General features: G+C 38.6%; 6 protein-coding genes across 23 annotated transcripts; 4 read left to right on the top strand and 2 right to left on the bottom strand.

Annotated features, from left to right (window-relative positions):
* Window positions 1-5,771: 5,771 nt before the first annotated feature.
* On the bottom strand, window positions 5,772-9,145 carry LOC128265913 (mitochondrial 2-oxodicarboxylate carrier). Its single transcript, XM_053002143.1, has 2 exons — window positions 8,766-9,145; window positions 5,772-6,708 (listed from the first exon to the last, which is right to left on the bottom strand). The coding sequence occupies exons 1-2, from the start codon at window positions 8,934-8,936 to the stop codon at window positions 5,959-5,961; spliced, it is 921 nt and encodes a 306-aa protein (XP_052858103.1). The 5' UTR covers window positions 8,937-9,145; the 3' UTR covers window positions 5,772-5,958.
* Window positions 9,146-13,291: 4,146 nt separating this feature from the next.
* LOC128265910 (uncharacterized) lies at window positions 13,292-15,107 on the top strand. Its single transcript, XM_053002139.1, has 2 exons — window positions 13,292-14,715; window positions 15,008-15,107. The coding sequence occupies exons 1-2, from the start codon at window positions 13,292-13,294 to the stop codon at window positions 15,105-15,107; spliced, it is 1,524 nt and encodes a 507-aa protein (XP_052858099.1).
* Window positions 15,108-16,104: 997 nt separating this feature from the next.
* LOC128265916 (uncharacterized protein DDB_G0290587) lies at window positions 16,105-17,961 on the top strand. The gene is made up of 3 exons (XM_053002163.1): window positions 16,105-16,226; window positions 16,782-16,843; window positions 16,902-17,961. Exons 1-3 carry the CDS (start codon window positions 16,209-16,211, stop codon window positions 17,770-17,772), a joined length of 951 nt encoding a protein of 316 aa, XP_052858123.1. The 5' UTR covers window positions 16,105-16,208; the 3' UTR covers window positions 17,773-17,961.
* Window positions 17,962-18,204: 243 nt separating this feature from the next.
* On the bottom strand, window positions 18,205-98,505 carry LOC128265914 (protein sidekick). Of its 18 annotated transcripts, none has more exons than XM_053002144.1 (18): window positions 98,384-98,505; window positions 97,393-97,655; window positions 52,660-52,803; window positions 42,700-42,876; window positions 40,038-40,791; window positions 39,808-39,935; window positions 39,154-39,300; window positions 32,464-32,583; window positions 32,061-32,216; window positions 28,474-28,905; window positions 27,198-27,395; window positions 26,641-26,658; window positions 23,230-26,466; window positions 22,857-23,138; window positions 22,641-22,664; window positions 21,873-22,193; window positions 21,475-21,809; window positions 18,205-20,709 (listed from the first exon to the last, which is right to left on the bottom strand). In XM_053002144.1, exons 2-18 carry the CDS (start codon window positions 97,529-97,531, stop codon window positions 20,467-20,469), a joined length of 6,855 nt encoding a protein of 2,284 aa, XP_052858104.1. In that variant the 5' UTR covers window positions 97,532-97,655; window positions 98,384-98,505; the 3' UTR covers window positions 18,205-20,466. The 18 variants fall into 18 exon arrangements, with proteins under 18 accessions (XP_052858104.1, XP_052858109.1, XP_052858105.1 ...); XM_053002149.1 differs by having other exon boundaries at window positions 21,499-21,809; XM_053002145.1 differs by having other exon boundaries at window positions 27,198-27,383.
* Window positions 98,506-107,695: 9,190 nt separating this feature from the next.
* On the top strand, window positions 107,696-108,420 carry LOC128265912 (uncharacterized). Its single transcript, XM_053002141.1, has 2 exons — window positions 107,696-107,825; window positions 107,887-108,420. Exon 2 carries the CDS (start codon window positions 107,888-107,890, stop codon window positions 108,341-108,343), a length of 456 nt encoding a protein of 151 aa, XP_052858101.1. The 5' UTR covers window positions 107,696-107,825; window position 107,887; the 3' UTR covers window positions 108,344-108,420.
* Window positions 108,421-116,598: 8,178 nt separating this feature from the next.
* LOC128265911 (putative odorant receptor 92a) lies at window positions 116,599-118,079 on the top strand. The gene is made up of 3 exons (XM_053002140.1): window positions 116,599-117,413; window positions 117,606-117,804; window positions 117,864-118,079. Exons 1-3 carry the CDS (start codon window positions 116,599-116,601, stop codon window positions 118,077-118,079), a joined length of 1,230 nt encoding a protein of 409 aa, XP_052858100.1.
* The last annotated feature ends 7,084 nt before the right edge of the window (window positions 118,080-125,163 follow it).

The following is a 125,163-nucleotide window of genomic DNA, read 5'->3' as shown; positions in this document are numbered from 1 at the left end:
AAACTGATTTTTAAAGGTTTTTTTGGGGTTTAGGAGACTTGTCAAAAAAACAAATTCCTAAACAGTCCTTTTGTTGTAACTTGGCCAAAATTAGACGTATAGCCATAAGAGTGACTGTTTTGTAAAGCTGGCGACCTATACTACCCATCCACATTAAATTTAGATAAGTTAATTTCGTGTTGATGAAAAAACTGATTTTTAAAAATCAATTTTTTGAAAAAATGTAATTTGGACCAATTTTTGGATTTTTTATAAGGGTGGGGGTCATCATTTTTTTGAAAATTTGAAAATATGAAAAAAATTTTAACTGAGAACGCAATTCGATTGGGAATTTAATGACGAATTCACCGAGGTATGACATTCCATCTTTTGGCCATTTCTTCTTAGCGTTTTGATAGAAAAACTGATTTTTAAAGGTTTTTTTGGGGTTTAGGAGACTTGTCAAAAAAACAAATTCCTAAACAGTCCTTTTGTTGTAACTTGGCCAAAATTAGACGTATAGCCATAAGAGTGACTGTTTTGTAAAGCTGGCGACCTATACAACCCATCCACATTAAATTTAGATAAATAAATTTCGTTTTGATGAAAAAACTGATTTTTAAAAATCAATTTTTTGAAAAAATGTAATTTGGACCAATTTTTGGATTTTTTATAAGGGTGGGGGTCATCATTTTTTTGAAAATTTGAAAATATAAAAAAAATTTTAACTGAGAACGCCATTCGATTGGGAATTTAATGACGAATTCACCGAGGTATGACATTCCATCTTTTGGCCATTTCTTCTCAGCGTTTTGATAGAAAAACTGATTTTTAAAGGTTTTTTTTGGGGTTTTTGGAGACTTGTCAAAAAATAAATTCATAAACAGTCCTTTTGTTGTAACTTGGCCAAAATTAGACGTATAGCCATAAGAGTGACTGTTTTGTAAAGCTGGCGACCTACACTACCCATCCACATTCGGTTTAGATAAACAAATTTCGTTTTGATGCAAAAACCGATTTTTAAAAATAAATTTTTTGAAAAAATGTAATTTAACCCAATTTTTGAATTTTTGATAAGGGTGGGGGTCATCATTTTTTTGAAAATTTGAAAATATGAAAAAAATTTTAACTGAGAACGCCATTCGATTGGGAATTTAATGACGAATTCACCGAGGTATGTCATTCCATCTTTTGGCCATTACTTCTCAGCGTTTTGATAAAAAAACTGATTTTAAAGTTTTTTTTGGGGTTTTGGAGACTTGTTAAAAGAACAAATTCCTAAACAGTCCTTTTGTTGTAATTTGGCCAAAATTAGACGTATAGCCATAAGAGTGACTGTTTTGTAAAGCTGGCGACCTATACTACCCATCCACATTAAATTTAGATAAGTAATTTCGTGTTGATGAAAAAACTGATTTTTAAAAATCAATTTTTTGAAAAAATGTAATTTGGACCAATTTTGGGATTTTTTATAAGGGTGGGGGTCATCATTTTTTTGAAAATTTGAAAATATGAAAAAAATTTTAACTGAGAACGCAATTCGATTGGGAATTTAATGACGAATTCACCGAGGTATGACATTCCATCTTTTGGCCATTACTTCTCAGCGTTTTGATAGAAAAACTGATTTTTAAAGGTTTTTTTTGGGGTTTGGAGACTTGTCAAAAAAATAAATTCATAAACAGTCCTTTTGTTGTAACTTGGCCAAAATTAGACGTATAGCCATAAGAGTGACTGTTTTGTAAAGCTGGCGACCTACACTACCCATCCACATTCGGTTTAGATAAACAAATTTCGTTTTGATGCAAAAACCGATTTTTAAAAATAAATTTTTTGAAAAAATGTAATTTAACCCAATTTTTGAATTTTTGATAAGGGTGGGGGTCATCATTTTTTTGAAAATTTGAAAATATGAAAAAAATTTTAACTGAGAACGCCATTCGATTGGGAATTTAATGACGAATTCACCGAGGTATGTCATTCCATCTTTTGGCCATTACTTCTCAGCGTTTTGATAAAAAAACTGATTTTTAAAGTTTTTTTTGGGGTTTTGGAGACTTGTTAAAAGAACAAATTCCTAAACAGTCCTTTTGTTGTAATTTGGCCAAAATTAGACGTATAGCCATAAGAGTGACTGTTTTGTAAAGCTGGCGACCTATACTACCCATCCACATTAAATTTAGATAAGTTAATTTCGTGTTGATGAAAAAACTGATTTTTAAAAATCAATTTTTTGAAAAAATGTAATTTGGACCAATTTTTGGATTTTTTATAAGGGTGGGGGTCATCATTTTTTTGAAAATTTGAAAATATGAAAAAAATTTAACTGAGAACGCAATTCGATTGGGAATTTAATGACGAATTCACCGAGGTATGACATTCCATCTTTTGGCCATTTCTTCTTAGCGTTTTGATAGAAAAACTGATTTTTAAAGGTTTTTTTTGGGGTTTAGGAGACTTGTCAAAAAAACAAATTCCTAAACAGTCCTTTTGTTGTAACTTGGCCAAAATTAGACGTATAGCCATAAGAGTGACTGTTTTGTAAAGCTGGCGACCTATACTACCCATCCACATTAAATTTAGATAAGTTAATTTCGTGTTGATGAAAAAACTGATTTTTAAAAATCAATTTTTTGAAAAAATGTAATTTGGACCAATTTTTGGATTTTTTATAAGGGTGGGGGTCATCATTTTTTTGAAAATTTGAAAATATGAAAAAAATTTTAACTGAGAACGCAATTCGATTGGGAATTTAATGACGAATTCACCGAGGTATGACATTCCATCTTTTGGCCATTTCTTCTTAGCGTTTTGATAGAAAAACTGATTTTTAAAGGTTTTTTTTGGGGTTTAGGAGACTTGTCAAAAAAACAAATTCCTAAACAGTCCTTTTGTTGTAACTTGGCCAAAATTAGACGTATAGCCATAAGAGTGACTGTTTTGTAAAGCTGGCGACCTATACAACCCATCCACATTAAATTTAGATAAATAAATTTCGTTTTGATGAAAAAACTGATTTTTAAAAATCAATTTTTTGAAAAAATGTAATTTGGACCAATTTTTGGATTTTTTATAAGGGTGGGGGTCATCATTTTTTTGAAAATTTGAAAATATAAAAAAATTTTAACTGAGAACGCCATTCGATTGGGAATTTAATGACGAATTCACCGAGGTATGACATTCCATCTTTTGGCCATTTCTTCTCAGCGTTTTGATAGAAAAACTGATTTTTAAAGGTTTTTTTTTGGGGTTTTGGAGACTTGTCAAAAAATAAATTCATAAACAGTCCTTTTGTTGTAACTTGGCCAAAATTAGACGTATAGCCATAAGAGTGACTGTTTTGTAAAGCTGGCGACCTACACTACCCATCCACATTCGGTTTAGATAAACAAATTTCGTTTTGATGCAAAAACCGATTTTTAAAAATAAATTTTTTGAAAAAATGTAATTTAACCCAATTTTTGAATTTTTGATAAGGGTGGGGGTCATCATTTTTTTGAAAATTTGAAAATATGAAAAAAATTTTAACTGAGAACGCCATTCGATTGGGAATTTAATGACGAATTCACCGAGGTATGTCATTCCATCTTTTGGCCATTACTTCTCAGCGTTTTGATAAAAAAACTGATTTTTAAAGTTTTTTTTGGGGTTTTGGAGACTTGTTAAAAGAACAAATTCCTAAACAGTCCTTTTGTTGTAATTTGGCCAAAATTAGACGTATAGCCATAAGAGTGACTGTTTTGTAAAGCTGGCGACCTATACTACCCATCCACATTAAATTTAGATAAGTTAATTTCGTGTTGATGAAAAAAATGATTTTTAAAAATCAATTTTTTGAAAAAATGTAATTTGGACCAATTTTTGGATTTTTTATAAGGGTGGGGGTCATCATTTTTTTGAAAATTTGAAAATATGAAAAAAATTTTAACTGAGAACGCCATTTGATTGGGAATTTAATGACGAATTCACCGAGGTATGACATTCCATCTTTTGGCCATTTCTTCTCAGCGTTTTGATAGAAAAACTGATTTTTAAAGGTTTTTTTTGGGGTTTTGGAGACTTGTCAAAAAACAAATTCCTAAACAGTCCTTTTGTTGTAACTTGGCCAAAATTAGACGTATAGCCATAAGAGTGACTGTTTTGTAAAGCTGGCGACCTACACTACCCATCCACATTCGGTTTAGATAAACAAATTTCGTTTTGATGCAAAAACCGATTTTTAAAAATAAATTTTTTGAAAAAATGTAATTTAACCCAATTTTTGAATTTTGTATAAGGGTGGGGGTCATCATTTTTTTGAAAATTTGAAAATATGAAAAAAATTTTAACTGAGAACGCCATTCGATTGGGAATTTAATGACGAATTCACCGAGGTATGACATTCCATCTTTTGGCCATTCTTCTTAGCGTTTTGATAGAAAAACTGATTTTTAAAGGTTTTTTTTTGGGGTTTAGGAGACTTGTCAAAAAAACAAATTCCTAAACAGTCCTTTTGTTGTAACTTGGCCAAAATTAGACGTATAGCCATAAGAGTGACTGTTTTGTAAAGCTGGCGACCTATACAACCCATCCACATTAAATTTAGATAAATAAATTTCGTTTTGATGAAAAAACTGATTTTTAAAAATCAATTTTTTGAAAAAATGTAATTTGGACCAATTTTTGGATTTTTTATAAGGGTGGGGGTCATCATTTTTTTGAAAATTTGAAAATATGAAAAAAATTTTAACTGAGAACGCAATTCGATTGGGAATTTAATGACGAATTCACCGAGGTATGACATTCCATCTTTTGGCCATTTCTTCTTAGCGTTTTGATAGAAAAACTGATTTTTAAAGGTTTTTTTTGGGGTTTAGGAGACTTGTCAAAAAAACAAATTCCTAAACAGTCCTTTTGTTGTAACTTGGCCAAAATTAGACGTATAGCCATAAGAGTGACTGTTTTGTAAAGCTGGCGACCTATACAACCCATCCACATTAAATTTAGATAAATAAATTTCGTTTTGATGAAAAAACTGATTTTTAAAAATCAATTTTTTGAAAAAATGTAATTTGGACCAATTTTTGGATTTTTTATAAGGGTGGGGGTCATCATTTTTTGAAATTTTGAAAATATAAAAAAAATTTTAACTGAGAACGCCATTTGATTGGGAATTTAATGACGAATTCACCGAGGTATGTCATTCCATCTTTTGGCCATTACTTCTCAGCGTTTTGATAAAAAAACTGATTATTAAAGTTTTTTTTGGGGTTTTGGAGACTTGTTAAAAGAACAAATTCCTAAACAGTCCTTTTGTTGTAATTTGGCCAAAATTAGACGTATAGCCATAAGAATGACTGTTTTGTAAAGCTGGCGACCTATACAACCCATCCACATTAAATTTAGATAAATAAATTTCGTTTTGATGCAAAAACCGATTTTTAAAAATAAATTTTTTGAAAAAATGTAATTTAACCCAATTTTTGAATTTTTTATAAGGGTGGGGGTCATCATTTTTTTGAAAATTTGAAAATATGAAAAAAATTTTAACTGAGAACGCCATTTGATTGGAATTTAATGACGAATTCACCGAGGTATGACATTCCATCTTTTGGCCATTTCTTCTCAGCGTTTTGATAAAAAAAACAGATTTTTAAAGTTTTTTCCGTTTTGAGCTCAACAAAGTGTCAATTTGTTGGGGTGCCATGGCGCCAAGTATGCTACAAAATGCATGTTTAATTCCAAACCAAAAACATTTAACAAATGTAATTGTATTCCATAAGTTATTATTAGAATTCAATCATCATAAATCATTAGGGAAAGATTTAAAAAAGGTATTTTATTTTCACCTTTATTAACGAATCACAATCGCAAGTGTAGCGTTAATATGCTACTCCATCTCGGCTACCTATGAATATACAAGTAAAAAAAAAAAGAACAGGCGGGTGCACCTTAATATCTAGATGGGGTGGGGGGGGGGTATATCGGGGATTTGGCCAACTAGGAGTAGTTGTGCAGCAGGTAGTCGTAGGAGTACTCGAAGACCAGCAGCAGGATGGCTCCGCCTGGGCCAAGGCGCATAATCTTGGGCACAAGTCCCTTGTACAGAGCCCGGAATCCCTCCTCGCGGTATACAATGCCCATGGAGCTGAGCGTGCCGCGGTATTTGATCTGCCCGGCAACAGGCTGCGGGCCCTGGATGCGCGACTTGGCGACATCGAAGGGGATGTTGACGAAGCAGGCCAGCGTGCCGGCCAGGAAACCGATGGTCACCTTGCGCAGGAACTCCAAATGACTCTCCTTGTACTCGGGCACCACGTTCTTCACGCTGTGGTAAAACCCAAAGTACACCATGTTGAACACACCATTCCGTCCCATGGTGGCCGTGATGCCCTTGTTGAGGCCCCGGAAGCCCAGTCCGTCCTGTTTGATGATGCCCTTGGCCACCGCAAAAGTGCTGAGCATCTTCTTCTGCCTGTCCGCCTGCTGGGCCACCTTGACCACCTCGAAGGGATTCACGGCAATGGCCTCCAGGGTGCCGGCCGTCAGTCCCGCCAGCGAAAAGGTCAGCGGCGTGGGAGTTGGCGAGCCAAACTGGAACAGCGGCTTCGTCTGCTCGAACACCAGGAACTTGATCGCCCGTTTGGGCGTCTCCGCCAGGATCGGCGGCATAATGCCCTTCCAATAGGACGTAATGCCCTCATGGCGGTACATCTTGGCAAAGCAGTCGAACACGCCATTGTAGTGCAACTGCAAAATAACGATCATTTCATAAGTATATTGTTTTGGATGGCAAAAGGTAAAAGTCACTCCAAAATTATTCAATATTGTTTAGTTTAAATCAGTGATCCTCCATAGATTACAAAGTTAATACCAAGACCTAGAGATAAAATACTTAAAAAAAATTATATAGCAAGCCTTAGAGCAACCACAATTTAAATATTTTATTTAAAACCAATTCTTTGTCATATAAAAATATACATACAACTGCTCGTTGCGTTGAAAAATATCTGCGTACAAAAATCAAAATAGTGCAGCTGAAAAATAGCCATAAATTCATAAATATATAATTTTGGAAGGTGAAAATGAAAAAGATACTTAAAATCGATGAAGAATTTTCTAGTTCTAATCAGTGATCTAAAATTAAAATACAAAAACAATATATAGAACAAGTCTTAAGCGAACCAGGCTTTAAATATTTTTTAAAAAATAGTGCAGCTGAAAAAAAGCCATAAATTCATAACTATATTGTTGTATAGATGGTAAAAAAAATTTAAGAGAAACCACGATTTAAATATTTCAATTTATATTTCATTATATAAAAATCCGAATTCAACATTTTGTTGCGTTGGAAAATATCTGTTTTTGTTTTATGCACTCTTTCTTCTCGCGACAAAATGCAAAACTGGAACTATATCAACGGGCAACTGCGTGAATTGTTCCACATATATTAATCTATTGAATTTGTGCTAATTTGTGCTATTTGTCCGTCAGCCAGGCCCCTGCTTCTCTTGCTTTTTTTTGACTGCTTTCATTTGCAGTCGTAAATTTGTTTAATCATCGCGCCTCGTCGACTGAGAGATGCAGAATTGTGTGGCAAAATTCCGACATTTTTATGCTTGGGTCTCTACACACAAAATATTGTTTCTCATAAACCTATATCTTCTTAGAATTAATTTATAAATTATTTTTCTTTTTGGACAACACAATAACCATTTTGTTGTTGTCTCTCTTTAGTTTTTTGTCCCCTATTATTTTCTGTGAAATCTTTCTTAAACCATAATTAAAGAATAATTATGCCAGAAAATCTTTTCTGATTGTATGTAGCTCTATTTTAGCCTTATCTAAAGGCCCTCTAAGCATAAAGATAGTACCCAGATTAGATAGGCTGTGTGGGTGGACCTCTCAATGCACTTGTTCTAGTTTCTCCATTTTAAATTCGTAGGATTGGAGTTTAAACTAGGTTCTGCAACTGTCAGTTTTCAGGTGCTTTGCCTAAAAGCTAACCCAACAAATAAATGGCCCACACGAGTGTCCAGTGTCGGAAGGAAATCGAAAGTGCCGGCTGCTATCAGCGCGTAATTCCGATTTCAATTTGGATTGGGGAATGGGAATGTTTGGCCCGTCTGGCATGGGTCCATTTTACATATATATGTTTTTATATACTTGGTTGATAAGCTGGTTCTGGGGGAGGGAAACGCGGCACTTAACTTCGACTGCTGATAAATACGGATTGTCTGCCCCTTCGCCAGAGAAATGTAAACACAGAGAGCCAGAGCCAGTTCAACATAGAGAAAAAAGTGGAGAGCGTGTGTCCGTGACCTTGCTTTGCCCTTATCCAAAAACGTAAAGCCCCCGCCCCAAAGCAAAACCAAAACCAAAACAACCCACAGCTGATGAGAGAAGATATATGTATGTTTATATATATAATATATCTTCGGAGTGACCTCTTTAGATCTTGATGTGACAGGAGAATCCTCGAAATACAAAATTCTAGTAATCAGAAACAAGTAAGCTCTTTCACTACCTATTCTAAATGTAAATGTCTCATGAATTTAAAGTGATTCATTTGTGCCCATAGCATTGGTAATCAACTTTTAAATTTAATAATTTTAATATTCAAATGGTTTATATATTAAGTAAAATGTTCTGTTTTTGGGATATCTAATGTTGTCTATAGAATTGTTAAGATATCTTTGAAAAATATACATGACATAGATAAGGTGTTTTAATATTGGCTTTTTTTTGTGATCTTTGTGTATCTTAGCTGTGTGTATCTCCGCTCCAGAAGCTATTAATGTACTCACCTCACCCAGAGCCGTGGAACTGGCCACCGGCGTGGCCTGGATCTGGATGCGGGTTTTGACCACGTCGAGGGGCTGCATGATGCAGACCTCCAGGAAGCCGGCTGAACCGCCGGCCAAAACCTGGAAGGCGGCGCGCTTGGCATGCGAAATTTCCTGCGGTTGGGCGGCCATCCTTGCGACTTCTCTTTGTCCGGTTGACAAGAAGAAATTAGCAGAGCTCCACCAGGAAGCTGCGACTATCGAGTGCTGTAACTTCACGGAGCAGCAGCACCACAACGAGCAATTGGGGGTAAATAAATTTGGGCAGAGCCGGAGAACTACTGGTGAACGAACCGCCACCGCACGCCTCGAGAACGCAATTGGCACTGAGCTCGAGGTTGGGACAGCTGCCTGTGCCGAAGACAAAAAAGACCACACCGGAAAAAAATACAACTCAATATGACTATGTCTACCACAGCTATGATGATAAAATTAGTGTATAACACACTTCACACACAATAGATACCTTAATCAGTACACGTTTTTTTCTCTCTTTTGACAGTTTTGGTCTGTTTTCTTCTTGTGCTCAGTAAAAGTGTTGGTTAAGCCTGATTATTTTCGTATACTTTTTATTTAGCATTACATTATGTCTAATAATATAATTGACAAATTATTATAATATCATATTTCTATTTTTGAAAATTAAAATTCGACGTTCGCGCCTTACATTGAACATTAATTGAGCATTATATATATATATATATATATATATATATATATATATTTTTTTTTTTTGCTCAGTAATTGTGTTGATTTAGCCTGATTATATTTGAGCAATTTTTCTATAGCATCAAATTATTTATAAAAATCAATTATATTTAACATAAACATTCATATTAGTTTTCTTGATTAAACATTAAATAGAGCGGAATATCGAGCACTTTTTTCTTTTCGTGCAGAGAGGGAGGCGAACCTCGATGATTCTTTGGGCGGGACAGGGCGGGGCCGGGCAGCACTGGAACGGGGTCGGGGCTAAGCTTTCGCCGGATTCGGATTCGTGTTCGTATTCGGATTGGGAATCGGAATCGGAATCAAAATACGCGACCCAGAACACAGAGAAGAGAGCCACATGTGCTGGAACGACTTGCTAATTGAATTTGCGCACTCAGATCGTGGGATCGTTGGAGAGCTTTTTCTACTACGGGCCTTCGTCATCAGCAGATCGGCGATCCCAGCCAGCAGAAAGCTTCAGATATCGGACAAAAGAAAGCTACTATATTTTGCAGCCCATGGAAAAATTCTACAAGGCACATAAAAGGTTAAACGAGGGACACAACAACCCTTAAGATACACTAGTTTTGGTCGAAGACAACATTTTCTTTGAAAGAAAAACAACTAGAACACTCAAGATGGAAGCAGAATTATCTGTGAGATAACAAAGCCATTTGACATGGCAATTGAAATCATTCAGGGCTGTAGATAAAATAAAGAGGGCTTATAGGCAGATGGACAAATTGTTTAGATAACTGAATGCGAATAAAAACATATATTATATACGGTTTGATAGCTGTGTTTAAGTTACTAATCGGACAAGAACACATTTAACAATCATATCAATATCTTGGAAGAGTAAAGTGTTGTTTAACACATTTTTATTCAATTAATCAAATATGTAAAGTATAGAGTATTTGAATTATGTAAATTTTAATTTTTATAGGGCAATGCTGTTTGCTTATATACTTGGTATAACAAGAATGCAATGACGAACGCGTTTACAAGAATGTAATGACGAATGCACTTAAGGTAAAAAAACGAGTTTTCATTGTTGTATTTATATTTACTTAAATCAAAAAGGTTGAGCAAAGAAAATTTAATTTATTTTGAACTTCGTTTATGAACTTGGCCATTTAAATTATTAAACAACTTTGTATGATAAGATTGAAATGAAGAATGCACCTCAAGTAGAGGAACAAATACTAGTTTAATGAATTTACAAAATGTTATTGCTTAAGAGGTTCCTTTTCTAAGTCTATTATTGGCATTCTCGGGATACACAAATATGTATGAGCAAATACTCTGGCTAGCCCATATGGCTTCACACCTGAAACGAGAATTCACATTTAGATTGCCCATCTGTGCATCGCATTAATGATGTACCTCGCCCATGTAAACACACTTCGAAGAGTCGGCGAAGGAGCCACAGCCACAGCTACATCCACACAATGGACAAACAAATCGTTTGACATTTTATGCCTCTTGATTGGTTTATTGTTCAAAGCTCACGGCACACCGGACATCAATCAGAGACACAGAACAAGATACCACCTCCAGTCCAGATTGAGGACAACTTTCATTTACATAAAATGCATTCTATACCGAAATTGATAGAACAAATTGTCGGTGTCAAAAATGAATCTCCCCACAGTTCGAATCTCTAGAATCTCGGTGATTTAGATGCCTTCCTTTGTCCGTCTGCGTGTGTTTTATGATTGTCCAAATATTTCTGGCTGTTAATTATGGGCACGAGTTGGCGTGACGTACAGCTGGGTCAGCTGGAAAATCTGGGATGGATGGTTGGACGGATGGATGAATGCACCGTGGATGTGTGGAATTTATGACATTCGATGGCGGAAAGAGGGGGAATTTAAAACGCATTAAAGGCCATTAAAAGCGAATTAATCCAGGCCATCCTTACCTAATAATGCTGTCAAGTCACGCAATCGGAATTGAAATTGGAATTGAAATTGGAAACGTAGGGGAGGATGATCACATCGGATCATCCATGGATCCATGGATCTATGAGAAAATATAAACGATTTTCGATTCATTTCGCCTGGGCGATTTCTCGTCTTTCCACCCGGCTGGAGATCACACAAAGATACCGATTCCGATCCCACATGGAGTCCTCCCTCATCCCCATCACCATCTACGTTTTCTACGTCCGTAATTAGTACAAGTTTTACGAGTAAACGCAACACGTAGAATGCCACATGCAAGCGCCGATTGATCGATCAAAGCCGCGATCCACAGGGCTAATCAATCATTTTTCCATTTTCCATTTCCCATTTCCCCATTTTCATTCTGGGTCCGCTGCTGCAAAGTGAGAACTCACGACCGCCTGCAGCTGTCCGTCCGTCAGAGGCTATTAACCCCGTTTTTTTTTTTTCAGTCAGAATGTTCCACTTGTTGCACACTTGTGGCCCTTGAGAAACAAGAACAAGTTGGCCCAGAACAGGCGGTGGTCAAAACAGAAAGCAAGGCTATGCACAGAAAGAAAATTTATATGATAATTAGTTTAATTTTCCATATAGTTCGATAGGTCGCAGATGTTAGAACTACATTTTCCAAAATATCACTTTATTATTAAATTGTGAGATAAAAACTATTAAAATTTGCAGTCAATTAGTTTCCAATTCGTCTAACTTATATACTTCTTGTGTAAAATAATAAAATGATTCAAATAATACTATACATTTTGTGTTCAATAAGTAAGTATAAGATTAAATAAATTAAATGCTTATAATAAAATAAATAATAATAATAAATAAATTAAATTAAATAATAAATTAAAATATAGAGGTGTTTTTTTTTTACGTGTAAAGTCCCGGCGGGAAGGTCTTCTCTGTCTGCCCATCAAAGAATCCCCGAAAATTCACTTCCACTGGAGGCTGGAGGAGCAGGCCACCACAACAAAGGGAATCGGTTAAGAGTGTTTTGATTAATGCCAGTTTTGACAGCTGATGGACCATGGAGATGGATATGAAAATGGAAAATAGCTGGCTCCATTGATGCTGAAGCGGAGCTGGCAGCTGTCCAACTCCTGACAACAAAACACCAGACACTCGAACACTCTGGAGCGGCATTTAGCCGCGATATGCAGATAGTTTATATTATTATATCAGGTCGAAAGCCTATAAAAATGTAGCACTATTGCATCTATTTCCATTTCTGAGTATGAGAATAAATATCATAAGTTGGTTATCAATTAATTAAGTTTCAAAATGAGTAACACTCCAAATCAAGTTTTAATTAGTTAAGTTATAATGGTACATTTTAGCCTTAGGCGACCCAAAAGCCTCTGAAAATGTAGCAAAGTTTATATAATCTTTATTTCTTAGGATTACATTAAGAACATTGTAATTAAAGTATACAGGGACTAGATCTAAATACTTTTTTTACAATGTTTTTTAAATTAAGAAATAAAGAGCCAATGGTTTATCAAATTGAGGAACTCTTCCTGATAAAGTTTTAATTAGTCAAGTTTTAATGGTAGATTTTAGCTGTAGGCCACATTTAATCGGTGCTAAAGGCATCGCCCAACCCAAGTTATTTATTCTTTCTGGTTTTGGACCTACATTACACCGAGTGGTGACCCACTGAACCTTTGGGGCGACGGCGACCCACTCAGAACGGGTTGTGCGATTTTCGCCCAAAACGAAAGTTAGTTACGCCATCAGCCAAAAAAAGCGAAGTGTCCAACTTTGGGCATATAAAATGATGGACTTAGAGTGGCTAGTTGACCACTTCACAGACATTCGTCGCACCAAATGGAGGTGCCTTGGATTGTTTTTCTAGTTTCGGTAAGGGTAACCTTGGGCCATCGGCCACTGTGGATACTGGAAGACGGGCTGACCAAAAGGCAAAGACTGGATCGCCCAGAGGCGGATTATGAAACGACAACCAGGATGTCACCGCTGATGATCCGGCGGCAGGGAAGGGGAGGGCGAGGTCCTGAGCCCGGGCCCATTACCTTTCTGGTTCGACATGAAGATCGGGATGAACCGGCCACACCACCTCCTCCTCCGCCTCCTCTTCCGCGGAGACCCACCTCCTCCTTGCCCCAGCGACGCTTCATGAGGCCCCATCATCGGCTGCAGTTGCCCCATCAGTATGTGCAACCAGCGATACCGAAAAGCAGGAGTCACCGACGAGCAGGAAGTCGTCATCTGCCCGTTTTCGATAATGGTCCCGGGGAGAATTCGCTGCAATTGGGCCGGGATAACTACCCCATATTCGTGTACAATGGAACCAGGGGCGAGCTTATACTTAACACCATGCTGAGCCGGCGCCGATATCCCATGCAGGAACCAGTTCCCGGTCAAGTCCTCTATCCACCATCGACGCCCATGTTTCGGCCCAAGCCGATTGTCCAGCGATTCCGTGTGCCAGGACAACGGGAGATGATGAACCTGACCCTAATACCCTTTTATGCCCATGAGGCGGTCAGCGATCCGGGTTTGACTAGCACCAGCACCAGCACCAGCAGCAGCAGCAGCAGCAGCACTCAGCCCACGATTAGCTCTACCACGCCAACTCCACCTCCTCCGTCGTATGAGACGCAGCTGCCCAGGATCGAGGAAATGGTGAGCCGCCTGGGCAAGCGGAAACGGAAGAAGGCCAAGCAGTATGAGGCATTCCATTCGCCCCAAGAAGTGATGCAATGGCAGACTGTGCTGCGTCGATCCACTGGTCACAGCCACAGCAATCACCGGCATTTCGCTGGTGAAAGTGGCGAAACTGGGGAACTGGTGGAGCATCAGCAGTTGGCAGACCTAAGCAACCAGCTCGACGAGGAGGCGGAGGTAGAGATGGATGAACCAGACTGGCTGGCACAACAGGAAGCCGAAACGGAAGTGGAACTACCACTCGAGCAAACGGAAACCTCCACCACCAGCAGCAGCAGCACTGAGCCCTTCCAGATCGTCTACATCGATGAGAGTCTGGAGCGACCGATGGTGGAGGAGCATCGGACCACCAGCAGCAGTCCACCACCACCACCACCACCACCAGTGCCACCACTTGTGCGACAGAGCTCTCGTTATGCACTGAAAAGGGAATACTATGCCTTTCCAGTTTATACGCTGGGTAAACTGCTCCAAAATCCATCCAAGAATCTGCTCGAGAAGAGCGATCGCTCAGCGAGAAGCTCATCGGAACGGGAGCCCAGCACCTGGTTTATCCTGAATTCACGGTGAGTAGGGTTTCTATATCTTTCACTATGTACACTGGTAAAAAAATGATTTGATTAGGAATTTCTTTCATTGTGGTTTTTTATTATTTTATATACCTATATATATGAGTAATATCTTATTTGACTTTTTTGGAATATATTTTAATACCTGAACATTTAATTTAAAATATAAACAATATTAAACTTAAATATAAATTTATTTTGATCAAACTTTTGAACTCCACAGACAGATGTTTTTTTTATATATTTTCGATTTTTTTTTATCAGTATACGAATCCTTCTTATATTTCAGCTACAAGGGACCCCACCACCGCTCACTGGGATCGTCGGATAATCCGACCAAGTACTATACCTCCAAGTACATGGAAAACAGCTTAAGACCCCGCAGATAGAACCCCTTATAAGTCATACATTTAAAAGTGAAGAATAACCGAAGATTAAAGATAATGCACAAGTTGGGGTTTCATTTGGGGTATTGGATGGATCGGGGGAAAAAGAACCTAGAACTCGAAATTAACCAGTGAAAGATTGTGATTATGACAGTGATCCCGAGATGACCATTAACGCCTCTCCATATATATAGCCATTTAGATGGAACCATGAGACAGTTTAGATTGTAATGGGTCGCCTGGTGGAACCGTTTTACAAGCCATAAAGGGCAGTCATAAATTCCTGGTCAACAAAAAAGTCGGGCTCTTGTTCCCTGAAAAGGCGATCGTAAATTGGAAAGTGAAGAATGGGAACCACACCACACACTCTCGATTGAGATACTGATACTGATGGCCCAAAGTTGCATAACGCATCGTGCAAATCGAAGGCGTCGACTGACCCAAATTCCAGAACTCAAAACATAGAAAATCAGAAAGAAAAACAAAATTTCAATGTGTTAAAAAGCAGTAAGGGGGAGGGTGCCGTCCACAGAAAAGTCATCAACACAAATTTTTATGGCCAATCGAATGGATGCGGCCCTTTCAAGGGCCGTGTAGTACCCCGCCTCCTTTTGCGTCAGTGGGTCCATCATTCATTCAATCACTTTGTCAATGATCCGCCTTTCCATGTTGTTGCTGTTCAACCCTGTTCATTATTATTATTGATTTCCCAGCTTAGTTTTCGCTCTGCAGCCTGCAATTAATTTTCTCGTAGTTCTACAAGGGGTCTTCACTCCAAGCTCCAAACTCCAAAACTCCAAACTCTATACTCCCCCCTTCCTAAATTTCCCATTTTCCCCTCTTCTACTGAAGGAAAAACCCGCTTGGTGGCGGCTTTTCTGTTCTGCCCAGCAGCGCCATGGGCCACACAATCGATCCCAAGCGATCCCCATTCCAAGTTTTTATTTTTCGGCTATAAAAGCTCGGGCCGTTTCTCTTATTGGGCTTAGAACAAAGGCAACCGCGAACGCGAGTGGATCGCTTACCTTTTTTTTTTTCAAATTTTTAAACTGTTCCCCAAGGATAGAGGGACATTATCGCAGTGAAGTGTGCTGTACAAATAAAATGTGTCTATATTTTGTGGTATGTGAAATAGAATGGACAAAGGATTGGCTTTAAAATATCCTTTAATATTAAAAAAAAAACAGGACATTTTTTTTAACCAAAAACAAGTGATAATAATCGTAAACACTCACAAAAGTGCGACTTAAAAAAAAATTACTAACTGAAATTAGCTTTTTAATTAAAATTTCTTTTTGAATGTAAATAGTATTAAAAGGACCAATTACAAATTAACCCCAAGTAAGGAAAATAAGTTTTTAAGGGAATATCACTAAAAATGTAGTTTTTGAATACATTAATTCTTAATTTATCAAAAAGTCGCAATTATTCAGTTATCGAACTGCGGCTATTAAAAATACTGAAAGTTAGCTAGTAACTTAAAATGTAACCCTAATATAAAAAAATATTTTTGCATAAATATCACTTTTAACTTAATTAAGAATGATTTATAAATATCACAGCCCAAGGAATTATTAAACTATATCGTGGTTTTATTAAATAAAAAAATTAAGGACATACCCAAATTTATATTTATCCCTGATTTGCCTATTAATGTTTCCTATTTCCTTCTCTTAGATCGCTGTAATCCTGGCTGGTTCCCAACTGTCCAACGCCTTTTGGTGGCCAAAGACAACAACGTGAGTAGATATGGAAATGTAACGCAAGACTGGTTTGCAACTCACCTGTGTCCTGTAGGGAAACCAGGGAGCCAAGTGTTCCGGTGCTGCAGCACATCCCGCTCACCTACTTCCGCACGTACACCTATCAGCCGCTGGGTCCCGGATTCTTTGGCTTCGGAGCTGCCCAGACACCCCTGCTTCCCGGTGGCCAGTACGATCCGTATGCGGTGACCAGCTATGCGGCTGCCCGGCGACATGACTCCTTGTCCCGGCCGGAAGTTACTCCTCCGGCGGGATTGCCCAGTAGCAGTAGCAGTAGCACCACTAGCACCACCACCACTCCAGCTCCAACAACCACGCCGACGACAACGACGACTACTACGACGACGACCACCACTCCGGCACCGACGACAACGAGCAGCACTACAACTACGACGACAACACCACCACCACCACCGCCTAGATCAACCAGTAGCAGTTACTCCGAGGGATCATCCACTTCCAGTTTGATGCGATTTGGTGAATATCCCACGTACAATCGCCGGTTGAGCAACCTCTACAACGGCAGGCCCCAGTATCCGTATCCCGACTACTTTAACTACCAGTCGTCGCATCATAATCTGTTGTCGGATCAAGGCGCCAGCGGCAGTCGCATCCAATTTGTGCCCTGCATGTGTCCAGTGAGTGTGCCCAGTTTGGTCTCATCCTCGCCGGTGGCCACAGTGTCTCCCCATCTGGCCACCACATCCACCAGTGTCTACCAGTCCCAGCCGGTGGCGCGTCACATCGATAGCAAGGAAGTGGAAGTGGAAGCGGATGCTGATGGCGAGACAGAAAGCGAGGGAGAGGAGGAGGAGGACGACGGGGAGGAGGAGCAGGGACAGGAGGAGGGTGCCACCAAGGACCAGCCGGAAACGCAGGAGACGACTTCATATAGTCCCGCCTAATTTAGTTCAGCCCGCATCCGTAGTATTAAGCACCACTCCTCGACTGATTTGTCACTATCTCGGGGGTGTCCCAGAAATCTCTTTCAAACAATTTTCAATCGTGTGTCACAGGAACTTTCAATTTTGACTAAACAAACGCGCAAAAAACGAAAAAAAAAATGCCTAAAAGTGGGCTACAAATTTGCAAGCCAATATCAAGTTTTAGTGACCCAAAAACCTTAAAAAAAATCATCCTAAGAATGAACTTTTCGTGTGTAAAATTGTGCGAAATTTCTGGGATATCCCTGTACATACAAACAAATGCCTGCCGAAAGATCATCATTTTTTTTCACTAGTATTTATAGATGTTAAAATAAAGAGCAAAGGCCTGGAATAATAAGAAAATTAGTTTAATTTAATGGATAACCATGTTATAAAATTTAAAGACATTGGTTTTCACATTGATTTCATGTTCTTTTATTGATTCATATTCGTATGCTCCATCAATTACATTTACACATTTAAATTGTATTTATCAATATTCTAATACTTTGCGCTTGCTGTACGGATTTCAACTAGCCCCGAGCCAAGATCCTTGAACTCCGCCTTATCCTTATCCTTCTTCTTATCGATCCCTAAAAGCCGCTTTCCTCCACATCGAACGACTTGACCCTCAATTAGTGGAGGACGCCTATCCGTCAATCATCAATTCAACAATTACAATTACATTTACTTAACTAGATGAACTTGTGCTTCGAGTCTTTGAAGTTGAAATTAGCTTGCGATTCGCTGAAAACTCCGCCGGTTTTCCACTCCGATTTTCATTTCGGAGAGGGGGGTTGGGGATAGGGGGGGGGGGGGGGGGGCGTCAAAGTGGTCTAAACGTAGTTAATGCATAGGTAGTACAATACAAAAAGGAGTTAAGTGTACAACTAATCGGGGGAAAATATATAATCAGTCGTTTAAGTTTTTAGATATACATGTATACATACATCGATATATAAATATAGTCATAAATATAAACTGCATTCAAATACAATTACGAGTACAATTACACCTAAGCTTGGGGGTCTGAACAATCGAAGAGTTACGAGCTAGAGTACCTGGGCGTAGTCCCCCCGGAGGGACTGGGCCCCAACTAACAAAAAAAATGCATCTTACCTACTACTAAGATCGTACGGATCGTACTTAGTGCTAAGTCTGCTGCGCATGCGCTCGTATAGAATCTTTTCCTCGTTTGTTTGTGTTTTTTTGCAGGTCTGCTTAATGTTTGCATGTTTGCTCGTTTGTTTGTTTGTTTGCTTGTTTTGCTTTGTGTGTTACAGTTGCTTTCGTTTGTGGACTTATGTGGTAAAGAAATTGCATTAATATGGCCTATCAATATATCTGATGAATATACGTATCCTAAGCCTTCTTCTTTAGATATTCTGCTCATTCCAAATAGCTATAGCCTTCCTCTGTTTGCCTGTCCAAAAAAAAAAAAAATTACATTTATCTTTGCTTATAAGATATGGTTATTTGTTTTTCTTTTGCATTTCTTCTCATGTCGTTTTTTTCTTGTTTGTTTTGTGTTTCTCTTGAACTTTTTCTCTTCGTTTTATCTACTTAGACCACCACCGATTGCATCGGTGTTTCGTCCTCGCCTTCAAACTTCAAACTTCTAGATTAACTAGTTTTTATCGCACACACAATTAAAAAAAAAAAAAATAAACATAAAACATAACCTTTTGTCGTTTTAAATATAATGAGATTGCGCCAGACTAAACGCGTATGTAGATCACTCGCACACTCACAGTCACTCAAAAAAGTTCAAGCTGCCTGCCACACGCCCTGAACACACTTGGAAATCATTTGTATAACTCTACCGGACGCCACGAATCGATTTATCACAGGATCCGGATCCGGATCCGGATTCGATTCGATAGCGCCCCTTTTCGATTAAATGCCATTGCTTGGAGGCGTGGCGGACAGCACTGCAATCACAATGCACACTCGTAAATAAATACTAAAAAATAGGAGCAAAGTCATGCTGGGAAACACAGTGGTAAAACACAGGCTAAAACTAATGCCCTTCTCACACTCTACTGAGTATTGGTGTTTTAGTTTTCTTGTCTCAATTTAAAATATCCAATCAATGCAAATGTCTTGTGAGCCTAGTACTAAAAATGATACAGATTAAAGAGGCCCAAGAGACACTTCCATATACATATATATAAAAACATTTTCAACTAAAACAAGAACATTAAAACACAAACACCCACAATACAGTGTGAGTAGTACATAAATGCTCGCAAATCTCAGATCTCTCGTAACTATAAACTATAACTAAATGCATACAGGATAACCTAAGCGAATGTCTGTTATTTAGTAATATGTATATATTTATATATATCCCTGTAGCAGCGCATCGTCGGAGAGCTGGAGGGGCTGAGGGCCGGAGGTCCTGCTGGATCAGTCTGATATGTGGGTGTGGATGTGGGTGTCCTCCTCCATATGTTGATCGTAGATTCGATTCAATTCGATTCGTTTCACCCCCAGCCAAGCCCCCAGCTCTGTCTCCCATTTCCGGATCACCTTGTCGCCTTCTCAGTTTCATCCACATCCTCATGCCAATCCTCATCTTCGTTTTCCTCGTCGTGGACAAACCTAGACAAAGGTCTCGCGGATGACGGTGCCGTTGCTACTGGTGCTTAGATCTTAGAACTCGGTTGATTGTCAGACAAACGACGAGAAGCCGGGCAGTGGTGCCCTCGATCTGGCCATATTATTGACGATAATCTGGCCACCATTGAGGCTCATCACTGCACTGCCCTCCGGCTCTGAGTCGGTGTAGCTGGAGTAGTTTCGCACCGGCTTGGTCTTCTTCCACGACTGCCGCAGCGAGTCGTTCACATTGGCATAGTGATTCACAAAGGAGTGCGGATCGCTGCGTACGCTCTCGTTTTCGCTCTCCGAGTGCTGCAAAATAAATGCAAAATATTCAAATTAATTGTCGTTCCAATCATACATTTCATTGTTGAAAACTCAAGCCATTATACAAACTGAAAAACATGAGGGAAACACAATCTAGTCCACATGTCTTGAGCATAATAATCATCAAGCAGGCAAACGGTCCTTAGTAAAATATGTTTGTTTATGATATATTGATTGCTGGTTGCTTTCAAAAACCATAATAAATTTTAAATTTAGTTGGGTTAGTAGGTTTAGTTACAATCTTAACATAAAGTTTGGTTCTGCTTTAGCTGGCAGTCTTTACAAGACATTTTCTCTACATAGATTTTGTAAGCATGAATTTAAAATTTATGTGGTTTATTATTCAAGTTAACTGAAAAAAAAAAAACCAATTGGGAATTTGGTTTTGTTTTAATTGACAGTTTTTGAAATAAAAGTTCTTTAAAAAGATTTTGTTTGCAAGAATTTGAAAATTAATTAAATTATTAATATAAATACTCAAGTTATCTTAAATTAACCAATTTTGCAATTTGGTTTTGTTTCTTTTGGGTTAGATTCTCTTAAAGCAGTCCTTTAAAGACATTATCTGCACATAGATTTTGTTAGCATGAATTTGAAATTCAGTTGGGTTAGTAGGGTTTGTTATTACTATCTTAAAAGCAGTCTATTCAAGTTAACTACGGTTCTGTTTTAGTTGGCAGTCTTTTGAAGACATTCGCTCTACATTTCGTTGGCATATTTTACTTGGTCTCTGTTTTTCCCTCAACTCACCTGCGATGCCTCCGAACTGCTCACCTCCGAGGGCTTCTCGGTCACGCTGCTGTCGTCCGGATTCTCGTCGTAGCACTTTAGGCTCTCCTCGTCGCTGTGGTATGCCACGGAGGCGGGCGAGGGGCGTGGCGGACTCTTGCCGAGATGGACACCCGGCGGTGGTCGATTGGTGGACTTCCTGCCCAAGGTTCCCAATGTGCCGCTGCGCAGAGTGCCCACACTGTTCAGGGTGCCTGTGCCGACGCCGTGACGAGAGCGATACAACTCCAGAGCCAACTCCTGTCGCTCGTCAATGGACATGGCCATGGATTCCTCCAGAGTCTTTTGTGCCTCCTCTGTAAGTTGGTTAATTAGTTAGCGCAATTCTTTTGTTATTGCAATCCCAAGCCCCTTCTTACGTTTGTATTTGTAGCTCTTGCTCTTGACACACAACACTGCAATGACCATCACAATGATCACAATCGAAGTGGCCGCCAGAGAGACCATGAACCATGTTTGCCGATAGAAGGGCTTGTGCTGCAGGTAACCGTATTCCAGGTGCAGTTTCGAGGGCGTCAGGATCGAGTCCTTGGAGTACACGGGAAACGAAATGCCGTACCGATTGTAGGCAATCACCCGGAATGTGTACGCCGTCGAGGGCATCAAAATGTGATAGCTGACCGTAAAGTCCTGCATCATGCCCTTTCGTGTCTGCTCGATTTTCGTCCAGCGGGAGTCGTCTGTGATTGACAGGAGATAAGTGTAAAGTTTCCGATTGCAAATTATTTAAATATTGTGGCAAACTAAAGACGGTCAACTAAATTTCAGGAAATTATATTGATTTAGGTAAATAGGAACGCAAAAGTTAAGTGATGAAACTTAGAAAATAATCAATAAATGTATTAATTTTAGTAAGGCTTTATTTATTATTAGGTTTTCAAATAGATAAAGTTTGAATTTGAATTTATTGGACTGATACCAATGAGGAAATTTGGAGAATAATCAGTTAATGTATTAATTTTATTAGGCTATTATATATTGGTTAATGTCAAGTCAGTCATAATTAATGATATAGTTCCGGTCAGGATGGGATTATTCATGTGAAATAATTAATTTTGAGTAGCTCTGTTATTACTGTGTTACTATGATTACTTAAATTCTAATTTCTACGGCACTGCAATACTTACAAACAAATGACGGCTCTCCTTTTTCTACGCAAGCAAAGGAGTATTTATGTTATTATAGTTTTTGGAAAGAATTTGTCATTTTAGAAACCAAGTCACCAAAGAGTAATCGAATGCAAATTAGGGGGAGATCCAAAGAGAATACGAAGAGATCATGTGGTAAATGCAAGTCCAAAACCAGTTCTACAATTTTCAGTAGGGAAAACGCGACAAACTTACCTCGCTTCTTGGCCTCAATTAGATAGCCCAGAATGGGACCCCTGCCCGACGGCCCATTGATCCAGTGCATCTCGACGCTGGACAGCGTCTTGGTCAGGATGAGATCACGCGGCGCTACCGGTGATCCATCTTGGGGTCCAGTCGTCACATTCTCACTCACACCCGGTCCGTAATCCACGGACGTTTGAGCACGGACCGTAAACGTGTAGGTGACCTCCTCCTCCAGATTTTGCACACGAAGTGTGGTATTCGATACCTTTTGTTTCACCTGCTTGCTAAACTCTGTGGGTAAAAACAATCATTGTTTGTATGATTCAAATCAAATAAGTCGCTGATCCCTAGATAAACTAGATGATAGATGGTTAGAACTTACTCTCGTTCTCCTCGGTGGTCTCGTAGGTGACCAAGTATCCCAGGATCTCGCCGTTGAGGAACTTTGGTGCATCCCAGGTGACCTCCAGGCTCTGCATGGTGATGTCCGAAAATCGAAGATGAAGCGGAGCACTCGGTACTCCTGGCAGTGTTTTCACGGTGATCGGCGCTGATCTCGGTCCATCTCCGGCCGGATTGAAGGCCAGCAACTGGATGCGATACTCGGTGAACTTGTCGAGGAACACCAGACTGTGCGAGGTGGCTGTGGCCGAGACCACCTCGATTTCCTCCTCCCACTTGCGACCGGGCTCCAAGGCTTGCGGTGAGTAGGTGACCAGATAGTAGATCTTGTAGCCCAGGATGTCACCATTCTGCATGCTCTGCTTGGGTGGCTTCCACAGTAAACGCACTTCGGTGCTGGAAATGGGGGCTGCATCAACGGCTCTCGGTTCTCCGGTGGGCACCGCTTCGCCCACATAAACCGCTGCCGGGGGCGTTGCCGGTCCAGGACCTTGTGAGTTAAAAGGCAACACCACAATCTCATAGTTGCGATCCTGTTGCAGATCCGACAACACCACACTGTTCTCATTGATGCCGTGCACATCGGTTTTGGGTGTGGACTGCAGGGCAGTCGGGAAGTCAGAAAGCTGTTGATACAGAATCCTGTAGCCACCAGTTCCGGCATCACCATTCCACATTCCCGTCTCCAGGGCACTCCACTGCACCCTCACCGATGTTGTGGTGATGGGCACCACCTTTAGGCCCCCAACTCCGGCTGCCGGGGCAGCGGGCAGAGTTCGCACCACCACACTTTCCCGACTAAAGGCCGATGGGCCCAGATCATTGGTGGCCTGTATACGAAACTGGTAGGTCATGTAGGGTCTCAGACCCAAGGCTGTGTAGGAACTGAGTAGTGGATCCACTCTCTCTGGCAGTGGCTGCCATCGGCCCTCATTTTCGCGCATCTCCACGGTGTAGTAACGAAGTGGGGCAAAGCCGTCCCTTCCCGGTGTCCAACTGAAGGTGATCTGATGGGCCTGAATCTGGCTGCGTGATATCTGCGGCACAGACGGCGCCTGCGGTCGCTCCCTATTATTTGTGGTGTACACCAGGGCAGTGGCTATCTTACCCCATCCCAGACGCGTTTGGGCCGTACAACTGAAGCTGTAATACTTTTCGGGAAGTAAACCGGTGGCTCGGAATGTCCGATCGGAGGGTGGAAACTCTCGACTGTAGTTCAGCATGGCACTACCGTTCAGGGTATAGGTTACCTGATAGGCCAAGATCTCTCCGTTGGGATCCATGGGCACATCCCAAATGATGCGGGCCATTGTTAAGGTGACGTCGGGAAAACTCACATTCGACGGAACGCCAGGCGTATCCTCAAAGGTCTGTACCCTAATGGGTGGAGTGCTTAGAGCACCATTACCCAATCTCGTGTAGGCCAAGACCTGAACGTGATACACCACGAACTTCTTGAGTTCGGTGAGGGTAGTGGTGAAGGTGGCATTGTTCGGTATCGTCTTGTGCAGCACCTGTTGGCCCCCACGATCTGCGGCGGCATAGAACACCTTGTAGCCATCAATCTGACCGTTCCTATGTTGTCGCGGCACTTCGCCCCATCGCACAACCACCGTGGTGGACGATGTGGCATTCGCCTGGACATCCAGGGGTCCATAGCTGGGAACAGCTTCACGGGTTCGCTCTATCGCAGTGCCACTCTCCTTCGAGCAACCCACATCGTTGCAGGCATTCATTATCACCTCGTACAGGGTCCACTCCTCCAGACCATCCAGCACATGCGAGTTGGCTGTGTGATCTTCGATTACCACCGAACGGGGCAAGTACTTGACGGTTCCCGGGGTCTTGACCAACTGCTTGTAGGATATATTGTAACCCCGGGGATTGCCATACCACTCCGTTTGTTGCAATGGAATCCAGCGAACTCTCAGCTGCTGAGCACTCATTGCCCTCACGGTTACATTGAATGGTGGATGCTTGGGCCTGGCCTGGATGGTTTGGAAGTCTTTGGTGGCCTCCGAGGGTTTCGAACTGCCAACCACATTGCTGGCACTCAGCCTCAGCCGGTATTGGGTGAATGGCACCAAGCCAGTGACCGTCAAGGTTTCAGCATCGGGATCATTGATCTCACAAATGGTGAACCACGTCATATTCCTCGCTGTCTGACCCTCGACCTTCCACTTGGTAATGCTGGAGTTGCCATCGAAGCCCGGCGTGAATTGTAGCACAACGGAGAAGGCTTCGATATTGGATAGCGCTAGACTGGTGGGTGCATGTGGCAGAACTGGCTCTACACCAGACTGAATGGTGGCTGTTTTTGGAGCTCCACTGCCAACCCGTGTCCACGCGAAGATCTCAAACCAATAGTGCGTGGTGGCCTGCAATTGGTTGACCGTCAGCTCGGTATCGTCCGCTGTTAGATTAAAAGATTTCAAAGTATCCGGACGATCCTTGACTTGGTAGCGAACCGTATAGCCCGTGAGTATACCGTTGGAGAAGCGTGGTGGTGCCCAGAGAACTTTCACCGACCGATCGGACACGTCGTCGAAATGCAGAGCGGTTATCTCATCGGGCACATCATCCTGGGTCATCACTGGCACTTGAACGCTGGCCACACCATCGCCGGGATCCGTAAAGCAGAGCACACTGATGTTGTATTCGGAAAATTTCTCCAGACCTCCCAGTATGGCCGTCTGTTCCGCCAGTGGATCGATCAAACTCGGGGGCACAGTCATCATGCGCCTTTCGATATCCTTCCACTCCCCATCGATCAGCCGACGTTGCCAGGCCTGAATCTTGTAGCCCTGATTGATGCCATTTATCTGCTGCGGATTGGGTGGTGTCCATCGACATCTGGCCGCTGTTGAATTTATGGCCTCCACTTTCACATTCGTGGGCGGTGCTTCGGGTACGCCCTCTTTGGTCTTGATCTTGGAACCCTCGGTGTAGACACCCACGCCCATGTTGTTATATGCCGCTATCTGTACAATGTAATCCTTCCAGGTGATCAGCTCTTGGATCAGAAAGTTGCGTTGCGCTTCGTTTGTGATATTTTGGTAGGACCACGGCACATTGTTGTAGCCAAAAAGGCGGTAACGTAGGATATAGCCCAGGATCTGGCCATTGCGATGCTCCTCCAAAGGCGGTTGCCACTGCGAGATAATCTCCGACATGGAGCGCGCGGATCCAACAAAACCCACCGGTGGACCGGAAGGAGCTAAATTTAAAAAAACATTATTAGTGGACATTTATTAAAGACGCAAAGTCCATTTAATGGAGAGTCTGTACTTCTCTCTGGGGATTTTTTGTTTTTATCTGTGTGTGTGTGTGTGTGTGTGATTCGTGTGAGTGGCGTTTTAAGGGGGCGTGAATCTGGGCTATATGTATATACCTCGGTGAAGCGGAAACTCTACGCGCGGGCGAGCGACCAACGGCGATTTTCAAATTTCATTTTCGTGATTTCAACGATAGCAGTTAAGAGTACAATACATATACAGGGTATTCAGCATTAGTTCTTTACACTATACAGAGCTATATCTGGGCTATATATCAGTATGTATATAATTTAATGCTTAATTATAATCAGTAGGAACAAAGTAAGATATAAATTAAAAAATCAGTCTTTAAACTAGTAAAAAAAAATAAAATGTTGAGAAGTCTAAATAAAACTATTTAAAGACATTAATTCGATCTTTAAGCCATCTAATAAGAAAAAAAAATGTAGCACTAAATACAAAAGCTTTCAATTGGTTTATGAACAAATAAGATTTCAATAAATAACAAAAATTTGTTTCTGATTAATATACACAAATTATTGTAAATTAACTTAGGAAAAGCAATACAACACACACACAATATACGTTACGATACAAGTACGAGATGCACAAAATGAGGATGCAAAAATCCTAGAAGCGGGGATCATTTGCGGGATCTGGCGGGATAACTTACCTTCTTGGGGCAGTTCGACGACATTACTGGGCTCCGATGGAGAACCCTCGCCTACGCGATTCACGGCACTAACCCTAAACTGATAGACGGTGGCGGCCTTGAGGTTCTCGAGCAGGATCCATCGTTGATCCGCTGAGACATTGCTCAGTTCGGTGATCCAGTTGAGCAGAGGGTCTGGAACTGGACCTACGAATTTTTCTGTGATGTTAATGTGTTTGGAAAAAAACAGCAGGCGGGAATTTTATGGTGTAGTGAGTGGGGGTGAATGGGAGATAGAGATTGGTGTTATGGTGTACGATAGTTGGTGAACCACATGTGTGGTATATTATAAATTGGTGAAAAGTGTGTAGAATACAGCGTGTTCCGTGTGGTGATGTTGTTGTTGTTGTTGTTGTTGATGTTGTAGTGATCGCGATGAAAACAAAGTGCAAAACAACAAATTACAATCGAAAATAAGACAACAAATGTACAAATAAGTTATCATTAATAAATACAATATATAAAACAATTAATTTACAATTCGAAATGTTTCGGTTCGTTCCAGTTTTTGGTGGTGTTCAAAGTAAATTAAATGGAAGAAAAGAGAGAACAAAAGAAACGCATCAAAATCTTGGTTTCCTTTGTGTTGTCTGTAATGAGTTCCTAACTAAATGAGGTGGTTGATGGTTCCTCTTGAACTGTAATTTAACCAACAGTTGCCACTTTATATTGTAGATAAGATATAAATATCTAAAGTGTGCTGATCCTGTCGGTAAACAATTCAAATCATTTTAAAGTCCTCGTGTTCAAGTTTTCTATTGAACACCAACGAAACATGCATTCTGTTCTGTGTGATTAAACTAACATTCGTTGTGTTCATAATATTATTAATATCTAACCAATGAATACAGGACACTTAAACCTTTTAAGAAAAATCTATAAAATTGTATTTAGGTAGTATTAATGTATTTTCAGTTGAATTAAGTATCTAAAATGAGATTGTAGAAAACCAAATCAACTCAAATCAAATCAATTTATAACTATATATATACTTAACATTAATGAGTTTTCTGTTTTGTATACAATAAAAGTATATGTGACTCAGTATATATTGCGATGTGGCCACATTTTTCTGTCCCATCATTTTTGCTTATAAATGGCAACCGTGTACGCTTTCACCCTTTCCCTCCGTTTTCATAAGTCATAAATCCAATGCTAACCAAAACCACCGCAACCCACAAACTCTACGCTACCGAAAAATATGTATGTAGATAAAAGTGGCCAAAACGAGACTTACCCAATTCGGAGACCTCACGTCGCTGGATAATAAATTTGGATATTGGACTGTTGCCATCGAATCCCGGTGTCCAGGAAACGTTGATGCTGCGCTGTTGCGGCTCCGGCAGCCGTTCCACCTTCACGTTGCTGGGCGGAAATGGTAGCTCGATGACGCTGAGGCGGGCGGCCCGCGTCTCATTTCCCCCGGGAGAGGTGACCACACAGGCATAGCTGCCCACATCGCTGGCCCGCACCGCCTGGATCTCCAGTTGACCGTCCGCCTGGACGCCAATGCGCTGCGAATTACTGATGGGCGTCGACGACTGACCCTCGCGATACCAGTCAATGTTGTACGGAACACTGGGATCACTGGACACCTTGCACTGCAGGGTGGCCGTAAGGCCAAGCAGCACCGTTGTGTCCACCGGCGGCTGGATGATTTGTGTCCGCACTGCGGGAAAAAAGAGGAAAAAACGGCACAAAAATAAGAGGACTTTCTCTGGACAGGAGACAGGCTATGGAATACGGTAGACCGGAGGGATGGAACACATTAACAACACGGCAATGCAGATTAAACGACCCGCAAGTCGTGTGGCAAATGACAAGTCGCGACAGTTCCGCCCACTTTTATTGCCCCTCTACCGGACGACACATCCTCCTCCTCCTAGTCTTTCAACTGCCTCCCTTGGCTTATCCCTTAGCCCGGAGAGAATTCAAGGCGCCAAGGAGCAGGTGAGGGAAATGAAGTTTAAAGGCCCCAAAACTGACACACAAAGCCTGTATGGCAAACACCCTGGATTCGGTGGGTTTTGGGGAGTCCTTTTTTGGTAGATCGGTAAATATGCAACAATTTATTGAATCTGGCTGTCTGGTGGCTACACTATGAAAGACGACCTTTTTTTTTTACTGCACACATTAAAACTCCTCTTTAGGTAATTTAAAATCTTTGTTACTACTTAATCTTTGCTACCAACTATAAATTTATATTTCATATGTTTATTTAATTAAGCAAGACATTAATTTATTATATTATATTTACATTGATTGCTACCACAAGTAAACGTTTTTTAGTTTCCTCATCTGTTTCATATCAAACGGTATTTCATAGTCTTTGAGCACACACAGCACACTTGCAGGCATGTGCCCCCTTCGTTTGTTCCCTTTATGTATGGCTTTCTCTTTTGATTTTATTTATTTTATGCTTTGCTTTTTCTTCCTTTTTTCTTTGCTCTCGCTTGGCATTTCTTTTTTAGCCCATTTCAGTCACTTGGTGGCCCGCATGCATCAAAAGTTCAACGCGCCCCGTGGCCCAGACATTGTTGGTGCTGTATGGTGGTTCTGCCGGTGGTGTTGGGTTCCGCTGGTGTTATAGTTGTTCTTGTTGTTGTCGGTCTGTTTGCCATAAGCCAAGTTGTTCCCCATATGGGATGAGATGAACTGCACTGCACTGCACTGAATAGCGGTAGCGAAAAGTTCACAAATGAACCTGGTCTACCCCTTTAACCGGCCGTCAGTAGTGGATACTCTGGATAACGGGGTAATTCAAAACTGGGCTTAAAACATTATTTCGTAATAGGCAATTGATAATTTTTCGAACTATTTAAACTATATACGTCATTTTAGATGGCTAACTGATTAGATACTATAAGTCGGTCCACCAGGGGGCGCCAAATGTTTTTGCAATATTGTTCGAAAGAAAAATGCCTCTAATGACAAACATTTTTCGAAAAAAAAGAGTATTTAAAACTTCGTTATGCGCCTACAATGAACTTCTTTGCGTCTTTCTTTTTTATTTCTTTGTCGGACTTGGGCACTGTGTTTTATGCAACACACAAATAAAGCCAGGAGGCGGTTCGTTGGGTTAAAGGGATGATGGAAAACTGCCATCAGCGCCGCCGGTGGCCAAAGTCCGGAGTCCACGGCCAGCATTCCGGCGTTTTGCCAATTAGCCGCACATTGATGCGGCCTTTTAGGACCACACCACAACACCACAACACACTCGTGTGCTCAGGGCCAAAAATATTGCATGTGCAAATCAACTTTAATTACACAAACAACACAATGGACAGCAGCAGAGCGGCAGGCAGGCAGGCAACAACAACAAAAGCCCTTAAAAAAATCATTTGAAGCTTTTGGATTTTCTAGTTTTCTGGCGCTCACGCAAAAAGTCAAAGCCATATGCACATTTAACATAGACACATGTGCGCAAATGTATGGCTGAATATTTTTCGAATTATCCCAAAAGCAATTGACGCTGCCCAGGAGGGAGCACTTCAAACGGAACCCATCGTTTTGGTTGTTGGCATTATTATTCTGTCCTGTTGTTGCTGTGGCTGTGCTGCGGCTTTGATGACATACATTATTATCATTGGACCATGCATTTTAGTTGATTTGATGCGATGTTAGGGACAACACTAACGCACAGTTAACCTACATACAAATACACGGGAAAAAAAAACTGAACAAATCGGTGAGCAAATCCATTTAGCAAGAAATGGAACGAAGTTACCTAATTATTTCGATAATTTTCTTTTCCATACACAATATCCATAGATTTTTAGCAGCAGTAAAAAGTAATATTTTTCTGCTTGTGCACCAAAATGTCATTGCCAATCTTATGGCAATGGAGAGATAGCTATGCATAAAAAATAGTGAGTGGAGCCAAAACAGGTGCACAAACAATTGTCTAATGGAGAAAGTTTTTGTTAAGTAAAGTCAATTTGAATCTCTTTGTGGTTACACAAGAGTTTCGTTGGGCGGATGACAGCATTTCAGTAACAGTCGCAGAATGTGCCAACATCAAGGCTCTGCAATTGAACAATTGATGGAGAGTCGATTGTTAAGGCGAGATGTGGCGAGAACAAAATATTCTGCTCAAGTAAGACGCTTAAAAAAAGGAGTGGCTAAAATTTAATCCTATAAACGAATTGAATATATTTGTGCTAAAAGGCTTAGTTTGCTCACATTTGTTTCAGTAAAACCGTAACTCGGATTTAGTTTGACTTATATATATATCAATCAATGAGTGGCAGCATTTTAAGCTATTTTAAGGTTAACTTTAGCTTAATTCTAATCTTATCAAATTACGTAAAATGTACAAAATAAATTCCAGATGCTATTAAAACTTTTTTTTTTTCAAATTTATATTGCTGTTGCAATTAGCAATAAGCACACTATTCAGTTAATAAAGCGCTTAAGTAAATCTGCAAAATACACAAGGGTTAACCTAAAACACAATTGTGAGCCAAACTAAAAATGCAGAGAATAAAAGTACATTTTGTAGCGATTATTTTGTAAGGGGTGAAACTAATGGCAAGCAAAGTTTAAACGTTGCATGCTTTTGGACCAGCTTAAATACTTTAAATAAATGGGGCTTAAAGCTCGGGGCTAGAGTTGCTCCTCTGTTAAGGGGTTTAAAAGGGACTGCGTGCTACATAAAACATAAAATCCTCGAAAGACCCGGTAACTAAAACGCTGACACTCAAAGGCGACCGACTAGACAGACGCACTTGAAACTAACAGACGGTTGGAGCGGCAGGCAATTAAATTGTTCATCATGGGAGGTGATGCTATCCTCGCACCGGAAACAAGGACTGGAAAACTCACCCAAAACACTCAAATAGGCCTCGCCCTTGACGCTGCCCGCCTCGTTGGCCCGCACGCAGATATATAGACCCGCGTCCACGGATCGGATGTTCGAGATGAGCAGGTCGCCCGATTCGAGTATCTGCACCCGGCTGGATATGTCCACCAGTTGGGTCTCTGGATTTCAGGCATTGTTTCGGCAGGTGGATTGATTGGACGGGTTATTTGACAGGTTGGTGGCACGATGCGAGTACGGTAGCATTTTTGTTAGCATTACAAGTTGTTTGGTTGGTTGGTTGGTTGGTTGGTTGGTTAGCGAGCAAAACAAAAGAGAACGACATGGTATTAGCATCATCATCATCATCATCATCATCATCATCATTAGTGGGACATGCTCTAAGGAATGTAGCCTTGCAACACTCACCATTGTAAATCCAGGTTATGTTGGGATTGGGTGATCCAACAGCACGGCAGGAAATAGTCGCATCCTTGCCATCCAAGGCGGTCACATTCTGGGGCGGCAGTTCCATAATCGGAGCCGATGCTGCAGAATATCAAATTCAATTCAATTACAATTAAACCACAATTAACTTTGAAGGTAAAATCACTGTAGGTTTTAGGCTAGATTCAACGCAATTAGTGGTAAAGTAAGGTTAGGTGTTAGTGTTGTGGGGTGATGTGGATGTTTTTTTTATTTATTTATTCAGATTCTAAGGAAAATCTGTGAGGCTGAAACAATAATTAATTTAATTAAATCTACTGCAAACTTGTTGATGAATAAACAATACGGGATATTTACATATGGTAAGCCTATGAAATATACTATTAAATAATTCAAGGCACAAAAACATGATAAATACGTGATAAAAATCATTTGAATGTTAATATTAAATGTGTAACGAAAGTTTTTTAGTGGGTAGTTTGTGATAGCTTTTCTTTCAAAAATCAAATATTTACTGCATTTTTTGCAGCTGTTCAGCGAACGACATTTTTTCATAGAATTGATTTTTATTATCGTTTTAAAATGTTTATATTGTCTTATTATTACCTATTTTTATGCCCTGTACGCAAAGAACAATTTTACAGCGAGTTTTCGTGACAAATTAGTTTTGTTTGCCCATCGACAGCAAAAAATTGAACAGCTTTATTGGACCGTAGTGGTGTACTTTCAGCATATATTGAGTTAATACGGTACAAAAATTCCCATATTCTTTATTTATATTTACCATTTAATCATAAACAAAGATTTCCCATATATTTTACCCCTAATTAAGTGCATTACAAAAGTCCATCAGCTGAGCCATAAATTGATTGTAATTGATTCTTTTTCTTTGATTGACTGCTTCATTGACTCACTTTCTGCCCTTCATTGGGTGCTGACTTTTGCAATTATGATTACACCAAATTAAAGTCTGGCCAATTAATCATGCTGCCTCCTTCGTCGTCGCATCAGGTGGGTATATATTGTAATATAGTACACAGGTATCGACGTCGATTCCTCCCATTCCCCAGAACATTTGGCTTTATTTCTCGTCCTTTCACTTGCCGCTGGTTAATGTAAATTATTTATTGGATTTTGAGTGGCACGACGGCAGCTGACTGTTTCTGCTGTTTCTGCTGTTTTTGCCTGTTTTCATTGTTATGGCCAAATGGCACGCGTTCCAAGGCCGAAACTGAGGCTGCTTTTAACTGTGCTACTCGCACCGGGCAAGAGCGGGCAAATGTAATAATATTCGCAATAATTTCGCATGATGGCGCATTCCCGTTAACTACGCTTATGTAAATAAGTGCATAAAATTACAATAAAAGCACCGAGGCTCCTTGCCACATTAAGATATTAATTGCTCACTGCAGCAGTTGCAATTGCTGCGTAAAATCATAAAGACATCAACTCTGCTTAACAAATGAAATAAAAGAAAGGGAAAATGTAGGGGTAGGCCAACTTTAAGTCGGTTTAATTATGATTAAGCGGATTCTCAAGGGTCACAACAAGTAACTTTTGTATGAAATGCACTTAAAGGACAATTAAGCTGCACAGAATGTAACATCATATCGTGTTTAATTTTTGTATGGAAAACTTAAGGGCTATATAAATAGTATATATATACTCGTAAGCTCGGATAACTCCTTTGCCCGGGCAACGTGTTAAATGTGCTTAAGCTGCCCCGGTGGTCAGTTACCAACCTTCTTCAACTTTCCATGTCCCTTGGCCCGGTTTTTATGGCTCACGCAAGGCGAATATTAAAAACACGGAAAGGACCTCCCAAGAAAAGGAGAAACAATTTGTGGCAGGATTCGCCAAGGGAGACCAAAAAAAAAAATAAATAAATAAATAAAACAAAAAACCTGCATCTAGGCTGAGTGCTTAGCATAAATTTTAACTAAATCGAAGTCAAGTTGGCAAGTAATGATTTATGCCCAATAATCAAACGGAGCGTATACGTAATGTTTATTGAGTATACGCCATATGTACACAAAGAGAAATAAAATAAATTAAATAACAAAACAAAACAAAACAAAAAAAAACATTTTGAAGTGAAGTGATCATAGTTACATATAATTTAAAAAACCTACAATTAATTATGGGATTTTCTTGCATTAGAAGTGCATCAAATAAATGGTAAATTTTGAAATATCTTCTTTAATGTATAGGCACTCACTTGGGCCATTTTCATTTGCCTTCGTCAACGGGTTTGGCTGTAATTAATTTCGAGTTGACCCACTAAAGAGGCCGCGCCATCAACTTAAAGTCATAATAAAACGCTCACTCAGCTGGGCAAGTGGCAAAAATGGGTGGCGGTGTGGTGGACTGGGTGGAAAACTGGGGGGCAATGGCGTGCGATGGCAATAATTGCCATTACTTGGCCATTGAAGTGGCCACCCGTTCCAGAGTCCAACATTAGCATGCGAATTGTTTTTAGCCCTCGTGCCGTTGCCTTTGTGCCCGGCTCTAAAATTTCCGCCCACCCCATTTGGCACCGCTTAAACGGTTTTTCGTTTCAGTTTTCCCTTTGAGCAAAGCGCCCTTTCCTTATTTTAATAAGCATAAAAAGAATCGCTTTTCAAGGGCCGCCTCGCTTTGAGCTGCACAGTTTTTGATATAAAGTTTCTGGCTAATCGAAATAAGCTCTTAAGCGTTGGTTTACAATGGATCTTATCGAATTGAAGGTAATTAAGTGTATAGATTCAAAACAAGTCCACAACTATTCTAAAATGTTGAACTATTAATAAGACGTTTAGCCTTTCGATGTTTAAAATTTAATTATAAAAATTAAAAATCTGTTTCGTAACTATCATTCAAGTACAATATTTTCGTATATTTTTTAATATATTATATCAAGAGACTTTTATTTTTTGTAATGGCTTAAGGCCATTTAAATAGCCAAAGTAACTATATGAACATTACTAATTTACTCAAGGAATTTGAAACTCATTTTTATGGGCATGGCATGTCGTAGACCAATCAACTTGAAACTCTAATGGTTGCTGCAATCAATCACTGGGGCGGTGTGGGGTTAAGCAATGCTGACCTTTGACCTCTGACGAAATCGCCACCTGTTGGCGAGGCCGGCCGTGTAGAATGAAAACGAAAACGAAAACTTTCGACTTTCGGGCAAATAAAAGAAATTTCTACAAATTCGCACAGTGGAAATCGCATTGAGCCATCAGGCGAATGAAAGGAAGTGAAACAGCCACGCCCATTCCGCCCAAAAGTCACCTAATTACTCATACACACACAAGCACAAACACAGACACAGACAAACAAACAAATAGAAGGGGATGATGGGCGGTGGGTGCTAAGTGCAGGCACCTTGGAAACGGCAGGAAGCGGCGATTAAAATCACTTTTGCGTTTCGGGAAATTACGAAATTATGTTACTCGAGAGTTGCGGCAGCCGGGAAATGCTCAGGCAGCCGGAAAATGCGATGTGGAAAACTCTGACTGTGGCAGGTGCAAGGAAGGGGGTTGGGGGGCGCAGATTTATGCCAACTTAACAAAAATGAAGTGAAGAAGGCAAGCGAGCGCGCGCTCCAGAGAAAAGGCCAACACAAGGATGCAAAACTTTGACAAACAGTGGGCGGCGCGTCAGGAGGAGCAATTAAAATGCAGCCAGGTCGGTCTTAGGAGCCAAGAACGAACTCTCACCCAAGACCAAGCAATCCCCATGAACGCGAAAGGCTGGAAAATAATTTCCCAACTCAACTTCTTCGCCTATCTAAGTGAAAAGTGCTCCGGCACAAGGATTATCCCTCAAGTGGCCTTCCAAGCGGAAAATAGAGAAGGGACTACGGGTAGGGTGTTAGGGGGGAGGGGCGGAATCAGCAATACAAATTCCACACACTTGTTGCCATAGCAAGGAGCTGCTGAGGAATACGTTTGGAAGAGCAGCTCTACCAGCAGATAAATGTGTGCAGAGCGCACAAACAATGAACGAAAGAAATTGCAAAATGAAATCAAGCCAGTCCCAAGTGCGCGTCTTGAGAAGCGCGGAGAAGGGCTCGTCGGATGGCAACAGGATTAATCCTGAGCACTAGGAAAAATTACAAACTGATTTAAATAGCCAACTCAAGGGTTTCTTGTCAAGTTAGCCGACTATTAATACTATGTTGAACACTTGCTGATACCTCTTGGCATAAATCCAGTTTCTCTTAACAAAGCACTGCCTATTTGACTTTTCTGCCAGTGTAAGACCCTGGTAAACAGCCCAGGGACTGGAGGACCGGACCCGCTAGGTAATCGAATCAGAAAGCCGGAGAGTCAAACTGCAAGCGGCCAAAGGTGTTCACAATCCGATTTTGATCCTGATCTGGATTAAATCGGGATAGACCAATTACGAGGCCAGCTCACTGCTGTGGAAAAAGGACTAGGACTAGGATAGATTCATGGGCAAAAGCGGGCAGGGCACACACGCTCGCCCAGAAACAAAGCCGATTAGGCCAGCAGCTCCAGTTCCTTCTTTCTGTTTTGTTAGCCAGAACCAAATGCAGTCAGACAACAGAAACTTCTGCCGGCAATAAAACTTATCCCTGAGATGGGGATATTCTGGGCAGTGAATAAGAGACTTGGAGAGACTAAATGAACGGCCCGCCGCATAAGATCGTAAAATGCGCTGGGGCAGACAAACAAATTGACTCGAATTAGCCTAGGCAAATAAAATTAAATGAGCCGCAACGATTGGTTACCATTCAGTCATGCCAAGAAGAAATCCGGCGTGGGCTAAGGAGCTAAAAATATCAGAAACTTGCCCAAGCTAACTATAAAAGCTGGAAAGTTTTTCAATAAACCGCTGACGACAAAATCTCTTAACTAGTTTAACTCGAATACAATGCACCAGGACTACAAAAAAAAAAAAAAAAAAAAAAAAAAAAAAAAAAAACCTAGAGAGGAGATAGATAGGAGGATAGATGGAAATGAAGGAGGGCCATGCTGCAACATAAGAATAACTCGGAAAAATATGCATGGAAATTTCAAATTTACATGAAAATCCCAGCTCTGACCATAAAAATTTAAGCGATGAGGGGGGCAGGCATCGCACAAACTTTGCTTGAAGTCCCATCAAGAAGAACACGGAGATGAAACTTATTTTAGACCCGCAAAACAATATGTCCCCCCGTCCTGTCAAAGGAAGTCGAGTCCTCAACTCTGTCTGTCAAATATTTAAAACGTCAGCGGCGAAGTCACTCGTTTTTTGGGTTAGGCTCATGAATGAGGAATTATTCTCCGGCCGGCCATCCAGTCAGCCAGCGAGGAACTTCGAACTCGTAACCCAAATGAAAGGAGCAACCCAAGCTGAAAGGAAACCCTACGATGTCATGTCAGCATGACAGGACCCGCGACCCTCTTGTCCACAGAAGTGTGACTTGTGTGTCAGTCTTAATTTTCGCAATATGAAATTCATTAAAATGCAAAATTGTCCCACAGCAAGTCATATTCAAGTGGGTGTTTTTTTTTTTTTTTTTTTTTTTGGGTGGCAACCCTAAGGCAGCCATTTGACCTAGCACTTAACGGTACTTGGGGGCCTTTGAAGGTGAAGTACCAACTTATATACTTATATTAGCCGTCACTCAATGACTAATTCATAACAATTCATTTTAATAAAAGGGGTGTAAAATTTCCACCCTGTTTTATAGGGTTGTATTAAAATTGGGTACTTACATCGTATTTTATTAAGAGAAAATTATAGTAAATAATAAACTAGGTGCCACTGCTAACTAAAAGTTAATTGATAGCTAAATAAGAATAATAATGCCTGAACCATAGTTAATGCCAATGCTTGGGATTCTTGTCGAAGATTTAATGGCACAGAAATACAATTTAATATGAAATACTACCCAACTTTTGGGAAAGATGGTATTTAATATGATTGTAAAATCAGAAGGTTATAATTATTTTTTACTCATCACTAATATATGCATGGAGCACACATTATTGTTGTTAATCTTTCTTTTCTGTGCTACCAAATGCCTTACAGCTGGACAAAAGTTATAGATAAATTGGGTTAAATGAGAAAAGATTCAGCTTTTTGTGCAAATAAATTCAGTGGGTTAACCGTGGCAGGGTGGTCGGGCACTAATCAACTTCAATGAAAAATTCTTCTGCTTTTGACAAATTTGAAAAAGCAACTGAATAGAGAATAGACAGATGAAATTCCTGCTGCTACCGTTGGCCGCCAAAAGCGCTTGGTCAAGACGAAGCAAAATGAAGCTCCGCAGTAGCCGTAGGGTGAAAAACAAATTAAGAATGGTCCACACGGCACAAAAAGGAAGATGAAACGGATGCAAGGGAGCAGCCAAGCCAAGAGGATACTGACAGATAATATTTAAGCTTAGACGTAGGACGCCAAAGGCACTAAAATAACAGCAAGCCAAGCCAATAAAACAACAAATTCAATCGCAAGACAATCAAAAGAGCTACATTCTAGGGGGTATGGTATGATAGTATAATACCTTGAGCAACTTAAGGGGGCATTTACGGGGTTTTTAAGGGGGTTTTCATTTAGGCGGTGGTGAAAGTGCATTGCTAGTGGTGCAAAAGTAAGTGTGGGTGCGCAAGTGAGAATGTGTGTGTGTTTTTTTTTTTTTTTTTTTTGTGGCATTTAGCTGTATGCCCATACCAAAGCGAAACTCCTTGCGTCTACCGGAGGAACCTGTTCCCGATCCCGATCCCGATCCCTTTTCCGATCCCAAGCCAGCATGCGAAGCTCTTACCCTCAGGATTCGCGGCTGGGCCAAACGCTTCACGCGGATCTTGGCCGTTTTTGCTATGAATTCGTTTGTTAATAATGGGTTAAAAGGTCAAAATGCAAAAATGGTTAGGGGTATGTTTCACAGGGCAGAGAGATGTAAAGAGAAATATATATGGCGTATGGGGGCATACCAAAAAGAGCACTTAATTAGTATACCAATGTGACAGGCATTCAGGCATTCACTTGTATCGGCATTATTTTATTTTACTCTGTGTGACATGGGCTTATGTGGGGCATTTAAGTATCAGTGTTATTGGGCATTCGAGTTTTTTCTTGGAAATATTTGAATATTTGAATATTTAAATTTTTGATTAAGAATTGCCAAGATTTGTTAGTGCACTTTTTAAGCAATTTCTATACATTTTTATTAAGCCTTTTGTTCTAAATTCTTTATTAAGCTCAACAAAGCACCCAATTAAATGCATAAAACATGAACTCGGGGTTTCCATTTAACCAAAACACACTTCAGCTCCCACTTTCCATTGTCACACAGGCATAGTAGAAAATCGGCTCTTGACTTACTTTTAACGCGCAGCCAAGTGCTTGCCGAGTTCTCGCCCGCTTCGTTGATGGCCAGACACTGAAACATGGCGGCATCATCCAGGATTAGTTTCTTAATTACCAGCGTATTATCCGTGTTCAACGTGTATCTACAGGCGGATTTAATAAAGTGGGAAAGAGAAAGAGTGCGTTAACCATCGATAGAATCGCTAGAATCGATAGAAGCGATAGAATCTCAATTCACCACTCACCTTCCGCTTTCAATGTGTGCATCCACGGACTCGGCATTCCTGAACCACTTGACCTGGGGCGTGGGCTCGCCCACAACATCGCAGGTTAGCTGCACCTGTCCGCCGAATTCGCCAAAGGTTTCCGCTCGCATGGGTGTGAAAAAGACCGGCGGTTCGAGGATTTGAAGGCGAGCCGAAGCACTTACGGCCGGATAGCCGCCACTGCGCAATCGCACCTGGCAGGTATATTCACCGGAGTGTGAGCTATTGACCTGCAACAAGGCCAAGGTACGATTCCATGGATCATTCAGAGTGTGCCTCACGCCGGCCGTTTCCACCGCAAGACCATCTTTTAGCCAAAGAGTTTCCAATTCGTGCAGCGGTCTGGCATTCGCAATGCACTGCAGCTCAACCACACCAGTTCCCATTTTGACTTTCACATCCTGCGGACGCACTATGATTTCGGGCGCCACTTCTATATAGGGATCTCCACTGACATTCAGATGAACGAAAGCACTGCTCTCCTCTTTGCCCAGCTGCGTGTTGATCGCCTTGGCCCGATATCCCTTGCGATCGTTCTCATCCGCACTCAGGATGACCAGCTGATTGGCCTGGGTGAAGGCGTACTTGATGTCATAGTTCAAAGGACCGTCCTCCGATTGCCACATTACCGAGGGCACCGGCACCGAATCAATGGCTGGCATATCGAATATCGCAGGGTGCCCACTGATCACCGTCAAACGACCCTCGGTGGTGTTCTCAAAACTGCCCATGTCTGTGGAGAAATTGGTTTTCGATATTATTAATTAATTTAATTAAATTTAATTTCATTTAATTTATTTCTTTCTTATTTCCTGGTGCTATGCACTAGTCACAAATACAAAATTCAATAAAATAAAATGTGTAGATACCTATTTAACTAAACTTGTCAGCCTTATGGTAATTTATAGTTGGCAATTGAGTTAGGTGCTTATTTTGACATTTTACGTAATTGCTGTTACTTTAAATTTAATTCATTTGATTATTTTAATTGGTACTTTGAGTTTTTAAAAATGAAAGTAAATTGCTAATTGCAAACTAATCAATTTCAAATTTGAATGTCTTGCATTTGTTACAGTTACAAATATTCTATTCCTTGCTATCATTTAATGTAAATGATATTTCTGGTTCTAGCCAACACCCAAAATCGAAGTAACCCCGAAGTAAACGCTCGCTGTGCCTTCCTGTGGTGTCGTTCGCTAATTGAATTGGTACGGCCTGCGGGCAAGTCAATTTAACCTCTGAACCCGCTCTGAAGCAGAGCCCCGCCCGCTAGGAACCACCCAACGGAGCTTTAAAGGTTATTAGTTCAGCTTAAGCTCGTTCTCCTCCCTCCTGTCGCTTCTTCTGTCCTACAATTAATTAAGTGCTCAAGACGCTGCTGCCGCTCCAAGTCAACCAGTCAACCGGTCGACGAGCCACTGAGTCAGTCTGTCAGTGAGCCACGCCTACCAGCCGCCCCCGAAAAGAAGGTCACCGCTTAGGTGGGGTAATTGCTAAGGGGGTGGCGCAAATGGTGTTGTACCCATTTACTTTACTTTACCTTACCAACAAAAATGACAACATTTAACTTTATCTACTTAGAGTATTGAAGAATATCACAGAATATGCAAATAAATTTTAAATTTAAAATACAAACATTTTAAAAATAATAATTAGTTAGCAAGGCAGTTGCTCTAACAAAATTAGATTTAGTATAGATTTAACTTTTAACTGTTAGTTTTGTAATTCTGCACCTTAAAAATACCTCCTTTCTTGTGTAGGTACAAAAATTTAGTACCTTTACCAACACTGGGCATAAGCGATGGCATAAGGGGTTCTTCTCTTCATGGAGGTCGTTCTCATGTCGAGAGCTCGATTTATTAGGTTCAAGTAGTGGGGTAATAAGCACTCACACGCACGCTCACACTCAGAGCGCAGAGCTCAAGTGTCACTCACACTTACTTGTCTAATTGTTCGTTACATCCACACCTACCCGGGGACCCTTAACCCTTAACCCTTAACTCTCGGCCGAGATCGCCCCCTTATCCACATTCCGTTCTTGTTTTAATTAAGTTCGCATTGAAGAAAAATTAGAAGCTAACCATTTATCCGGGCTAGCGGGAAAAAGACATTGACTGCTGTGACAGAAATCCCCTTTAACACCCGCCCATGTCAACCACTTGGAACAATTTTTTGCTGGTAAATGATTGACCCATTTATCCAAAAACCATATAACTTATACTCTCTTATGGTTTAAAAATGTTTAAGTGAATAGGTAATTTATTATGTGCTGAGGTCCGTCATAAATTCTACTAATATGGCGAAACAAAACTGAAGTCAGTTAATGAGAAACAAATAGCCACAATAAGCCATTATTAAATTTCTATTATATCTCGTTAAAATGGTAACTCAAGCTGTCCAAATGCTGCTTAACGAAACCCAAAAAAAAAAAAAAATGGCTTTATCCCCGGGAGTAACTCAAATTTCTGTGCCTTTAACTGTTGCTTTTTCCAATTTTTCACTTCTGTTGATGATGATGTGGCGTAATCGATATATAAGGACATATAATAAGTAAGGATGTGCCACTCCGCACTCTGACCTCCCACGAATCCCCCTTCCTCCTTCCCCCTTCCCCCTTTCGAATGTGGAAATATTAACTTACAGGCAACGACAACGTCGCTCTTCTCACTGAATATGGATCCGGCATCATTTCTGGCAATGCACTGATAGCTGCCCGCATCCTCGCGCCGAGTGCTGTGGAACCGGTAGAACTGGCTGGATGAGAAGTCGCCCACGGGGACTCCGTCCTTCAGCCATCGATATGTGGGCTGCGGGTATCCTGGAGGTGCGAGAAATATAGAAGGAGAAATGGGAAATTGCTTTAATGAATATCATGTTGGGCGTGTAGGAGTAGTGTGCTGAATGGTTTTTAGGGTATCTCTCGTAAATATCATTAAACCATGGTCTTATTTGAATTGCACTGACAAAGGCATCAAGTTAGCGGGCAGGGACGTGGTGAATGTATTAAATGTCTAAAGTCTTTGCATTAAACCTCCTTCAAAAAATGATAATTGGAGTTGAACAATAACTTAAAGTCTCAAGCTTATTTTATTAGCTGAAATTAAACATATAACTCCAAGCCTCTTTACGTTAAACTGTATTCAACTGTTCTTTTAAATAAAACTTGGTCACAACGGAAAAATGTTAGCACTATCAGCAATATGCATTTAATTGTTGATATAAAATCACATCTTAAAATGACTTTTTTAGACTTAATTTTTTTTAATGTTCTATCTTAATATATATTTGATTTTTTATAAAACAAAAAACTGCACTTCAAATTATAAAGTAAAAAAATAAAGTACTAAATCCCCGGTGAGTCCTCGTCACTGTTGCAATTAAATTGCATGCTGACCAAGACTTTCTGGCATTATGAAAGCGTTAGACGAAGTATGAACACACAAAGGACGCTCTCGTAACCACAGATGGCTTCAGTTGTTTGAACTGCCGCCCAGAAAAGAACCCAAAGACTCCAAAGGTCCATGGCAATGGAGACATGCATATATATAGGGGAACAGGCACAGAGTGCTCATTCTGATTTCATTGCTGCAGCCGGGCTGAGCATTTAAATTAAAGTTGATTTATATGGCCACCGCCACTACACCACCATCCACACTTCATCCACCTGACCTCTCAGAGCGCACAGCCCAAACTCCCTTTGCGAAATGGAATTGCAATTGGAATGGCTAAACAAAAATTACATGTGACCCAAAGGGGGGGGGATGGGGCTGGGTGCTGAACTAAATGAAAGTCTGAATAAAATATGCGATTCGCCTAACTGGCCAGGATGCAACAGGATTGAGTGCACATCGCATCACAGGATGGAGGCCACCGAACGGGAGCAGACGTATGGGATTGCCGGAGGCCGAAATCCGGTCATCAAGCCGACGGGGGGGGGAAGCTCCGAGCTCAAACCCAACCCCAACCCACAACCCACAACTCTGGCGGTGCCATCAACGCTTTGCAAAGAGCTTAAGTCGGGCACTTCGGCTCATGAAGGAATTGGGGTTGATGGCTAGCGAAAACTGAGTGTAATCCCAGATACCCCGTTCTCCTAACGTATTTATCTTTGATTTATCTTTGATTTCTCATTAAATATTTAATATTTTTATCTAGCGGTTAGTAAATGTTTTTCAAACATTTGCAGGAGGTGTCAATGGTACATTTTTATCGGCGTTACAAATAAATTTAACATTATATAAATTTTTATTTTAAATGCGTAAACGTTGATTTTTTTTTAAACCTAAAATACCCAATCTATGTTTCGATATTTGAGGGTTTAAGCCTATTATAAACCCATTTTTAAAAATTGAGTACTTTGCGTTAATTATTTAACCGTTTAAAACTGGAAGCATGATAAGGTTTCATAAATAGGCATACCCTTTTAAAGTTTACCAAATCGTAAATTAAAATAGTTTTTTTTCCTTGTTTTTTTTTTTACAAGGACTTAATGGGCCCTATCTACATTCAACATACCCCGCCTCATTTTGAACACTTACAGGGTAACAACATCAGGGTAGCCAAACGTGGCCAATGGCAATGCAATTCACTTCATTCAGTTTGCAGACAAAATCGAATTGAGCCGAGTTAGAAGCGAAACTGGAAACTACCATCCGAGAATAGGAATCAACTTGAGAATAGAAAGAAATAGCGAAGAAAGTGGGAAACAGGCTGGAGAAAAAGGAGAAGACAGAAGAGACCCGGCAGCAGCCAGAAGTTTCTCAAGTGTTGGCACAAAGAAAAAGTAGAAAATACCCAGGGATAAGCATTAGAAGAACGAACAAAAAAAGCGAAAAAAAAAACTTACATGAAACGGACCAAAAGGCAAAAGTCTATTTGAGCATTTTGGGCAATGACGCTGCTATAAAATTACAATTTGGGGAATTGTAAGGCAAATACACACAGATACACACACATGGTCGCAAGGACGAACACTCACATGGACCCACACACATCAGAAAGTGCCGTTAGTCAACAGCACATAAGAAAAAAAAAAAAAAAAAAAAAGCAGAGAAGAAACAAACATTCACCAGCGAAATGTGTCAGCGCTAAATCGAAGCGAAGGCCCAATATGCGGAGGAAAACGGGGAGAATTGGGGGGAAAAAGAAAGAGGAAGTACCAGGAAAAGAGAGAGGGATAGCGGGCAGGCCCCCGAAGGACCCTTGCCAGCGAATACACTCGACGAAACTCCATACAGCACCTTTCAAAATCAGAAAAAAATAGATAGATGTAAATGTTTTAAGTATTCTTTCCAATTTTTTTTTTCAATTTATTTTTTGAAAATTTGTGTTACAATTTTAATGTTTTGGTATTTATATTTTAATATTTAGTTTGAATAAGCTAAATTACTTCATACATTTTCTGTCTAGAAAAAAAGTCTGCTTAAAATTCTCAAGTTAAGTCTTCATAAATTTTTGTCATGTCTTTGTAACATGTTGTGTTAAACAAAAACTATTTTTTTTTCAAACAAGTTAAAATACTCTTTTTAAAAATGTCTTAAAAAAACTATATACAACTACTACTTTCCTAAACCGTCAGTGGTAGACTAAATTTTCCACAGTGCCTGCACATGGCTGTGTCATTGAGTGTGTGTTCACATCTGTGTGTAATGAGTTTTTAATAACTAAACTGACAAAAATCCTTTAAGCCCAAGCCATACAAAGTCACTGTCACTCCAACAAAAACCGGGCCCACAGCAAAGGGAAACTCAGGGCAGCAAAGAAATGAATGAAAGGAAGGACGAGATGGCTGAAGACCAAAGAAAACAGCCCAAGAAATGAAGGGGAGCCAAAAAGAAGCTGAAATTTACATTCACTTGGGAGGAGGCCAGAGTCAATCGAGATAATAAAAAACGGGAAGAAGGCCCTGGTAAACCGAAGGCCAACCGAAATTGACAGAGCGCAAAAGTCATTAAAAAAGATACAAATTTCATTTTCTAGCTGCACACAGACACATGACTTTAACCCAAGTTTATCAAAGGAATCGCAAAAGATTATTGAAAAAAAAAAAAAATTAACTTCAATGAAATGCCAAAACTCAATCACTTATACCGCAATACAAGGCTGTCTTCTCCGCGCGTTTCATAAAATAGCGATTTCCTTTGCCGCCCATAAAAGCGTGCTACACTCTTTTATATTTGTTAGAAAATAAATGGCAACAAGTCATCGCCATATTTCCGCGCCTTTTATTTTGCGGCTTGCCGCACAGCAGCCAAGTGCCACTCACTCAATCAGCCAGCCAGGCAGCCAGTCAATCAGTTAGTCAATCAATCAATCAATCAGTCAGTCAGTGTCTAAGCAAGCCCAACTGCATATAAATAAATTCAGTAAACAGGCGACGCAATGCAACAAATTGCATTTGTATGTAAAAGGGGATTCCCCGTTCTGCAAAGCGGAAGTTGTTTGATTTGCGGCCAGAGCAAACCCATCGAAAGTTCCTTGAAATCAATTGCATTTAAGAACAGTGCTCTTCTGGGATATGGTTGTCGGGCGGACATAGGATGTGGAATGTAGGATGCATGGCAAAACGGATGAGGATGGGGAAACAGCATTCATAACTTCAACTCCGGACCATCAATGTTTGTCCAGCGCACTCGGCAGTCCAGGGCGTCCGAAAGTCCATTTGCTAATCCGTCAACTTGGACTCTTCGATCCCAGAGTTATCGGATCGGCCCGTTCTGGCATAAACACCGAAAACAATGAAGCCCAACCTTTGAATGTATCCTTTTGTGATGCCAGTCAGCTTCTCGTTGGAATTCATTCAAAGGACAAACAATTGGGATATTATAGCCTTTTTAAAGGTTCCAAAAAATGTTGTGCAACAGGAATGTAAAGCATTCTCAGTAATTTAAAAATGAAAACCTCATAAGTTATATTTTAAATATGTTTTAAAATAAACCACTCTCCCTTAACCTTCTTAACATTTTTTTGCGCCTAGTAAACGCAATTAAGTGGACACACTGTCGAACACACTTTTTATTTTTAAAATCCTGGGAATTAATGTGATTTATATTAGAGCTTCAGGATGAAGGCGTTATATATTTATTCAATTAATTTCTCTGTGTTCTGTTATTAATTAAGGAAATATTTTCACGTTTTTTATCTGCACTACTTTGGCGAAATTGCAACCAATTTAAAAGTTTATTTAAATGTATATAAATGGTTTTACATACTACATGATTTGCTGTAACTTGTCTGTGCAACTTTTGGCACATTTTGTGCATGTTTTCCTCTTCATTATTTTACACGTGTTTCCCCAGTTTGTCTTACACAATTTTAATTTGCCTTTAGTTTTCGGTGGTCGCTTTGCAGTCTGTCTGCATCTCTTTTCCTCCTCTCAGCAGCTGTCCCTTTCTTCACTCTTTATTTTTGTTATTCTGTGGCAACACTGGCACATGTTTGCTAAATTATGCACAGTGCAATGCGCTGACGCCTTTGGACCTGCACAACAAACTACTACACATAAAGAAAAAATGTAAAAAAAAAAAAATATTTCGTCCTATAAATGTTGGTTAATATTTTACCTATTTATTAGATATTTTCATAATGTTTTCTTAAGATAACTTACATATGCATTAATAAACAAAACATATAATCGATTTTTTTTCTGTGTACTGGTCCTCTATTTGGCCAGGTGAGTTTATATGCATGTGGAGTAGTAGTTTCTGGTGTTTTTGTTGTGGCACTTGAAGCGAAGTAAACTTTAAAAGTGCCTAAAAGGCTTTTTTACCTTTTGTCTTGCCTCTTGTTGCTGCACTTTTCAACTGCACATTTCACTTTTATGCATTTGCTAGCTTTGTTTACACATTTTGTTAGCCTCTCGTTCATATTCTTGCATTTTTGTTTGCAACTCACACCGCAAAAGAACAACAATATCCTAGGGCCAAATTGGTCGGTTAAAGAAAATTACTTGAGGCTCATGGTGCACTGGTAAAAACAAGTTTTCCAAGATCATTTGTGTGAGTCTTAGAAAAGATACTTAAAAGAATGCTAACCGCAAAAACATAAAATGCATCTGGGCTCTTCCCAATTTTACTTTCTTAAATTGAATAAATAAGAAACAAGTTAAATTTATAATTTGTATTACTTTGTAAGTCATCTTTTTCTACTTTTCATTTACTCTTTTGTTTCACAGAGTACGAGATTAATTACTATTTAAGTGTCTTTGGGAAAGAAAAATTTCATTTAGCTCTTACCTCTTGGAATCTGTAATCCATTTCATTTGCTAAATACTTTTCCAGACATTTTTTCCCTACTCAGGTATTCACGCTATTTTTTCATTAGCTTATGCAGTGTTTGTTTTTTTTTATATGGCTGGCACTGAAGAAGTTCATCTTTAAGTAAACACAATATCCTTGTTGCTTTCTGTCATTTTGCATCCCTAATTTTTTTTCTTCAATTTCTCTTGCTTCTCCATTTCAGGAATATTTTCTGTGCTGATGTTTGTGCATACATATAACGCATTCTTCCTTCACAACACATTAAGCAAAGCCATCCACTTCAGCCTAAATGACGACACGAGGTGCATACATAGGCATATCGCTTATTCTTTCTCTAGGCCCCCCGTCCATCTCTTTCTTCGGCTCCTTCTCCGTCTCTCTTTTTGCGAGTAAACAAGAGAATTTACGACAGTAGGAGAACAAACAAAGGGGGGAGGTAGAGAGTAAAAAACATTGCGACAAAAAGCTGGCAACAACAAAAACAATAGTTTGCAATTTCTCAGCTTACCTTCTTTTACTTCCTATAGTGTCTTCAACTCACACTATTTTTCCTGCACAGCAGAGGAAAATGCGAAGAAGTAGGAGAAAAGTACACAGAAAGCAAAATTCATATGAAATACATATGTAATTACCAATTTGATACATTTTAAAATTTTTGTGAACTAATATCTGAGCAGATATTGAGAGATATGAACCTATTTGACAGAATGCATCAGCCTATCACTGCTGGTTGCTACGACCACAGAAGGAATAAGTGTTAAACACATATTTATTTAATATTATTAGCTTGTTAAATCATCTATTTCAAGTGTCAATCATTTAATTAATATAGAGCTGTTTTTTCAACTCTGTAGTGGGAAAGTAGAAGAAAGGCTTCAACCACGCACGTTTCGGGCGGGCGTGTCTCCAAACTGTAAGACCACCCTCCTCGCATTTCCTTCGTTTTCTTCTAGAAATACAGTTTAGCTGTCTGTTTCATTTTTTGTTGCCCCCTCCTTGTTCGACACATGTTGGGCTTGCAGCGTTGCCACTGAAAACAGCTTTGGCGGCTTTTGTTGTTGCCATAAAAAAAAAGTCTTTGTTGCAAGTGAATGCGCTACACTTGCGAGGCATCCAGAGAAGAAGAAGTAGAAGCTAAAAAAGAATCCCCATTCTCCCTTCTCACCCTATACGTATTTTTTTCCAGCACCTATCTCGCTCTCGCACCCAATATGGGGCCTCATCGCATTTCATTTTGTTGGCCAGAAACAATTCCACACACATTTTGCTTAGCCTTTATGCTACTGTTATGATACTAAATTTCAACCAATGGGGTATATTAGTTAGTTATAAAATATGCGTATGAGCAGCTTTACTTTAATCAAATTGTTCGGAAACTATACTGATGATGAAAAACTAATCATTTAAGTTTCTAGTGAGTCTAGTAAATTATAAGTTTTTTAAAAACCCATCAGATTTAAAAAATCCTCGGGATTGCTGTAAAACCTTTCTTATCTTGATGTTAAATTGTGAAATTTAACCCGAGTTTTTTTTTTCTATTTAGTTTTACAGGTCATCCCCAAACTTTTAACTCGAAGTTCCTCCATCAAAAAGTTTATTCTAGTGTTGTTTTCACGATTGTCGCGGCAGAAAACGCGAACAAACGTTAAGCAGAGCCAAAATGAGATGGCAATAGAAGGGAAAAGGGCGAGAGGACGCGGGGGAAAATAAGATGGAGAGAGTGATGGGAAACTTGTTTTACTTGAGATTCCCTTCATGGTCACAAAAAAGGAAAAATTGCAGGCGAAACACTAAAAAGGCAGGAGAAAAGCCTACCCCCCCCCCCCCTTTTTTTTTTTTTTTTTTTTTTCTTGTAAGGGAAAGGGAGATGACAGCTAAAACCGCCAAAGTGACTGAAAGCGCGAATGTTGCGGCATGTGTGAGAACGCCAAAGAGCAGCTAAAGAGATTTGCATTTGTTTTTATATTCCTGCTCTACTCACTCGCTGTTTTTTCCTAGTTTTTTTTTTTTTTTTTTTTTTTTTTTTGGGTGCCCACTTGCAGCTTATGCAAAGTGCACGGCTCTCGGGTGTCGTTGCATAGATCCCCATAAAAGCGCACATAAACACATATACTCACACGTGTCTGTGTGTGTGTGTTTGCTGCTCAAATGTGCATCAAAATGCTGACGACAACCAAAGGCATTGGGGGAACCCCTCTGAAAAAGCCAAAAAACCAACTGCGATTATGCCAGAAAACCTCCACAAATTGTTATTTTTGAAGGGCTACTATGGGGTGTTTGAGGTTTTCTAGTCATTTAGGTGAATTAACTTCTTTTATTTAAGATAAGTATATTATTTATTGTTCATTGACCACAAGACTTTTACCTTATGTACCTTATATACCTTTCATTAGATTATTGTTGCGTATTTGACATAAACGTCTCCAGAACCATCTTTTATCGCGACTCAAAATTAAAAGGTTTACATTACTAGTCTATAATCGGGGTCACCGGTGTGCCCAAGAAGTTAGTATCAACCAATCCCATATTTGAAATGTTTCCCGTCAGACTTAATTCGCCAGTTAAGACATAACAAACAACGCATATATTCCTCCCCAAGAGTCCGGACATTTCACGACTAATTTGGCGAATCCGTTGACCATAAAACACGGACTTCGAGGAAAACGAACGGAAACGAGCGCACGTGGACGTGGTGGGTAGACCCAAAACAAATAAAAAGAATCACAAAAGCAAATGTATATATACCCTTACAATAACCGCTTAAATTTTTAATTTTATGAAAATATCAAGTCAGTTTACTTTAACAGCTATATAATATAGTTCTCCGATTTTTATGAGCCATTTTAGTTAAACATTTCTATATTAAAAAACAACAACACGATTCTCCTATCTCCTCATATAGGGAAGCTATGTGATTAAGACGTTCCTTCCGACTTATATGATACCAATAAATACAGGAGTATTGTAGCAGTTTCTTCCAGGTTTCTTAAAAACAGAAAGCCGGCCATTTAATATATGTACTTTATACGGTCGGATACTGACCAAACTTGTGTGGCCTTCGCAAGGGTATACGAAAACAAGGCCGAAGGACTCAGGCGGCCGGCCTTAAATAAGTTCATAACAACATTCCATTCTTTTTCGGCTCATTTTCGGGAGGCGAACAATATGAAACCGATACTCGAAACTGTCAAATGCAGGCGGCGGCACGGGAGGCACGGGAGGCAGGGGAGGCACGTGAAGCATTACGTGTACCTTGGAGCTGGGAACCTGGGACTCTGGACTTTGGGCACGCCCTTAAGCGCTCAAAGGATTACACGACGACGACGACGGCCTGGCCGCCTGGGAATGAAAGTGGGTGTGGAATCGGGAATGGGACTGTGTGGGATTCGCGGCAAAGGAAAACAGACCCAGCTGGGGGAAACCTCATAAAAGTTATTGTTTTTCTACTTCATTATCTTTCAAAAGCGCTCACAAGAGCAGGAGACAAAAAAAAAAAAAATAACAAAAAAAAAAAAAAAACAAAAGTGTTTTCGTTTATGGTTTCGTTTTACACTAAGCCCCCCCTTTTGCTTTCAGCTTAGCTGTCAGGCGTTTTGAGGGACAAGTGCTGTGTGTTTGGGAGCCAAAAGGACAACGAAAGGGGGTGACGAGCTCGCACCGGCGGTTGGCTATTTCCACAATAATTCCGCTCACGGCGGACATTATATTTGCCACGCCTAAGCAGGTGACCCCTCAGATTCCACGGACATAATAAAATGTGTTTATAGAGGATTATTACCCACATTTCATTCAGTTTAGCGTGGCGTTGTCAACAAACTTTTAACTGATTTTGTTAGATTAATTGCACAGATCCTTTTACTAAGGGAGAAAAAAAAAACACTAACAGGATTTTATAAAAATAATCGTTAAATTTGTATGACAAACAACACGTTTTATTCATTTTAGCGTTGTTGTTGTGTTGTGAACAAACTTTTAATTGGTTAAGTTAGAATATTTGTACAGATCCTTAAAAAAAATGCAATTGTGGTGAACAATTTATGAATATAAAGCACTTAACAAGATTTTGCAAAAATAATAAAGAAAAATTGCTTGTAATCAAGTTGAGGTCGGTTATCAATATTTCAATATTTTTTAAATGATTGAACAAGAACTTAAAGATTTTCAAGTTTCAGCGTAAAGTTTCTTAGAATTTCTTAGAAATTTTGCAAAGCCTACACTTTGGTTGGTTAAGGTTGAAGAAAGGTTTTAGGAACATTGTCATTGAACATATGTTTGAAAGGGTTATTTCAAGCTACGTTTCTAGAACTCGACTTTCTTTTCTCACTCATATCTTATTCACTTACCCAGCGCATGACACTGTAGTATCTTGGTACTGCCCTCGCTGACAATCGACCCCGATGACGATGGATGGGTGGTGAATCTTGGAGCCTGGAGCTGCTGCTGCTGGACAAGTTGATTCTGCTGCTGCTGCGACTGCGGATTGGCATCTGCAATAAAGGATAAAGAGCCAAAGATGGGGGACACTTTTAGTTTGTGTTCAAGGCATTCAAGTAATTTAATTACGGATTCAGTAGGTAAGTAGGAGTTCAACTTGGATAAGAGTTAGCTGGCATACCAGCTTCATACCTTTATAAATAGCATTTGGAGCTTTAATAAGTACACATTGCAGCTGGTAGTGTTTAAAAAACCCAGTATTTTCCATACTTTTAACACAAGCTAAATACAAATCCTGCTTCCATGCACGATAAAACCTTACCCGAATCGAACATTAACTGGATTTACATAAAAGCTTCGCACTCCAAAACATTTCAGAGGTCCGATTTGTACAGCTTTAGCATAAAACCAAAAGGCTTAAAGATGAAAACGTTTGATTTATGGCAGTTCAGAGAGCGAAGGCCAAAAAGCGGAGTGAAAAAAAAAACGGACCGACCTGAGCCCGAACTCATATATAACCAATCCATATCCCTATACCCAACCAAAAAGAAAAGATCGATTGCACTTGCATTTTATTTCCCATTTCAGGGATTTTTTTTCGATTTTATGTTCAGCTCTCTCAGTTTTGCTTTCGAACAAAAGTCAGGTTACAGAAACTACAACAATATGGCAGAGGACCCAACAATAAATTGCAGCTTTAAGAAATAAAAACATTCGCATATTATTTCATTTCGCTTAACAAAAAAAAAAAAATAATTAAAACATATTTTCATCACTGCTTTTCCATTTTTATTTGCATTTTTATTTAATTTGTCCACGCAAATCGAACCCAAAACTGAAATCGAGAAGCTCAAGGGGTAGTGAGTTCAGGGAAATGAAGCAAAAGCAAAAGGAAGTGGAATATGCGGGGGACACAAATCGAATATCTGATGCCCATTGGTCAGAAATTTGAATTTAGACAAAATAAAAGAACAGTATTTGATTGATTATACTTTAAGGGGATCTCAGGGAGACATTTGTAGTTACACAAATTTAGCACCTTCGAACTATTCCACTTGCACAGATTATCAAGGATATCAGATACCTATCCATTACAATGACAGAGTTGTTTTTCCAACCTTACAACTATCCACTCTCCCCCCGTATTACGTATATTTTGTTGTTGTTGTTGTTCTGACTGGTTTGTGGGATTATAAATTCGTTTTCAATGCAAACAGGGACTGCAATATTTCACATTTTTTCTGGAATAACAAAGAGATGGGTAAATGAAATATATGTAGCTGAGTAAATTATTTTTCATAAATATTGGCAATTTGTATGCATAGATACTATGCTGCATGGTGTAACAATGATATCAAGGGCAATTATCAAAGGAGGTGAAATTTGCATCCATTCATTCCACTCGAAACCGAAAGAAAACTTTTGTGTGCGTGCACTGTACCTTTCCAATTGGTGGTGAGTAAATTATTCAGGATAGAGAATAACATATGCATGTGATACTTGCTGCACACGTTTTCGGCTATCAATAAACACAATTTAATTGGCATACGTTCACATTCCAGTGGCAAACATCAAAGTGGAAGGTCGATTTTATGGACCGTGAGCAGTTCGAGTATTTAAGCACAAAACAATACCAATAAGCGGGGATAAAGTATGTAGTTAAAATATAATATGCAATATGCCATAGATTTGCTAGTGTTTTACGTTTTCACACACACAAAATATGATAATTTTCTTGTTCCTGAACTTAAAACTGGCAAACATGGCTCTACTGTTAGTTGCATCTACTTGAAACGACTATGTGTTTATGTAGGCAAGAATATTTTGAGACCTGCACAATCCCAATCTCTTCATATTGCTTAGCAGCCCAGCACAACTGTACTTCTAATGCCACTGAAAGCGTGTTGAAAGCACTTGAAAAACAATCTTGAAACCGCCAAGGATGCCAATCAATTGGTCAAATGCTGCATTTGCACCCCACAATGCTTGTTGATCACTGCCTTGTTGTGCCCATCGTGTCCATCGTGCGAATAATATCGATTTATATAGCGCTAATGGCGATAATGATGTGCTGATGATGATGATGCCTGAGTAATGATGTTTCCGTTTGTGTCGGTGCTTGTAAGTGGGTGTGTGTTGCCACTTGGCTGTTGACTGTTGGCCGCCGTTGCCTAGTTGTTCTAGTTGTTGAGCCCTTGTTTGGTTTCAGCCCGAGTCAATGACGCCTTTGCCACAGGCCACCGCCCACCGCCACCGACGCCCAGAGGCGTTGACATGATGACCAGCCCGTCTAAAAGGCACTGAGCCAATTTAAAGGGCAGTTGTATACGAAATACTAGCATATATTATATTTTAGATTTAATTAAATTCCATAATCTCTATGTGAAGGGAAATCAAAGCACAGCTCAGGCCAGTAAAAATACAGCATTAAACTTTTTACATAAATTCTTACTCTATGTATTCATTTCGAAGTATTTCACATTTCACTTCAAGTATTCACCTATCCAAAACAAAGTGAGCATTGTAAACATTTAATTGACCTTCTAATATCAAGTTATCTTCGTCTGCAGTCCCCCAAACATTATCACTGTGCTTCTCTGGCAGGTGGCCCACTGCCAGTTGTCCTTCCATCAAACAAAACGGGCGTTAAATTGCCATCATCGAGGGGGGGGGGCCATAGTAACGCCAAAGAGCAAAGGGTTTTCGGGGAAGAGGTGGGCCTGGTTGTTGATGCACAGGGGGTCAGGTAGTGGGGAACTGAAGCGAGGTGCATTGGCAGCAATGCAATCTCCACGTGGCTGTCTCTGGCACGCTTTTTGCAGAATCGGTTTGCTTCGGTCAGGGTTTGGCTATGGACCTATTGCCCTGCCCCTGGGCCCCAAACTTCTCCACCCATTGGCTTTTGCGGTTTTCTGCGCATGCGCAGCCCACCGCGAATTCCATTTTGCATGGCTTCTCCACATATCGGATATTTGATATGTTGCAGTGGCAGTCGAACAACCTTATTCTTGCTGCTGCTGCTTCTTATGCTCAGTATAACTTTGCTTTATTCCTCCCCAGAAGCTAAATCTTATTGTGCAGTGAGAAAAATCGAATAACCCTATATATTATATGTAATATAGTTTATATATATAGTTTAACCAATTATCTTGATCAATAACAAAGTTGATATGTATCGTTTTTAATTAAATGTGTACTTTAAAAAGCTATTACCCTATGGATAACACATCAGCCAATAAAAAAAAACATTAAAAGCATCTTTATTTTAAATCACTTTTTCTCATATTTATATTCAAAGTGAATTAAGCGAATCATTTAAATTGCTTCAATATAAAAAATCAAATATCTGATTTTCTTTTTTCTGTGGCAGCTGGCTGTTTTTAGTGATGCGCTCAATTAGCAACACGCACTCAAGTGCTGCATGCCGACAGGAAACTGTGTCAGCCCCCAACTCCCAACTCGCAGCAACATGCAACATGCAACACATGCTGCATGCAGCCACTAGAGCAAACCCGCAGCATCAGCCCTCTGCTTTTGTTGCTGCATTTGTTTGCCCAATGATGCTAAACCCACACACACACACACAAACACACACTGATCATACATGTATACGAAGGACACCGGCAGGAATCCCTCACAGGACACCCAAGTAACTTCCTCGTGCGGCAATTCAAGTTAATGATAAAACAGACACATGCTGTCAAGTGGGCGTGTTTCTGGGCGGTCACCGGGGTCAGGAAAAAGGCCCTAAAACACACACACATACGACACTTGAATCCGATATCCTTTTCGCATGGGGTATAAACTAAAGATGAACTGCAGGATGCTGAAAGATATCAAGAGGTTTTTGGGGTTGGAAATTTGAACTGCCTTAAGATCCTTTTGATACAGCCACATTCACTGGGTTTCGCATTGGGCTTTTGTTATCTTGGAAAATAACATTCATTTATATTTGAGTATGGAAATGGGTGGACAATTAAATATTGAAATGTCTTCAATATTTTGTCTTTCATTCACTTATTGAAAACACAACGCTTTTTAACAATTTTTAGTTTGTAAATCTATAGATTTTTTAGTATTTTCTTGTTGTTCTGCTCCTATTTCCACTTGAAAATGTTTCCTTTTAAACATTTTCCCTTTCTTTGAAATTATACTATCCAAATTTAAAGCACTGCTGAGTCACACAGCCCATAGATCAAGTTACATGGCAGTTTGTTTCTGTTTCTTATTTTTCGTTGGCTGTTTTTTAAAGCGTTTCCATCCCGTTTGCCTAACCGTCAATCATTTCATTCCAACTATATGGGGAATATATCCAAGCAGCCATTCCATTCCATTCTGCATTCAACTTTCGAGAGTCTCTCAACTAATTTTCATGTTGTCTGCACGCGGGACACGGCACATCAATCAAACTTTAACCCGCACAAACAATTCAACTTGATTTCTTTGGGTTAGCTCTTTCCTCCCACTATTTTCTGACACTTTTTAACCCACTTATTTCGCCTACATTTCCCGACTACGAAAAATAGTTTCCAGAATGGTAAACATACATGTGTAAATAAATTATGCAAGGTGGTAACTTTTAGCCACATTCTCTTAAAAGTTTGGGTAGTTTTTCGAGATTTTCAACTTTGTGTACGAAAATGTTTGCATTTCAGTTAAATGTGTGAGTTAATCTACGATTAGTTCAAGTTCTTTAATTAACAGACGGATTTGTATAAGAAATTATTTATAAAATTTAAAATTATAGTTTAATAATAATCCGAAATCTATAATTATTTTTGGTTTCCCATTTCCGTATTTTTCAAAATTTTGGGTTAGCATCACCGTAACGCCCCTATAAATGGGCGGCAGATGCATGTTAATGATCTCATTCAAGTTGCCTTCAAATAGGAAAAAGAACAAAGGGACAGGGGATTAAGGGAACCAAAGATAAATGGGCAGCAAATTTTCAATAATAACATAGTTCAGTGGTAGGGGAGAATTTTCCGTAATTATAGACATCAACTGAAGTGCGGGGTGCGGCGGCATTTTTCCCCTGGGGTTGTGGGAGATTTCCCAAGTTAAGAAGCGAATAATTTATACAATAAAGTGCCCGGTAGGGAAAACTCCTCCCTCAAAACTCTCCTTTCACCCGGCTAAAACCACATGTGACGCTTTAAATTACTTTAAAGCGTGCTGCTTGCGGGCAAGAATGAATAGGATATATTAGGAGTGAGTAAAACAGAGAGAGTAGCAATTGTTTCGTTCTTCATATATTCCCAGAATGGAAACTATGAAAGCAGGGACTTACTCTTGACTGATGGTTTACAAGTTACACTTAAAAAACAATATTATTTGTTCAAAAAAAAAAACTATAAAAACCATTATTTTATAATTTCTGTTTGGTTAATCTCAAGGGTCATCTTAATTTTTATTTCAGTAATTTTGTAATTTTTGTAAGCGAAAGTAAAACGAAAACTACAGCGAATCAAGTCACTGGAGCTCTAACAAAGCATAGATTTAATAAAAATAATCTCTATAGGTTTGATATATCTGGCTTTATTAAGTATCTAGCTTTATTTTAAACAGCTTAAAGTTAGGCATTGTAAGGTAAATCAAGTGTATTTAAAAATGCAGAAACAACTGTCATCCCGTTTTCATTTCATTTTCTTGTGTTTCATTTTTTCTGCTTTGTCCAGCTGACATTTATGTCGTTTATCAAAAGAAGTTACCCCAAACACCCAACAAATAGTTCCCTATTTCTCGCGATAGTTTTATCCTTCCCGTTGTATGTTTTTTTTTTTCCCCCAGTTTTCCCCTCAGTTTTCCTGGCCAGCAGCCGTCGTTGACACGTCTCATAAATTTCATTGCTGTCGCTGGTCCGTCGCCTAATCCGCGATCTCCCTCTATCCCGACCTCTACCCCTTCTCTTTCTCTCTCTCTCTCTCTCCCTCTCTCCATCTCTCCCTTCCGCCCACAATTCACCCCTGTCTGTCGTCCTTGTCTGTCTGTCTGTCGTGTCACGTGAGAAATTGCACTTATCACTTATCACTTGTCCTTTTCTATTTTGTTATGTCTTCGCCCCACTCACAACCACGCCCACTCCCTGCGCCTTAAATTCATTCCGTGATTTTAGCTTTAATCTTTTGCGGCTGCGTTTACGCACGTAACACCACAGAAGAGGGGTTAAGCTGTGACCAGTGGGTTAAGGGGTTAAGGGGCAGCAGTCGCAGGGAATTAAGACATTATTCAAACACTAATTCCCCGGCTCAACTGACTTTGAACTGTTGTCGGTCGAATACAAGAGAAACCCATTCCGGAATCAATGAAGCCTGTAGCCAAAAGACGATCAACTTGAAATTCCCCAGGGACGTGGGTGGGTGAATATTGGGTTTGGAGGGGGGCAAAGGGGACAAAGGGGAAAAAGGGGGCAAAGGGGGCTTATTGAATCTCGGCAAAAGTTTACAATGCGACAAATGGCCAAACTGGGAGACTTAACAAAAACTGAGGCCAAGGGAGTGCGGTATCAAAACTATTAAAATGACATTTCGGCAAATTCTTGGCAGTCTGCGGGAAAAGTGGAGGCGGAAATTGGGGGGAAAATAGGGAAGCTGGGCCGAGTTGTCTGCCAAAAACTGTTCCACTCGACTCGAAGCAGAATTAACTGAACGGAATTCACACAAAGAAAAGCTAGACGATTATGGTTAAACAAAAAGCCAAAATAAAATGCACTTACTAAATAATTTTACTTTTCTTTGGATTTGAAAAACTTGAAAATAATTGAAAATAATTTACTTCCCTGAAAAACTTAATTGAAAATAATTTATTTCCCTAACGGAATACAGAATCATTAAATAAACATTAATCTTATATTGAGTTTGATTGATTATAAAATTAAATCTTTAAATTTACTCAGGTTTTTTTTTCTGTTTATGGTCGAAAATCCGTAGAAGTGATGGCAAAAAATGGAAAATTGAATTAAAAACCCTAATATATTCAGCACAACTCGACTGATCCATCGGCTATGCCCCAAGCAGAAGGGCATAACCATATATCTCCATTGCTGAGCATATATGTATGTATGACAATGAATTGCCCGACAACTCGAACAAGAAAGTTCAAAAACTTAAGTTCAGAGTTTATTGATTTTCACGTTGTTTTCGTTCTTTTTTTTTTTGTTTTTGTAACTTTTTGTGTGCCCTCTCTTTTTGGATTTTTTTGTTTTTTTTTTTTTTTCTTTTTAGACTCTGATGCTGGAAAGCATTTAGTTTGCCATTGGACTGGGAATTTGAGGGAAACTGGATTTCGGGGGTCACAGGCGCTGTTGTAAAAATATTTTTTTCGCTGACATTGTTGCTGACCAAGAGGCAAATGGCCATTGGCCATCGTTCTTGTCGTCGCTTTTTTTTATTGTCAAGAGGAAAAAAAACACTGTAGCTGTAACTGAAACCTGTGATAAAAATAACCCACGAAAGATGTTTGTTTGCTGTCTCGATTCATAATGGATTTGGACAGGCCCTTTACGCTAGGATTTCTATGCGTCGAATTTTTTTAGATTAAAATGTTGAAGTTACGAGTTGATTACATTGTTCATTTGTACGATTGGACATAAAGTGTTGGCCCTGAGTCATAATAGAGTGGGATTACAAAATACTGTACACCGTACTTTTATTTGGCATCATATCTTAAACAACGTATTAAAACATGTATTCAAAGGCAAATTAAGAGATAATTAACCCACACATCTTCAGATAAAAAACTTTAATAATAATAAGGCTAATAAATTTCTAATTATCTTCATAACATAAGCATATTTTTGGAAGCCTTTTTTTCACCTCTGGCTAAATTAATACAATTAGAACTATTAATATTTATCTAGGTTCGTAATTTAAGAATATTAAATACATTTTAGAATACCAAATTTTTGGACAATCTATTTAACAAACTAGGCGGCTGTACAAATTGCACATTAGCGATATCAAGTAAAACTAATTGAAAGCTTTTGGACTTCTAATCTGCATAAATTTTCATTAATACCCCATAACTGCATTTAAGTGCTAACGAACTGAAAATAATTATCCACATATTTGGAGGATGGACTTCGAAGTTGGGAAAAAAAATTTGATTTTCTTTTTTTTTATTGCACTCGAACAGGTAATTATTATTTTCCCATGTGCTGGTTTGTTCTTTTTTTTCACCTAACGCGACCAAGGTTTCCATAAACTTCTTTTGGCCACTCTATATACGTATACTCCACTTTGGGATGGTTTTGAGTGATCCAACGGCGACGCCGCCTTCCTCCCACAGATTTGCATACAAGCGATCATCACTTGTTAAATGCAATTAAAACAAAAGTGAACTTTCCCAAGCTGCCAGTAGATTTAGACACACTATATTTTGTGCAACGAACCGGTTGCTACGACACCGCCCCCACCACAATTTCCCATCACTGGATGAGAATTCACACAGGAAAACACGTTTTCGACCGCCAATTTTCCAATCCATGCACAGAAAGACAAGTTTATTTAATATTATATATATTCGAAATGTCCAAAACTTAATATTTGAAACCTTACAACACATCGACAAAATAGTATTTGTTAACCTGATGAAGCAAAATATAAAAATAATAAAATAATAATAACAATAAGATATAGTTAAATAAAAATGTATTAAAATGTAAGGAGAATTTGAAGCGGGTTTTGACCAGAGAAAAATACTCTATACCCATTACTTTGTCACTTTTCTTTTCGATGAAAACAAATATCGATCTTAGGAATAAGTGCGATTGGAGAGTTCACGCAGAACGCATTTGTTTTTGACTTTATTCACTCATTAAACAGATACCAAATGGGTAACGAGCTGTTTTTTGTTTTATTTATCTGTTTTTTTTTTATATGTATAGCGTATGTGCACCACGAAAAATTGTATGGCATGCAATTTTCTCTTAGTAGACTTTAGTACACGGCCATTCTCCTCCAGCTTAGCTGCCTCGACTGTCAAGCTGCTTTATCAGCTGCTGCTGCTGCTGCTGCTGCTGCTGCTGCTGCAGCTTCTGTAGCTCCGGTGGCTCCTCCTCCCATTCCATTTTTCTTCTTTTTTACCTTTTCTGGCCAAGACTCTCACTCTCGGGCTCATTATGAGAGGCAACAATGCACCTGACTGCTGGCGAGAAATATATAGGAAAATATGTGGAACAGCACTGAAAATCCGCTAAAGAAAAGCGGCAAAATTTGTGCCAAGCAGCAACGGTGGCAACAACGGAAATCATTTGAGCATGAAGGACACACTCTGTATATGGATCGTATCTTCAAATTGCGCTAGGAAGCTCATTCAGTTTTTTTTTTTTTTTTTTTTATGTTTTTGTCAGTAAATTTCACTAATTTGAAATTTGCCGGGCTTAATATCAGAATAAATTCAATTATATTGAGGCTCTACCAAATATTGTGGCAAGAAATACCAATTATCAATACCAGATGGCAACAATTTGCGTCTTTTAAATACCTTGGCTTACCTTTCAGATAACCCCTCTTAGCTTTGTATTCCCAAATGAATTCTTATTCACTGCGGTCACAATAATGCCTGTCGTTATGCAGACTCATCCAGGGGAAGAATCTCGAGTAATTTATGAGTGTTATGATGCGACTAAATAACCCAACGGTTGGTCGTCCAGGATTTGGCACGAAAAGGTGGAGGAGTGGGTGGGAAACATCGAAGCGACTTCCCCAGAAAAGGAAGCACCTCCTGTCTTCCTCCTCGACATCTTGAGCTGTGCTCGTGTGTTGTTTATTGCGCTTTTATTTTAATATGATTTTCCAGCAATTGTCATTGTCTGTTCGCTGTTGTTTGCCAGTGTTTTCCTTCCTTGTTCTCCGCACTAGTCCCTTTATTTATGTAGTTCAGTTCAGTTCCCTTTCTTTCCATTCCCAGACAACCTCTCAAAAAGCTGTCAGTGTTTCTTGGCTGGCAACACATGGAGCAACCAACCTTCGCCATCTTATTGGGAGTTACGGACTTGGACACGACAACCTGGCAACGTGGAAAAAGGTGCCGGAGGTTGGGGGGGTGGGGTGGATGGATCTTGCCATATTTGTACTTTAAGTAGTTCAGTTTGGGTTGGTTGTGCTTCTTGGAATTATATGTAACATATAAATAATTTTTTACTTTATTGCCGCTTGTTGTCATGCTGCTCCTCGCTATTTTGTTTAGCTCTGTCTGTATCTTCATCACTAGGGTGTGGGTTTTTTTGGCTCTTTTATTTTGCTGGCTTCCATGGTTTTTCCTGCTTTTAACCAGCACACAACAAAAGTCAAATTAGTTTAGTTTTTAGGCGAGGGACAAATTGAAAACAAACAAAAACCCAATAAAAAGTACACATTTTCAGGAGACATTCCGTTTGCTCGGCTCGGAATTTTATGCTTTTATGTTTGGTTAAGATTTTTCGAACTTTTTCAGATTAATTGTCGATTAATCAAGTTGAATTATCGTATATGTGTACATCAAAGACAGACCTTTATTTTTTGATTATATTTAGGTAAACATTTTTTGTTGTTACCGTATAAAGTTTCAAGATTTCATTTTTTAATATCCCAATGTTCTTTTTAATTTCTATAAATTGTAACTCTTTTTTATTTTTTTTTACTTTTGCTTATTTTGAACTGTGACACCTTTGTTTTAAGTCTGTGGCAATAATAATCAAGGTATTCTTCGTTTCTCATTTTGTTGCACTTGTTTGCTTCCTGTTGACATTTTCATAACCTCAAAACTTTGTTCATTGTTCTACCTTCTTGTTTTTTTTCCGTTGTTGCAATCAAGGTCGCCAAAAGGGGATACAAAGGGGGTTTAAAGGGTGGAGAGTGGGGGAGTGGGGGAAGTTTGCCCGAGCAACAAAAGTGGCAAGAACAACATAATTAGCGCATTTCCTTGCACTGACAGCGACAGCTGCAACAGGAGAAGATGAACAGGGGGAGCGGGCGGAGCACCTCATCCGTGACTGAGCAGCGTGCAGCCCCCTCTCCTACGCCCCTGGCTCTGGTCCATACCCTTTCGGCACTTGAGAGTGTCTGGCACTTCAAACACGCACTCGCCCAAAGTGGGGAAACTTCCGCGGCAAGGAGGGAGATAACCCGACATTGAAACAATGCCAGAGCATCCGAAGCCCCAAGGTTTTGGAGATGATAGCGTGAAAGATAGTTCCAATATCGTATACTTCCAAATATCGCATGGTAAAAATGGGATTTACAAGATATTTAAAAAAATAGGCCTATTCAATGGGGAATAGTTGTTGTAACAATAGTTTGAAGTATTGCCCTTGTTGCCACTTTGCAAAACTGTTTTAAGAGGAAAAGAATTCAAACCGAAGTGATATAACCATCCACCCAATAAGAATAGTATACCGTGTGGGCTGTAATGAATATTCACATGAAATATAAGCCCATCTCCCGCCTTTTTATTTTATCGTGCCCGCCCTTTCATATGTAAGTTGTTCTCCCGTTGCCTGATTATTATAATTAGGTTTTGTTGCCACCGCTGAAGCGTAACACTCACTGGGGCATTCAAGAAACATGGGTGGGATGTGAGAAGGCCAGGGGTGGGGCAAAGCCGACAGCTGCTGGCTGGCTGGCTGACTGACTGACAATTTAGAGCTCGATTAACTCTTACAATTTGAGACGGTCTCGTTCGACTCAGATTTCGCAGGCAAGACGGAAGCCAAAATTAAGGGGGGATGGTCGGGGTCACCTGGCTAATCAAACATATTGAAGTGAGCGAGAGGGAACATATATACTGTATATATATACATATATATTGTATATGTAGTCCGTTTCCATCAATCTGAAGCAGGGTTGCCCCCTTTCCAACCACGGCAAATGGTTGGCCCCAAATTGAAAAGAATTTAGCTTGGAGAGTCTCTCCTCGAGGCAATTGAGAAATGCAATAATGGCCAAGAGGGCAGATAGATGGAAGGGGGAAAACCGCTAATTGAGCAAAGCAATTTATTTTTACAAAAACCCCCAAAGCAGATTCCTTGTGCCCCCCTCTATTAACATCATCCTCCAATCTTTTTTTTTCCATCAAAACTAAGGACGTAGAAGAAGTGCGGGAAAATGTCTAGTTGGGTTATGGGGGTCTGCACAATGTTTGGCAAATATTGATTCAAGCTATTTGCTTTAAACAATTAACTTTGATTTTAAATTTGGCACATTTCTAAGGCACACAGCTTTAATTATATTTTTTTATTTGAGAAAGAACCATATTTGTGCTTAAATCTAATAACCTGATAATTATTTTCATAAGTAAAAGGCTTAATTATTAGTTGAGCTATGTAATTTAAACCGTTTCATAACCGGTTCGTTAAAAACCTCATTTATTTTCGCATGTTACTCAGCCATTACCGATTCACAGCCACTGTTCGACCGTTTCACCATTATCTTTCCCATTTTATTTATTTGTTTTTTTTTTTTTTTTTTCAATCACTTAGCTGTGCAAAATTTTCAAAGTTTTCCCAAGCACACCCAATGGATTTGAAATCGTTATGCTTCGCGCATTAACCCAATTTACAGAACGCATCGTTTGCTATACCCCTTTTTTTTCTCCGTTTTCCCCCTTAATCGCCATCAAACCAAATTGCAATTGCTCTGGATTTATAAACAATTTTGCTATTTTCATTATTGAAAGCGCAAGACAAGCTAAGCTGTCGAGGGTGTTATGTGGGGTTTACGGGGTTTTCGGGGTTTGGGTTAACTGTTGCATCCGTCAGTTTTGTTCAAGCTGTGGCGGCATCTTCCTATTTCTTATTCTTCTTTTCGTTCAAATTTTGCCTCTTCTTATTCTTGCAGCCTGCTGCTGATGCCGATGATGAAATCGTCTAAAAATGTTTTTGTTTATTCCTCTATTTTGGTTCGAAACGGGATATTTACTATCGAAAGGGGAGTTTTGGGGGGAGAGATGATGCCACAATTGCAGCAACAGACTCCACAAATATAAACTTATCCAAGAAAAACACACACAAAGAAAAAATGTCAATCTATGATCGTCCAATTAACATTGGAAAGTTATATGCTTTAATACAATAACTCAACTCCACAATTTTGCATTATAATAATAATATATAGTAATATAATAATGGTATTTTACTTTTCGCTAGACATCGAAAATAGGCTGCGCCTTTGTAATTATTATATATATTTATTATTTCAATGTAGACACCCATTTAAAATGCATATATATATATATGTATATGAATATTGTTATTATTTATTTTTTTTTTTTTTTTTGCTGTGCACGCGTAGATACAAATAAAATGCAGTTGGGCGTCACTTGATTCCGGAGCCATGTGTTCAACACGTTCTTTTGGGAGAAAAAATACAAAAAGGGGGGAAGGGAAAATAGAGTTGGTTAATGTGCAACCTTAAATAACCGCTGGAAAATTCAGGCTGCAGGTCAGTCAACAGCAGTAGAAAAACGCCTCTAAAGAATAAGAAACCAAAGGAAAAGAGAGCCAAACATGGAGAACAAGTAAATCAGGTTTTTCAGCCGTCAAAGTATTAACCTTTTGTTGGAGCTGCCATTGCTGTGCTGCTGGTGAAATATTTCAGGCATTTTACGAGTATACCTATATGTTTATATGTATATATGTTCCATAAAGCAGAATGAATCGAATGAAACCCAAAAGGAAAGAGACCAGGACCAGCTGGAGTCTTTCAGCAGCAGAAACAGAAACTCCAGCAGCTAAGCTCACAGGTGAGCCAAAAAGGAGGCTGCAAATATGCAGGTGAGTGGCGAAAAATGCAGGGGGAACAAGGCAAACCCCCATACATTTACGTCGAGTTAATGTCAGTGCTGGGTAGTACCTATATATAATTGTACGTATTAATGCGCATTGCGCACCTAGATTTTAAGAGTTTTTTTTTTTTTTTTTTGTAAATTAAAATTATGTAATTTTAATTAAATTTTAACATTTCATATTTAAATCTCTCTTAACCTTTTTTTTTTTCAAAGTACTGGACAAATGGTGTACCTTTTACACTACCTAGGTACTTTGTTTTTGCAAATACTTGGCCCAACACTGCGTAAAAGCTGAAGCGGTTGGAGACTTTTGTTGGCTAGTGTGGCGGCAGTCGCAAGTGGCGCGCACGATTACTCACATGTTCGAAGCCCCTTTTTTGCAGACCCCCCTTGTAGCCGACTCTGCTTTTGAGGTCACTTCAAGTGGCTTATTTCCGCCTTTTTGCATGCCGCCTTTGGCTGGCTGGAAACTTCCCCCCCATTGCCCTCTCAGAAACCCCCTGGCCTTTGGGTCAGTTTCGACATATGCTGCAGTTAACAACAGAGACAGAACTGGCTAAGAAAAAGAAAACAGCCAAGTAGCAGCACCAAACTAAAAAAATACAAATAAAATAAAGTAAAAAGAAACGAGATGGACTACAAGAGGACCTGGAAACTCATGCAATACATCAATCAATCAGTCAACGAGACTTCCTGGGGAACCACCCAAACTTTGTAAGTTTTAAAGCCCACTTGAGGTGTCTGCATAGATGAGGGGCCACAAATCACTCAAGATCTTTCTGGGAGGGCGATAATCTTATCTTCAATGCACAAAATATATTGCCAAACATGTTTTTACAACAAAAAGGTATTGTTTTAACTAATTATTTTGCCATTTCTTTATTTCTGTTAATAGCTATTTCAATTTAATCACCTTTTCTTTATATTTAGATTTTAATCTATTTAGAAGTAAGTCAGCCCTTTGTGTTTTCTGATATTTGAAGCCCCAAAAAGGGTTAATCATACCCCAAACACGCGCTGTACAGGGTATTACTTGCTCTCTGTGTGGAAAAGTAGAACACACTCGCACACAAAGGCAATCAAAAAGCCAAGAGTGGACGCTGCAACAAATCGCCAAGTGTCGATGGCACGAAAAAATGAAATGTGGCTGCAACACACACTATATGCCCACATATGTACGAGAAGAGTATGTGGTGAAATGGCGGAGAAAGGTGAAGGGAGTGCATTTTGTTCAATTCGCCTTTTTGTTTTGCTCTTTTATTTCGCTTCTTTTGTTGCTGCGCCATTGACTCTTTCCTTTTCAGGCCTCTTTTGCTTTGGCTTTTGCTTTGTTAACCCGCTCGCCAATCATTTTAACCCAAATTGCAGCTCTTATTGTTGGCAGTGCAGCTCTAGAATTGCAACAGCTACAGCTACAGCTACAGCTACAGCTACAACAACATCAACATGCAACGCCAGAAGAAAAATAAAAAACAGCCACACCCTAAAGAAAGCGAAAAGCTGCAACGGAAGTTAACTCAATTTCGTTTATTTGTTAATTTAAATTTTCATATTTCAGTTGAATGGCTTGTGCAGAGGATGCAAACAAAAAAAAAAAAAAAAAAAGAAGATTGGACGGGGGTACCTGGTACTACTTAAAAAAAAAACAGTTGGGGTGGATCAGGGGTTGGTTGTTTGTGGTTCCACTTCAGTGGCATTAAAAGGGAGTGTGTTTAAAACAGAAGGTAAGCGACAGATGTTCCAAGAGCTTCGAGAACTATCGATAAGCAACCAAAAAGTACGATTAAAATTCTTTCAATCGAATCTGTCTATATGTTTTTATGTTATATTAAAAACAAACTGAAAAATGTCTTCCGCAATTCGTTCACAAATGATAAGATTACGCACTAATGCATTACTCAAACAATTCCAAAGAACACTTAATTCCCAATACAGTATTCATGAATGACTCCCCGCCAACAGAAACTGAAATTAAAACCAATTGATATATCATTGAAATGTCTAGTCGCAACGTTATCGATCCATTTAAGTCATCTTTTGCTATCAAAATCTCCGACCCACAAACTAAAAAAACAAAACGACCCACAAACAGATAACAAAAGTAAACCGAAAGTAAAATAGCACTGAAAGTGGGGCACAAGCCTTGTTCGGAAATGTTCGGAGATTAAGTTGTAAGGGGAGATTTTAGGCCCCTTCGATAGAGATGGTATATCCATGATTCATTGGGGCTGTAAATGAAGATAAGATATACCGAGTACAGATAAGATGAATTGGCCGTTAGCTGTATGTTTAAATTTAAAATCGTTTTTATTTTTAATACATTTTAGGATCAAACGATCAACAACGAAAGTATTTCATTGCCTTAGTCACATACATATCTTAGTATCATTTTATGGTTTGTATAAAACAATCAGTTTACTGCCCCCACGGTATCAACTCTTGTTGAATTTGTTTCAACTACTCAACCACTTAGTTCATTCGCAACTTCTGTTGCTGTTTCACCGCCTCCACTACAACTCCCTTTCTCCACCCCTCTCTTCACCCCTTTCTCCTTCTTCACCACTTTCTCTGTCTGCTGAATTGATGATGTTGATGACGTCTGGCGGCGGCAATCAGGGCAATCAGGCAATTCAATCAGTCGCAAGGCAGCCAAGGCTCGCATTCTGTATTAGCCCCCCTTTGGAATACCCCCCCGCTTCAACACTACCTGCATTCGTAGGCCCCGCATCCATTTTCCTGACAGAGTTTATTGTGTTGGCCCGCAGCAGAAACCAAAGTGAAGCCAGAACTGAAATCTTCCCGACTACTTGTAGAAGGATTTGCGTGTCTATTTCTGATGATGCTACTTTATGTAGAAGAATAGAGGAAATAGGTGGTTAAACACCAAAATAAACTATACATTAAACATTTAAAATTTAAACAGGGAAATTATATTTATATACCATATTTATTACACTCCCCTTAAATGGAAATACATATAGATCACTTAAATGTATTCAATACAATTTCAAATAAATTAAAATCATTAGAGCTTATTTTTAAAAGAAAAAAAATTTATTAGATCAATAAATATAGAAAAACCTAGGAAAAGAAATCTTTGGAAAATATATAATCGATTGGCATAAAAACAAAATATTGTCTGTGCTAAAGGCGATTGTTTGGTTTGAGACATGGTTCCAAAACTTTTGCCAGGGAACTTTTGCCGGTTGTTGACAACAAGGAACAGAGCAGCCGAAGGAATCTAAGGAGCTGCTCCACTTGAAAAAGACAGTAAAGAAAAAGAATGCGAGCAGGACACACAAACACACAAGGCTAAGTTGCGCATAATTTCTAAATAAGTGAAGTCGAACCCCCTTTTCCCCGCCCCAGTAAAAACACAGACACTCCAAAATATACAAAAAAAAAAAATAATAATAAAAAATAAATAAAAAAAAGAATGCAGTCAACTTGTGTTGTTATCGCCTGTCAGACAGCAGCCAAGAATAAGAAGTTTTATTTCCACTTATCCCCCCTTTTGGCCCCTCTCCAGAATATATTTATATGGCTGAGGGGTCTTCTACCATTTCCCTTTGCGTAGCCCCAACGATAAGGAGCTCCCAGCTGCATTTTCCATTTTATTCTATTTTTTATTATTTCTTGCTTAATTTTAATTAACGCACAAAATGAAACGTCTGGGGTCACAGTGATTGGGGAGGCTTAAAGCGGAAAGAGGGGATGATTGGGATTTAAGAAGGGAAAGTACATGTTCCGAGACATGTTATCTAATTAAAATGGGAAAGGAGCCACAAGAAAGGAAATTATTTATTCCGCTTGGATGGATTATTGTCTGCAGACGAGATCAGTTGCATTATTTTATATACATACATATATAAATAGATTGAAGAGGGGAACTCAAATTGTAGAAACATATAGTGCTAATCATTTCAAACAAAGTACAAACAGTACTGAATTTACTAAGAATTGTTTTTGACTTCTTTCAGATTTTTTAATTTCTTTAAATGTTTTTACTTTCTACCATTAAGTTAAATCCAATTATCGTTACCCCCATTTCGGCGACGTGACTAACAAAAGCTACTGGGTTGTATGAATAATGCGCAAGATGATAAAAAAAAAAGAATCACCAGCGAAGAAAAATAACAAGAACTGTCAATTGAATGATTAAAGCCGAGAGACAAAAGTCGAGAAGAGGGACCATAAAAATGACAAGAGAAATATAAAATAAAGATTGCACAACCAGATATGTATACGGTTGCAGTGCTCATTTCTACGCTTTCCATTCATTCAGCTACTTACTCGATTATTCATGAATCATCGTGTTCCATAGAATTGCCCTGTTGATTAGAGAGCCAACAGCAGAAAATAATGTAAGCAAGGAGCGGAGGAAATGATTCACACAGGAACATTATGTTCTTCAACAAATTAAATGGGCCAATAACGGAAAAGAATTAAATTGGTTATTCAGACAATTTCTTAATTTGTAAAAGGTACACATTTTACGATTGAGAAAAGTGCACAATTTATTCTGTGAATTTTGGTCCATCAAAGGCGGTCCAAGGAAAGACTGTGATTCGCTTTAATTGCATATTTGGCCCAGAGCCGTTGCAAAATGGCCTACTGCATAAGCTGCCAAATTGGTCAGGAGGCGTGGCCGGTGGGTTACATGAATTCCTGTTGCTCGACAATTTGACAAAGCTAATCAAATCTATGCCCTTCTTTGTTTCTTTGTTCCTTTTGCAAAAAGCCCCCAATTATTTTCGATGCGATGCAAAATTCCAAAATCCCCACTCCTCATATGAATAGGGCGCTCGCAGCAACACAGTTGACTATTTTCCATTTTTCATTTTTGATTTTTACCTTCGACAGTAGCTGAAAATGTTGTGCAACACGGAAAACCATTACTACTGTCTCTCGAAAAAGCAAGCGTATAGTTTTGCGACAAATTCCCTAGAAGTAGGCAACAATTTATGAGCCACTCCGAAGGGGATTTTAACTTGACTTGCCAGCGAGAAGTCCACTCTAGATTCCCCACTTTTCCGCCACTTGGGGAAGCACTTCATTCGGAAATGATGGGACAATTATTTATGTTGAAATTATGTTTTACTTGCTGCCTAATTATTCATTACCCAAAGTGGAAAGGGCAAACAGAAGAAGGAAGTTTGTTATTCAGCGAATAAATTTGAAAAATAAGACAACACATAAACGAATGGTGGGACCACGCAATTTTGTAAAGTACAAGCTAAAACAAATTGCTATACAAATAGTTAGAGGCTTTAACGTGGGGTATAAAAAATCTCAACCAAGTTGCCAACAAAATGAATTCATGGCAGCAAAAATTGGCACATTGGCAGCTCGTAGAGATGTGAAAGAAGCCGGAGTATGCAAATAAATAAGCAAACAAAAAATACAAGTCAAAAAGAACAATGAAGCTGAAACAATTGACTTTCAGCATTGAGCAACTTTTCCTTCAGCATTGAAAATGAAAATCAAAATGAAAATGATTTCAACAAATCAACACGTTTTTGTTATTGCTCCATTCTCCTTATGTTCCTGTGTATGTGCGAGTGTGTGTGTGTGCTTTGAACAAATCTCAGTTCACATGAGTTGTACTTACAACACTGAGAAAAATCAATCGTTTCTTAATTCCTTACAGGGGATTAAATTTGTAATTCCAAAAAATACATTTAGCTTGAAATGAAATCATAAGAAACTATTGAGTAGGTTATCATCATATGATCACTGATGAGAATTGTAAACATTCAGGGTACAATGGTTTGTATTTTTAACAACAATACTTCTCAGTCCATTAATTAATTCCAATCTGGAAACTTTTGATATCATATTATATCATATATCATGTGAGCAAAGTTTTAGCATATGTATGTATATAATTTTCCCCTCTGTAGTTTTTATCCCCCTCGGCCTACACTCCTTTACGACCACTTTCCCCTTCCTTTCTCTTTTTCCGAGAAATGGCCATTGCTGTTGTTGTTGATTGAATTGTGCGAACCCAAAAGCCGAAAACTTTTCAACGAGCGTCTAATAGCAAATTGTGCATGAATGTGTGTGTAAGCGAGGGCGAAGAGGGAAGGGGGATTCCCTGCCTGAATATATAATGAAAACTTCTCACGCACCCACCACACACCAACACAATGGAGCCAGAAGTTTTCCCCAGGACTCCTGAGTAAATGGACCAATAGAGGAAATGCCGGCCAACAAGGAAAGTCTTGCGTTACGTGGAAAAGAGTTAACCAGAGGTGCGGAAAAGTGGGAAAAGCGGAAAAGTTGGAAGTGGTGCATGGGGCCACGTCGCGACATTGACTTTGAAAATTAGTTTACGCCAGAAACAACAACACGCCTTCGTCAAAGCAAAACCTAATTAGTGGCGGATAATTAGTGTTGGCAAATAAACTGTGACTGTGCGGTTGGGGGTCGTCAAAAAGTGACTTGCCCACTTATCTCTAATTTTTGGAAGGCAATTATTTGGCAAGTTGGGTGCACAAATGTGTAACGAATGGAATAGAAATGTTGGGTATTTTAAACAATAATATTCTAAAAAAAAAATTTCAGGTTTTTTGGTATTTTATAAAATTATTTTACGGTCAGACTACACCAAACGATGCTTGGCCACACTGAATGTGATCAAAGTCAGCTTGGCCACACTCAATGTGCTTAAAGCCAATATTAGTTGAAAATTGAGTATTGTGCTAATAATGCCCCAAATTAAATCAAATGAAAATCAGTGTTTTACTAATGACAAAGCCCAAGTACTCACACGCTTATTTAACGGTGGCCAGATTTTAATTATCATCCGAGTTAATCAAATAAAATCGCTTTCATGGCAAACGCACGCTCTCGAAAGCGCACAAAAAACGGGAATAAACAGGCCATATAATCTGTTAATAATTATTCCATGTAGGCCGATTCACTTTTGTAGATTACACGAATTACGAACGTGACTGCCCCGCATTATGTGATTTGTCCTGTAACTTGTTAACTTCGTTTTGCCCCATCCTTTCCAGGGCAAAACGCTAGTGAGCAGACAAGACAAAAGGCTGACAAACTAGCTATTCCTCCCCTTTTTTTCTCTCCGTGTGCGTGTAGTTAGTTGTGTTTGATTATTAAGCGGCAAACAAAGGAGGCGGCCAGGTGCGAGAGGCCAAACAGAGAAAGGACCTACGATTATTTTGTGCTCGCGGCTGACACTTTGACGTTTCGAATTCTGGGGACTACGATACCACCGAAAATAAAGGGAAAGTAAGGAAAGGAAGCAAAGCAAAGAAGCTCCTTTCGTGACCTCCACTCCATTCAACTCACAAGCAACCCTTTTTCGACTGCATAAAAGTTTATGGACAAGAAAATGGAAAATATTTAATTAAATTCCATCGATTTTGGAACCCCCTCCCACTCCAAGAGTTCCTGTTTCGAATCTATCAATTACTTAATTAAAAATACCCAAAAAAAATAAATAAATTATGGTTTATTAAAATGGAATAATTGCCTGGGCGGCAGTGCAAGAAAAACGAAATATTTTCGAGTGAATTATGACCGGCGGCGAGAAAGAGTGAAAGAGAGCAAAATGAGACAAAAACCAGGGCACAAAGTGTCAACCATAAAATTTAAATGCGATTTATATGCATTTTTAACTCCATAAAGAACATTCTCATGTGCATGTGCATGTGCATCTGCAAGTGCATCAGCAGCATTCAGAGTGGAGTTAAAATCCAAACATGCAGCCCAGTGCAGTAAAATATAATCAGTGAAGGGGTAAGCCAGCAGCAACTTCAAATGCTTCTCTTCAAGCCCGAAGCCTTCAACAACAAATGAACTCTCAACTGCGGCCGGAAAAGCAAAAAATAATAAAAATGTATGGAGTTCAGAAACCGATGATAAAATACCTTAACCTTAGTTAGTCCACGGAAAAGTCAACTTCTGTTCCTTAAAAAACATAAACAAATGTGAAACTAAATAATATAAAAAAAATAAATATAGGGCTACTTACTATAACATTGTTGTTTAATTTGTATATTATTTTATTTGGGCCCTATATACCTTTTAGAAGGGCATTAAAACGACAAGCGCCATGCACAAGAACCAAGCAGAAGAGCAATAAACAACTGGAAAACATAAGCTTAATGGAGGAATTTGACTTTGTGGCTGCTCATCTGGACGAGGGCATAAAACTGAATATACCGCCCCTTGAAAGTTAAAGGTATGAAAGGGAATACGGAAGCGTGAACACCAATAAAGGGATGTGAAAGGTTAATAATATGGGGATTTCGTTTAATCTCACCAGACACAAAAATAGAGAACGGTAAGCAAAAAAATTTTAAATTGTTTACCCATTCATAAACGGAGTTGGCAAAAGGGAAAAGTTTACAAAATATTTATGCAACATGATGAAGTTAAATAATAATATAAAATATGATTTTATATAGCTGTGGATATGAAAAACGAAAAAAAGGAAAAATAACCATAAATTCTATTCACTTTTCCAATACACTTTCAATGTGATTAAGAATTTATTGGATTTCAATTATAAAGGCAAGGCAATAAGTGAAATTGAAATGCAGTAGACATTAATTATTCCTTCTAATTATTGTTGACCGATCAAGAACTACCTTTAATTTTCATTGCTGCTTAAACTAATTGCAAGTAACTTACGAACCACACGTTTACATATCTACCACATTTATAAGCATAGTTGAAATTAATTATCTTCTAGGAAACGCAATAGACTCACCTGAAACGAGAGAAAACAAAAGAAAATCAATTATAATTCGAGAAACTGAAATTGCGGAGATAGGTTTTAGCATTTGGATTAGGGGTGATATGGTTTTGGGGAAATCCGATCTGGGACTTTGGAGTGGGGTTACTTAAATTCGCCCCCTTGTAGATGAAAACACACAGAAGGGGCAGAATAGGCACAGCTGCCATGAGGCGATCAAGACAGATGATTTAGGCAAATGCTGGGGCATTTATTTTGTGTGTGTCCCAGTTATGTGTGACATAAACAATAACAATGTTTTCTCGACGATGAACTCGTCGCGCGTTATCTGCCCAATTAAACGCCGACTACAAGCGGCAAAGCAAACATGGCAGCGGGGAGGTGGGAAAAGAAAAATAAAGGGGCATGTACATATGTACACTTTTTGGGGTAAGCTGTCCAAACATTTGTAGCTCCTAAAAGAAATTGACCATCTGCATACGATATTTAAGACAAGATTCATTCGGGGAATGCTGGATATGTCGGACGAATGCGCGGTGAAAAGGGGCAGACTCCATTTCAATGCTGACGAGGGTATTTCGCCCCAGACATGACATCAAAATGTGAAACCCCCGTCTGGATTGCATAGGAGAACCATTAATGGAGCAGGGAAACCGTAGTTTTGTATCAAATTTTAATTTATTTATAAATCTAAGAACAATTAATAAGTTTTTTTTTGGTTTATTTTTATTTATTTATTTTTTAATTTTTTTTTTTAAGTATCCAGCTAATAAAGCTCTTAATTTTATAGTATTATTTGATAATATTAAAATAAGTTTCAGGTTATAAGACAGTAAGCAACGTTATATAAGGCAGTGATTATCATACTTATTGACGTTTATAACACCCAAATCTAGAATTATAAATCGTTTACCACTAAATTTGCCTGGATACCTCCCACTTGTTGTTCCTTGGCTGTTCTACCGCTCAATTTAAGTGTGCCAAAAAGTCAAAGACGACAAACAAACAAACAAATAAACAAATGCCACCGAAACCAAACAAAAACAAAATACGGAATTTCGTTTAGGAGCGGTGGCAAGTCATGAACAACATTCGGTGGCAAGCGTAAATAAATAAATAAAATCAAATAAAAATCGAGGGAAACGACACAAAGCAACGAAAAGCATCTCACTCTCAAACGACAGCAAGAAATGCATTTTGGCAACATTTGCGCAATGGGGGTTTCCCCAACCCCAGTTTTCCTTTGCATTTGAGGGAATGTTAAAAGGCAAGCAAAGAAAAACAGTAGAAAACTAGGAGAAACAGAACCCCTTAAATAAGTCAAAGGGATTGTTTAATTTCTGAAAATTATTTTCCTCAGCATAGCTTATAGCTTGTATTTTGAACTGTAAGTGAAGCCAAAATTAATTAAATTTAATTTAAGAAATCTCAACAAATGTCGAATTTACGAAACATTTACTTCAGTAATTCAACACCGAAATTCTGAATGCAAATAATTAATTAAACCAAATGTTATGATTTTTCTAGTTTATTGGCGATAAACTTAAACTACAAAACCAATGTAATTTGATAATCACTTGAATATCTCTGTTAAATTCCGAACGAATTGTTACACATTTTAGGAAATATATTTGCAAATCAATTTGAGGTAAATTTGCTTGAAGCTAAACGACTCTCTACCTTTTGTTTTTCCCTCTCTAATAACTCGCCCCATTTCTGCCAGTGGCTTGTATAAATAGGCCCACACTTGAAGTTATGCAAAAATCAAGGGAAATTATTTTTAAACTTTTGAAGCCATAACAAGGAGGCATGAAAAGAGCCACATAAATCTTGCACAACTCGTTACAGGAATGAATATGGCAACACCGAAAGAAAAGCAATGAAAGTTGTATAGTTTGTATGTAGTACGTTCCAAATTATCAATTTATATTTTTAAAATTAACAATTATCCGTTCTTATATTATTGGTAGTTTTGATTTAAATGTACATGAGGGTTTATCTAACATATCATTATCATTATCAATAATATCAATTTTTTTCTCTCTGTATAACCTTTCATATCAATGTGTCAGACATATGTGTGTTTGTGGCTGCGTGAGTTGCACAAATTTGTTTGAAGTTCCGAGGCGTCCGAAGGGAGAAAACCAGAAACGTGCCAAGACAATTGAGCCAAATGGCCTGGACTCCGGAACGGGCTCAGAATCTGAAACTGCCTTCTGGCTTCTTCTGGCCTGCAACTGCGGCACGGCACGCTAATGGACATAATTACGCCGACAGGGAGTGGGTGCGATGAGTTGCGGGAAGGGGTGGGAAGGGAGGGCCATAAACCAAGGACTAAACTAAACGACAATTAATGACAGTGCATGATAGATAAAGAGCCCCGGGGAAGAGAACTTGGCCAACTGATCAAACCAAAAGAATCACCAAGGGAATATATATCTATGTATATGTATGTATAGGGGCAAAAGCAGCGGAGACTGAGAGAAAAAGGGAAGAGGAAAATGCGGAGGGGAAACCCCTTCTCAGATATGGCAGAGAAATGCTGATGTAGGCCTGCGACTAATGACTTTTAAATGCGTTAAAACGACAACACCAGCACACTCAACGCAAGACGACAAACAACAAAACAAGAACAAACATAAAGAGTAAAAATAAAAATAATAAAGGAGGAAGAAAAAGGAGAGAATAATTAAAAAAGTATTCTAATAATGTTTATGCAATGAGGAACCAAAACGTTCACAAAGCCTAATTAATCATGATGATCTATTAAATTTGAATTCAATTTAACAAATGTTTCTTAATTTCTAATTTCCAAATATGTTATGGTTTATATACATACATATCTTATGCTTTGATTAATATCGCATTTTTGTAACCCATTTTTCTGATTTTCCAACTGATATCTCCCACCAACAATCTCCAAACCCTGAAGTTTGTTGACCTGCACAGTTTGTTAAATGCCTGAGCAAACTACCAGAAAACATTCGTTATTGCTTCGTTAACAAGTGAGACTTTAAATCACCGAATTTCAGATTGATATCGCCAATGTAAACGAAATGGAAAAGCAGGAAAATGGGCGTAGGCCTCGAAACTACGGAGAAGTCAAAGGTCTTTATGCTAATTGACTGTCCCTCCATCCACATGTATATGTTTTTTTTTTTAATTTTTTGTGGTGTATGTTGTGCGTGACTGTGTCTAGTTTTTCATTTTAAATACGAACTTCCTGCTGGAACAGACAAAATGTTTATGTGCGTTCTTTTTTCGGTTTTGGTTTTTGAGGGATCTGCGGCGAGTCCGAGTGCAGAGTTCCAATGAATTATGATCTCAATTAAAGATCTGAGTCGCAGCTTCTGTTTCTCTGCTCTTCAGCTACAGCATCAGCTTCCCCATTCCCATTTGTTGTGTTTCTGTTTGGTTTCTCTGTCTTATATTCTCGTTCTCATTCCCATTTCTAGTTGTTCTATTTATGGACATTTGGCATTTTAATTACTACAGCAAACAGCATAAAAAACAGAGACTAACTCCGGAATGGAGAAAACTGAGAGATGATGCGGGTTGTGTGAGTTGGGAAAACAAATAGTTCTGTTCTCTTCAGTTCGGTTTGGTTTGTCTTTGGCTTTAGCCGCAAATGGCAAGAAAACACGTTCAGAAATGGGCGCGAAACACTTGCAAACGGTTTAGAAACGATGCAACAAGAAGCCCAGTTCACATTCCGCAAAATGGCACAGCACAGCACAGCAAGTGGAAAAGAATATAGAGTGAAAAGGCCCGAGTAAGAAACAACAAATAATTTGACAAGCAAAGTGCGGAAAAAATTGTTGCAAAATAGTTGCAGAAAGCCAGCAGCACCAACAACACAGCAAAGATGATGGAAAATGGTCGGTGGAATTTAGGGGGAGAAAATGACTGGAAAAATGTCTGCAGCGACCTGTGCAAACAAACATTCTGAGGCGATAAGATGGGATAGGATAGGATAGGATAGGATAGGATAGTACGCGATGAGATGGGAACATGTTGAAGCTTCCGCGTTCTGCTCAGTTCGAAATTTTCTCTCAGTTGTTTCGCCTTAACTTCAATCGTTGGATTTTTAATTTGCAACTAAAAAGGGGTTTAATTTGTTGCCTAAGATATAATTTATTATTTGGTTTTATATACAAAAAATAAAAAAACACAAATTTTTAACTTAAATATATTTTTATAAATTTTGTACGTTTGTATTGAATTTTATTCGGTGTGCAATTCTCTATTTAGACGGTATTTAGCAGTTGTCACTCTGGGAGTATTCCTTTTTGGTCGGTTTCCTTCATTCTTTTCATTAACAAACAGAAGCAGGCAACACAACAAATGAAGGGGGAAGTAAGGTGGAGAAAAGGGGGTGGTGGGACAGGAAGGCAACCTGCGCCCAACCAGGAAGTGCACCACATTGCACACACACAAGTACTTTTTAAAGAGGGAGGACGAGGCAGCCTGCTGGCATACGATTCCCTGGTCTTTTTGAGGTTACGATGCGCTTTGGATCCGAGAGATACAATACAGAGAGATGGAAGAAGATGGCTAGATGTAAAATCATATCTGCCGAGACTCGGCTGACCTATGTGCATTTTGCAAAAGGCCACACACCTTTTCTACTTTGCCCCCAAAAGCTTGACTTCATTATTTTTGTTTGTCGGCACAGGCCTGTCATTTATATATATTATAGACCTACATATTTATTTGTTTGGCTGCCAATTACCATTACATTATGGGCATAGTGGCACTAGCTAACAGTATTTAATTAAAAAAAAAATATATATATTTTAACTAATGTATTTTAAAAATGTAATATTAATATTTAGTATTTAAAAACTAGTTTTTACCTTTTAGTTCGCACGTAATTACCGCACTATTTCACACCTAACTACACCAGATAAATCTGTGCCACACTGCACTACATAATTTGCAGCTTTAAATAACACTGCACTACACATTGCTCTCCAGCTGGTAAATTCGTGCCCTTCCGCTGCGGAGCTTTCCATTTTTATCGCATTTTACGAGCTTTTCGCATCTGTGTCAAACATGTGTGCCACACAGAGACCAGAGACCCCCGAAAATTCTCCGCCCCCCTCAGTGTCACATCCCTTCACCCCTAAGCCCCCCGATTCCTGCTGCTTTTCGGGATGCTGTGCATCTTTTAATTACGAGCAAAGCCAGAGAAAAGGGGTGGAGTGGAAAAGATTTGATTTATATGCGAGGACTTGGCATTTATGTTCGCTGAAATTATTTTAATTTGGTCATGGGAAAAGCGGATATGGAAAAAGACATAGGACGAAACTCTTTAATCTAATTATAGGGTCCAAGTGGGCCAAAGGTCACAGGTCACTCGAAAATCTCATCTTGATACGATCGGCACAGAGCGTTTTTTGTCGCTGTCAATCAGCCCCCAACTCGAAGGCCTCAATCGATAGGCTCAAATTGGTCAGAAAATTCCAATCAAATTGTAAATTGATGATAAACGCTGAACAACAAATATTGGTTTAACTTTAAATGGGTCATAAACTGATTGCAGCTGTTGGGAAATGGTTAAAATGTAGTTATATTGATTGTTTAGCCTGAAAATTCCGCTCAAAGACAATTTCGTTTGTTTGATTAACATGAACAATTTTGTTATTCTGCACTGCAGCAAATAAATCAAGTTTTCTTTAAAAAAAAATCAGTGTCTCCTGAAATTTATTTAAGCTATAGGGGATTTTATAAATGTCAGTATCCTAACTACATTACCATTTTGGCACCATCATTTTTTCTGCGCATTCGTGTGACCTTCGAAACATATGTATCTGCTCCCAGTCGAATTTCTCAGCTCTTTTCAGATGTTTCAAGTTGAAACCCCATTCGTCAGTAAATAAACAACTGCATTCATAACCGGAGAATCCCACACACACGACTTAAATATGCAAATGAGTCATGACCAAATGCACAACTCGCACTTAAGGAGCACCCATTAAAGAATGAATTTACATGGCCAGTGCTCGCACTGCAAGCGTAAGCTGATACTTAAATAAAAAGCCATAGAACGGACGAATGGGTGGGGTCGAAAGGAGGCTTTGGGGGTTTTCTGAGGCCTTTGCCAAATGAAGATGGTGATGAACTGAAGATCGTCAACGTACTGATAAATGCTTGCACCGCACTCCCATCAACAAAAAATGAAGAAAAGCATTGCAATGTATTTCCATTGCTGCTTCTCTGCTTTATCTTTTTTTCCTTTGACTGCTTCTTTGTATCTTCTTTCAGTGGTTTTAAACGTATATTTAATGAGGCGAGACATTTTTAATTGATGCTCAATTAAGCATCAGCGACAGAAAGAGACAGCAGGGTCAGTCAAGCGAAGTCGAGGAAAGAGACGGCAATAGGGTCAAAAAATGAGATAGCACAAAGTCAACAGACAACAAAGCCTTAAGAGCAATAAAAAAATTAAAAAAAAAAAAATAAAATTTTATTTGTATTTAAGTTGTGATACAAAAAACAACAAAGTAAAGCTAAACAGAAAACATTGTTCCAAAAGAAAATTTTTTAAATATATTACAAATAAAAAGCTTTGTTTTAATATCAAAGAAAACCAATAAGAAAAAAACAAGAGGAAACCAAGCTTTGACGCCCCCGCACCTGCTTCCTCTTCTCGCCCACAAAGCACATGTTTCGTCACAGTTTTTATTTTTTTTTTAAAGAAAACCGAATGAAATATAGCGTTTACCGCATCAAAAACAAAAAACCAAGAAACCGAAATGAGCAAAGGCAGCACAGAAATGTGGCCATTTTAATGCGTTCATATGAGTGGGTGGTTAGGGGGCGGCAGTAAGTAGTGGGTGTGGTATGCGGTCAGACTGCCCGACTAACGGTTAAAAGTTGCCCCCATCAAAAGCGCTTTTCACACGATATTTTCACATTGCACAACTTCTTTGAATTATGCTATAGTTTTGTCAAAGGGAAAATGAGGGAGAACCAAATCCAGACCAGTTTCAATACGCACTTACAATTGATAAAGAAATTAGAAAGTTTGCTAAGCAGCAGCCAAAATGGCGAATGATCAAAATAGCTAAAACTACTGTAAACAAAGAAATTACTCTGTCAAAAGAGCATTGTAAACAAATAATTTTGAACTAAGAAAGCAGTATTAAATTTTATTTATTAAATTAAACAAATAAAAGGACGTTTAAAGCCACCACCAAAGTGTAGAAAAGCTCATAATAAACTCTCCAAAAAATACACTTTTTCCCATCGAAATTTTTCACAAATTTTCCACAGAAAAGAAAACATAAAGTCGTTTGCTAAGCGAAAAAGCAGAAAAATCAGAATTAATTATTTTTGTAATTTATTGCAAAATTCATACACGAGCAATAACAATAACAGAAAGGAGGGCGTTTTGGGTGGTGGTTGCAACCACTGTAAAAGGCGTAAATATTTGCGTAATTCCGCAAAAAGCAAGGGTAAAAGATATATACACACACACAAGTGTAAGAACGTGTAACTCGCAAAGGGGCAAAGAAGTCAAAACTGAACGCAGAATTATTAAAAATTATAATGAAACGTAATCAAATTTAAAATAAATAAAGCGAAAGTCATTAACCAAGTATGTGCGGAAAATGAATAGCGAATCAAAACCGAACAGAAATGAAATTTAAAAGCAGAAAGCGAGGAACAACAAACGAAAGCAGCGCAGAGCAAAAGCAAAAGCAAATAAACAAAACAATTATAATAAAACGGCCGCGGGCCAAAAACAAGGCGTGGCAGCCAAGAGAAAAATAAGTACTGAATTTGTACGTGTAAGGAACAGCTGGTATTAAATTCCCGGATTTTTAAAATAATTTTAAACGTATATTTTCAGAAAGCACAATTTACATTAAATTCTCACAGATAAAAGCACTCCGCGTTCCACACCTTTCTACGGCAATGAGACAAATGGCCCAGATACAATCAGATGAACTTAAATGATTAACCAAGAGTTAATGCCACCCTCCATTAATATTATTTCGCTCTTAACCCCCTAAGCACATTTGCTGCCTTTCGGCTTTCCGATTCATTTACTCAATTTTCTTTGCCATCAGCTCTGCAAAAATCACATTGGGGCAGGTCCATAAAGCAATTTTCAATTTCAGCTTTTAATAGGCAAAATATTTACATTTTTTTTTTTTGTTCGTCCGCTTTATCGAAGACAAACCTTCCCATTTTTGTTTCGCTCTGCTGACGCTGAAATTAACAATTGAAATGGGCTAAAAAATGAAAATGAAAAGGAAAGCAAAGCAAAAGAAAAATTAAAAAAAAAAAAAAAAAAAAAAAAAATGGAAAAACTCAGCCAAGTTTGATTTGGTTTCTGGTCTCCGATTACGTTTAATGAGCAAAAGAGAGAAATAAACAAAAATTACAGTATTAAAATTAACAAATGTGCAGAAAGGCAGAGAAAAAGGCAGATAGCGAAGGTGCTAAGCTTTCACAATCAAGATGACCCAACCAGCCACTCCCCTAAAAGGCCGCCTCCGCTGATTCAACCTTTGAACCATTCGTTGGTTTACAAAAAAAAACCGATTTATATATAGAATATTTGAAAAGCGGAAAAACAAGACAAATGGTTTCTTTAAATAATTTAGCATTAAGTTTAAGAAAAGGCAACATCTATATATTATGTATATCTTAATTGAAAATTATATTTGCCCGAATTCCAAATAAAATTGAGCTTATACCAAAAACTAATTATTTGCTACACTAATGAATTTTAGCACCAAATCGCTTCTGGAAAACTTCTATATCCGCTCGACTTAATATGGTAAAACTTTATCTATATTTTGAGGCTGCTAATGAAGCTAGCTCCGATCAATATTATGCCCAATTTAGTATAGTGTGTAATACAACAATATATATGTGTAGATGTTTGACGTAAAGTGAATGCAATTAAAAGTTTACTTTGCAGAATCGTCCTTTTCACACACACTCACACACACACACACACACACACACGGGTGCGTGCAAACAAACAAACATGCAAACGTACAATCGCAGGCAGACAAAAGGGCAAATGCAAACAAATTTGCCGAGCGCCAACTTTTGCAACAGACTGTGTGCAACTGGTTGGCAAGAAAGAAGAAGAAGCATCAGCCCACGAAGTGGGGGGGCTGGAAATTCCGGAAGGGGAGAAAGGGAGTGGGGCACACACACAATACACATGTCTCTGGCCTTTCTTTGCGTTTTATTTTGCTTGCAATTTATGTCAAATTAATTAAGACGATGCGCACAATCAACAACAAAAACAGAAACAAGTATAAGAATCGTGGATTAACTTTGGAGCGAAATCAAAATTTGGATACCCTAACAAAATTTATAAACTTTGAAATCCCTAAAAGAATTCAAAACTTGTGTTTTTCTAAGAAAATTACATAAAAATCAAAGATTGTAATAATATGCATTTATAATGTATAACATATAATTTTTATATTATAGTTCATAAAGCAATAATTTTTCTTTGTATATAAATTAACTTAATTTTTTTTTTATATAACATTGCATCAAATAGCCATAAGAAATATTACCCCAACTACTTTGAAAGTTACAAAGGGTTTTATCAACTTATTTAAACCCAAAGTATTTAACAAAGTTAGAATGCCCGCAAAAATTGAAAAACTAAGGCAACATACATGTCCGCAGAGCCCCTTCCCCGTTTTCCGATTTGAGGGAGACCACTTAAACTTCGATTTAAAAGCGCTTGGCTCTTGACTCCTCTTACTGGCTTTTGTCAATTGTCATCGTACAATTTGCTGTCGTGCTTGTAACGGCCACAAAGCGAGACACACAAACAACAACTGGGACAAAGAGTTGTACAACATAATTACCACATAATTATATAAGTACCACCAGACCCACCCCCAACCATCCTACCATAAATATCGAGTCAACAAAAGAAAAAACATCAAAACGAAAGTTTTGCACTCCACTTGGAAACAGGCATTTTCCCCCAGTTTTGTTTTTGTTTTAGCAGCTCTGAATCGCTTTTGGATCCGTGCGGATCCCTAAGACCTAACCTCTGTCTCCGTGGGGCAGGAAAAATCTCAACAATTGCACCGATTTTTAGGGCGGATCCGGCGGAACGGAGATACCATGGAGCACAAAATTCCAGGGGGAAGAATGCGAAATGCGCTGCCCGCACGCAAACTACAAATAACTCAAATAGTTGGACAAAGAACAGACAAAATCGAGGGGAAAAATGGGGGCTTTATTTGTGGGCGGTGGATGGGTGGTGAACGGAATCTATGCCACTTACCCAATTAGGGAATACGGCTCTATCTGTAATCTTTGTTTCCCAGCCCTGGCGAATCCAATGTGAATGCCTTCTATTATCAGAACCATTTGTCCGAGACCCATAATATTTCGCATTCATATACCTTTCTCAATTAATTTACTGAGGGGATTTAAATGTGCGAGTGCGCAGCCCCAGCGAGCAAGTTTCAGCAAAAATTATGATTGCAATTTCACACGAATTACATTTCAATTACCCATTGGGAAGCATTGATCCATTGTGATTGATGCACTCGTAATGACATGGCATTCGCCAGGGGGATTAAAGGTCGCATAGGCGAGCCAACAATTGGGCCGAAATGAATGCCAAATGAATGAAGAACAGGACTAATTTAGCTCTATTACACATTACAAAATTAGACATGTAGGAATATTTTACATATTTATATTTGCAAAATTACATAAAAAACAATTTATAAAAAAAAATATCAAATCTGTTCCTACCAAAACTAGATTTAAATGACTAATTTGCAAAATTCAAAGTTATTATCGCTTATATCTCTACATTATTCATTAGACATTTAAATAACAAAAAGCAACGTTGTTGAAAATTTAAATTCCCAAGAAATCGTTTTGCCTAAACAAGAAATCCCCGGAGATCCGCATAAGATTAATGAAATCCATAAAGCATAACTATTAAAGACAGATTCACTAGAAGTATTCCTCCTTCCCCCAGTGCAACTAGTTGGACCAGTGTCCGCCAGGTGTCGCCCCAGTTGGCCCCAAAAGAGATGCAAGCGACAGCAAAATGATGATGACAATTCATTTTGAAGAGTTTCGGATACAATTTGCTGCTGCCATTACACAGGAAAAAAAATGGTGTATGACATGATGAACGATTTTAATAATTTTCAAACTATTTTATATTGCAATATAACAATTTACTTCGAAAAGCTATCAAAAAATTATTATTCATTTAAATATCGATTTATTTAACTTAAATATATATGATGATGCTTTTTTTTTATCTGTGTACTACTACTGCTGTTGACCATTTCCGCTTCTTGTTTATGACCCCACTCTCCACTCTCTTGGCCAAAAAGCGGTTGGCAACAGGCAACAAAAGAGGTAGAGGAGGAGGTAGAGGAGGAGGCGATACACAACCAAAGGCTAAAACCGAACTGAGTCACACAACACTAAGACCCATTCAAAAGAGGGAGATCAATATTCATGATTCATGCCATTGGCATGCATCTGGTTACCAATGAGTTTTGGGGTTGGGGTTTTTGTGTACAGGTACGACGATTATATGGGCTGTTCCGCCGGCTTTATGAGTTAAGCACAATTCTCTACTTGACAAAGCCAAAAAACTCAACTCGGCTCGAATCGTTTGGTCGCATTTTCTGTGTCATTTCCCATTTAGAGCTCCATTTCTCATTTCCGAGGAAAAAACACCTTACTGTTTTTGCTGGCCGGATTATTAACTAATCGCCGGGCCAACATCCATCATCGATACCAAATTGAACATTTCAGGCCACCTAGCGCAACTCAAATTGATAACCAATGAGATAGGAAAAAACACAAAAAAGTCCTGGGCAAAAGAAACGAAGATGCAATGCCCTATAAATTCGGATTTATCTGCACAAAATATATTGGGGTTTTGCGCAGTATTTGGCATAAGCTGAAATATAGTCAAATTACTTTTATAGAAATAAATACGTATAAGCAAAGTATTATATAAATCGAATTTTCGTAATAGCACAACAAATTTAAACGCATTTTTATGTTATGAATAATACTGATGAAAGCCACCATAACATTTTTGTTACAAAATTTTAAAAACAGAAAACTACCAAACGAACATGATTTAAAAAAAAAACTTAGCGAGCAAACCATAAAATGTATATGGTATATTGTATATTGCATCATCATGATTTCTTTTCCCTCAACCATTGAACCCTTTCCAAAAAAAGATAATAGCGCTGGCCTAGAGATAAACATAGAATTAATGTGTTGGTGTAACAGTGAAAGTAAAATAAATGTTGAAACATTTAAGCCAACACATGAGGCTCATTAGAGTGGGCGTGGCGAGGGCGACAGTGCTGCAATGGCAGTGCAAACAAAAGCCATGTAGGTAAACCCACTCTTTTACAAATTCTATTCTACCTATGTTCACTTTTTTTTCCGGTGGAACATTCCACCTTCGTTTGTCAACAATTGTGTGTGGTGATAAGATTTTTTCGGGGGCTTTCTTTTTGTGTCTGCCCGATTGTTTTTGTGGATTTCGTATTGTGTGTGCGACCCATTATCACAAATTATGCATGTGCTCCAGGTTTTGGCTCCATTATCAAGCTCGTGTGTACTCGTCATTATGGTTCGTTATGATTATCTGCTGCAATTGTTGAGAGCGGAGAAATTTTTTGCCATCTGCAGCGAAACGGATTTGGACAAACCAAACCGAGATTATCTCAAAGAAAAAAAAAGAAATATAGTGCGGAAAATGATCAGGGCTAGATATTATATGTGTGATGCATTAAGTATGGCACCAACACTCGGTTTTGGTGTTTTATTACCTATTTACTCACCACTCTAAAACCAAAAGGTTATCAAGTAAGTAAGTCCAATTAATATGTGGCACTTAACTATTGATGTTTGCCAATGATTAGATAAAAACCGGGACTTATTGAATATTTGAAGGATATATGATGGCCAATATGCAGATTAACGACTAAAAGCCATGACATATATGCCAAAACTGATAAGACAGGTGCTAAAGCTGAAAAGATTCCCACTTAAGCCATCTGTATTCAAACGAAACCCCCCACACACTGTTTCCCCGATCATTAATCAGCTCAAATTGGCAAATTATGAGATATTAAAAGCAAACTTAATTGCTATTAACAATGGATGAGGCGCGTAATGAATAACGGATAGCTTGCCCAGGGAATGGGAAAAGGGAGAAACAAGGAGATTCTATCCAGATGCTGGGGGGGATAAGCGATAAAGGTATGAAAATGAATATAAATTGCAGCACACGCTGAGGCGTCATAAAACACGAAAGCAATAAAATGTACAAGCAGTTAAGAAACGAGGATATTTTCCCCCACTAATGCACCCAGGAAAAGAGTTGTCTATTATTTAAAAGCTTTAATATCCTTTCATTTTAATAGAAGCTTACTTTAACATTTGTTTTCGAAATTATACCAGAAAAATTGAATTTTTAATCTGGTAATACGTATACTTAGCCATTTTATTAGTAGGGCAACAGAAATCGCATATTTTATAGTCGAGAAACACAATTTAATGAAAAGTTTAGCTAACTTAGAATATATATTTTTCTTGACTGTGTAGACACCTAACCCCCCTCAAAAATTGGCCACAATTAAGTGAACTGAGGAGACGACGGTGAAGAAGATGAGTAGCCGGCAATGCGACTGGAGGAGTCAGAAAAAAAGACAGGAGAAAATTTAGGCGGTGGAAAGGTAACTTGTCAACGGTGTCGGTGGAAAAAACAAAAGGTAGCGCAGCAGAGAGGAAACCCCTACCCACTTAGCAAATCTCCAAAGTTGAAGCTGATCAAAATGCAAACACAAAAAAAAAAAAAAAACTGAGCAAACTTCAAAACGCCGACAAATAGGTGACGATGGCGGGGGAGTTTCAAACCCTAGTGGTAAGTGGGGTCTTACAAAAGGGAATGGGGTATTGACGACGTGCCCAAGCACTGAAAAATACATGGTTCACCTTTTCTCCCCTCTGTTTTATTTCCCTGTGCTTGTTTTTACCCAGTGTTGTTCTCTACTCCGGTTCTTATTTAATATTTAAAAGCGTCAACAATCGAGGGGCGGCGGGGCACAGTGGGGTTAAAGGTGAATTCCTTATGACCAGATTCGAGTCCATGTAGAAAGTGATAAAGCAGCGCGTCGAAAGTGGAATGTAAAAAATGTGTGTGCATAATAAAATTAGCGATAGCCACGCCCCCACAATTGCAACCCCTTTTGGTGGGTTCTATAAGTAGGCTACAGCAATAGAAACGTGTAACCGCATAGTTAAAAGTAACGAGGAGTTTCAACACGCCACAGAGGGGTTAAGGGTTCTGAAAGGTGAGAAAAGTTGAGTGCCTCAAGTAAAGTAGGTAACGAGTTTAAAAACAAAATATATCTTGATTATTAGGCAATCAAAGAATGTTATTAATGAATGTTCTTGTCTAGAATCTCCAATCATAAGATCAAGGACGACATCTATACGTTCTTTTAAAGAATGAACACGGAAAAAAACCAATTACAAAAGCCGAGCAACATCGTATAACCAAGAAAGACAATACCCACACAAACTAGTCAGATGAAATGGGAAAACAAAAAAAACACGAAAAACATCTGATTAAGGACAACCGAATCGATGGCACATTGATGTTTGTATCTTAGTTAAAACTTTGCTACAATTAATAGCGAACTAAGAAAACCAAGGAGCAATGAGTTTTCCACAGCGGGGCACACTGTGGAAAACCTCTTGAGTTTTCGTGCCATATATTGCGGCGTTTTCCACATGGGGAATACTTTTGGTACTTTCGTCTACCTGCCCTTCCTTCTCTTTCTTTCTCTCTCTCTCTCTCATTTCTCCGTCTCTTTCCACGCACTCCAAAACGTGTGCAACATGTGTGGGTGTGTTTTGTATCTGGGATTTTGGGTGAAAGAAGCAGCCAAAAAGGTAACCCATGAATGTATCTGTGTGAGTGCAGCCAAAGACCGGAAATGTCTAATGATAGCTGTCTTCTTCTTCTGGAATATGTGTCCTCCACTTCTTCTTCTTCTTTTGAGCGGCGGCGTCTTCTCTTCTTCTTCTTCTGCTTCTTCTTAGCCGTCTGCTATTTGTGTCTTCAATTTGCACCTGGCTTTGGTCTGCTGCTCCTCGTGGCGCTTCTTCATTTTGATACCCTATAAACTATGGGTATAACTATTCTGGACACTACTAAAGGTACCAGAAAAAGTGGGCTTTGAAACTTCGGTATTATATACCATCCACATACTACCATTCGGGCCCAAAAAAAAAAAAATATTTATAAATAAACATGATTTTGAAACCCATTCATTAAACTACAAAACTTTCTGGTATAAAAATCTATCATCATTTCTACGATTTGAATAAGATATTTTACAAAGCTTACACTTTTTGAACCCTTTACATCGCATTATGGTGCTGCTCAATTTATAATCAACTTTTTCAACATCTTAAAAGGGTGTTAAAATCTTCGATTTCCAAATTGGTTACACCCCACAACTCAACCTCATTTTCAGCATGCAAGTCACAATGAAACTTCTTGTCCGTTGTTGTTGTTGCTGCTGCCTTGCAGCTTATGCAAATGTGCCCAGCGAAGGTAAGCGCACATGCAATGACCTACCCTGCACCCAGAACCCCCCACCGCGCCCCTGTGCCCCCTATTTTTACCAACAACTTCTTAACCTGGCCTTGATCGTGGTGTTTTTCGCCAGCAAGAAATTCTTCTTCACTCAATCATTCGCTCGCTTAGTTTGACATGCGTCACCCCTCTCCCAGCGTTAAAAAAAAATAATATAGACCCCCTTTTTGCCACACCTCTGACACACCGCGATGGTTTTACCTCTTTCGCATATTAATTGAAGGAAGAATCGTTGTAGGCGCAGGGGCGGGGTGGGGGCACACTGCAATAAAACTCTTCATGAATCAAGGTAACAAAGAAAAAAGTTGGTAATAAACATTAAGAGTGGGTTCTTAGAGGGGGTGGGTTTATCAATTAGTGAACATTAACTGTATAGTCAGACGGGCTTCATTAGAAGCCATAAAAATATTCTTTGTAAATTTAATAATAAATCACTATTCAGCGTTCGTACAAAACAAAAAAAAAATAAAAATAAAAGAGGAGAGGAGGGGAGGGGAGAAGGAAACACATTTTTGATTGCATTGTTTTAATGGTTTTTTTTTACTACGTACGCTTCTTCCAAGTTTCTTTTGTTGCAAGTGGATCAATGCTAATTGAAATGCGTGGCAAGCAGAAGGAAAAATCAGACAGAAAAAGCAATACAAAGCAAAAAAAAGAAATCAAGAAATATTTACACAAGCAGTTACAATCTATACATATATACACTAACGACTATTTGCTGTATCTTGTAGCTTTAGGTATTTCTATGAATTCAAACAATTAAGCGCAATTGGGCACACAGTTTGGCAGCAATTTGGAAATTACTATGGTTTAGTTTGTACTAAACGAGTCAGAAAGAATCAGACAACGAATCTTAATCACTTTGAATGAGAACCCCCATTTCAAATGTTTTAATTCAATTATTACCAGGCGAATATAAAATGTTGAAGGCATAAAACCACCAGAATATAAGTTTCCTGTTTGATAATTTCTTTAGAAAAACTTTATCAATTTATGCTATTAGAAGCAAAAGTTTATTTAGAGATCTGCCAAACTTACTTATATTAACCTTAATACCAGCTTAACGGCAAGTCTTCAAAAGCTAACTAAAATTTGCAAACCCTTGAAATTAACTTACCATTTTATTGGCCATATTTCGCAAAAGCTTCTAAATACATACCACCCAAAGTGCAATTCGTAATTAACTAGTATTTAAGAAATCTCCTTCTTGCTCATTTTGTAGTTTTTGATTTTTAAACACTTTAGAAAGTTTAAGACAAGCGGAAAACTTGCTAATCTGTTTAATAACCGTATCAAAGTTTTAAGGACACTCAAAACGAAAAATCTTCTCCCGTTTAATTTGCTTCATTCTGGAATCATCAAACTTGTTAGCTCATTTGTCACAGTTTGCAGGCGAAAATATCAAACTGTGCGAGACACATTTGACTTTTGTTCAATCTATCGCTCCACGGGGGAAACCCCGGAAAAGGGGGGAAAAACAGAGGAAAGCGGACAAACTGCAATGCGGGAATGGATGGTGTTTTTCTTTGGGTGGGACAGGGGGAGGGTAGCGTGTCCTATATGCTGGTCAAACATTGTCCCGCTGGTTGTAATTTGGCATTGTAAAAGCCGGCCAGGCTTTTGGTTTGCTGCCTCTGTCGTCCTTCCCATACATCAACACTTTGCATTTTCCGATAGATCGCGGATAATTGTTATTGTTCTTATTTATGCTCGGTCATTTTTGCTGCCACTGATTTTTGGCTGCCACTGTTATTTTTATGCTTTTCCCGATCTATTTTGAAGTTGTCTATGCTATTATTTTTGTAGTAATTTTATTTCCTATTTGTGGACTTTACATTTTTTTCAAACTATATTTTATTTTTCTACATTTGCAAAGTTTTTTGTAAGAATAATGGATGTTATGAATACAAATATTTTACTATAAATATTTATCAGAAATTCAATAATCTTTTAATCTGGAATCAAATATTACCAATCAAATTTAGTTTAAAATCTATTATCCCCTTTTGCCTACGTCTCTGTGCCCTTTTTGTTTATTGGCATCACGGGTGTGTAAATGTCCGTTTAATGCTAAAATCCAAACGCTTTGCCTGATTTACATTGTCAATAGAAAAGCGTTAGGATAATGTTTGAAAGCCACACCAGGATAAACAAAAGCCCTTTTTGGGGAGAGGGGCGAGTGGTCGCCACCCATGGACAATTGTGGGTCAATCAATTTTTGACGCATTCAAACAATTCGCCGGAAAATTTGATTTATCTAATGCAGTCGTTTCGTCGATTCCATCGGAAATTCTTTATTAAATTAGGCGAGTGTTTTGTGCAAATGCGATATGTGTGTAATGGCCGCCCAGTAAAAGAGAACAATTAACTTTTGGTCAATATCAGCCAAGGAAATAAAAAAAAAACCATTTGATCTATTACATGCAGTTTTGTTTTTCCCCATCGAATATTGACGTTTCTTTTCTCTCAAATATCCGAGAGAGTTTTGTTAGCCAAAGGCGCTTACTGGCTTATAAAATGGCAATCCAGAAAGCAAGCTTGTTAACGGAGAATGTGCATTGGCAACCGAAAGGAATTTTCAGTTCGTTGCAGAGATTGTGTGGCAGGAGCAGTTTGACAGGACATCGAGTATGGCCCCAACGGGAGTCGGTCGACGGACAAAATGGATACTCTTTTTCCACCCATAGACACTGGAATAACAGTATAATATCATGTCACCATGTTGATGAATACATCCAACCCCTCCTGGCTCTACCAAAAATATGTGCTGGAAAAACCGCAAATACAGAACGCAGAAACCGGAAAGAGAGAGAGATGCAGAGGAAAACTAATCGAATTTTGGTAGGTGCACACATAAGCCAACAATGTTACTTGAAAATTTACTTGAAAACGGGGCAAAAGTATTGGCATGGACAGATAATCAAATGGACAGGGAAGTGAAAATTAAAGAAACAACATTATTTTGGCATTAATACTATATTCAACAAATTAGTCAAACGCTATTGAAAATGTATTGCGTTTAAATTCATGGCACTTAAATAATACAGGTATTTTGTAAATTTAAAAAACATTCTTTAAAACTCCCCATTCCACCTATTATTGCTTTTCGATCACAGTTTTCTTATCGAAAACGATATCAGACTTTCGCTTTTGATTGGTACTTGTTTTTCGCAGTTTTTTTTTCAGAGCCGCTCTGATTACCGCACTCGAGTTTAATTGACTTGCTGTTATGAAACGCACTGTGCTCCTTTGTTTACGTTAAAGAGCCGAGCAGCTATCATCATCATTCGCTCTATATTGTTTAAATTACATATATCTCTTTCACAGTCAATTCACTTGGACAATCTTTGTAAGTTATTTCGCTTCGCTCTGGGCTGCCGCTCATTTTTATTGTTACTATTTTTTTCGCGCCTTAACCTTCCCCCTTCGCCAACATAAACAATAAAAATAAGCGAGAAAGAGAGCTTTAAAAGTGATTTCATGTTCGTTTCTCATTCGTTTAAATAACTTTTGGTGTTTGTTCGTATTTTATTTGGTTATTTTTTTGGCTTGAAAGGCGATTTCGCAGCACTGTTAAATTGATGTCACTAGTTAATGAATAGAGAGCGAAAAAAAATAGAAAACTATATTGGGGGTTCGGATGTGGATGGGTCCCGAAGTGCAACAACAACAAGTTGAAGCCAATTATAAAACTGTCGACTGGCGCTTCGCCTTCAACTTCATCTTTAGGTTATGGAGTTTGTTTGCCGTGTAACCAGAGATGATAGCAGAAAATATCTATGGGAAACACAAACGGGCAAAGAGAAGTGAACAACATAAGACCAAAACAGGGTATGAAATGAGTGCACAGAAAAAAATATTGTTGTTATAAAACACTTAATAAAAAGTTAGAGTTTAAAAGCAAAATCTATATATGGTACATATATTCTCCAAAAGTCAATAAAATTTCGACAGTAAAGAAGCTTTGAAACGTATGTATGCATTCAAATTAAAAGATTCATTTCTTCGACAAAATTTTAGTTCATAACATATCATTTTGAAATTTATATCTTAACTCTCTGTAAATGTTCCTATTCATATTTATCGAATAACAAAATAATATATTTAAAAAAAATGAGATCCAAAGATAGTTTTCCTTAATCATATTTTTAAAAGTTTTCAGATTGCTTTTCTCATTGAGAAAGCCGATTCTTAAATAAAAGTGAAACATATTTTTCTGTGTAAGATATTGAGAAAAGGGAAGAGGCAGGGCAACAAGTGCGGAAAGACAAGGCGAAAGTAAAGCAGCTGGACAAACAACTTGCATTTTTTGTCAGATTTCTTAGTCGTGTTCTTTTCGTTTTCTCCGTTTCTTAGTCAGCAAACAGTTGTACAGGCACTGGAAAATGGGCGTAAGGGGAGGGGACGGTGCACCTGCAGTGGCAAAAACAGATGGCTTAAAACAAAATAAAAAAGCGTGTAAAAGAACCCCCAGACAGACAGAAAAACGAAGCAGTCGGGAAGACGATACGAAGCTCTCAAACAATTAAGCTAATTTAGCACTTTCCACGCTCAGTTGCAGCAGATTTATCCAACACCACCCCCTTTAGCCCCCCGCCCACGGCCACAGACAACCTAAATATTGAAAAAGTATTTATACAACAAGATCAGGGTGGTTTCCCTTTTCCTTCGCTTGATAAACATGAGAATTCTCATTTCACTGCAAGTTATTTCCGTGGCTTATCATTTTGCACAGTGAGAAATAAGTTGCATACCACATATGTAGTTTATAGGTTTGCTTGATTCATTTATTGCTTAAAATAAAAATATAAGACTGTGATTTTCAGCAAACCCCTCTTGATTCCACTTCCACTTCATAGATAAATTTAACTGGTACCATATGCAAATGTTTGTGGGCTTTACAACTCCCTATCTGTAGAGTTCAATTTGCACAATAATTTCAGGCTTCATGGAACGCCCCCGCAAAACCAAAGGCCTCCAAACATAAACAGCAACACAAACAGGCCTGAGGGACTCATTGTGGTGACTCCGTCACCCCGAAACCCCCCAGAACCCTCCAGAAAACCCCCAACACCCCCACATAAACTATTCAGATGCCCTATGCCGAAATCCCCAGCGCAAATGTGAGGTTATGGGTGCAAGGCATGCACGAAATTCAAATCAAAAATTTGTTGATTCTGTATGTAATATTTGGTTTGGCAGGCGGCACCTAATACAATGCTCAATATAATGTTTGGATCGCCAACCTCGGGGGCAAAGATTTATTGTGCAAACAATCGGCGCATAAATGAACAAAATGCAAAATTGCACAGTGTACACTGCGTTTCATGACGCTATAATTTTAAATATGTTATTAAACACCAAATTTATAAACATATATTGCAAACTTAAGATATATGTTCAGTACTTTCGAAGCGTAGAATAGCGCGATTGTGTTAACCGCATTCTTACGTGCCGTGAAAGATAGAAATAATCTCATATTTAATTAATATGAAAAATCTTTAAAATATGCAAAGGCAAATAATTCAAGTAAAAAACGTAATAAATAAAAATAAATCTTTAACTTCCTAGGAAGGTTATTTAATACTTGTTGGAAACTTTAAGACAGAAACTGTTTGTAAAAAGATAGTTTCCTCTACAAAATTCCTTGTCAACATTTTTAATCAGCATAATCTTTCTGAATTATGATATGTCACAGTATTTTTTTAATGTTTCTGTAATAAAACTCCACTAAGAAATCACGCAACTCAAGTTCTAGACTGCCGTGAAAGAAGCTCATTTCACAGTTATGCTTAATGATTCTGGTTCCATTTTCATAATTTTCACACAGAAAAAATACAGCAAAAAAAACATAAAAATAACAGCGGATCGTGGAAAAGCATGAAATATTTTCACACTCCAGAAATAGAGGCTAGATAAGCAAGTTTTATTTATACCCAGTTATATTTTATTTTTACAACTTACTGTGAGCACTCTAGAGTTTGAAAGATTCAGTAAACAATTTTCCGGGATTCATTTTTGATTCCGCTTTTGGGAACACTTAGTATTTTTTATGTGCGACATTAGCTAAGTATTAGATTAGTGAATTGGACAATGTTGTTATTAAAAAACTAGTACTTTTATAAACATTGCCTTAAAATTAAAAACCAGTGTTAAGTATGCATTTTGATATCGTGGGTTTTTTGTAACGAACGGGTCCTATTTATTTATTTTGTTATATTTGCCTGTCTTAAATATTTATACTTTCATAAGCGAAAAAATGGGAGCAGCAAAACAAAAGTCGAAGAAATTGCACCGATCGTTCGAAATTCGTATTCAAAATCGAACGCGAGGGTTTTTCGTGTTGCCTTTTAAGCGGCTCCTTCGTGTTTCGAAATTCCCACGGCTGTTTGTTTTGTACTTGTTTTTCGTAAAAAAAAAGATGAAAGAGAAAGAGGGAATGCAAAAGAACAAGAAGCAGTGGAGGGAAGAAGAAGAACTTACCCGCGTAACAAAAAAAGCAGCTGTCGCAGTAGCAGAGCAAGAACAGCGCTGCAATCAGCAACGCCGACTGCGGCATCTTAATGGCAGTTGTTGTTTTTGGACGACGTCGACGCAGCGACGACGCCGCAGATTTGAGCATTTGTTGTTGGCTTTTGGTTTTTCTTTTTGGGTTTTCTTCAATGTTCTCGATTTTCGATGCTCGGGTTTTCTACTTTTCAGTCTACAGTCCAGTTTTAATTACACATTTCTCACATCTTTTTTGGCTAAAAACATAAAACATGATATTTTAAACGTCACTTTTTCAGTTTTTGCTCTGTGCCAGCCATTCGCGCACACAAACACACACAAGCAGACACAACACACAAGCACACCTGCCACAGGTAGAAGCAAAAAGAGAGAGAGAGGGAGTGGAAAAGAGAGCGATCAAAAGCAAAAATCCAAAAAAAAACTTCGCGCTCTCTTTCGCTCTTGCTGTTTTGGAACCCTTTTTCTTTTGGGTTTTTAAGACTGGTTTTTAAACCCGTTTTTCCCATGCAATTCTCACACAAACACATGCACACACACATATCGTGGCACATATTGGTGGCCAAGTTAGATTTTATAAAATTTGTTAAATAAACAAATGTTTGTTTCATTTATGCCTGGCTTTTTGGCGGCATTTCTTCACAAGCACTCAAAATAACAAAACACAAAAACAGAACAAAAACCAACAAAAAAAACGCGATCGGTGCGAAAGAGACGGCGCGCCTACTGCTTTTCCACTTCGTCTTCTTCTTCTTTTGGGTTAAACCGATTTACTCTTTTTTTCCAAATAGTAATAATTAAAACGTTTGGCCAAATCTTAAAATAACAACAATCAAGAAAACAAGAACCAAAATTCGAGAGTCGCGTTAGTCATGCAATCACAAATTACTGTATTACGGGACGACTCGGCTACACAACCGTTCACAACCATTTATAATTAATAATAATAATTATTAAATAATATTACATTTAGTATTTAACAAATCTTCTGGGTTTGACGAAACACCAGCAGCGAACAAAGTTAAGAGCGACGCAGAGTCCGGAACAAGCGACCAAACGGCGAGACGGCGAAAACGAATTTGACGAGGAAAACAGAATCCGTTTTCATTGCCCCTGCTTTGAGTCGATTTCTTAACAGAAATGTTATTTCTTAACAGAAATGTTACAAATCATGGTTTTCTGTTAAAAATCAACGTATTCACAACAGAAATGAGAGGCCACCAACTACTCTCGCTGCTGCTCTCTGCTGCTTAGCGCTCAAAACAAAATTCTTTGTCACAGCACAGTGGGCCACATCCGGGCAAAAATAAAACGAAGCGAGGGGCGCAATCGAAGTGTGCCAGGTGATGGGCTTAAAATATACCAAAAATACTCGGGAAACAGCTGAGATAAAAACAGCAGAGGTTAACGATACAAATTTTGAGAAAATTTGGGACTGCAAGTCCATATGCACCGTCATACGCATATATTGAATGCGTGAAGAGGCGTTCTTTTGCTCTTTTAAGATATCAACCACTATTGTAACAACCTTTTTATAACATTAGGAAACTTTCAATAAAGTTTTCCTATTGGTGTAACTTATGTAACTGTGCTCATTATAATTATTTAAATCTTTTTTCAAATTTCTTAACGGAAATAAAATAAATAAATGTTTTTCTAGATATTTAGAAAGCAACTAGAACATTAATAGCCCCCGAAAAATCAAAAAGTACGAGCTAAATAAGACTTACAAAGTTCAAACATTGCCAGTCAGACATTTAATAATCAAAGCTAACAGCTTTTTCTAAGTATAGAGAAAAACAGGTTTTGAATTTAAAAAATTATGTTATTTTTGCATTCTAAATTTAGGATGAAATTTATTTATTTCATTGAATGCCAGAAAATATTATCTACACCACTGTGCAAAATCCACTCAAAACCAGCGCAAAGTCACTCGAAGTTAGCAACATCACTCAAACTTGAGCGGAAATGGTTAAGTGGCACCGTCTGGCTTTTCTTAAGGAAACTTTTTAATTATTTTTGTAAGCTGAATTACAAACAACATATAAAAATAGGCACATAAATGTTTAATTCAAAACAAGATTAATTTTTTAGATTTCGATTTTGAGTCCAAATCAATAATAATATAAATTAAACTCCCGCTAACGTGGACCCCTACCATTAATAAGTTTTAAAATAAATTAATAATAAATATTTAAGAAAATATATAATTTTTGTAATTTATATGCCCTATGAAATCACGAAATCGATCAAATTACGAATGTATTTTGGGTAAATTTTAATGAAAAACATTTAAATATTTAGTTGCAGTTACTCAAAATTCAACTCCCGCTGAGTTTTTTCCTATAACATTGCAAAATGCGAAGAGTTTAATGGAAAATACATGTAACGAGTATGCAAAATAAATAAATTCTGATTACGTTTCCCCTATTTCGCATTTCACCGAATTTTATTTTGGCGCATACATTTTTTAAGTGTGTTAACAACACATTTTGGCTATTAAGCTTGGCGTTTTCTCCGCATTAAAATTAAAAACACACAAAATGTATGCAAAATGTAATGCAATTGTAAGTTGTGTGCGTGTTTTTCCCATTTTCCACACAAGTTGAAGAAGCAGCAGCGGCAACGAAACCCGCAGAGAAAGATGCGAAATAAAATGTGCATTTCAAAATGCACTTAAAAATTGTTGTCGCTGGGTGTGTATATTTGTGAGAGTATGTGTGTGTCTGTGCGTGTGTTCTGGGCCGAGTGTGTGTGTCCCGCCAGAGGTCACAGGTCAACTTCGTCGCCTGCCAATTAAAACTTTTTATGCGCTGCGGCGGCTCCACACACACGGCATAAGCAGCCTTTCCAGAGATGACAGTTGTCCAAGTGCAATATCATTTGGGTTCCGAAAATGTTGATTTTACAACTATAAAAACCCTTAAAAAATATAGGTGAGCTTTAAGTGAAATAATTAAATACTATCCCTATTAAAAACATAGAACGTAAAAGTAACTTCACGTGTATAAAATGCTATCCACAAATGAATATTAAAAAGAAAAGATACAATTGGACTATGTTTATTATTCATCTATTAGTGATGGCCAAAATGCATCGATATATTTTTAAATATTTTGTTAATTCTAAAAGATCCATAAAAATAATCACTTTTATCATAATATGTAAAGAAAATTGAAGTTATAAAATTCAAACTCATTTTTTTTTATTTTACTTTACTTTAAAATAAAGACTTTAACCATGACATATTTCTTGGCATTATCAAAGTTTAACAATATCACTATCAACGATTTTTTAAGACTCGATTCAAAATTTCAAACTTTATGCTATTGTTTTTAAATATTATCATGTAAAGTATTTCATTGATTTTGGTTTTAAAGTTATCGTGTCACGCACTCATCGACAGTAACCACACACATACGAGGGCAAGCGCATTTTCAAGTAACTTTATTAATGCGATTTCAGTTAATTAACAACACAACAATTACGCGGCCAAGGGGTGGCGCGGGTGGTAGGGACTCGCCAAAAAGACGAACTTTTTAATCAACAAATATACATATATATAAAGAAAATGGCTGGCGAAAAGTTCACTTGCTGTCGATATATATATGAAAAACATCTCGATATTAAGTTGATAGTGGGATAATAACAAAATGATTTGCATATAAATTACAAGTCAAAAAAGTGTTTTCAAAACAATAGTAACAATATTGTGAAGATGTGATTACATACTGTATAAGAAATGAAAAAGCAACATTTCTGAAAGCCGATTTCCATCATTATATTGTATTTGGCAAACACAACTGAAGTAAATCAAAAGTAACTCAAGTATTTCACTCAATTGCCCACGCCCACGCATGTGTCGTATTGTTTTGAGTTGGAAATTTTGTCGTTTGCGCAACAAGTTGGCAAAATCTCACCGACGACGAGAATCTCGACGACTGTGTCTGGGTATGTGGGTGTATCCATGTAATAGTGTTTGAGTTGTGCTTTCACCACTTTCACTCCTCTGTTTGCCTGCCACATACACACGCACGTAAGCACACACACATACGCACACAGGAGATGCAGGACACACGCAAATCGGAAATCCAGGCAAAAGTTTTCTTTGCCTATCAAATGGCAAAAAATATGTTGCCTACCTTTGGGAGCTGGAATATCAGACGCCCGGAAAATCAAGAGAAGCGAGGGGAAAACCCATGAAATGTGCAAATGTAGAGTGAGCGAGAAACGGGCTAAATTTTGAATGGCTGCCAAGGAAATTAGAAGAACAAAAAGTTGATTAAATAAAGCCGGGAAATGTCATCATAATGCCAAACGATGAAAGCGTTTTACATTACTTTGTTTAATTTTTCTAAAGGGGCTTACAAGGTAAAAATACTTTTCAATAAAATAATCTGGTATTTGTAAGGAAGTTAAAGGAAAATTAAAAGATTTAACGAAAATCGGCCTTTTAAGTATTATCATTTAAGGGGAATAAAAAAAAAGAACGATACATTTTAATGTTAAGATCACATTTTTACAAAGTTATAATATTTACAACGAAGAGTAGCTTAAATAGAAAAAAAAAGAGAAGATCGATTTTGAAAAAAAAATAATCAATTTCACTTAATTAAATATATATTAACTTCAAATAAATAAAACTTAAGTTTAATTATGTGTAAAGAACAACTGTAAATAAGACAAACAAATATCAATGTAGCTCAACCGTTGGCACAAGCCGTTCAAAGCCACCAAATAAAAATAAGTCGCATAAATTAAACTGAAATAGGCAAACTCAATATTTCCTCGCGACTGAAACTGCCCCTTTCCTAGCAATTACTTGTAATTGAAAAAGCTATTCACATGCTCCAGATACCCATCTTCTTATTATTTATTCCGCCATTTTGTGTCATTGCGATTTGACTCTTCATTACAAATTCCCCAAGCCCCCCGATGACAAAAAAAAAAATAAAACTTAATTATGCCTAATTGAGTTAAATGATTAACGGAGCATTTCACTCCCCATTTCCATGTGACCTGTGATCCATTCAATTTCCACATGGCCAGTCGATTGGTCAGTCGGACATGGCTTAACACTCAAATTGATTTGAAATGTGCTTAAAAAATTATGCTACACACGGACGGGGCAGCGACAACAGCGGCAATAAAAAAAAAAAAAAACAAAAACGTAAAGGTGTGTTGGTGAATTGACAAATGTGAAATAGAAAATGGATGCGCACAGTGAAAGTATACTCAAATCTAAATTTAAATTTCACGAGTGTTAAATAAAATCACACTTGGCCACTTTCGATTGGTTTGGCCATCGATCTTGAAATATAGAATTGATATCGATATCGATCGATAGGTTTGTCCATCGATCTTGAAATACAATATTGATGCCCATTTAATATATAAAATAAAATAACTATTAAAAACCATCAATTATGTAATTTAAAAACCTTAGATTAGCGTTTAGTCAATAAAATTCGAGCTGCATATTATAGGTAACCATTTTTTTTTTGCAATTTTTGCATTTCCCAAACAATTCATTCCGTGTGGTCAATGTGCAAGCGAATTGCATTTGACAAAAAAAAATAAAAACAAATCAAAACTGGGCAACACACTCCACCTATTTGACCCCATCCGAAACCCCTCTCGGCGCACCCACATTATTTCCAAACCCCCGTTTTAGAACCCCACGGGGTTTTGGTGTTGACAAGCTCGTTGGCAAATCACACAAAGTATGCAACAGAAACAAACGAATGCTCCGCTGACAACAACAAAAAAAAAAAAAACGTGAAAAACAACAGGGAAATTGGGAATTGCAAATTCGAACAAATTTCGTATGCCCTTTTCTATAAAGGATGTAGGAAATGCAACATACATAAGCTTACTTAATATCTCAATAACGAAATTAAATTCATAAATTTTAAATGGAAATAAAAAAAAATGTTATTTACCGTATATATGTAATGGCTTAAGTTATAGGTACAGCATTTTCAGCATAATCACCAGAATGTCGCTTTAAATCTGTCTTTTTGTTGTCATATTAACTGAAGTACTGGATTGAGTTGTGCTTTGAAATAAAGAAATCTACTAAAAAATATTATTTATATATTCTTTAGATGGCGAATCCCCTTATAAAATCGAGCATATCCAAAATGAACCGAAGAGAAAGGGCATTATCCTAATCCGAACTAGCAGCTGTCAAATTTATTTGCGCACGAAAATCCATCTGCTTGGACCACGGACCGCAACTGCAACCACGTGCCCCCTCCTTCTCACCCCCCCTCAAATCATTTGCCGGGGGCGCCCGCTGAAAATCAGGGGGTTGGAGGACTAGAAGCGCAACAAGTTCCTGCAGTAGTCATTTCAATCCAATTCCTTTTATTGTTGTTGGTCTTTGTTGTTTGGCATTGGCAACTTTGAAACCCCCTTGCTCAGTTTGTGTTGCCAATCAACACCTACCCCACGGCTCGACGCCCATGCCCATGCTATTTTGACAAGGATATAAGCCAGGACTTTGCGTTATTGGCATTCGCCGTGAATGTGAACGAAGACTTCAGGACTCAGGATGCAGGATGCAGGATGCAGATAGAAATGGAGATGGAGATGGAATGTTGGATGGACACCCGCCTGCGGATGCGGACATGAACTGTCGATACGGACACAAACACTTTTGGCTAATCGAATTTAAATTTCTCACAAATGAAGCGCATCAGACGCAATGCAATTGCAGATTGAAAGGGATAGATAGCTCTTAGGCACCTGGAGAAAATATTTGAAAAATAATAATAATATTATTACATTTACACAAAGGCGACCAAAAAATCATACCCCGTAAAGTTTATGACTTAAATCTTTTATCTCGTTGATTTAAATTTGTCTGCTTAGTAATATTAAATATTTGTTAACCACTTTTTAGATATTTAAATGCGACAACGTCATAAATTTCTTTCAAATTCATATCGGAATGTCTAGCAAATTTTTATCATTTTAATCATGTTAATTGAAATGGCTTACAAATTGTTGATTGTACTTATGATCCAGTTAATTTAAGCCATATATATTATATGGTTGATTTTTGGTGACACCAATTTATGAAAAAAAATCTTTTAGGTAGTTTGACTCGTAGCTTTGGTTCTTCTCAGATCTATTTTTAAAATAACAACTTTTTTTCCAGTGAAAAAAAGGGCGTGGCACTAACACGTGAGACATGTGTTTGTATATGGCAGCTTATATAATCAAACATCCTCTTTGTGTGACTGATGCGACATTAAGTGAGCGAACCAGCGGAATCGGAATCGGAATGTCATTATATGCTTATCCTGAAGATCCAGGAATTGATATACTTTGGTTTGTGCAACGTAAGTGGTGGGCGTGGCCCCGTGGGAGTAATTGCCGAAAACTGAGGTGTCAATGGCATGTATATGCAATGATACATTTATATATATGTATATATCCATTGGAAAGTCGTTGGCTGTCATTACTGGATGTCGAGCATTGTTAATCTGACACTTTATCGATTAACGAAACTACAACGAAACTTGCCCGAGGGTCTTTGGGGGGCGGGAGCAGGGCGAAAGGGGCGTGGCAGCCATTACAAGGTAACTAACTCATCGTTTAAGTTGTCACAAGCTACTTCACACGAAGAATTTGCCGATAATCGCTCAATTAGTTGCGGATTATTGTAAGCGTTGTCGAAAAATGCGTTTTTTTTTCTATATACATACATACGTACAATTTAATTATTTATCGTATTTTTAATTAATTACATTTATTTTCATTGCCTGTCAGCCCTCACAATTTAATTAAGTTCCTGGCAATAAAACTCACAAAGTCTTTACGCAAATGTTTTATTTGCTGGTGGAAAATGGCGAAGGTGAAAACCAGGTTTATAAACAGAAAATAAAAGACTACTATGCTTTTAGTTTTGGTTAAACGTTTTTTACGTTCTGAAACACATTTTTGAATAACCAGGAATGATTAAAAAATATCTTTTCAATGATTATATATATGAGTAACTGTACAACACTTTTTTTCGAGGTCAGGTATTATTAAAAAATCTGCACAAATTTGTGTCTTACCTAAGGATAATGTTTTAAATGTCATATATTTCAGTTAATTTATATTTATTAAAATCTTAATTACTTTATTCATCTGTTTTCACTTACCAGTTTCATTTCAGCTCTTTTGTTCCGATACCTATCGTGAACTTGTGATTCTCTTCGATTAACTTTCCCACCGCTTTTCACCCAACAAGTAATGCTCCTTCAATGCCGAGTGGGTGGAGTGGTTTGTGGCTTTGCGGCTTTGCCGAGGCGCCTGCTGCATTGCGACAAGTTGGAGCTTCTATCAACTGGTGTCCAATTTGTTATGGACAGGTAAAAATGGCAATGCGCGACGCCATAAATCAGCAGTGCCAGTGGCCTCCTGGCGGGAAGGGAGTTGAGGCTGGCGATGGGGATGGCACTGGGGATGAGGATTCCCAAAGGATACGTCCTGGTCAGGGGCAGGCTCACTTGGCAGACTGCTTGGCCAGAAGCAAATAGCAACAGCGAAAGCAGCAGCATTGTTGCGGATTGTGGCATTGTCTTGCGGCATGCAGCTGGCACATTGGTTCCAAAACCTGTTAATAAATCTCCACATGGATAAAAAAAACAGTTCGAAATGAATTTAATATTCGTTACTTTTTGATGAGTAAAAAATATCAGGAAGGTAGGCATTTTACACGTTTTTTATCCAGGTTCAAATTCAATCTATGGTCATTTTGATTTTCCTTACTTTAAGACGGACAAAGTCAATTGAGGAAATGTATTTCTAAACACTTTCTTACGGAAATACAAAAAAACAAGATGATATGATGTTTTCTAAAAATAGTCTCCAATGAAATTTTCTATCTTGCTGAAGAATTCGCGTTTATTTTGGCTTTACCATGATCCTTATGTTTGGCCAATTGTCATCTAAAGAATTCACATCTCGATATTTGATGGCTAAAGAGTTGCTATTCTCAAGTCATTTGGTTGCAATGTTTGCCCCCTGTTGGCGATTGTAATTGCAACCGTTTGTCAATTATGTTTCGCATGCAGTTGAAAACGTTGCATTTCCGACGCCGCCATTGCCACTGGCCAATGTCGAGTGGCGATGTGACCGAGAACAAAAGACGGTCAAAACAAAAGACAATGGGGGGGTCGGATTGTGGGGTTAGATCTCCCCTTTATGCAGGGGGGCAGGTGGATATGGCAGGCTTTAGCCGGGTCTGGTCTTCGGTCTGAGCCCAGGCATCCGGAAGTTTGCGCTGACATTCATTACCATAATTCACAACAGCTTAAAACATTTATGTGGCTGCCGCTCCGAGCTCTTACAGACAGCCCCTAAGACCCCCCCCCCCCCCCCCCACCCCCCCACACACACACAGGGGCCCCTCTTTGGGTGCGCCCCTGCTGCAGTCTGTTGTTTGCGTTTGGATTATGTGCAGGGGCATGCAAAAAGGGATAATAAGGAAAACTTGAAAATTTGTTGCAATTATTTTAACTGCTTGGAAATTGCCCTCAGCCCATCTGCAGTCACCGCCCTGCACTCTACTTTACAACTTATTTTTGGGGCCCTGTGCTAATATGGTCCACGTGCCAGGACCTCAAAAGTCCTTCGCAAAATGTAACTCTACACAAACAAAATACACACTATCAATTTGATTTCCCAAAATTGGCTTTTGAGTTCGGTTAATTAAGACCATAAACAGAGTCCCATCACCTATTCTTTTCTTATCTTTCAAATCCCGAAAATAAATCTATAATCTTGATATTTCATTAAAGATACCTTTGATGTTTTAAAATTATAATTATGAAATGGCTAATAAATTTAAATTCTTGCAAATACTGTTACTGCATTTATAAACGCATCCAAATGATATTCATTTTTCTGGTCCAAAATAACATACAAAATAATTCAATTACGATTTTTTTTCGGTGTATATATTTTTGGAGTCCCATACGTGTGGTTTAGTAGCTAATGTATGGTGTTCACCCGCCTCCAAGGCCGAAGGAAAAAGTTGTAGTCTTGCAGTGCTGGCCAAGCGGAAAATGAGGAAATAAACTTGGTTTTGATAAGGGCCAGTATTGCAGGGCAAGCAAAAGTGCACCAAACGAATGGGAAAAACTTTACCTAATATGATTAAAATTTTCGACAAACAATTTATGGCTCTTAATTAAGTTAGGTGGCTGTACAGGTTGCAAGAAAGTGACCTACTATAATTTAATTGAGTTTATGTTTTGGAATCACTTCTTCATAGAAAAAGCTGTCTTCGCTAACTTTGTTCATTATTTTTAGTCACGTGTGTTAGCTTTTCCAGTTGTTCAGTTCCGGTGCCCTGCGTCAGACATATTTTATATACTCTTTTCATTTTTCCTTAAATCAGACAATAGAAGGTAAGTTTTTGACTCTTTAAATTAATCGGTAACGAGTAATGCAAACGGATTTCGCACATAGAATGGCCAATTTTCTAAACACAGAGGATCAGGTGAGGATCCGTGAAATTGTCGAAAAATTGATCAAGCAAAATTCCAAACGCTATACCAACGATGATGGCTATGTCGATATACCGTGCTCTTCACGGGACATATTGGCCAACTGCCCAGAATTGTCGGGCATTCAGGCAGTTCCCGAGTTTGATTCCATGGTCCCTCAAGCCGGATCCCCATACATCTACCGCTCCGGTCAACTCATGTCCATCGGACGTCGTGTAGCCCGTCGCATGGTAGATGCGAGTGGCCAGCAGTCAATGCTACACAATCGCCACCAACTGGACGAACGCCTGCAATCCGTTGGAATATACCACAATCGTTTGGCCAAACCATGCGGAATTGATCCCCCGAAACCGGAAGAGGGTGGACGTGGTGACCCCGATCCCGGCAAGCGCAACTCATCCATGGGATCCACGGCTTGAACTGGTAAAAACCACTTAAGCAACATTATGAGCAACTTTGCGTTGGTAACCATGTCTTGACTAAAAATTATTAAAGTCGATTTGTCTCTTAAAAGTTTCGTTTTTGTTTGGATTTGGTTACGTTATACAGTTATAGAACACAATGGTATTTTCTGGGGTAATAAAACATAACAGGTGTTTTAGTTTTGGCTTTCCTCTACATGCTCAGTTCTGAAATATTTAATCTTTTTAAGATATCCAAACAGTTTCAGATCATTACGAAAGTAGGTGTCTCGTTTACGTGACTGGATACTGTTAATTATGGCCGTGTGGATCTTGGCTAAATGGAAACTCAGCAAATGACAGATGCTGTCGCTCTGGCTGTCCCAACTGTCTCTCAAATCTCCATCTCTATCTCCATCTCCATTTCCATTTCCATCTCTATTCCGGAACGCCAGTTCCCCGGCGAGATCTCGTGTCCGTGCTTTTATGGCCACAGATTTATGAGCAGCTAATTTACTAAGCTAATTTGTTGAAATTTAAATACACTTGCAGCTGCCGGGGGCTGTGACAGCTAGCTAGCTTGTGACACTTCTCCGAGTGAGATGTGGACGTGAGTGGGAGGTGGCCCCTATCCACTTTTGCCACTTTGGCCAGTCTCCCTTTTTTGTTGACGCAACTTCGCACGCACCACACCATTCCATATGCAAAAGTCGGGAATGCGGGAACCACCTGCAGAGCTTATCCCCGGTCTGGGTCCACCAGCTACACACAAAAAATGCATTGGCCAATCCATACAAATATGTTAATTTTTACGTAATTAAAATCTTTTCCAAATAATGATAACGATTAAGGGTAAATAATTGTAACATATTATTTTTAATTCTGTGAAATTCAATTAAATAACTTTTAATTAGTAATTCTCTAATGAGCCTCATACACAAAAACGAACGACAAAAAATAGCTGGAGAGATGTAAAAATAAAAAAGAAAATAATTATTGCAATGAAAATAGTTATATTACTGTGATCCACAGTAATTTGTTTAAAACAAATATGCGGTGCAAGTTTAAGGAACCATTTGTTACACATTATTTTTGATTCGTTGACATTTCGTTAAGCTGCTTAAAATGATCAAAAACTCTAATGAGCCTCATACACAAATACGAATGAGAACAGTTGGATAAATATAAAAAAAAAACAAGTAATTATTGCAATGAAAATAGTTATATTACTGTAACCACAGTTATTTGTTTAAAACACTTAAAACAAATTAGGTTTAAGGAACATTTCGGGCTACAATATCAAGTTTTTTTTTTGTGTACGCTTGCCGAACAAAAGTGCAACCACATCGCACTCATTTGGGAAAGGTGATTGGTGGGAGGCGCGACGTGACGAGTCACGGCGACCACAAGCCAGGACTCACGTACCGCTGGAGTCCTTGGGCCATTGTCCTGCGAAAAATCGCTTATCACTGATTCAGCACCTTAAGGAATTCCTTTTCATCCAGTCACAACTCTTGGAATCGTCATATAAAGGGTTGTTATAGGTACTTTATATCGTATATAAGTCACGTACAAGTGTTCAAGGATGTTCGGCTATATGGGGCATTACACTAATAATACTTTGTATTCCTTTCCTTATTTTCGATAAACAAAAGTTTTTCCCTTAAGCTTTAGTGATTTAACGATGCGCTAGTTTAAAAACTACATTTTTATAAAACCTCACTAATTAATTCCAGCACTCTATTGGGGCATTAGCACCTGCAACGATACATTTCCCATTCCCGCTCTGAACCCATTTTACGCATGCATGTGTAAAACTATATTCCTGATCAATTTGGTAGCACGCTCCCATGTCCATGAGCATAATGAAAATGTTTGCAAATCGCACAAGAACAGAAGTCGAGGGGTTACGGGGTGGACATGCCCATGGGCGTAGCCAGGGGGTTTTGGGGGCCCAAGGGATGTGACGGGGCGAACAATTGTAACACGTATTCATTTCAAGCGTTTTATGCGTTGCCTGGCTTTGTTTTTTTCACACAACGAAAAAAAAAGTTTGCAGTTTGTACTATTAAACAAAAAAAAAAAACACTACATGTATTTTTTGCACAAGTTAGTTGCTTTTAATTTCCAACTGCTTATGCTAAATATGCCGTGTATATAATTAATTTCTAGGGGTTGGAGTAATTTTCCGGTTAACTTGAAAATTGTTTTTTTTTTTTTTTTTTTTGTGTTGTCCTTTTCCACTGTCCACTATCATTGGGCCTGACACAGTTTGTGTTGCCTCAGTGGCTTGGGCTCAGCACCCTTTCTACTCGGCCTTCGCCTTCTTTCCCTCTTTCCCTCTTTCCCTGTCTTCACTGTACTGGCTGCTCAACTGGCTGGCATGGCGTGCCTGTGCGCTGACAGTAAATGCTGAAAATTGAGTGCAACTTGTCGTAACTTTATTTTCAAATATATGCGGAAAGGACTAACCAGACAATGCACAACACACTCACCTCCTTGCACTCGTACTCCTCATAGCCGCACTCAATGAGAAATGTGTGGCGGCGCGCATTTAACATGCGAAATTCAGGCGACAAGACCGACCCAACTGAACTTTTACGGGAGTCTTTAACTTTAAAATGCCTTCACATGATTTGAATGTTTTGGGTAAATTATTGGAAAAATTTTTGAATTTAGATTCATAAGTAATACAACGTTGATTATATTAATATTCGGAAATTATATAGAACTGGGTTTATCAAACCATATATTTAACACTTTATAACTTGGTTCAAAACTATTTTCTGCTGACATTTAGAGCTTAATTTAACAATTTCTAACAATTTGTTGATATTTTTGAAATGTCCGAAAATGTATAATTTTAAACAGAAAACTTGAAATGATGTTTAACTAAACATTGTTTAAATGTTTAAACCATTAACTTTAAGAGGTGATTATCCTATTCTTTCAAAATTATTTAAATTTAAAAGCAGATTAAAAACCAAAACGTGTTTATTGGCACACTAATTTCAAATCGTGTTATGGTTATGATCATGGCTGTAAAAATACTGCAGTTAAGCCTTAATTTAAACATTTATTCTGTGCATCATTCTTGAAACTATTGTCGCCTGTCGCACATTCATATGTGTGTGCTAAGTGTTTTGCAACAAAGTTTTTGCGTGCTTTTGTCTGTCGACTACCGACTGCCACCTCCTGGTACTTTGTGCCGCCATCCTGCACCACTCCGGGATCCCCTTCCTTTTCGCAGCGAGTCCTGGGCCACGGGCCATCATTTCGGCTCCGGTGAGTGAGTCCGGGTGCACGGCAGTGGCTATGGTTTCTGCTCGGCCTTCATTGCTATCTCCTTCACAACACACGAAGAAATATTTTGCACACATATCATAATTTGTTAGAAATACATTTTCGAGAAAATCACTTTAATATTGTAACCATGCTTCATTATCAAAAAAATATTAATTAATCTTAATAGCTCTGATTAATTTGCCAAAACTAAAATATAGTACAAAAAAAAATAATTCACTCTTGGATTTACACTTTTTTACCGAAAACTCATACTTCTTAATATTATTTACTCATCAAACATTAATGGAGCAGACTTTTTTTCAATGCAGTTCCCTTTTTAGGTTCTCCGTTCTCGGTTTCTTCTGCATAAGCTATGCGGTTGTCTCCTTTCAGGCTCAGGACCTTTCTCTGTCTCGCTTTATGTGGTAAATTTAACGAATATGCAAGTCCTGGACAGCTTCCCTTGTTCATTTCGGGTCATAAGTTGACTGTGAAATATTTTAACCCTAAGAAATTCCTTTATTGTATATTATAAGGGCAACAAATTAAAAAGGACAACAACAAATTTACCAAATAAATATTAAATACAAAAGCAACTTTTGATTCTATCAAAAATGTTACCTATAATTCCCAAGTAATTTTTCTGAAACCCAACAAAGTACAAGACTTTGCGGGAAAAGGGTTAAGCTTGGGCATGAGGATCAACTTTGACTTTTGTACTTTAGCTTGGCCACATTTTACTGACTGCCACGCCCCCATACATCCACTGCTTCTCAACCCTGACCCCCTCCACCCCCACCCCGGCCACGCCCACACACTCGACAAATCAATTGGCAATCAATGGACGCTGTCCAATGGTTGTGGTAGTCAATAAATTGCAAGAGTTTTCTGCATCTTTTCTTTCTGCCGTACCGCGTTAAGTGGCCATAAACGGAACATGGAGGAGAAGACGAATAAAAATAAGCAGTGGTACCAGGTTTACCGTTACTTTTGACCATTATGCAGCCAACGTATATGGGCGATTTAAGTTTATTTTGTTACAATTTCCTTGATGCTTTGGCTTTGGCTTTTTCAACTATGGAAATATTCTAGACCAATTAAAGCGTATATTTTTCTTTACTTTTTTATGCTTTTCCACTTTCCTGTGTGTGTGTGTTCGTCAAATCGAGCATTAAATGGTTTTCCTTACGCTTTTTTGGGCCGATTTGGTTACATTGCTTTGCAAAGGCTGCATAGACTGATGATATTTTGCAGCACTTGCAAACAATGTTGGAAGTGTCGGAAGCAGTGCTCTAAAACCATCCCGAAGGTAGGAGAAAAAAATGCGCATCCAGGGAAGGTAGAAAGGACTTCTTTGAGTTTGCATTTCATTGCCCGGCCAACCAATTTGAATATTATACCAGCAAAGAACAAAAAAAAAAAAAAAACACCGGCAAATTGCTGGGTGAAAATCATTTCAAACGATATCGGATGCTCTCACAAAGGGTTTCTGAATTTATTCTGCCCAGGATAAACATTTTGAAAGACAAAGGTTTTATTGTATTAAGTTATAAAAAATAATTAATTTCTAGGAAATATAACTATGTAGTATTTATCAAAAGAATGTTGATAAACAAAAAAAGTGTGACAGATATATAATATTTTGGATTAATATTAATTTAAGTCGTTCCTAATTGTCAAGAGATGTATAATACAAACAGAAACAATAAAAAACCATAATTATTATAAATTAAATGCGGTACATTTTCGTGTTTAAATTTACAGAACTTTACACTTGTAGGATTAGGAAATATTCCATTTTAAAATATACGTCATTCCGGATTTTGAAAGCTAAATAAGACTCGTGAACGTTGATTTCTCAAAGTAGCTTTTGGGCCAAAAATGCAGACCGCTTATAGAGGAATTTAGGGCAACATTTCAGCCAAATGTCTTAAACATTTTGATGGCCGAGAATACCCTATTACAAAACACACACACACACACACACACACACATACATTGGCCCAGCAACCCACACATTGTGTGTGCGGACAGCCGACAGCTCAATTCTCAGCTGGAAAATGCAGAGGGCAAAATGGGGTGGGAAAAAAAAAACAACCTCCACATCCCTTTGGAAACCCAATGCGCCTTTGGCCTTTGATAGTTCAAACCTGAGTGGGAAAAAATTGAGCCAAAAATTGTAATAGAAATTTTTGTACTCGCACACACATTGGCAAATATCGGCAAGTGATGGAAGTTTCCCCTTCGGAAGACCCAAACCCTCCGGCCTATATGAAGTTTCTACCGATTGGCCATTTTAAATTGCCATTGTCGATACCACAAGGGCATCACATTTGCAGTAAATTGAAAGGATAATTCTTTATGCCTTCTACCTGCACACTAAGAGCTACCCAATGATGCGCTTTTGACGTTTGTTTTCTGATAAATGCGATGCAAAATAAAATATGGTATTACACGTGTTTACACGACTACTAATCATGCAGTTCACTAAGCGCACAATATGCACAACATATATTATACAGCCGTTGTTACAATTCATTGCAAAACAGTAGTTAAAGTACACTTGGGAAAATTAAATGACAAATTTCAAAATTTAAGATTATTTGTTATTTAAAAAGCAAAAATCGTATTGTAATCGTGTTTTTGACAAAGTTTGGTAGTTGGATTTGAACACAGGCCTAACCAACGCCCTCTAATCATGCATTTATGCTCGAATTTGAAACTGACGTTAAAAATTTATCATAAGTTGCAAGAAAATACGTTACACCCACCCATAGGTCAAATCCAGTGTGCTGTTTTATTTTAATTGGAGGAAACACAATACTTAACGGCAGAAGAAACGCAGCTGATGGTCTTGCCGCCATACAAAGGAACAACAAGGCGTGCTGGGTATGTGTCCATGGATCTAATTAAAAAATTAATTTAATGCAACAAAAACAGTTGCGAAATAGCAACAACTGTTGCCGCAAGTGTTGCCCCATCAATGTTGCTGTAAAATAACAGACACCGTCATGGACACACTGCTAATGGCAATACAATTAATTTGCATTAATAATTGAGTCAACGCTTCAAATTAAAATGTATTTCAATTTGCGGCGTGTGACACTCGGCCCTGAGTTATTTTGAATTTGCATGTGCAAATATTTTACTCAATTATTAGCCCAATGAGCACTGATATCTCCGATTTAATTGTTTACGCAGTGCACACATATTTACACACTGGTTGTGTGATTGCTGGCCCATAAATACAAAAAGCAACTCGTTCTCACATTGTCGTCGGCCATGGTCGTAAATACTATATACAAGTATTTTTAAACTAATTACCAGAGCCATAAAATGTTTGTGCATGGCGCCGCCTGCAAGTCTGAAATGTCTGGCTTCCCTTAGCTTTTTTGCTGCAAAATATTATTATTAAAGTTTACATTTGATTTGCTTTTACATACAGTTGCGGACATATAACTCAAATTAATTTCAATTTGCCGTAAATTATTTGACGCATTCGCAAAGCCATGTAATTTATGCAGCATTTAATTGCAAAGCATTAACCGCAAACTAAGCGTAAGGTAAACAAATCATCAAATTTATATATTTCATGTCCGTGATCAAGAATGTGTTTTGTTGCGTGTTGGCGATTAGTTCATGGTATTATTTATATGGATAAAATTCTTAAGCATCATTGGATCGAATGATATATTTTTTTTGGTACTCCACAAATGTTTTAATTACTCTTAACGAAAATAGTAAAATTTGAATGTTTTTGTAAAAATTCCCACAGACAGATTACCACTCAAAGCGTTAGGCGTATAAAATGGTTTGCAGGGGTATACAATTAATGACGTTGGTCACACTAATAAAAGATTCGATCAAAAATTCCCCATAAATATTTAAATTATAAATAATTCTAAGTCCAATCTACTTTAAAACTGTTTTAGTTGAATTTAAGGACCCTAAAATACTCCTGCACCCATAACAAATTGTAGCGGTAAGAGAATCAAAAATAATTATTGAATTCCTTTAAATAGACAGAACTTTGCTTTGCTAGGATATTGGCAATGCAATTGACTATTGTTTTAGCAAAGCCGACCGAATCCTTTTTTCTCATTAGCCAACTCGATAAAATCTTATCTTAGATTAAGATATACGTATAAACATGTATTTGGTATAAGAAGGCCGGCATTCCTAGTGAATAATTGAAAATGGCTGCGGCCCCAGAACCTTTTGAACATTGAAATGCCAAAATGCGAAGAAGACCCAAAGAAGGGCGGAGGCCGTTATGGAAACCACACATTCGTCAAAACCGAAATCCGAATCGCAGCAAAAGCGTAAGGATATGTGTTTGGCATTTTGCGAGTAACTGCGCTCAAGGACTCCCCAGGCACAATGGTACTTACATTTGCCACTTGATTTGCAAACCTGTCTTTGATGTCGAATGCTGGTGAATTGTGAGGCCTGCCTCGCCAAATCCTTCTGGCATTTAATCGAATTAATTTCGTATCAGCCACCGGGGATTTAATATGTACGCTTAAAAAAATATTTGTTAAATTTTGGTTTCTGGTAACAAGTAAATCAAAACCCTTAGATATTGTGGGAGTGGGTTTACCACAAATATTATGAATCATACTATATCAATACCATTTTTTTTTTTTTGAAGATGGAAACATTGACATTGTTGGAATAAATTCTATTAATAAGTTTGGAAATATCATGTGAACATATCATTACTGGGGCATCCAAAACTAAATATATATATCTGTCCAGATGGTCCTTAGTTTTTTCTGCGTGTATCCCTGGGAACATTCCTTCGGGTCAGTTCTAAGGACTTAATATTTTAGCAAGCCAATGATGGCAGGTGTCTGCAATTACCTCAAATTCAATTAAGTAATTATGAGGTCAGGTCAGGCTGGCCCATGACAGTTTAATGTCTGCCTTTTTGGTGGACACTATAAAAGGCTAGAGTCCAGTGGATTCAACGATTAAACCATATCGTCATGCTGTTCCGCAAACGTAAGCCAAAAGGTGATGATGAGACTGTCACCTTTGACGAGCTCACCAGCTTTCCAATGACATTTTACAAGACCATCGGCGAGGATCTGTACTCGGCCCGGGATAGCAATCTTGTGCGGCGCTACTTGCTGCGATTTTATCTGGTGCTTGGATTCCTCAACTTCAATGCGTATGTGGTGGGTGAGATCGCCTACTTTATAGTGCACATCATGTCGACAACAACTTTGCTGGAGGCCACTGCGGTGGCACCTTGCATCGGCTTCAGTTTCATGGCTGATTTCAAACAGTTCGGATTGACTGTGAATAAGCAACGTTTGGTGACACTACTGGATAATCTCAAGGAGATATATCCCATGGACGTCGAGTCGCAGCGAAAATATGAAGTACACTACTATCAGAAGCATATGGGCAGGGTGATGAACCTTTTCACCATACTATGCATGACCTATACGTCGTCGTTCAGCTTTTATCCGGCCATCAAGTCGACCATTAAGTACTACCTAATGGGCTCCGAGATTTTTGAACGGAACTACGGCTTTCACATACTATTTCCCTATGATGCCGAAACGGATTTGACAGTCTATTGGTTTTCCTATTGGGGACTGGCCCATTGTGCCTATGTGGCCGGCGTGTCCTACGTTTGCGTGGATCTTCTCCTCATCACGACCATAACCCAGCTGACAATGCACTTTAACTTTATTGCCAATGATTTGGAGGCCTACGATGGCGGTGAGCATACGGACGAGGAAAATATCGCGTATCTTCACAATTTGGTCGTCTATCATGCGAGAGCTTTGGAGTAGGTTGAAGGGTTTTTTTTTTAAATCCCAAGAGATTCGAAATCACTTAAAAAAAAAAAACATTCTTTAAAAGTATTTTACGAAAAATGTATAATTTATCTATGGCATTTTCAATCTAAAATGTTTTGTAAAATACTTTTAGACCTCTTTAAAAGTGATTTCGGCGATTTAACTGATATATTTGTTTGCAGACTCAGCGAGGAGGTTAACAGCATATTCAGCTTTCTGATCCTCTGGAACTTCATTGCCGCTTCCTTGGTGATTTGCTTTGCTGGCTTTCAGATCACAGCCTCCAATGTGGAGGACATTGTGCTGTACTTTATCTTTTTTTCGGCCTCGCTGGTTCAAGTCTTTGTGGTCTGCTATTACGGCGATGAAATGATTTCTTCGGTAAGCTCTGACCAATATATAACATTGATTTTTGATTACAAAATATGTTCAAATTTTAGAGCTCTCGCATTGGACACTCCGCTTTCAATCAGAACTGGTTGCCCTGCAGCACCAACTACAAACGCATCCTGAAATTTATTATTGCGCGCAGTCAAAAACCCGCCTCCATTAGACCGCCTACCTTTCCACCAATATCGTTTAACACCTTCATGAAGGTAATCAGCATGTCGTATCAGTTTTTTGCACTCCTACGCACAACTTACTATGGTGAATGAGCGGTTAGTGTTATAGAAATGAATACAAATTGTTGTTAAAGTTGAAGATAAACGGCTATCGGCCAAACAATAAAGAGTGTTTATGCAGTTGAAAGCAACTTAATTTAATGTTTGCTTTATATTTCATCTAAGAGAAATATTTATTTTCCTAATATGTATTTGACCAAATGAAGAGAAATGAATGCCTTTTGGTTATTTTTATGATTATAAGCTTACTATGCGCTTCAAGAATAACACTTTTTAATCCGAGACTGTGAAACCTCCTACCCTTTTCGCCCGCATTTGCATTTTAAAGAGCTGCATTGAATCTTAATTTGAATGTGCATGTGGTCCTGCACCTGACACAGCTGTCATTTTGCTGTTGTTGCTGTAATTTTTAATTGCATATCAGCAATTTATAAATATTTACATCCCGGCTGCACTCGCACGCACACCACACGGCATATCCTTCTGGCCAAATATGTAAATCAATAAATGTCAAAAACAATCAAAGCCCATAAAATGTGTGATTGCCTCACCGCTCTGTTCTGGCACTTTAAAGTGGATAGTGTGATAATGGTGACCATTTGATAGCAACCGAAAGCCGTTTATTTATACATATTTGATAGCCTTTGACAGGTCATGCCAATGAGGATATCAGTCGGATCCTTAAATGGATTCACAATCAACTTATATCACGATGTAACATAGATTTCAAAGAAATATAATATTAAGAAGGGTATGTCTTTGTTCCTTAATTGGATGCATAAATACATTAACCCAAAAACTACAATTTAACAACATTATGCCTTCATTTTACTGTGTTTTTTTTCTACATTGTTTTAATTTCGATTGGCCATCGTTGTTTGTTTATTGTTTGTAATGAGCTTTGGCGAATGGAGCCGCCCGGGAGCTCTTTATTGATTGGAAGAATCGTATGCCTCCCCTGTCCATTCGTTTTGTCCGGAACGCAACAAAATCAACAACACAACATACCGATTTTATGTCCTTGACAGCTCCACGTGCTTATAGAAACAGATACATGTTCATATGTTTACACGAATGGCACAAAATACGTATAGTACTTCGATTGAAGTTGTTCGTTGTCATCACCATCTTGTTGGTTTTCAATTAAGCTACAAATATGCACAAAGAAAAACATTATCGAAAGGCATTTCCGTTGCAGATCACCTGGGGGCGCCAATCGTCGAATGCGTTGCAATCGATGAATTTATGTAAGCCAACGATGTACTTTAAATCAGAAATAAATTCTTTTTCATTTTTTTTTTTTTTTGGGAAATACTAGCGAACTTGCGAAGGTGATACGTACTCACGTAAAAACCATCCAACCATGTATGTTTCGGTCATCCTGTTATCCTGCCATTTTACTTTTAGCTTGGCACCTGAATCTCGTATTTCCCAGCCACTTTTAGGATTGTCAGCTAGTTAATGCTGTTTTTGTGGCCTGTTCGGTGGCTGCAACTTTGCTGCATGACAGCCACAAAAGACTCACATCCCCCATCCGAACACATGGCGAACTTTTCCCAAATGTGCCACTAATTTGTGGGCATGTGGAAATGTTTCCTTTGCCTTGCCTTTTTAGGGCCATCTTCCTTTTAAAGGAGAGGACTTAAGGGGATTAAAGGGGTAGAGCAGGGAACTGGAGAAAGCTGTGTTAGTTGCAGGTAAGCACGTGCCAGTTGCCAGTTATTAACAATCTGGTTGGCCTGGCACAATGTTGTCCCACACAGATGCGGTACAGTTGTGTTTGGCATTTTTTAGCTTTTTGCTGTCAAGCACCGGCCTGCACATGCTTGTCGAACCGGAATACAACCCTGCACTTGCCCACCTGACCTAACCCAATTGACAATTATGCGGAAGTTGTTATGGTAAATTCGAAAGTGCAACTATCTAAAAGCATTTTCAACTTTGGCATGAGTGGACTTTAGACTTTATTAACAATTTCTCGCTCAACATCAAAATAACGAAACAATTACTATATTGTCATTGAATGAGGGCAATTAAAGTCTCAGCTCCAATTACAGTTTACTGAGCCATAATTAAACTAAAGTGATACTAAATATTTTCATCAGTTTAATATCCAAAACAAACGGATTTCGTCCGTTCATTTTCTGTCACCCCATTTGGGCTAACCATTCCCTACGAGGCAGGTACTTTGCTCACCCAATTTGATACAGTGAGGCTACCGTTGCCACACACATTTTACAGCCCCAGCCAACATACCCGCACACATACAAACCGGTATTACATTTTGCGCGTTTGAACGGCCGAAAATGCCGTGGAAAGTGGGTGAAAGTAATAAGCATAATGTAAGTAGTTACACAGGTAAGTAGGTAACTATATGTGGGCGGCGGTGGGACTGTTGCTACTGGTGGTTCGGTTGTATAAGTACCTTTAATAACTTTACTTACACGATGCTCGTTTATTGAAATTCCCCACCCGAGGGTGGCAAGCGCCGTCGTCGTTTTTGACTTGACTTTGCCTCGCCTCATCTTGAATGGATTTTGTTTAGTGCGGTTCGATCCAGGGTTGATCCCGTGATTACAGAACGAATAAAGTTGCATACCTAATGTGTGAAGAAAATCAATCATACAGCTTAGATTGTTCTTAAAGATAGAGTGTATTATTTAAAATTGTCCTACGTTGGGCGCCAGTTAAACACTACCTTGTACTTTTTCACTGTTTTTTTTTTCAAAAGCGTGTCACGCTGACATCTTTGGACCGGAGAAGTGCTTCGTGACCGTGCTCGCTGAGTGCCTGTTGGGTATTTGCACATTTTAACGGATTTAATATGAAAATTAACAGCAGCACACACATGCAAACGCACCACCACCCACACACACGCATTACTTAATTGTGCATGGGTATGGGAGTTTGAGTAATTTGCGCTCATAATAATGAATCCTTTCGCCTGTTGACGCAAGTCGCAGGCGAAATAAGGATACAAGGCCAGATGGGGGCTGTGCAGAGAAATGGAACAGGCAGTAACAGCTGCAGCTTAGTTGAAAAAGTTCTTAAAATAGCAATAGCAAGCTAACCTCGTCCCGCACCCTAATACACATGAGCCGCCATCCCCCCTTCATCTGCACACACAAGTTAAACAATTATTCAAGACGTGACTTTTTGGCATTTAAATATTTATGCACACACGTTGTAGCAACATTCGCCAAGCAACAAGCAGCAGAAGTAGCAGTAATGGCAGCACAGCACAAGAATGACAAGTATACCTTCAGCTTTTTCTTCACACTCCTTTTGTGGCTTTCTCAAATTATAAATTTCGCCTTAGTTATCTAATTTGAAGGTGGAAAGACCCATAACTGTTAGCTTTGTATGCCATTAAAAGGGTTATTCCAATATAATACAGAAATTAAATATAGTTAGGCTTGAGATACAATTAATGATTTATTCCATACTTTCAGGACAATGCAAAGTCTTCATTGGTTCAGTATTACCTTTCGCCTTTGTCGTTGCCAAAAAAGCTTCTTTAAAGATTAGAATTTGGATCTCATGATGGGCCCTACACGTCTCTCTTTCTCACTCCTTCTTCTGAATCTCAATTCCACACTTGCCTTGCTTTTCGCATGTTGAACTATGTAAATTGCTGCACTTCATTTGCCTGTCAACTGCTGCACTTTGGAATACCACCCCCCTCTCGAGTTCCAACTGAAGATTTGCCATTTGCAGTTTTCGGTTCCCATGCAGTCAAGTACAACGAACGTCGCCGTCGTCGCCTCAGCAACATAATTTAAGCATTTCCCGAAACGAAAACAAAGATTTTCATCAAGCCTTCCGGCAGCGTGGAGGGTAAAGGGGTGAATAGTGGGTGTGTGGGCGTTTTGTGGGTGGCAAAAAGTCGCACGCAGCCGCAGATTAATGCGTTCAGTTAGCTTAAATCAAGGGAAAACAATAGGAGGAAGCAGTGGCGGCAGACAGAGAGGAAAAAAGCAAAGGTCTAGGAGAAAAAATGCACTTGCTCTGTGCAGGAATTTATGAGCTCAACTTTGACAGATTCATCTAACGTGGTTTTCCGGATTGTTTAATTTACATTCAATGTATTATAATGCAAATATTTCTCGACAACAAATCGTTTCTAAATATTTAAAATAGCTTTAAGTACTTTGAAACAAAAATATACACATTGGTTTTGTACATAATTTAAAAATATATCTTTTACACTATTTTTTAACATATATATATATATATATATATATATATATATAAACAAACTTTGATTTAATGTAACCAAAACATAGTTAAAGTTGATATTTGAAGCCCAGTGTTTTAGCAAATTAGTGTTATTTGAAAAGCTCTTATCTGAATGAAAGGCTTGTAATTGCCAAGTGGTCATCAAGGGGTTAATCATCAGCTCATATCCGCTGGGAACTTAACGTTGCTCTGCTGTTCCTCGTTCGGTTTTCATTTTTCTGCGTTCTGCGTTTTGGGCCAACAACAGCAGTTCATTGCACTGGGGAATGTGGAAGTGGGGCAGAGAGCAGAACTGTTTACCTGGAATTCAAGCCCCCGATGCGGTCACTTTTTGTGGGCGGTGAGTGAGGAAGGCATTCACGCGAAACGCGCGTTAAATGCTTTCTGGTTTTCTGCGACCCCCCCCCTCGGCCATCCCTCATTTCACTTTCCACCCTGAACAATTAATGTGAAAGTAAAAGCGAGAATCGGCTCGTGCATGCAAATCCCGATGGCCGCTAATGGCGTCCAATGTGTTGGGCATCTTGGCCCATATAAGTGCAAAAAACTGACACGACATGTCCTTTTTACTTGTCGAACATGAGCACAATATGCATAGAGCAAACAATAACAACAACACTACCAACGAAACCAACAACAACAGGTGGCAAAAATACAAAATGCACAGTGACCTGAACTAAAGGTATAAATGGGGATTATTGGTACACAGTTTTAAGAGTAGTTACACATTAACAGATTTTAGATAAATACTTTTATGTTTTGCAACAAATCCGGACTTTGCAAATGTTTTTAATTCTTGATGCCGCAGTCAAATGATGTATTGCACATAAATCGAGGAGGAGTCAGAAAATAATTGTTAAGTACAAAATCACCCTCTTAATTGCTTTTGTCATGGTCATAAAAGGTAATAGATAATTTTTTTTTAACCAATTTTTCTACAAAAGACTAATAAGATTTTTGCGAGTTTTGGAAAGTAAGGCGTATTATATAAATAAATATAACATTTTGGTTATAATATAAGATGGTATTGCTATCGAGTGGATTTGTGTGTTTGCGTCCCTGGAATTTTAGCTTAAAGAATATGTTTTGTTCAGCAGTGTAATATTTAATATTAGTATTTTTTTTTTCCTGACCTCTTTGACCACTGTGTTTGGTTTTACCTCCGGGTCAGGCAATTCCAACATCTACCAAGCCACAAAAAAAAATGGGGAAAAAAAAAACTATTGGCAACAACAATAGGGCGGCAAAGAACAACTCGAACTGCTCCCAAATGTGCTGCGTGTGCATGCATATTATGTACGCCACACAACACACATACTATACACACATACAGACACAAAGGGGGAGGTGTGTGGCATAGGATATAGCCGCGGTTCCTGTCCAGACAGAAGGGCTCCCCCACCCACCCCTTTGTTGGCCAGCTCTGCATAATTAAATGGCACTGGGCAAGCGGATAAGCGGTGAAAAAGGGAGGAAAAAAGGGAGGAAAAACAGGAGGGCTTAAAATCACAGGATATAGGGGGCCATAAGCGATATAGCCACAATATGGGGCAGAAAAGAGGGAAAGAGAGCACGGAATATAGGTAATTTGGTTTATTATTAATGAATATGCACGTCGAACGGCGAGAGCGCCTAAAAACATGCAACACAGCACAAAATGTGGCACACAGTGTGTCACAGTGTGTCACCGTGACACGCCCCCTCACCTGACCCCGCCACCGTCACCGCCGCCACGCCCCCGGCACGCCCCCCATTCGACAATTCGTTGTTGAACATTCGCCATATGCAAATCTGAACAATATGCATAAATAATCGCCACGGCAAAGCATCTTTGTCAGCCATCAACATTTTGTTGCCCATTAATGCGCTTACAATGACAAAGAAATTCAGAGGGAAAAACATCATCACGACAGAGTGTTATAACATAATACGGATAGCAATTAAAATCAAAGTTGTGTGTTGAATTAAAGATGGTAAGCGGATGGGCAGGCAGAGTTTTTGGTTCTAAGCTCCTTTAGGAAGTATTTCAAAAACCAACGAATGTCAACCGAATTATCCGCAATTATTGCCATAAATATGACCAATGTGCGAGATAATCTGTCAGTTGCCTCAGACGCAATAATGATACGAATTTAATTTAATAGTCAATATATTAAAGTCGTATGAAATCGATCAACAGCTTATTAACAGGCGGTGATGGACAAGTCTTAAGTTTACAAAATAATATATTAATCAAATCAATGCTTATTTATATCACATTTATTTAGTATGTAGTATAGTAATTTACGTAATTTGAAAATAAAATGTTTAACTCTTTCTTGAGCTTCAAAGGCTTTATTTAATGATCTTTCAATATTGTTTTGATTGTCTTACTAATATATAGCATTATTGTATGTATTGTATCTATTGTAGCGTATTGAAAAAACTATTTTTTTTTTAATATTTCATATCAACAGATTCCAAATTTTTAACGCTATCTTTGTGGAGATCTTTACAAAGGTCCTTTGAACTTACACTTACTTTTCATAATCTGGGAATGCTCTATAAATTAATTGTTTTAATTGAAAAAAAATGATCTTTAAGTCGATAATTATCGGTTAACTATCACATAAGTACGCTCTCCCATAGGAACATGGACAAACTTTGCCTCGCGTGTTTGCATCGCACTCCGATGGGCAAGTTGACATATCTCTCCTGAACCGAGAGTCCCATCACACTGCAGTCTGGTAATTTATTTTAATTGATTTTCACATCATTTATCAGCAATGCGAGCCGGCAAAAGCAAAAACAACGAACAACAAACATGGGGCAATATATAAACAACAGGCGTCGAACACAGCGCACTCATCCAATTTGAACATTTTTAATGCGAATCGTT

The sequence above is a fragment of the Drosophila gunungcola genome, unplaced genomic scaffold, assembly GCF_025200985.1.
Source record: "Drosophila gunungcola strain Sukarami unplaced genomic scaffold, Dgunungcola_SK_2 000176F, whole genome shotgun sequence".
NCBI classification, from domain to species: Eukaryota; Metazoa; Arthropoda; class Insecta; order Diptera; family Drosophilidae; genus Drosophila; species Drosophila gunungcola.
The sequence above is the reverse complement of the archived record's forward strand: the minus strand, read 5'-3'. Positions and strand labels throughout refer to the sequence as shown.

Bases quoted from the DNA above. Each gene is read 5' to 3' on its own strand.
- LOC128265913 (XM_053002143.1), bottom strand. From the start codon at position 8,936: ATGGCCGCCCAACCGCAGGAAATTTCGCATGCCAAGCGCGCCGCCTTC. The intron at 6,709-8,765 runs GTGAGTACATTA...GTTATTTTGCAG, and splicing joins GTTCCACGGCTCTGGGTGAG to TTGCACTACAATGGCGTGTT.
- LOC128265910 (XM_053002139.1), top strand. From the start codon at position 13,292: ATGGAGGTGCCTTGGATTGTTTTTCTAGTTTCGGTAAGGGTAACCTTG. The intron at 14,716-15,007 runs GTGAGTAGGGTT...CTTATATTTCAG, and splicing joins TGGTTTATCCTGAATTCACG to CTACAAGGGACCCCACCACC.
- LOC128265916 (XM_053002163.1), top strand. The intron at 16,844-16,901 runs GTGAGTAGATAT...TGTGTCCTGTAG, and splicing joins TGGTGGCCAAAGACAACAAC to GGAAACCAGGGAGCCAAGTG.
- LOC128265914 (XM_053002144.1), bottom strand. From the start codon at position 97,531: ATGCTCAAATCTGCGGCGTCGTCGCTGCGTCGACGTCGTCCAAAAACA. The intron at 42,877-52,659 runs GTAAGTGAATAA...TCGCACCTCCAG, and splicing joins ACTACAGTGTCATGCGCTGG to GATACCCGCAGCCCACATAT. The intron at 20,710-21,474 runs GTGAGTTGAGGG...TTTATTTTGCAG, and splicing joins GCAGTTCGGAGGCATCGCAG to CACTCGGAGAGCGAAAACGA.
- LOC128265912 (XM_053002141.1), top strand. From the start codon at position 107,888: ATGGCCAATTTTCTAAACACAGAGGATCAGGTGAGGATCCGTGAAATT.
- LOC128265911 (XM_053002140.1), top strand. From the start codon at position 116,599: ATGCTGTTCCGCAAACGTAAGCCAAAAGGTGATGATGAGACTGTCACC. The intron at 117,414-117,605 runs GTAGGTTGAAGG...ATTTGTTTGCAG, and splicing joins TATCATGCGAGAGCTTTGGA to ACTCAGCGAGGAGGTTAACA. The intron at 117,805-117,863 runs GTAAGCTCTGAC...TTCAAATTTTAG, and splicing joins GCGATGAAATGATTTCTTCG to AGCTCTCGCATTGGACACTC.